Source organism: Heteronotia binoei, chromosome 9 (genome assembly GCF_032191835.1).
Source record: "Heteronotia binoei isolate CCM8104 ecotype False Entrance Well chromosome 9, APGP_CSIRO_Hbin_v1, whole genome shotgun sequence".
Lineage (NCBI taxonomy): Eukaryota > Metazoa > Chordata > Lepidosauria > Squamata > Gekkonidae > Heteronotia > Heteronotia binoei.
Window position 1 is genome coordinate 86953439 of NC_083231.1, and position 142969 is coordinate 87096407.

Here is a 142969-nt window from a genome sequence, read left to right on the forward strand (position 1 = left end):
CCTTTGAGCACCTGAAGCAACATTTAATCTGTGTGTTCTCTGCAGTGTAATTTGTTCTTTAATTTGTATGTATCCTGTGTATTTTCTCCAGGTGCTTTTACAGTGCAATCCTAGGCAGCATTAGCAGTTTAAGACTGGGGTAACACTACATAGGAATGCAGAGTGGCATTTTAGCTTCTACCAATCTGGTGGAATACGCTAGACCAGAGGAGCCTAACGCCCCCTTTTCAGAAAAAAAATTACTCAGCACCCCCCTGGAAATCTACCTTCAAGAAATGCACTAAAAGATGCAGTGAAATATTTGCACACAGAGTAAACAAAGATGTTGTAAAGAAGACACTTTGAAGTGTGAAATTCTAAAATTATTTTATAAAATCAATTATAGTAACATCCGCATTCACAGAGAATTTTTTAAATTTCAATTCCAACTGACAGGAGGCCATGTAGTTTGACAGGTATTTGACAGGAGAAGATCTAGATGGGCCCAGCTAAATTGGTGTTTTGTACCAATGATTGGTTACACATTTCTAGCACTTTGATAGCCAGTCAGGGATATAAATGGATTAGTACAGGATCAAAACTCAAGAAGAGGAAGAGAAGACCAGCGCTGGTGTTAAGGGTTCTACCACCCTAGGCAGAACCCCCCGTACCCCCCCCCCGCCATGTGCTCCTAAGGGGGGATATTATTCGCATGTCAATGATGATGTCATCACGCCAGCCAGCAGGCAAGCTCAGAGCCCTGGGTGGTACACACAAGTGCTAGTGCAATGCCACTTTTCTTCACAGGGCAAACGTCTGTGCTTGTCGGAGCCCTCAAAGGAAACCTCCAAAGAGTGCCCAGTTTTACTGCTACCTGCTGCTTTCAAATTGAAAGCAGCTGGGTGGGCAGCACCTTCCCATTGTGCTCGTCAGCTCCAACGAGTGCAATAGGAAGGTGCCACCATCCAGCCACTTTTAACCCAAATGCAGCAAGGAGCAGTAAAATGGGGCGTTCTTCAGAGGCTTCCTTGGAAGCCTTTGACAAGTGCAGGCAACGTTTGCCCTGCAAAAAAACCCACCCAGGGCTCTCGGCTTGCCTGCTGGCTGGCACGATCGTGCCACATGGGAAGGGGGAGTAAGGGGGCACTGTGTCTGGGGCACTGCAGTTGGCTGAAATCAACAGAAGTAATCAACTGGTAACCAGAGGACTGTAAGAAGTTTGACGCTCTGCAGAAAACTTTGTGAGGAGAAAGCCACAGGTTGGAACTCTTCAGAGAGGTTTGTGCAATTGCCTCAGTGTTTCCACTGGCCTGATTTAAACTGTATTGCTGAGAGAGAAACTGCAAGCAACCTCGAGAAGCTGCTAGCTGTAACAAGTATTGGCTAGGATAGACTAGTAAGATTATTGGTTTATTTGTTTCTTGTTTGTCTGTACACCTCTATTTTTTTATTCTGTCTTGTAAATAAACTGCATCCTTCGTATATTTTAATTGGATGGAGTTCTTGTCCTCATTACTAGTCTAATTGGGTGAATTCGCAATAAGTAGCAGACCAAAAGGAACCCTCTATTTTTGTTAATTGGAATTTTTCTCTAAATTAGAAATTCTGGACCCATGATGTTTTGACACCTCCCACCCACTTCTCTTCTCTTCTCCCTCTATGCTTCCACTGCCCCCTTATTTTTATTCACCACCACCCCCAATTGCACCCAAGGCTATTACCACCCCCCTGGATAGTTCCAGAGCCCCCCAGGGGGCAATATTGCCCATTTTGGGAAACACTGGGCTAGACGGTAAGATAATTGATAGGTCCAAGGCCACCCAGTGAGTTCTGGATGAGTTGGGATTGGAACCTGTGAATCCTACATTACCTGAATCCCCAAATACATGGTGCAAGAAAAATAATTTGGTGACAGATGCAGAACTAAGCATTCGAAAAATGTGAACTTTCTTTTTAAAGGATGGGAGTATTCCAGTCACATTTAAACTTTTTTAAGCTTAAATAAGGTGGAAGATCTGTGACCCTGTGGCCCAAAACTTATATTATTTGTAAATATCAGCTGAGGGACCATCGATTTGGATGAAGTTTATTGTACAAGGTAGCCTTTCTCCCCTGTACCATTTTCGTGACCTCAAGTACCCCTTGGAAATGATGGGGAAAATATGTATATTTCCTCATTGAAGCAAGCAATAGTTCTGGGGGGGAGGGGCAATGCAAGAAAACTTTGTTGTAATAAACGCTAAATCAAATACATGATTCCCTCCCCTTGCTCTTGCAGCTTTGCTGTGGTCTATTTATGCACAGCAATGTAGCATATGTATTGGGACCATATGCCACATTAAAAATGGTGGGAGGGGAGTGTAGCCCCAAGATAGATCACACTGCAACCAAGAGAGAACTTATAAGGGGTTTCAGAAGTTCTGGAACATGGATTTCCAATCAGTGCCCCTTGACTAACACACTTGAGCCTCCTAAAACCAATTTATCCTGATTGACACCTGCTTCTTCCTGTATTTCTTTAGAAAATGTACACGCTGCCTCTCCAGAGACTCACTTGAGGTGGTTCACAAATAAAACAGCACAGTAAAGTAAAACACAACAGCATAAACACAAGCTATTAAAAACAGACCAATGAAAGAATCCATAAAAAAACTTTCCACCTTTCCAGTATAAGCATTACAGATTTACATCAGAAACCTGAATAGCATTTGAAAGTCTCTGCTGGCTTGAATTGTTTATATCTAAATAGGTGTTTAAATGAATTTGTTAGTTAGTATTCTTCCCATAAATGTTGTTTACTATTAAGAGAATTAGATTGGAATCACACAGCAGCTGGTGACCCTAGCAGCACCCACAAGATGCCACACAGCTGTACATGAACCCATCCCTGGGAATGTTGGCTCTATTAACTTAAACTGACAAAAGCAAGTGGACTTGACATTTGAAAAACAAACAGCATGAAATACTGATTAAGGGCATCACCCTCTAGCCTAGCCTGGAAAAGCAACCCCATGAAACTGTTTACTTGGTGTTTACATTTGTGCATAGTAACCTTCTGTGTGCTTAATCTAATTGCTCCATTACTGTAAGGGCAGTAAGAGAAATTAAATTGTATCACGCCTGGCAAGGTAGTTTTCTCATTAAGCCCTTGATGAGAACCTGTGAATTCATGGCTTTGGGCACAGCTCTCCCCCGTTTCTCTCCGCTAGATCTTTTTGCCTTTCTAATGTCACTCAATGGTGATTTCACGTCATATATCTAATTCTGAACCAGTCCATAGTGTATGGACAAAAAAAAAAATCTATTAAATGGGATCAAGAACAAACAGGTAGGATTCCTCTAACAACCTGAAGAAAGTTCCAGGTTTGCAGAAAAATCTGAAATTGAAAAAAAGTACATTGGGAGATTAAAACTCACCCATATAATAGAAACTACACCTGAAGGTGTAGAAACAACATCCTGTAGACATGCCACTGTGCTACTATTCTGAAATCTCAGTGACCATTTTGGGAATTGCTAAACAACAATAACAAAATTATCAAGCCTTGGTATCTGTAAAGCAAAACCAGGGCTTTTTCTTTTTTTGTAGAAAAAGCTCAGCAGGAACTCATTTGCCAAGCCAGCCAGAACAGCATTCCTGCTCGAAAAAAGCCCTGAGCAAAACCATGGGTAGGGATGCCCTTCATCCCCTGCCCCCACTGCTGATCTATTGAACAGCAGGAGCAAACAGGATGGGAGGAGTGGGTCATGCAATGCAGCAATATCATTTCTGGATGAGAAAACAGAAATGATGTTACAACATTGCACAATGCTCCAGGAATCCTGCCAATCTGTGGCAAAAAACAAACAAAACCTCTATGGTGACATTGCAATGTGATTCCCACTTGTGTCTGCACACCCAAACTAGGGCTGGCAGAAGGAAGCAGGGGTAGACTGGGAGTCCAAAGCAGCCCTGGAAACATGCCCCACCCACTCAACTCTCAGTAGGGCCGCCAACCCTGGAGCCTGGAGATTTCCCAGAATTACAATGGATCCTCCAAAGCGGCCATTTTCTCCAGAGGAACTGCTCTAGCTTTGCTTTCTCTCTTCAGAGAAAGAATCGCTCAGTTCCTATGTGTATTTAACTATTTATATGAAGAGGTAGTAGGTTAATCCCTAGGCTACCAGTGGAGATTTGGGTTGGATCCTATGGATCCAGGTCCACTCACAAAAGCACCATCCCTCAACACAAGAAGCCTTTCCCTGATGCAAGATAATCTATTCCATTGCTTAGAACTATTAATTACCTTTTATGACTGTAGCTGTCTTGGCTAAACCTATCAGTTGACCATTCATTTATTTTGCTGACAGTCTGGGAGAAAGTACTAAATGTTTGAGGCAAGTTGTAGAAATCCATTTGTTACATGTTTACATGAGAGAGAAATTGATGAATGGGAAGTACTTTACAGGGACAAGAGGTTCCTGAAACAAAACCACAGCTAACAGAGACTTCAGATCAGGAATGCTCAGCAGCTTCTGCAGCATGGTCCCCTCTGTCTCCCATCAGTCCCCAGCTCCTCCACTTCATACAGACATTCCCCAGCAGCCACTGGATTCTTCAAAAGCACCTTTACTACCCCCCATGTAGTTAAGATTTCTTTGACCATCATTGGCTGGGCAGTTTTGCCATAAGCTAGTAGCCTGGCCTACACAAAATATCTTCAAGTGTTAACCACAAGCCACTCACTTTGTTGCTAACCACAAGCCACCCACTTCCTCACATGTATGATTCTGCATCCGTATTGTTTACAAAAGGAAAGGATTACTAATGTCTTAACCCAACTACCGTATTCATTTGTACTGCTACAACCTGAGAAAGTATTCTGAGGTTCTTGGGCCAGCACTCCTTTACAAGACTTCAGTTAGCCTAGTACCACATCCAGTGGAGTCCCCTGTGTTAGTAACATTCAAGTCCATGCTTCTTTCTTCAGAAATCTTCTGCTGCTCCTAAGGTATAAACACATAACATGCAGAATGCATTACTCATAAAGGCACACATAATCAGGTCCCAGACAGTGGATCGAACACTTCTACAAACTAACTTTAATATATCTATTGGCTTTTTCATGCTATCAGCAGCTCTCTAAAGACCTGAAGGTATAAGAATGGTATGCCATGTGGAACGAGTACTGCAGCATGGGGGAAATCAGCCAAAATCAAGGGACTTCTCTCTTGCACAAGCAGAGTTAAGCTTGTAAACTTAACTCAGACAAAAATGAAGGGGCAAAGATTATACTGAGTGCCTCATCTTACCTATTATAGTTCAGGAGAGTCTCGTGAACTTCAGTTGTGCCATTTGAAGTGGTGGTGGGTTGAGGCAGGGGAAGACAATAAATATAACTTCTGTGAACTTGCTTCACTTACAGAAGTGCTGGATCCTACCCAGTTATATTAGAAAAATAAAATCAAGTGAAGTGTTTTAAACTGGCATAAGGAATAAATAACTGGAAGGATCAAGTTAGGAATAACGGGAACTGTAAGTTACTGATGTAACAAACACAGATTTGAGCAGACTTCGGAGGATGGTGGAAGACAGGAGGGCCTGGTGTGACTTTGTCCATGAGGTCACAAAGAATCGAACTTGACTGTGCAACTGAACAACAACAAAGACACCTTTAAGGAGCCAGTTTGGTGCAGTGGTTAAGAGCAGTGGACTCTATTCTGGAGAACCAGGTTTGATTCTCCACATGCAACTGCTTTAGGTCAGTTAAAGTTCTCACAGAGCTGTTCTCTCAAGAGCAGTTCTCAAAGAGGTCTCTCATCTCACCTACCTCACAGGTATGTTGTGTGGAGGAAAGGAAGGAGCCTGTAAGCCACTCTGAGACTCCGGGTGAGGGGTGGGGTATAAATCCAACTCTTTTCTTATTCTCCTCCTTCTCCCTCCACCTTGCCTTATGAAGCTAGCAAAGCAAGCAAAGATATTGCACTGGTTCTTGCTTGTCCTATGTGAAGCTCACATTCTCTAAGTCTTGTTCACTGAATGTATTGCTTTTTTGTGCAAGAGGTTCCAATGTAAGCTATGAAAGTTGAAATTTTCTCAGTACTAAGCATCAGTTTATGGCTGGACTTTCAGAGCCCCACAACTGTGTACTATTCTAGAATGGTTTAGCAGAGCAATTACAATGTTACTCCATTTTGAACTGCAAAGTTGTAAGTTCAACCCTATAAACTCCTTCAACAGTACTATACAAAAGAATAGGGAAGAACGGATCCCACACGAAAATTTAATGTGTGTAAATATCATCTAAGATAATATTTAGTTATTTACTGACTCTTTGGTCAGATCAAGCATGGCTTCTTATATTCTTTTTTCTAACCTGGATTTCTAGACATTTTGTGGAAAATGAAAACCTGCTGTGGCTGCCTCATACTTCTACACAGTAGCGCATTTATTTGTAAAAAGACCCTTTAAAACTATGCACAAAGCCTTACCTTAAAATCATGTTGCTGATATCCCCTCTGTAAACTGCTTATGTATCATTTCCCAAAACCCAAGGATTTTAGGTAAGTTGAGCCTTGGTTAACAACAATCAGAGATCATAAAATGTGTGCTACCATTCGGACCACATGCTTACTCTGTGGTCATCAGCGTCTTGGCCCCAATCCAGAACAAAATGAATGAATGACAGCCCATCAGTTTCAATGGATTTTAATATACTATGAAGGACTGCTGTATTTGTGATTTAATATATTCAGGCACTGCAGTCTAGAAATCTGTCTGAGCAAAAGCTGAATGTTAAGATCTACCCTACCTAAAGTTAATGTGTAAAAAAACAAAGGAATATGTAGCAATGGGTACAAGGTACATTTTGTTCACAATTTTTTTAAAAAAACCCCAAAAAGGAAATTAATAAAAAGATATTAGAATATAAATCAGGCAGAGTTGCTTCAAAATCACAAAGTATCACAAAATGTTCATTTTTGAAAGAGGCATCTTTTTCTTCTCTTTCGTCATGTCCTGCCCGCCACAAGAGTTCTTGATTTCTACTCCATGTTGTATTCATTGTTTATTTTTTCTGTAACTGGCACTGGTGCAGTGTCACACACAACTGAAGCTACATTTCCCCCCACAGAGAGCTTCAGAACGTTCACTGAATATCAAAAGTCAGCAGAAGTACTCTGACCTTGAACCTTCACTTTTGAAGGTCATCTGGGAATCCATACTTGACCGAGAGCACAGAAGAAGCCTTTCTGACTCCCCAGTGTTCCTACGAGCCCAAAGCTCTCCACCTGCCCCCACAGACCGCGGTTTAAGGGAAAGGGTTTCAAATTTGACATAGGTCTCCTTAGCAAGGTCAGCTTCCCTGGTGGATTTTGGTTTCCTGTGAAGCTTTAAGACTTTATATAGTAGGAAAAATATCAAGGGCAAAATAATAACACATGCTACACCACCAGCCACCAGCAAAATGGAAATCTGAGAGTAATCTTCAAGGCCAGTTCCATTAGTGGAGAAAATGATGCATTGGTCTTTTGTGGGAGGAATCCCTTTGGGGCAGACACAGGCCATATATTGTATACTGGGCTCCAAGCCATCTATTGTGATTTTGTTTTTGCTGGGATCTATGCTCAGTGGCAGCATGTCTTTCTCACCGTACTTGGAGTATAATACAGTCAGAGCAGAGCTGCTTGTGGCATTGACAGTTTTCCACGTTAAAGTTACTCTTTCATCAGTTTCGGGGATCACTCTTAGGTTTTTTACTGCAACCGTTTGCTCAGTGGCTGTTACTGCATCATTATCTTTCTTCTCAATATCACCCGCCTGCTTGTTATTTCCACTGATTTCAGTTCCCTTGGAATTCTTTCTTCCATCAGGGATAGACTTCAGCTGTTTTTTGTCAGTGGCATTTTCTGTGGTAAGACCTTGAGTTGTAGCCATTGCTGTTGTCATTGTGGGAAGTGTTGATGTAGGAGAAAAAGTGGTTGTGTTTAAGGATTCTAGTTTGATATCTTCCTGTGTTGTGTTTTGAAGCTCTGCCTCAGTCTTCTTTCCATACTTTTGTGGAGACAGTGTTGTAGTGACAACACCGACAACAGTGACTGTAACGGAAGCTTCTGACTGTCCAGCCAAATTTTTGGCCTTACACCTGTAATCACCAGCATCCCTGTAGGAAATGCCTGTCAGACTAATAATGGACCACCGAACGCCCTCGCCTGGACTTTCTTGAATAACTGGAAAAGAAAGAAAATACATGGCAGAATGGTAAACTGAACACAAAGAAGCAACCACACTTTCAACAAATATATCAAACCGGATCTTTTTCTTAGGCAGGGTTGGCCCAAGGTTTTCGGGCACTCTAGGCCAACTATGGTTTTGGCAACCCCCTCCCCATTCAGTAAAGAGAAAGTGAGATGTTTAGACTCAACTCTCATTTATAAGGTGTCACTGGATGACGTGGAGCCATGTGGGTTGCTGCAGGCAGGACATCCCTTCCACAGATCTATCCTTTCATGCACATCCTCTTTGCCCTCTGCTTCCTTCAGGCCTGCAGCAGGCTATGAGCCTTTACTATCTGCCATCTCTCTGGTTCTAGGGCTTTATTAGAGAGAACCCAGAGCACCTCCCTGTCCCCAAGTAGCTCCCTTTTTAGTCAAGGCTTGTCCTGATGTTAGGGTTGCCAGGTCTGTGTTGGAAAATACCTGGAGACTTTTGGGGTGGATCTGGGAGAGGGCGGGGCTTCGGAAGGGGAGGGGCCTCAGCATGGTACAATGCCATAGAGTGCACTCTTCATAGCAGCAGTTTTCTCCAGGGGAGCTGTTCTCTGCCAGCTGGAGATCAGTCGTAGAAGAAGAAGATGATGATATTGGATTTATATCCCGCCCTCCACTCCAAAGAGTCTCAGAGCAGCTCACAATCTCCTTTACCTTCCTCCCCCGCAACAGACACCCTGTGAGGTGGGTGGGGCTGGAGAGGGCTCTCACACAGCAGCTGCCCTTTCAAGGACAACCTCTGCCAGGGCTATGGCTGACCCAAGGCCATGCTAGCAGGTGCAAGTGGAGGAGTGGGGAATCAAACCCGGTTCTCCCAGATAAGAGTCCGCACACTTAACCACTACACCAAACTGGCTCTCCAGTTTGTAAAAATGGGAGATCTCCAGGCCCCACCTGGAGGCTGGTAATCCTACCTGACACATGGCCAAATTTGAGGCATGAAGAAAATAGGCAAAGTGAACAAGAACTGGTTTATTAAGCAAATGTTATATCAAGTAAGTAAACAGGAGAAAGGTTACAAACCTGCGACAATTAATACAGGGCAAAACTCACAGCCAGCCAGAAATCAACAGAGCTCCCTGACCCAACTACCAGACTCACCCCTCTGTGGGTAAGGAAGGATCAATTCCACCAGAAGCAGCCCCACAGCTCCTCAGCTTCCAGAGACAGAACATGAACACACACACACACACGGCCTTATGTGCTCTCTGCTAGAGCTCTGCCCATTTCACGGGGATTGGCACCTGCTCTTCCTTCATTTTTCCACCACAAACTGGCCATAATAGAAGATAAAGCCACACACATGCACAGAGGAAGCCCAAGTACAGCCAACAAAATGAGTAATTTATAAACAAACTCTGGGAAAGAGGAGTGAAAGACAGAATCAAAACATTGTAATGACAGTTGTCACCAAAATAACGTTACCTTGAGCTGTACAATCAGTCATCTTTCCAAGGGCCATTCAGAAGCCTTGCTGGGCAGCAGCCACCCTGGCCTTACCCATCAGATGGCCACCAGAAAAGATGGTGCCTGCAGGTACTACACAAAGGACTCCTGCTCTCCATTTTTAAACAGGGAAATTATCCTGTTAGTCCCATGAGGTGTGCTGGCTTGAATAGAAAAGCACCTGAACAAACTCTCCTATGATTTACAAAAGCTACTCTGCCTTGTCACCTAGTGGTAATTCTTACTCAACACAGGCTAGTTTGGCCTATTTTAAACATAGAAAGGTAGAGATACTGAAACAAAATGCTGTATGGTGGTGTGCTTGCTTGGACTATGTTTTATTGTTATGAGTCTTTAGAATAAATAGAACTGCAACATTTAGCCAATTAATTGGTTAGATTTATTAAAAAGGGAAGAATAATCAATTAATTGGGGATAATATTTTAAATTACATTTTAAATAAAAGTCCTTTTACAAAAGAAGCTTGTGGAAGGTGCCATCTTAGAAGAGTTATTGGCTCATCTCTTATTACCTGAATAGAATATTGATTCTAGAATATCAATTGCCTCAGTATACTATATGACGTTTTTGACTAGTTTACTTTGGACAATAGAACACCCACCCACCCAGACCATATCCCAAACTTCTTCTGACAGTTCCCTCCATTTCAAAACTACTTTGCATGGTGGATGAAAATACACTAGATAGATAAATATGTTTTCATAAAATTTGGACTAAAGATAGAACATCTCTGGCAAGAGAGTATAGCCTTATGGGTTTTCCATTGCTGGTCTGATTATTCAACAGTTCATCTCTAAACATGAAGAAGAACCACTTCTGTCTACCCCCACTTTTTCCCTTAAGAATGGTTCAATACCTGTATAGTTTACTGGTATGTTGTCTGATCTAACCCAAGTAAGTTGAGGAGTGGGATATCCTGTGGCATCACAGCGTAGCAGAACATTGCTTCCCAGAGGTGAGGTAATTTTTGTGGCTGAAGTCATGACTGATGGTTTTAAACAATGTTCCAGTTCTGCTCTTTGAAACAAGATTCCAGCCAGGCTCTCGGGTCCACTACAAGCCACAAGAGGATCCAAAAGCACGACTGTGGTATCCACAATTTTGGAAAATTCAATGAGCTTTGAAATCCGACAGTCACAGTACCATGGATTGTCCTGCAAACCTTAAATAGAAAAATAGTTCATTTGTAGTATTGCCAGCACTTCCACTATGCACTTAGTATTCTAAGTAGCAGAATATTTTCAGGATCCAGCTCATCAGAAACAACTTGATTGGGATAGGAAGCAAACATTTGTCCAGTAATTGGTATCCTATCAGAATCTTTATAATATGCTGATATGCTGCCAATATTTGTTAACAGTCTGCTACTAATCGTCTTCATGCTCTATCTTTTGACCTAATAACATTCAGAGGAGCTTGGACTGAAGAGTCTAAAAATAAATTTGCTTCCAACATGCATCCATCTTTAGCATGTACCAATGTCCACTTGACACATGCAGTAATTACAACAGAAGAAGATAAAGACAAAACACACTTGTAATGCCTTTACTCATCAGAGCATTGCCATCTGAAGCTGCCACCTTACCAATGGTCATGATTGACAACTCCCACCATACTGAACAAGGTCAGAAAGACTCCCACACCTCTGTCACTCACAACAGGTGCAAAGCAATTATGTTCAGAGGAACATTTTAATGAAGAGGTTAGAATTGTAGCAGAATGGAACAGTTCAGGAGGTTGCAATTATAGTTGAATAGGATTACATATATTGCAATTCTTATTCTAGGTATTATTCTGCATTGTTCACTACCTTTGTAATTCCACTTACCTAGGGCTTTTTTTGTAGCAGGAAGTCCTTTGCATATTAGACCACACACCCTTGATGTAGCCAATCCTCTGAGCACCTACTGTAAAGCTCTTGGAGGATTGGCTGCATCAAGAGTCTCTGGCCTAATATGCAAAGGAGTTCCTTCCACAAAAAAGCCCTGCACTTACCACATTGTTTATTGTATATCTTGCCTTAGGCAGTTGGTTGTTCACATTGTTTAATAAAATATGTACTATAGAACTGTTCATTGCTAGCACATGAGCACATTGCTTTTATCCTGTAACTTACCTTTAGTCTCAGTGAGAAAGATAAGCTATACATATAGTTAGTAAGTAAATAAAACATTTCCAATTGTTTAGAAAGTAAATAAAATTCTTCCTAAGGACTTTATATGAAGCCTTATTTATGTGTTCATGGTCAGGATGTGGCATAATATAGAGGAATGGAACCAGATGCTAAGTCCCTGCTTAGTGACTAGTCTTACCAGGAGCCACTTTCAGGAGGGTCTCAAGCAGGAGGGAGAATGACATGAGAAGTCTTCGCCTAGCAACAAATCTGCAGATTCTTCCACCATTTCTGAAAAGCCTACCAGCAGTAGAAGACCATAGAGGGGCTGTTGCATAACTCCATCCTCATTTTACCTTTCCTCCCCTCTCAGTTGAAAATGTACAGGGGTGCATTACCAGAAGACATTGCAGGGAATGGTTTTGGTAAGGAAACCAAGATGAGGAATTGGCCTCAATCATTTATCAGTGCATTTATGTAATGGCTTTAATCTTTGCAGGGCAGGATATTGCTAAAGGGCCAGGCAGAAAAATTCAGAAACTATAGGGGTAGGGTTGCCAAGTCCAATTCAAGAAATATTTGAGGACTTTGGGGGTGGAGCCAGGAGATATTGGGGTGGAGCCAGGAACAAGGTTGTGACAAACATAATTGAACTCCAAAGGGAATTCTGGCCATCACATTTAAAGGGACCACACTCCTTTTAAATGTCTTTCCTCCACTGGAAATAATGAAGGATAGGGGCACCTTCTTTGGGGGGGGGGTCCTAGAATTGGAACCCCTGGTCCAATCCTTTCAAATCTTGGAGGGTGTTTTGGGGAGAGGCATTGGATGCTCTGCTGAAAAATAGGTGCCTCTACCTCAAAAAATAGCACCCCCAGAGCCGCCCTGAGCCCGCTTCGGTGGGGTAGGGCGGGATATAAATCGAATGAAATAAATAAATAGATAGATACTAGCAGATCAATTCTCTGTTATACTCTATGGGAATCAGTCTCCATAGGGAATAATGGATTACCCAGCAGACATTTCATGCTCCCCCCCCACGCTTTCTGATGACCCTGAAGTGGGAGGAGGGCCTTCAAACTGGGGGATCCTCTGCCCCCACCTGGGGCCGACAACCCTAAATAGGGGAAACAGGAGAAGAAAGGATACCCTAATCATGAATTCCTGACATTCCCAATTAAGTGAATGGTTGGGTTCTTAACAGGGCAATGTGTGCCACATAACCTTTCAGGTTTGAAATATTGCATGTAAAATGGGTTATTTCCCAAACTTCTGCTGTTGATTGTTAGTTGAGAAGTAGAAATGAATTAACTTTCTAGAAAATAAAATTTCTAAAGGTGTATGAAAAGCCACATAAATTTGCAAGGATTGCGCTTGATATTTATTCCTTATTATCAGCGGTGATGGGGAAATTATTATTCATTGGGTTCAGCTGAACGGGTCCAAATAAGCAAACTAAGTGAAAGAAGGCAGTTAGAGAGAACAATCAAGCTGTCATTGAAAGGAGAATATTTAAAGTCCTCTAAACAGAGGATATAGTCAAAGTTGGTGTTCAGTTCAGACTCTAAAGGAACAGTGCCCTCTCTTGAGTTTCCTTTTTGTGCCATAGTGCTTAGAGTGGTTAGAGATTAGGATTTGGGAGACCCAGGTTCAGATCCCCATTCTGCAAGGAAAGCTTGAAGGGTAAACTTGGGCCACTCACACACTCTCAGCTTAACCTACCTCAGAGGCTTGTTATGAGGATAAAATGGAGGAGAGGAGAAGGAGGAAAGCCACTTTGGGTCCCCACTGGAGACCAAGGCAGGGAATTAATGAAATAAATAGAAATCATAAATAGAAATAACTGTAGAAATCATGGGGTCCACCACAGACCATTGTAGAACAATGGTGTACAAAAACTATTCAGCTACTTGGTTTATGCTTACAGTATAATGTTAAGATATTCAATTCACATGAGAAGAAGCCTGAGAACCAGTGTGGTTTAGTGTTTAGAGGTTCAGGCCAGGATCTAGGGACTCCAAGCAATATTACCTCTAAGCTTCAGAGACTTGTGAGCAAAAAAATCTACTTTGTGAGCTACTGGCATTAAAGTTGTGAGCTACTGCATAAATTATTGTGCTCTGCGGCCATTTTTCCTGAGCTACAACAAAAATGTGTGAGCTGGAGGCTAAAAATCGGTGAGCTAGCACATGTTAACACAGCTTAGAGGGAACACTGACTCCAAGTACAAATTCCCATTCTACCATGAAGTTCACTGGGAGACTTTTGGCCAGAAACTCAGCTGAGCATACCACATCCAACTGTTGTGTGGATAAAAGAGTGAAGGGAGAATTATATATGTTATCCTGAGACATGTATCATCCTTAGAGCAAGAGCACAATAAAGATGTACTAAATACATTATTGCTGTTGTTAATTTATCATCATAATCAACAACAACAACAGGGGTGGATCTAACCATCCTCCAAGGACCATTTGTCCAACTTAAGTGGCATTTTCTCCAACCAAAGAACCACTTAAGATGGAGGGAGACTCCTTGGACCAGAGGAAGCCTTCAAACTCAAGCCGGTGGAAGGTTCAGTAAAGTGGTGAGAGAGTGGTAGGATCCACCTCAATAAAACTAAGCAAATATAGTAAAAAGTATAGCCAGCACTCTTTTTCAACAAAGGAAGAAAGTGGCAGTTGCATCATCTCATAGGCCAGGAATTCCCCTAGGAACTCTTCAGCCGGCAAAATTCAAAGGAAGAAATTCAAAGTATTCACAGACTTACCTAATATGACCCTCTGGGTTGTTGAGTCGATGTATCTGGGCGATGCTGCTTCAGAAAAAGGAGGCCAAATATCCATGAGGTCTGACGGCAAGGTGATTAATTTGTTGCTGGATATGTCTAGGTAAGTGAGGTTTCTCAGATATTTTCCGGCCTCAGCGGGTATGCTGGTCACTTTATTGTTGTGCAAATCAAGAGTTCGTAAATTGGGCATTTCAGCCAAAGATTCCCAAGGGAAACTTGACAGCAAATTCCCATCAAGACGCAACTCATGCAACTGCTTTAAATTATAAAAGCTGCTGGTATCAATGCTAGCCACACTGTTGTAGGTGAGCCACAAGTATTTGAGATCTACCAAGTAGTAAAAGGCTTCTGTTGGAATCTTTCGTATCACTGTCTTTTCTATCCGGAGTTTTACGGTGTCCACGGGAACATTTACAGGGATCTCAAACATATCAGGATCATTACACAGCACAGATCTAATAATGAACAAAGAGATAACTATTAATCTGTTGATTTTGCCCACTGTGTCAATCTCCACTAATAAATGCTGGTAAGCAGTGCATGGCGCTTTATATTGCATTCAGTCTTAACCAAACCATTTAGACTTTGATGACTGGGACTGCAAAGACGATGTTGAATCTGTTGAGCAATCTGGCAGTAAAGACTTTGTGCCTTGATCCAAGTACAAGTAATGTACATGCATGGAAGGAAACCACACTTGGCCAAACAACATTGTTTGCCATTCATAACAGTTGCCACTGTTGATGTGAGAAGCCAGTTTAAAAGTTTTCAAACTGCCTTTGTATTCCGTTTTAGTAACTGGTTGCTAATTAATTTTTTGTCATTTCCAACAGGCCAGTTTCAGTAACTGGCTGCTAGCAGAATGTATTTTCTTGTTCGTACAAAGCCACTTGTGTCAAGTCAGCAAAGCATGGTTGAGCCACTTTTGAGGGAAGCTGCTTTCTTCTGTTTTCTACCCCTTCACTGCACTTCTGAATCACTGTGGTGTGCTGTTTAAAATGCCCACAACACACTTTGTCACCATGCGATCTGCCTTGGGCGCTTTTGTTTGAATGTTCTAAAGTGAATGCTATAGTGTTATAGTAGCACCATTGAAATGTTTTGACTCCATTACAAAACCATAGAGTTAGCTCAAAAACCAGATTGTCATCACACAAAGTCAGCAATGTGATGATGTCACTTCCAAGTTTGTGTGAACTCATCCTGCCAAACTGAACTCATCCTACCTACTGTTTGTGTGAACTCATCCTACCAAATGCCACAAGCAGGGGCAACCTTTATGATGCTAATGAGACTCCTTTTTTGTTTTCCAGCTAAAGAATAACATGGTTATCCTATGAAAACAGAGACTATAGATATATCAAAAAGCACATAGAGAGCCAGAGTGCTATAGTGAATAGATAGAACCAGACTAGGAATTGTGAGGACAAAATAGAGGAACTTCATGTGCCAGCCATCCTAAATTCTTTGGAGGAAAGGCAGAATAAAATCATATAACTGAGCAAGTATTTCTACGTAACTCACAGCCTACATTTCTGCTTGTTACTCTGTTCAGAGATTGCTGTTCCAGTGCAGAATTCAATAGCACAGGCAGCAGACAGCTCAGTTAAATCCAATTTTCATACAAACGTTTCTCTCAGCATGCCACATCCTCAGGACATCTGTTATTGTTAGTGCAATAAAACACACATTTAAGCAACAGCTAGGCATTACATTTTATCTTCTCAACATATTGTGGAGGATTATGCTGTCCGCCTCCACATAGGACTCAAAGGTTAGGAGGCTATAGTGGCTTCTTATGGAAGCTGCAACACATGGCAGGTTCAGTATACAATGACTAATTCCACAAGTCTCAACCCACTTGCTCCAGAGAAATCCTAATGAGGTCACCAAAGGATTATATCAAGAAATGGTGAAAATAAAACCTTAACAATAATTCTGTACAAACACAAGAGCCACTATAAAAACTATGGCTGTCTGAATGCGTACTATAAAACTGTACATGAGGAACAATAGCATATGAATTTACAAGCATTTTTGAAGGGAAGATTGCAAACTTCTGTTTTGACTTGAATTCACATTTTATTCTTTCCAGCCAGTGCATTTGGAAAGATTAGACACAGCATGCAAAAATGAAGTCAAAACTTTCATAATTCTTTAGAGCTGGTTGGGGGTGGGAAATGTAACGAAGTCCTAGAGTGACAATTTTCACATGCTCTGGTAATGGAAGTGTCCTCATTATTTTCCCTGAAGCTGGGAAGTTTTACTTCAAGTGTTGAATTGTCAATTTAAAAGCATTCTTTTTTTGTGGTTTTTTACATCAACTGTACCCATCCATGCTTTCAATCACACACTGGGTACAATCAACTGAGCATAAAATGTGCAATAAAAATTATATCAGCATCCTTTTGATGAAGCTACTTCAAGATTTGAAATCCTTGGCCTGACTCCAGTGAGGGAAAACCTACAAGCTGAAATAGGCTTTCACAAAGTGTCCATATCACAACTGCAGATAGCTGTTGTGGGAACACAAAACACATCAACACATCCCCCCCACCAATTCACCTGGCATCAATTTAGAAAAATTGGCCCTAATCCAGAAACTGAAGAATAATCTGCCTATTCATTTGTTGACAGTGGAGGACTCCATGCTATGTCACTCTCCCTCCTGCCAGTTATGTGTTTCCAAGGGAGAAACAGCAAAATTAGTGCACAAAACTGCTTTCACAAAGATGATGATATTGGATTTATATTGCGTCTTTCACTCTGAATCTTTGAGTCTCAGTTGGTGCAAACTTATCTGGGAGAACTGGGTTTGATTCCCCACTCCTCCACTTGCTAGAATGGCTTTGAGTCAGCCATAGCTCTCACAGAGCTGTCCTTGAAACGAAGGCTCTCAGAGTTCAGAATATATTCATTTTTTTTGTTGTCAAATGAGGCTTCCCTACTAAATAATTAAGCCAGAAAAAATGTCAAAAATTGGCAAGATAGTGGGATTCTTTTGGCACCATTTTTATTTATTTTCTGGCCAGGCCTTGAATTCAGGAGAGGCTCACAGGAGTGCAGCTCCTGAACCTTTCTGATGGTTCCCCCTCCTCCTCCCCACCTTGTCCACTGAATAGTAGGTGCAGCTGCATAACAATTATTGGATGAGTTCCACCACCTATTTTTCTACAAAATGACCCCTGGGTGCTGAGGGTCACCAATGTTCCCTCATGCCATATAGCAGCCAGGATTCAGTCCAGTGCTGCCGTTGGCTAGATAGTTTAATCGTAATACAAAAATATTCAATGAAAAACTTCTCCATCATCAGCCTACGTATGTTAGGCTTCAAAGTACCAGCATTGTTCAAAGGTATGCATTGCAGACACATTTCTTTTCCATGCCATTTCAGACATCTAACTGCTGTATACTGTAAATTAAGATTTCACGGTGACTTACCTTGGCTCACACATTTCATTCACAAGAAGGCTGTGGCAAAAATACAAAACCCTGATATAGCAATGCAGGATAGTGACAATTTGCTACCCAAATGAAGTGCCACAATTTGCATTTCAGAGTTTGCTGTTCAAATTTCATAGCTAAATAATGGCCTAACATTTGCCATGAAAAACAGCCTACCTTGTTCCAGTGCCGTCACTTCTGCCATGATAAATACAAGTGCATTGAGAAGGACAAAAACTATCCACTTCTTCCCAAAAGCTCATCATGATGCAGACAGCAGCAATCAGATACATGACTTCCTTCCAGCACAGTGGATATTTCCAAAATTCTAAAATCCTTTGTTCCTAAACACTCTCGCTGTGGGCTATGATGGTGAATGTAGACAGCCATTCAGTAAGAGAAGATTACACCGGATTAGCTGAGACCTGCAATTACTTAACCTTCAAATGTATACTGCATTGGATCAGTTGGCATAGCTTCTTCTATACAGTGTCTAAGGTAGAATATGTTAACTTTAAATTTTTGAAGCAGGATTCTTTTGACAGCAAATTAAATACTGAAAGACAAAATATTTTACAAGTGTGGTGTGCAACAGATAAGATGGTGAACGCAGAGCCCTTTTATCTTTGAAACATCTCTTCTATCAGTTGAATAACTATATAATACAAAATCACATATATTTAGCTGCAGAAAGTCAAGATCAGCAGCCCAGATACAGAAATACTTTGCATTATTTGAACATGCATTGTTTTAAAAATCCTTGTTTATTTCAAAATAATGGCAGAATAAAACTAGCATTATGAATATACAGATACTAGCATATGAAACAGAAAAAGCAGAGATAAGCACTTAATGAAGTGTACCAAAAATTAGCAACAGATGGCCCCATTAAGCAACTGAAAACTTGAAAAATTGCCTCTGATTGGTTGGAAATCGTAAACATTCTTGGTTCTTCTTTCAAAACAACCAGACATTTGCTTTTCAGCACAGACTACTTATCAGCTATAATTACATAATTGCTGAGTATTGTTTTCAATGAAGACCAATGTGTTGTGAAATCAACAAGACCTAGTAACAGACAGCATAATCAATGACACTACTTGGCTGCCTTTAGAGAAAAGAGACATGAATATTAAAAATTACAAGCAATAAACTTGAAAAAGTTACTGTAGTACAGCTTAAATGCCTACATGATTTATTTCTTCCCTACCTTGATCATAATTCCTTTTACCTGACAGGTACAAAATCTATTATATATTAATAACTATGGAAAGAACAAAAGTAAAACAATAGCACTTACAAGTGTAGATTTTGCTTTACTATAAATGCTATGAACATTGAATCAGACCAAGTGTCCACCTAGTTCAATATCCTGTTTCCTGGAGTAGCCAAGAAGAAGGCTTACAAGCAGGACACAGAGGCCAAAACCTCCCTGGTCATTGCCCCACAGCAATTGATATTCAAAGGTATATTGCCTTCAAACATGGAGGTTTCATTTAGCCATCATAGCCAGTAGTCATCGATTAACCTATTCCCCACAGATTTGTTGACACTTTATAAAGCCATTTAAAAATTAGAAATGGTATTCTAATAGATTGGCCCTAGTAGTAGAAGTGCCTCTAAGCAATTGCACAAAGGGTCAAGAGAAAAGGTCCCTTTGTTGGTGTTATGCTAGTGTAGGTAGCAGGGGTTGTTTGTAGAAAAATAGGTGGCAAAAATCATTAGCATAGCTCAGCATATGCCACCAGCACCCCAGCCAAAAGCAACCCGATGCAAGAAAGCAAAGCCCTGAGTGAGCGAGGCCTGACTGGGCTGGCTAGAGAGCCAGCCAGCCCAAGCAGGCCTTAGTCACCTGGAACTCTCCTGGGCCACCCGCTCCCCAGTCAAAAGGCCAGCAAGCCACCTGCCACCCAAAATCACATAAGAAGTGGAGAAAGGGTAATCTGGGTTTCTCCAGGGGTTAATGAGGGCTGCTGGAGGCGTGGCAAAGCCCCTGATGGCTGGCTAGTTGCCTGCTTTCCTAATCCAGGGATTATTATGCAGCTGCACCTACTACTCAATGGACAAGGTAGCTGGGGAGGAAGAGGAGGAACCCTCAGAAATGTTCAGGAGTTGTGGTAGGCCTGGTAGGTAGCAGCTGGCACAATGCCAACAAGACCTCCTACTTCTCCCATGGCAAGGGATAGGGACGTTTGTATCACCACAGATGCCAAAGAGTCAGTGTGGAGATAGCACTAAGCAAGATGGACCAATGGTCTGACTCCTTAAGGCAATTTCATACTCTGATCAAGCTGAGAAGTCCATTCATTGGATGGGAGGGAAGGCAAAGCTATCTGTGAAACAAATTCCCCTTTTCTTTCCAGCAAAAGATACGAACAAGTAAAGTTAGTGAGAGTGTTTTCCAGCAGTTTCTTTATGCGATTGAGCTTTGAGGCTCGCTCATTGGTAAGGCGCTGGTAGCAGTCATCTCTGGTTGAGACTGACATCGAACCATAGCAAGGATTGCCCTTCGAAACCTACAGCAAAAAAAAAACGTTTTTGGTGTTGGACAATGGAAATCCATTCAACGGTTTAAAGGAGGGGCCATGGCTCAGTAGTAGAGCATCTGCTTGACATGCAGAGGGTACTAGGCTCAGTCGCCAGCATTGCCAGTTATAGATCTCCAAGAGTAGGTGATGTGAAATTCTACCAGAAACCCTGAAGCACTACTGATGATCACAGTAGACAGTGCTCAGACTCTATATAAAGCCATTTTTCTGTGTTCAGAAGAATTTAAGGTACATTCTTACCACTTCCAATCCCTTAAAATTTGTCTTAAAAAAAAAAAAAAGTATGTATGATTTTTTTTTTGCTAAAACTGTCCCACAGTTATGAACTTCCTGTTTCTACATATAACTCCTACATATTTCCTCAGAATAATAAGGGGGTAGCCCTTCAACTTAGAGAGAAAGGAGGGGAAAGAACAAACTAAGTCACCAGCAGGGCACTCCAAAGGCAGTATTCCTCACTGTGCTACAAGAACTGATGTATTTAAAGATCCTCAGATTATAATGACAAATGAAGGAGTCAGGGAGAAAAGGAAAGGCAGAAAAACTGCAGAATTCTAAGACCAGAATGTGGCAACAGTGGAGAAGGAACACATAGTAGAACAGGCAACCATTAAGACAATTTGAAGATCCTGTGAAGAGAGGTAGCAACCACTCCCACAAAAGTCCTATTCTGCTGAGTAAGACTTGCAGAACAGTATTGTTCTTTTCCACAGGAACCACATAAGACAGATTTCTCCCTCTAGATTCTTTGAATGACTGGTTGCCGATTGCTCCAGCCCAGAAGGTGTGACAAGGCTCTCAAATCCAGCTGCAACAGCCTTTGCAAAGGCATTTCACAAGTGTCTTTGGAAGTATGCTTCGAGAGAGAACAAGGGTACTTCCCCAAAACCTGCCTCACCAACCTTCCCCAGCTATACCAGCCACTCTACAGGAGTGACAGAGACACCAAGAAGGCAGATTCCAAGGCCACTTTCTTTTTGCCTTGTTTCACCAATTGGTACTTGTTAGCTTCTTCATCATCTCATTTGAAAAAAATAAAAGGAAGGTGGATTATAAATATTTCTGCCATTACTCTAAATGACTATCAAGGTAGTTTGGTGTGCTGATATTGTCTTTAAAGCCCCTGCATCTTTTCAGACTATATTTTAAAAAGCATTAATAAGTACATAAAAAAAGCCCTTGGTGGATCAGTCCAGTGGTCCATCTAGTCCAGCATTCTGTTTCATACAGTGGCCAACCAATTGCCCTGGAGGGCCAACAACACAGCACAGAAGCCAAGGCCTTCGCCAATGTTGCTTCTTAGCACTGGGATTCAGAAGTTTATTGGCTATAATTGTGGAGTTTTCCTTTAGTCACCATAATTAATAACCTTAGCCTTCCATAACTGATAGACCTAGCCTTCATGAATTTGTTTAATCAGCTTTTAAAATTATCTGTCCCTGTGGCCATCACTACAACCTCTGGCAGTGAATTCCACATTTACATCACTCATTGAGTAAAGAAGTATTTTCTTTTTTACTTATCCTGAATCTACTGTCCATCAGCTTCACTGAATGTCCCTGAGAGAGTTCTACTATTATGAAAGTGGAAGAAAAAGTTTTCTCGGTCCACTGTCTACCTCGGGCCTCTCTTACATCACCCTTAGTTGCCTCTTTTCTAAAATGAAAGAGTCCCAGACTCTTCAGCCTTTCCTCATTGGAAAGGTACTTCAGCCTCTCTAATCACCTTGGTTGACCTCTTCTGTACTTTTCCCAGCTCTGCTATGTCCATTTAGAGATATGGTGCCCAGAACTGCTCACAACATTTCCAATGAGTCAGCACCATTGATCTATACAGGAGCACTGGCTGTTTTATTTTCACTGCTGGAGCATGCTGGGATTAAATTTTTACAGAACTATTCATTATGACCCAAGGTCTCAACAAGTTCAGACTCCACACAATTTGCAGAGGTCCTCCTGCAGTTCTTCACAGCTATGGATTTCACCATACTGAATAATATTGTGTCATCTGCAAACAGGGCCACTTATATTGCTTATTCCCAATTTCAGATCATTCCAAGAATCAGGGTTGCCAACCTCCAAGGGGGGCCTGGAGATCTCCAACATCTGCAACTGATCTCCAGATTATGTGTATCAGTTTCCATGGAGAAAATGTCAAGTTCAGAGGGTGGACTCTATGGCACCACATCTCTGCTGAGCTCCGTTCTCTCCCCAGATTCTACCCATTTCAAATTTCACCCAAATCTCTAGGAATATCCCAACCCAGAGTTGGCAAGCCTACCAAAAATAGACAAGCATGTAAACTGTGGTTGTAGGGAAAGATTTCCATCACCCATCACATACTCCCACCAGGCCAAAGGAACCACTTACTTTTTGTTTGCAATGACATAAATGCAGGGGTTATAGAATGTGGACGACTTTGCAAAGAGCGGTGCTATGATTGCCATGGCTGGGGGAATTTTCTTCGGGTCTCCAAAAGATGCCCATAAACAGACAATAGAATATGGAGACCAAGCCAACAGAAACATTAAAATCATGACAACAGACATCTGTAGAAGAGAAAATGAGCTTGTTATCATGTCAGATACCAGCATTTCTGTTTAAACATATACTTATTAAATCAATTCCTTATTCTTCTATCTAATCCCTCTTTTTTGCTCTTAAACTAGTATTAATTTCAACTGAACTTATTTAGAAATGGAGTATTTTGATGATTTTGAGATACAGAAGTACTTAAGCATTTGAGCCTATGTACAGATCTTTAAAAGAGCCCCATGGTGCAGAGTGGTAAAGCTGCAGTACTGCAGTCTGAACTCTCTGCTCACTACCTGAGTTCAATCCCAGCAGAAGCTGGGTTCAGGTAGCCGGCTCAGGTTGACTCAGCCTTCCATGTTTCTGAGGTCAGTAAAATGAGTACCCAGTTTGCTGGGGAGAAAGTGTAGATGACTGGGGATGGCAATGGCAAACCACCCAGTAAAAAGTCTGCCGTGGAAACGTTGTGAAAGCAATGTCACCCCAGAGTCGGAAACAACTGGTGCTTGCACAGGGGACTACCTTTTTTTAAAAAAAAATAGATCTTTGAAAAGAAGACTGGAATTATTCACACTATTAACTTCTAGCATGCATTTAAGAGGCCCAGGCACTTATCATCATCTGTGCTCAAACAGGCCATATTACATTTAATAGTTTTTTCCTCTTCAGTAGCTTTTCAAAAATTTTCAAAGCTTTTCAAAGCACTCGTTTGCATTGTAGTAATTGCTGGTTTGCATTGTAGCCATTGATATATTCAACAAAAAACAGCTCTCAGGTATTTAATATACAATACAGCTTGGATGAGGAGAAAATCTATGCAGGATTTATTTAGGACCTTTCTTCAGGTGGTTTGGGGTCAGTGACAACTTCGGGGCCCCAGGATGGAACAAGCTGGCCCCTCATAACAATGTTTCTATCCAGTCAGCTGGGAATGGTACATATTGCAGAAAGATCACGTCTGGACCATAGGGCTTATAAACCTTACATGGCTGCCCATTTGAACATCAAAAATACAAGAGAAAGGAAAGAGGGAGTGACTGGAGAGATGTTCAGAGGAAGACTGAGGTTAGTCAGGAGAGCATATGTGAGGCTCTGAACATCTATACAGGAACACCATAATCAGGCCATGTCTCTGAAAAGGAAGTAAAAAATGTGACCATACCTTGGTTACATCAGCTTGATCAGACCAGTCTGTCTCAATGCTTTCTAGACAATTGCTTCTGGCGTACTGCTTCATGGTTTGTGAGACATTGTAGTAGCAGTAAAACATGACCGATAAGGGGACGACAAAATTTACAGCAATTACAGACATGGTGAAGGAAACAAAGGATCTGAAGATTTAAAAATATAAACAAGATGGAAATAACTGGAAAATGCTATCCAATCTGGAGTTATGATGTTCTGACAGAATGTTTACCTCTTGATACCATAACCCTCAAGAGCACCAATATTTTTAAAAGGCCTTGTTCAGACAATCATTCAGCTCCATTTGGCTACCAGAGGTTATGCAGCCCATCTGAGGTCACATCCAGGGATCAGCTGTGTGACCCAGCAGTTCCATTCCATGTAGGAGACCTCTAACACATGTGTCTGATGCATATGTCTGAATTATGTGCCCAGTGACACCACACAGCTACACTATGGCAGCTGCAACCATCAGAGTAAAGCCTTTTAAAGGTGGCATCCTAATATATGGGTGAGTCTGACAGCTACTCTTAAACTGAGCATTTTCTGTTGCGGATCCCAGTCGGTTGTTAGCCAAAATGCCCTCAAAACGAGGTTGGGGAATTAGTTAGGTGGGCACCTGGCTCACTAGGAATCTTTTTACCAATATATACCAGGCTCAACCATCCAGAGGGTGATGCTCAATAAAAGGACTCTAATTTAATAAAACCAATTGTAATTTATTTAGAATAATATAGTTCTTTCACACAAGATAAAAATACAATACAATCACACATTCACACAGGCCTAAGAAACACAAATAGATTGATAGGGGAACATATAAGGGTAAACAGACAGGGCGATATTACCTCTCGTAGTCTTCAAGGAAGGCTCCGGTGGCGACAGTTGAGGGAATGAGGGAGGACCCGAAACTGATCAGGAATCGGGGATGGATCTATGCAGCGGAATGTGGGTTGCTGATAGAAGCACACCTGTGGGTAGCTAGTCCACAGGTTATAAGGACTCACCTGAGCCCTTAGGGGATGGGAGGTAACGGGGAGGAGGAAGGGGAGGCTCTGTGATGACCATGAAGGCTGGACATTAGCAGAGCCAATGGCGAGTCCCTTGGTGACACCTGATTGGGTGTTTACTTTGACCAATGAACTTCACCTTAGTCCTGGGCAACCTGGAAACTTCCAGGTTACAACATGGCCTGAGGCGGCTCCAAGGTGTTAGACTGGGGTAAGAATGGGAATGGCTGGATACTTAAGATTACATGGGATTATCTGGAAAGGTGACAATAGGGAGTCAAATATTGACCTAGGTATCCCCGGTGTAGACAAAAGACTTGGTAGTGACAGGAGATGTTCTTCCTCTTTTCTCATCATCTTCTGGGCAGGAGTTATTCTTTAGGGTATTGCCAGGCAATCAGGACCAACAGTTGAGCTGTTAATCCATTCATGGGGCAAATGGGTTGCTTGCGGGCTAAGGGTGACTCAGGGTGTGTACGTGAGCTTCCCACTATGAAGGAATGAAGTCCAGCCTGGCAGGAAGATGGCTACGAGTGGTGTCAGCGATACACAGTGGATTCCATGTACAGCGCTTCTTCACCGGTCGCCTGGATAGCTCCGTAGCGGGGCAGCTTCTTCCCTACCATGGCGGACCCAAGCAGTGACGGGGAAACGTCCGTGCACGTTGGCAAGCACTCTATACCAGTTTGGAATGCCTGCAAACTTGGGCTGTTTGTACACATGAGTCCCTTTAAGTTCCTGAATGGCTTTGCCCACACCCTCTGGCCAAAGGTGTGTGAGCTCACTTCTCCAGGTGCCCTGGCAACCATGCTGGTGACTATGATATTGGGGAAAGAGGGGTCTTTTCCTCAAATGGTGGAATGGCCTGCTGAGGGGGCCAGAAAAGCTCCAGTGCTCCTATTGTTCAGGAGGGTCTTTCTATTCAGAAGGACCTTTTTATAAAAGCTATAGTCGTTTATTGCAACTGTTTACTTCGTGTTACCTTGTTTTTGCTGCATTATTTCCTAATTCTGGAATTTACCTTGAGCCCCAGCAAGAAAGGGGGACTACAGCTAACAGATAACATTACCTTCTATCTGTTTTGGGCTAGCATTCTTCTCCATCCAGGGCTGCCAACCTCAGGTGGCACCTGGAGATGTCTCACTATTACAAGTCATCCCTAGATGACCAAGATCAGTTCCCCTGGAGAGAGTGGCTGCTTTAGAAGGTGGACTTAATTATATTATACCTTCCTGAGGCCCCTCCCCTTCCTAAACCCCAGGCTCTTACCTCCCAAAATCCAGGTCTTTCCCAACCAAGAAGTGGCCACCCTATCCCTGTTCCCTTTCCAGTTATCATTATCTGTCCAAATGGAATACAGATAATAGAAACAAACTTTGACTGAACATGTTTTCAGCTTGACCTTGGGAAGGCAACATGACGTAGATTCATAACTATCCTTCCCATTGTCCTATAGGTAAGCTTTTTCTTCCCCCAAACAGGTAAAGTCAGTGGGGTGACCCATGCTCTTTTCTGACTCCTCACCTCCACAAAACAGAGAAATCTTGTGAGTCTCTTCTGCATGATGATCTGGCCCATTCATTTTTGGAGAGGAAAGCAGAGGACACAGGTTTCTTTCATTTGCTTCCCCATCTCTTTCTTCCTTTCCCTCCCTTACAAAGGTAATATTCCCCAACATAAAGCACATCACAAGAACCATGAAGTGATGTATCTAGGAGACAATATCCCACACTTCAAAACATACATGTCATTTTTTCTCCAGTTTACAGTACAGGTGGCACCAGTTGGATCAGGAGCATAGCTTGCCCAGCCCACCACAGGCATGGAGGCCCAAAAGACTGCATTAATCCAGGCAGCAAGAATCAGGGTTGTGTAGTTGCGAGCAGAGAGGCTTCTACCTATTGTCAAATACACAGCATTACCTCCATTTATTCATGTTTAACTTTGTTCTGAATTTTTTTTAAAAAAGTATAATCAACATTTAAAGTTTTAATACTTGACTAAAAAGAGGGAATAAAGGAGCCTGGTTTCCATAAACCTTACCCTAAGCCTGTGTTCTTCAGCTTGTGAATGGGGATAGTTCGTTGTGAATCCTTAATAGAACTGCCTTTTGGGATGGCTGCTTTTTGCTAAGAGTTAAAGCAGCCAGCTGAGCTCTGATAAGTGGAGGGAGCTATAGGAGGTAGGCAAATGCAAAATAGGAATTGTGGCTATGCTTCAACATCATTTCCAGTGCAAACCCAGAAGTGCCATCATTGCATAGGTGTGACACTCTAGGATTCCATCAGCACTCTATGACATCATTTCTGGATTTGTGTCAGAAGTGACATTGTGGCAACACCTATGCCTACCATTCCCCCACCTACAGTTGCCAACTATAGGTTGGGAAATTCCTGGAGGAGCCTTGGGTGGATGGGGCTTGGAAAGGAGTGGGACCTCAGCAATATCATGCCATAGACTCCACCTTTTAAAGCTGTCATTTTCTCCAGGTGAACTGATCTCTGTAGTTTAGAGTTCAGTTGCAATTCTGGGAGATCACCAGGCCTCAGCAGCAGTAGGCACCCTGGCTCCACAGCAGGAGGCCTTGCCATTCAAGCTAGAACACATGTGTTGAGAACTCAGGAGCCACTCAATTGCCTCTTTTCATGAATACTGAGAGGAACAGTAGACCAGCAGGGCAAATGGCTGGATTCAGACTACATTTCCTGTTAGCAGAAGGCATCACCGTCAGTGGAACAGAACACTCCCACCTCCCCGCGCCCCCCCCCCACACCCTACCACAGCCTACTGATATTATCACAACACTACTTCTGGGGGTCAGAAGATTAAGGAAATATTTAATCCAGATCCAGCCTGAAGATTTTAAATGATAGATTTCTTTTTAGAATAGGCGGGTTCAGAGTTTTGCCATGGCAGCAGTTCTCACTTTCCTTCAATCTCTCCCGCCACCTGATTCAGCCACCTCACACCCCTGCTCATCAAGCCTCCAATGCTCCAAACATACATTCTTTCAGCAGAGTCCCATCTCCCAAAGATTGGTGATTTTTCACAGGTGGGAGGGGGATCTGCACAATAAGCACAGGTGAGCAGTACTGGTCTGGTAACAGCATGGAGGTTCATCCAAGTTGGGGGAAGAGAGAGAGAAAAGGGAAATGCAAGCTTTTGAATTTGAGAGGGTTTCTTTCAATCATATTGACTTCTTCCTCACTATAGTAATCTCCTTGTCCTAAAGATGCCAGCCACTAGGAGGGACCTGGAGATCCTCTGGAATTACAGCTCATGTCCAGACCACATCCCCTAGAGAAAATGGATGCTTTGGGGTGTGGATGTGGTGGCATTATATGCCACTGAAACCCCCGTCCTCCCAGGCTCCATTCACAAATCTCCAGGAATTTCCCAGCCTGGATCTGACAACCCTACCCACCCTGCCATTGCCTGGGAGGACCTGATAACCCTACTTGGCCCTCAGCTTGCATTTCCTGTCCCAGGTTCACTTGTTCTGTTTCCCACAGTTGACCTTCAGGCCATACCTCTGGCTTCTTCACTATCATGTGATGACACTTGATTACACGACTGTCACATGCTCACAAACACAGTGGGTCCCATACTGCTGCCTGCTGGACTCTACACTTTGGTGAACAGCTATACTTTGTCCTACATTTTGGTGAACAGCTCTGTCATTAGATATTCCTGCCCACAAGTGACATAATATTTTCCTATGACAGGTCCATTTCTCCAGACAGTTTTGTTCCAGAGAACATTTGGTAGAGGGTAAACTGTTCTGGCAGATTTAGCTGCATTTCTAATTGTATTTCTCATTGTGCATTATTATTTTGTTGTTAGCAACCAAGTCTGAGGAGAAAAACAAACCACTGAGATCCCTAGTCTGCACTCTTTCCTCCCAATGAACTATAGGAGGCCATTGCTGGTATAGCATTCATATCTCAGATCTGCTCTCACACACCTCTGATGGCTTACCTGTCTCTTCCCACCCCCTAACAATGTGTCACTGTTAATTCTGTTTGGTGACAACCACTAATAGCAGTGAGTTTAGCTATATACTTATGCCAGACTATAAAGACAGCATTTAAAAAGACAGCATAAAAGACAAATTCTTGTTTGACTGATGTTACTATATACAAGCAAGATGCAAACTCAGGGGATATGCAGCAAGCAATGGCTTTACTGAGAAGCATCTAAACTGCTATTAGATTTTGTAAATGAAAGAAATGCATTGCTGTGCAAGGAAAAGGAATACAGTACCTATATGGGGCCTGCAGATTGTCAGGTAGCGATCAATTGCTACCACAGTAAGCAAACCAATGCTTGCCATTCCAAAAAAGATATTTAAAGCAGCATAGATCTGAAATTTGAGAAGACAGTAATATGATTTTAATCCATTGGTGGTGGTATTATTTCTGAAGATTTGGAATCCTGCTTCCTGTTCAGTTACAAACACTGCTGTCCCAAGATGTGTGTTCCAAGATCAGTATGTTTATATTTCTAACTAGTCTATAAACCCTTACAATCACTGAGTTTATGAGGTAAATTTCATCAAGAATATAATTTCCAAGATGCCATTTATATTCATGATCAGGGTACTTCTTTTGCCAACCTACACAAAATGTTCCCCCACCTTCAGTCAGAGCCAAGCTTTGTTGCCTGGACTTTCCTTGCCTTCATCACCTATGCCCCAGGCCCATCTTTGCCATCGCTCTCTCCCTTCCCCTCAGTATCCTATAGTAGTATCATTCAGTCATCTTCTGGATGACCTTCTACTCTGTACTTCTCATCAAACCCTAATCCCTTGTGATTCATCCTCTCCCCCTCTAACACTGTTATCCATAAACTCCACTCTAACCCCTTTGCTGGCTGCCTCCGGCCATATTTCACCCCTAATAAATCTTGCCGCTGGATATACAAGGCAGTACAGAAAGCAAAAATCCTTTCTGCATTTTCCTGCAGTAAGAATGCTACCCTTGGCAGCCATCTAGTGGTAAGACTAGCTCTGAATATTATCTTACTGAGAGGCAATTATCCCATTTAGGCACATGCTTCCTTATTGCTGGTTCATGAGCTCCGCAGCACAAAAGCAGAGATGCCCCCAAAACTGTACTGAGTCATGTGGTCTGCGGTGAACTTTGCTGCAATCGAGTGGACTGAAATCAACTCTACTTTACAGTGTTCAGTTTCCAGTGAGAAGCAAGGTTTAATCACAGCTCAGTGTGATTTTACATCATGCTGCTAGGAGGGTCCCACTACTAACAGGTACATTAACCAATCATTCAATGCATGTGATTTGTACCTCATAGCATCATTCATATTTTTCTCACCACTCCTCTAAAGAGCTCAGGGTGGTATATATAGTTCTCCCCATCTTTATTTCTCACCACAGCCCTGTGAGGAAGCCCAGGCTGAAGGCCTAAAGTCTCCTCCTATATTTGATAGCTTAACAGGAACATTTGTACCTCATAGCATCATTCATATTTTTCTCACCACTCCTCTAAGGAGCTCAGGGTGGTATATATAGTTCTCCCCATCTTTATTTCTCACCACAGCCCTGTGAGGAAGCCCAGGCTGAAGGCCTAAAGTCTCCTCCTAAATTTGATAGCTTAACAGGAACATGCTTTGACTTGTGATTTCTAATGCCCCAGTACCTGGCAGCCTGCATAGCCAAATTTCCAGCTGCCATGAAGATCTGAAGCTGCTGACATGGGATAACCAATCCCACTCACTCCAATGTCAGTAAAAGCCAGGTTGATAATGATGGCATTGGTTGCTGTCCGGAGTTCCCTGTATTTAACAAAGATGCCCAATACGATAATATTGCTGAGAAGGCTTATGACTCCTGTCAAGAGAAAGCAAAGGGCAGAGGAGCATTTAATACAGAATATTTTTATTTAGAAAATATCACGGTATCCATCTGAAGTCTAATGCCACTTCTGAAGATTTCTCTCATACAGATCAAATGCATTGACTAATAATCTAATCTATGTACAAATTTACATGCATTTGTGTTCCACCAACCTTCCAAGCAGCTCAGCTGTCCCTACATTTCATTTCTGTGAGGTAGATTAGGGTGAAAAAGAATGACAGGCCTAGAGGTACCCTTCAAATTTTATAGCACATGTGAACTTAAACCTTTATCTTCCCGGGCCTAATCCCATATGCTGGCTATCAAAGACCATTCTCTCTCTCTCACATAAAACCTCAATTATAATTAGGGGTTACACCACATATACACACAGTCTTGGTTTTACCTTGATGCTGATCTTGCTATCCTATGTACATATTTTCTACAACATCCTTTTGTTTTGCAAATAGGTCCAGATTTTCCTCAACCCTTTGAAATATAATGCAAATGACCTGAGAACAGAGGTGTGTATAAAGATTCTGTATACACATAGCCCTGTTTATAGCTGGATGAGCAAGGTCTGCCCACCATGAGGACAAATATCACTTGGGCTCACACAGCCTCCAGGAACAGAATCAAATGGCTTACCGAAGCCCTGAATAACAGCGGTGGAAGTCAACAAAACATCACACCTTATAAGTTAATATTGGAAAACTGGTATCATAGGACTATGTCACTACATGAGCAATTAGAATTGAAACATGTCATTAATGTATGTTAACATCAACAAGCAGGTTTGACCCTAGTTTCATGGTAAACATTACTTTCTTTAAAGCTTTCATACTCAGCGCAGTGAAGATTGAGGTTAATTTAGCAGAAAGCTCTGTTTTTCACACAGTTGCATCTCATTTTTCTTACAAATAGTTCAGTTTATAAGCAGGTATCCAACAGAGGGTCCCATCCTATACCAAAGAGGACAGCCTATTCTGGGAAGGGTTAATAGCCCCCTGGAAGGAGCACAACAACAGATGGAATTTCACATCTTCTGTGGTACACAGTGCCTTTGGCAAGTTTGGGGTTTGTGTGCGCATCTGCAGCTGTGACTGGACAGAATCTGACCCATTCTCCAAAGCTCTGATCGTATCCAGACTGGACTACTGCAATGTGCTGTACAGGGTGCTCTTTTGAAGACTGTTCAGAAACTTCAGAACGTTGTAATTACATCAGCAAGAGGTATGAATGATCAGGAACATACCTCCAATATTAAAAGAAAAACACTTGTTACCTATTCACTGTTCTGATTACTGTGTTAAAATTCCTAAATGGTCTTGGACCAGTGTACTTTAAGGACCACCTAGGTCAGTATGAGTATAGCTGAGAACTTTGCTCATCCAACAAATCCCTTCTTTGGGCAAGCCAACTTCAGAAGCTGGGCCTAATCCAGTTTCAACCATTCATATGGTGTCACATCCCTAAAAATCACATTGATTCTTCTGCATATCAGGCAACATTTCTTTCTCAGTTAACAAATTCATTCTTAAAGTTCACAGCTTTATATTTTGCAACTTTATATGCATTTACATCTTTATATAAAGAAAGAGGAAAATCTATTCTGAAACAAAAGCTGCATGTAAAACTGAAGATCTGTGATCTTCTCATGGGGAGGACAGCACTGACAGTAACACAAAATGCCTCAATCCAAGTCCTAAATCCCATTAAAACAGTCATACCTGCTGTTATCAAATAAGCCGCAACTATTTTGTGCTCAGTCGGAGTAAAAGCTGAATGAGGTTCATGTTCGCTTTCTGAAGAGTTAGTGGAATCATTCAGAAACATTGCAAGGAAAAGAAAGTTGGGAATTTCCCTCCAGATCAAACTTGCCATTCAAAAAACACAGCAGGGCTTTTCAGGCAAATTCCTTCCCCCAGCAAAACTGGAGCAGTTCTTCCGCACAAAAAGGCTCCCAACAGGATTTAGGCTAAAGAGCAAAGGGGTTTACATTCCCAGCCTATGAAGGCAAAGGCTCATTAGCCCAACAAAGACCATCACAGAGTTGCATGCTGTTTTTTAACAAGATGCTTATGGGCTGAAGCATTATTACTAAAGAGATTAACAGTTGCAGCGTCCTCACAATTTGTACTGCAACTAATTTTTTTTAACCTAAAATGCTGCTAAAAAATGGGCAAGGATTGGATTTGGGCTTTGTTTAGAATTGTCAAATGGCCCAAGATGCTGACAATACAGTCAATCTCCTCCCCACTTTAAAATAAGACATAGTTCAAATCTAAGAGTAAGCAGAAAAAACAACCCCTTTCCCCGCTAACTTGCTTAATGCCACAGATGCTGCTATTTCTCCTGCCCAGGGAAAACAAATACGTATAACTCTAAACCAGGGGTGGCCAAACTTACTTAATGTAAGAGCCACATAGAATAAATGCCAGATGTTTAAAAGTCACAAAACAGGAAGCAAATAGATGGGGAGAGGGAAGGTAGAAATAAAGCAACTTTAATTTTAATGCATTCTCCAAACTGGCCGCACGTGGCTCCCAAGCCACAGTTTGGCTACCCCTGCTCTAAACACTACCTATCTATTCCCACCTCAGGACAGGATTTGCACTAGAAATCAGGTAAGTGGGAAAGAATTAAGCCATCAACAGGGTTACCCCATTGATCACAGATCTTCAGTTTTACATGCTGCTTTTGTTTCATATTGTCATCTTGTCGTATAGAAAGCTATAATCTGAAATCCCAAATGGAAATATCTTTAAAGTGCCTGTTTAAGGAGAAGTACTTATCAGCTTCTAGGATAATTAGAAACCTCTTAAGATTGTCATCATACACTTGAATTGGAGCAGTGCCAAAAATGTAATGACGAAGTCTGCAGGAAGTTCTGCAGAACCCCAAGTCCCCCCCCCCCTCCTCCATCGTCAGGTAGTTCTCAGCCCACCAGAGTTTGCACAGACACAATCAAATACACAAAAATGTAGTGTATTATTTTCATTAGCCTTTTGGCTGCTTGCCTTATGCAAGCCTCACTTATACTCTACACCAGGAATGTCCAACTTCGAAGAGGTTTTTCCGGACAAAAGTGCTGGTGATCTACCACCATGAAAATTAAGTTTCGAATTAGATTTTAACCCACCAAAGTTGGGTTCCACCTCCCTCCCATTTACAATGCATCTTCTGTCATTTATTGGTAAGCAAAAAAAAAAAAAGAGACAAAGATCCAAAAAGAACTGCAAACAGTTTTTCTTAAATTTTTATTGTTATAACTTTCTATAACTGTCTTAATAACTTTAAGTTTTATTGAGTAGTTTGTGTTAAATGTAGGTCAAATATTGATCCAGGCTGATCTTGTGCAAACTTTAAAACTTCTATCTTGCTAATTAGTGAGACATCTGAGCCTGCATTTCATCCACCAGCTTTTTGAAGTTGGGTGAATATTGCGTGAGGGTCAGTCTCAGGAAATCCTGGAGATGTTCATCTGCATTTTGGAACACTGTGTACTCTGTCATTTACAGATGGGAAAATGCAGATTCACACAAATAAGTTGAACCGAACAGGAGTGAACAGCTTCACTGCATCTTCTCAAGTTGGAAAATTTGTCTCTAGGCACTAACTTCCAAAATGATTCTTGCTCAGTACGGGTCTTGAGAAAAATGTCATTTTTAAGGGTTACTATTTCGTTTTCAAGAGATTCTTTGTTCAGTGAGTAATTTTTACTGATAGCAGCTGCAGTTTCCTTAATGTCCATATCTACTTTGAATGGATATGACAAGTACTCCACAACTTTTTCAATTTCAAGTCACAGAATCTTTTTTCAAATTCCTGGATAACAGAGCAGATTTCTGTCACATCTCGTTCTGAAAAACAAAATTTGGATATTGTCCCAGATGGTCCTGCGTATTAGGAAAATGATCATCATTAGCTTAAATTTGCTCTTGTAGGATGAAACTGTACTCATCTCGCTAATGCATTTGTTTTTACCTTGTAATTCAATGGTCACATCACTAAGTCCAGTTTGGTGTGGAGAGCCAGTTTGGTGTAGTGGTTAAGTGTGCGGACTCTTATCTGGGAGAACCGCGTTTGATTCCCCACTCCTCCACATGCACCTGCTGGAATGACCTTGGGTCAGCCACAGCTCTGGCAGAGGTTGTCCTTGAAAGGGCAGCTGCTGTGAGAGCCCTCTCCAGCCCCACCCACCTCACAGGGTGTCTGTTGTGGGGGAGGAAGGTAAAGGAGATTGTGAGCCGCTCGGAGACTCTTCGGAGTGGAGGGCGGGATATAAATCCAATATCTTCTTCTAAGTTCGTCTGTAAAGTCAGCGAGAAATGCCAGATCACATAACCACTCCTCATCTTCCAACTCTGCTTTGTCACCTCCCCTCTCCTTCAAAACCTTATTTCATTCAGCAAATCATGAAATCTTTGCAGAAATTTGTGCCTACTTAGCCATCTTACATCAGTGTACAAAATGATTTCCGCTGCCCCTTCATCAAGAGTAAGATTGAAAAGCTGTCTTTGAAGTGATCTTCCACGAACTGAATTTACAATTTTGAAAGTGATGTCCATGACAGTCTTTGTATTGAGTCTCTTGCTTACCAAAACTTGCTGGTGAATGTAGTGGTAAGAAAGGAAATCTGGAAAGTCGTCATGCTGTCTACAGAGGCCTATGAAACCGTTAACCTCACCTGTCATTGCTCTTGCTCCATCAGTAGTGATGGAAACAAGTTTATGCAATGGAAGATTACACTTTGTCACAAAAGAATGGAAAGAGCTGAATATTTCCTGACCGGTAGTTCTCCCTTTTAAAGAAATCATTCCAAGTAGTTCTTCTTTAATACTGAAGTCTTCAAAAAGCATCTGGATAAACACTAGTAACTGGCTATGTCTCTTATGTCTGTAGATTCATCCAGTTGGAGTGAGAAAGCAACACAAACTGAAACATTCTCCAACAATTGTTCAGTTGTGTCTCCACACATCTTTTCTATTCGCCGCACAATGGTGTTTCTTGACAATTGTACATCTTATTCTTAAATCCTTCAAAAAGATTGTCTGCTGCTTCAAGAAAACAATCCTTTATAAATTCTCCTTCACTGCAAGGTTTGCATTTCTTTGCGGTCAGGTTGCTGACCTTGAAGGATGCCATGGTTGCATTGACCAAATATGACCTTGGCTTCACCATCAACTGTTGCTGTGCAGCCAATTTAGATTTTAAGTTCTTTGCGCTTCGGTTTATGAATTTCACTTTTGGGTGGAAAATCAGCATCAAACTTATTGCTATGCAGAGCCTTATAATGATGCTCCAGATTACCCTTTTTAAGCAAGGATACAGCGGCGTGATAAAGTAGACAACACTTGTCTTTCACCATGATGAAATAGTCCATTTCCCATTCATCGTGAAAGTGGTAGGTTTTGCTCTTCTTTGGAACACTCATCTTTGTTATACTGGGGTGGCTGGGGTGCTAAGTTAACACTGGTTGAATCTGGTCCAAAACTGTCACTGTCCCAAAGTATTAAAGATAAACAGGAATTGAAAACCTCTGGATGATGCCAAAACCACACATGCAGTTCTAAAAGTTAAAATAAGAATTCATCATACTGGCACCAATAACCAAATACCACCACACCAAATAATCATCAAAAACCCAAACACCTGTCCAGCAAACCATGAGACCAAGTGGGGCTGATGATCTACCTCTGATCCCTCCGCGATCTATCTGTTGGGACATACCTGCTCTACACCCAGATAACTGAAAAGGAATGATCAAGATGAGACATGTTAGCACACCGGTCATCTCACTTTGAGCAGATTTACTCAAGTTCAATCACTCTTACTTCCAAGAGGGGAGGGGAGGTGGCTCAGTCATAGAGCATCTGCTTTGTAAGCAGAAGGTCCCAGGTTCAATCCCCGGCATCTCCAACTAAAAAGTGTCCAGGCAAATAGGCGTGAAAGACCTCAGCTTGAGACCCTGGAAAGCCGCTGCCAGTCTGAGTAGACAATACTGACTTTGATGGACTGAGGGTCTGATTCAGTATAAGGCAGCTTCACATGTTCATATATATATATATATAAGTGCGTTTAAGACTGAAGTCTGAGGCACTTCACAGGTATTTCTGTGATTACAGATGAACTGTTTTAAACAGCAATAATAATTAGCTGTCTCAAGATTCTCATGTGAAAAATTATATCTATTGTACACACATGTATGACTTGCATCTGTGAACTCGCCAATACTATATACCATCAGCAACCGGTACTGTGAAGCAGCAAAAATACTGTGATGAGGGCAACTCAAGGTCACCCTCCTACCAAATGCAGACTTGGATCCAGCAATGCGCAAGCAGAAACACAAACTCAGTGCAGTTCTGCTTGCACTACAGCCTAGTACAGGAGTGTCGAACTCATTGGTTATGAGGGCCAGATGTGATATAAATGAGACCTTGCTGGGCCGGGCCATGTGTGTCATAAAATGTCAGGTAGCAGAAATATAAATTTTTTAAAAGACACAAACACAAAGATTTTTTTTAAAAAAACTTAATAAAACATGCTTAAAACATTACAACTTGTTGGTCTTAAATGTGTTTTCTTTGTATCTCTCCTTTGCAATTCAAGCTCTCTCAATCGCACAGCAGAGCTACTGAGCCAAGCCTCTCTTTCTTCAATTGGCTAAGGATCCTCCCCCTCCTGGTCCCCTGGAGAAGGAAGGCAAGTCACCTTCCAAAGCAAGCTATCCCTCCCCCCTTTCCTCCCCAAGGGAAGAGCCTCAGTCAATGGAGAAAACAGAGGCTTTTTAGCTCCTATGCAATTGAGCAAGCCTGCCAAAGCAAGCTGTGATGCAGAAGGAAGCAAGAGAGAGGGAGAAGAAAGCAGACAACAACCAGTTGCTCAGGGGCCTGATAGAAGCCCTCCGGGGGCCTGATTTGGACCCCAGGCCACATGTTTGACACCCCTGGTCTAATGCTTTCCGTCCTATATATTACAGTGCTCGCAAACTGACTGCACACTGTCTTGCACAATTGGAAATTCAAATGGAGATGCAGTATGCTGGACTCAGCACAAGCAACTATGTAGTCTTTTTCTTGTGTTTCTACTTAGGCAAGAGCTTGAGCATAAGTGAAAATTCTGTGCTGGATCCAGCCTGTAATGCTTACTGGAAATCCACAGGCACAGCGTTAATTTCTTAACCGTGCTCTCTTACAGCATTGGTGCACACTGACTGCATATGTGTCATCACCATGAGACAAAAGAAATATGCATGGGAGAAACATATATAGCATCCCAAAAATGTAATACGGGTTCAACATAATTACAAAAGGAACTTCAAAAATTACATTTAGGAAAGTTATAAATACATACAATTGTGAAACAGCATTCAAGTTGTCTTGACATTCTTTTAAGACTGACCAACACACACAAGACACCGAGTTTTGGGGAAAGGGGGAGAAAAGTATAAAGCATTGTGCATGTTATTTCAAACCTGCAAGCTATTTTATTTTATTTCCCTCTTCTGAGGTTTTCAGTAAAAAAACAAAACACTTTTGTTTTTAAAAAATAACATTCTATTTCATATCTGATAAAAACAAGATCCAAATATATTTCAAGGTCAGAATTGCAAGATCTTTACAGTTCTTCAAAAATTGTCCTCTCTTAATAAGTTATCCTTGAGCCAGAGATAAGACAGTCTTTAGTCAACTGGCATGCTGCAAAGCTCACATCTCACATCATTCAAGAATTCATCTCAGGGGCATCCTGTTGAAGCCACAAGTGTAAAGTTTTCCAGATGGTCATTTAACGTCCTCTACCTAATTTGAAAGACAAAAGAACAAATTAAATCCTTTACAGACACTGCTTGGAAAGAATGTAGTGGCTCTTATGATAAAAAGATGGCTGCAACAGCAGCACCTTCAGTCTACTATTTTCACTGAAGATGTTGAAACAGTAAAAGAACTGAGCTGGGTACTCTGCTCTTCAAATCATCTACTATCAAGGAACCTTTTCCACAGACCTGAATGCTAAGGAGTACTGATGTACCTGCCAAAAAAAGCCAACCAAACAAAAACCCCTAAGAACTTTGGAGAATACACACTGATGCATGGTCACCTACCAGGCTCTGATGCTCACTGCTGCTCCCCAGAGTACACAACACTCTCCTGTGGCTGCAGATTGCAGGAGATCAGAGCTAGCTGACAAGCAGTGTTTTAAAGAAGACTATCTTCAGCTACTGATGCTCCCACTGAATTGATCTGATAAGCTTCCCTTTGAAGCTTAAGTTCCTTGGAACACAGTCTGAAAACCATTTTCTACAGCTTCAAAAGCCAGAAGACTGCTTAGACAGGGGTTTCAAACTTATTTGTTATGAGGGCCGAATCTGACATAAATGAGACCTTGTTGGGCTGGGCCATATCAGGTTGGGCCGGGCCATGTTGGGCCAGGCCATGTGTATACCTATTCAAGATTAGGTAGCAGAGAGATAAACTTCATAAAGGACACAAACACAATTAAATTTATAAAAAATTAAAACATGATTAAAACGTTAGCCCTTGTTGGTCTTAAAGGTGTTTTCTTTTTATCTCTCCTATGGGATCCAGGGAACTGGGCAAAGGAAGTTCTGGCTCTTTCCTTCCTTCCCCAGAGGGCAGGAGGAGGAGGAGCTTCAGCCAATAGAAGGAAGAAAGTCTTGGCTCAGTAGTCCTGCTGTGCAATTGAGAGTGGCTGGAGAAACAAGCTCTGCTTTCCCCTTTTCCTTCTCAAGGGAGGAGCCTCAGCCAATGGAGAAAATAGAGTTTTTGCTCTGTAGCTCCTGTGTGATCAAGCAAGCTGCTATGCAGAAGGAAGGAAGAGATAGGGAGAAGCAAATGATAGCAATTGCTCGGGGGCCTGATAGGAGCCCTCTGGGGGCCTGATAGGAGCCCTCTGGGGGCCAGATTTGGCCCCTAGGCCGCATGTTTGTTCGGCCCCCAGGCCGCAAGCCAGGCCACCCCTGGCTTAGAATGTCTGCTGTGGATGTGATAGTGCCCTGAAAATTAAAAAGGGTGACATTAGTCGATTGTGTCTTGGAATCGGCATCACTAATTTGAATGTCCAGCTATACATATATCCTTACCTCTAAATCCACGGCCACCACCTCCACCTCTGAACCCACCACCACCACCTCTGCCGCCCCGGAAACCACCTGCAGATATATAAATAGGTACATAGTTTAGATTTTATGGGCAGCAAACACGTAACAAATCTACATAGAGAACTACACAGAGAAATACTTGCAGTCGCCACAATCATCTTGCATTCAGAACTGGCCATTCCACCTTCTCAGAAGCAATCTCCCTTGCTTCACAATATACCTCTGAACACATTGCAATAAAGATTGCATCCTACCTCCACCTCTTCCACCTCCACCTCGGCCGCCACCTCTCCCTCCTCCACGCCCTCCTCTTCCTCTTGGAGGTCCTTTCTCACCAGGAGGCCTTGGCAAAAACCTTTGCAGTGGGAGCAGTTTCGCTGGGTCAATAAAGAACTACAGGAGAAAAAACTCAGAGTTCAGCTTTGTCCAAAAAACCCCAACAACAACCCACCTTTCTTACACTGCCGTACATAATACAAATCAAACTAGTGTATTCCACATTTCATATTCATGTCCGGAATGAATGTGCCCTTCACAATGCTACAGTTACCTTAAACTAAAAAGACAGTCATAACTAAGTTCCAGTGGAACAACGTAAGGTGACTAATTCAATTTATGTTGGCGATCCTTCACAGGGTTTGCCAATATGTGATTTAAAATAAAAAAGCAACATGGGTAGCATGTGTATGTGTGTGACAGAGAGGCCAAGGGAAAATTTCCACCCATGCTGTGTTCTCAGGAGAACCAATCGCCATACTTCCCTTCCCAGCTATTTACCCTGGATGGGAAAATAATAATAAATAAGAAGCAGACTAAGAAGCAGAAACAGTAGTAATTAAAAAGACTACCATCAATACTGTACCTGTATTTTCCCTTTATCATACTAATACCAGCTATGTGATGTTTCTATCAAACAAATCATTTGTGTGTTTTGGGGGGGGGGGGGGACGGAGAACAGAACACTCTCTGGAACCAACCCTATTGCAAGATTTAATGGCACACTATAAAATTCCCTTGTAGCGAATAGTCTGAGCCTGATTTCAACTGGACTGTACTACGGTGCAATGTACTTAATGTCATGCACACATATTTAGTGCATGCATATTAGTTAGCTTGCTAAACTTCTCTTAGGAAGAGCTGCACTCACCTTTTGTAGCTTTTTGAAGGAAGATGCTTTCATATTTTCTGACAATTTGACTGAAAAATACTGTTAGAAATTTAAGGATTATATCACAAGCATTTATAATTCCCTTGATAAACAGAGTAACAGTAGTTTCGTTTATGCAATGTGTAGGTCACATGACTGACTTTTTAGTATTTATATTAGAAAGCCTCAGCGTTTCTTTAGAGGAATGTATACTCCATAATCCTTCCTTCAGTTTACATTTCAGGCAGGATTAGTATCCTCAGCCAACAGTCCCAGTTCCTAAAGATTAATACAGAAAAGGGGGAGTTGTATCATTAAATATAATGGCAACAATCACCACCGTGAGAACAGCTGCCCTTTAGAAGCATTTAGTGTAACAAAACATAGTTGCACTTGAGAAACCCTATCCAAGAAAACACTAAGCTGCAAAACCCACTTAACTCAGATTTTTATTTGGTAATTATATTCCACTAGGTTGGAAATACTTCTCTCCTAATCCTTAAGGGACTTTCCAAATCCATCTGGAGCCAATCAATTTCCCTGCAAAGTCATTCAAACCAAATCCCCCTCAGCTTAGAGAGGAAGAACTAGACCACAGTCAAAAGCTGTCCTTTCAAGCTGACCATGAAGGTCCCCAAAAAGTCTACAAAGCATTTAAGCCAAAATCCCCAGTAAGGAGTTCCTGCAGTAAATGGCCTGGAAGTTCTATCAGAAAACTGAGCTTCAGCCATTCAAGCAGGACATCACTTTAATGCTTGAACATACAAAACAAGTTTTCAAAAGAAGCCACCTTATGACAGATTCTGTCATTATTAGTCTGTTTATTTACTCCTGCTCAACCATGACTTTTACTGCTCTCAGGATGTCCTGAGAAGCTGTCTGCCATCCTGGATCCAGGGCTTGCTGCTACAGGTTTTTCTGCTGATGCTGAGAGATGTGGTCAAAAGCCACACAGCATGAGGCTGCAGTGAGCAAGGGATCTGACAAGGTTCTTTGTTCTCCCTTATGCACCAATACAAGAACAAGGAGGATCCAACCTCACATCTCTGCTGATAATTACCTCCATCTGCCAATGATGGCAGTAACAAACAGCCACACACTTGTACTTACAAAAGGGTTAGATCAGGGGTGTTGAACTCATTTGTTGTGAGGGCTGGATCTGATATAAATGAGACCTTGCTAGGCCAGGCCATGTGCGTCATAAAATATAATGCCAGGTAGCAGAAATATAAACTTTATAAAGGACACAAACAAAGATTTAAAAAAAAACTTAAAATAAAACATGCTTAAAACATTACCACTTGTTGGTCTTAAAGGTGCTTTCTTTGTATCTCTCCTGTGCAATCCAGGCTCTCTCAATTGCACAGCAGAGCTACTGAGCCAAGCCTCTCTTCCTTCAATTGGCTGAGGCTCCTCCCCCTCCTGGTCCCCTGGGGAAGGAAGACAAGGGCCACACCTTCCAAAGCAAGCTATCCCTCCCCCCTTTCCTCCTCAAGGGAGGAGCCTCAGCCAATGGAGAAAATAGAGGCTTTGTAGCTCCTATGCAATTGAGCAAGCCTGCCAAAGCAAGCTGTGATGCAGAAGGAAGCAAGAGAGAGGGAGAAGGAAGCAGACAACAGCCAGTTGCTCAGGGGCCTGATTCGGCCCCCGGGCCACATGTTTGACACCCCTGGATTATACAGTTCCATAGAGTATTGAATTTACAAATGTGATCACCAGAATTAAATGCTGTTGCCTGAACCTCTACTTACACATTTCAATTTTTCTTTTCTTGAACACTGTAGAATCAACAGCTATCCTTTGGTGGCACAATAATCTCCTATTCTTCAACTGCCCAGGTACAAGCTCAACTTCCAAAGGACATGTACTGGATATTGGTCCATGAATATGACCAGGGACAAGAGCCAGAAGTCTACCAAATTAATCTGATAACTAACCTCCAAGATGAGCCTAAGATACCCTCCAACCCATCTACAGTGTTCTCACTGTGCAAGAAAGGACAATCAATGCAGTTCTTTCACACCAAATAAGAAGACAGGGAAAAAAATAAAGCTTAGAAACTAAAAATATTTAAAAACATCCATGTCCAATTTTAAAATCAAGCTCAACTGTGCAAAGCAAAGGGTAACTGAACTACCACAGCAGCATCCCAGTGTCTGAACTGATGCAAAGGTCCAATCCATCAGCTTGCTAGGATGAAATGTCAATCTCTAGCCAGCTTATCCTGTAGCTTATAAAAGGAGAGAGAGAAACTGCAAGGCCTCTTTAATGTCTACAGAGCTCAGCTCGCTTCTAGATGTTACTGTAGTGTTAACCAATCTGGGTTTTCCTTTAAAAAAACAAATGCAGAACATAGATATTTAGACTGTAAAAATGTTCTTCTACAAACATTCATAAGTACACTATTAAAGGATACAAAGTCTCTAAGCTGCCCAAATATTTCATCCACTTTCCCAATTTGTTCTTTATTTTCTAAGTAGACTGGTGCATTGAAATAAGGCACTTTGTTTTCCTGAGTTGTACATTTGCAAACAATGTCATCTTCGCATGGGTGCATAAACTCTCCCAGGACTGTAAATAAGTAAATAAATTTATTAATATCAAGCATTCAGTCAGAATGTAAGTTTCTTTAAAACAAAATCCATCCTGAATTAATTTAACTTACTGACAACACTTTCTGGGGGTCCTTGATCATATCTGTTGAAGCCTCCTCGGCCACCTCCTCGACCAAATCCTCCTCCTCGGCCAAATCCTCCTCTCCCACCACCACGTCCCCCTCTGTTGAAGCCACCACCCCGATTGAAGCCTCCACCTCGATTGCCACCGCCTCTTCCTCGAAACGACATCTCTTCTCTTCTGCTTAATACAGAAAGTGTTAACCGGCATTAACAGGCCTTCTTGGCCTTCTCAACAATTATCTGGAACTTGCATCGCATCATATACTAGTGACAGTCAATACACCAAAGAGTGAAACAACTATTAAGAAGAAATGTGAAAATCTGGTGATAGCCTGTTTTTAATGGGAAAATTGAGATGTTCTAGGCTGCATTGATAAAAAAAAATGCCTATAATGAGAGAAACTGTTTTTAATTCATGGTTGTTATTTACACAAAATGTATAGCATTAAGAAGTCTGAGGGGTCCTCTCTTCCTCAGGCAAAAATTTGAAATTCTGGGAGCTCTGAAAAGACAATCTCCTTTGAAAGGTCTCCCCACACTTGAATTAGTAAAACTGATTAAAACAGCATGAGGAGTAGAAGGCGAACAGTTGGTTTTATATCCCACCCATCGCTACTCGAAGGAGTCTCAGAGCGGCTTACAATCACCTTCCCTTTCTCTCCCCACAAAAGACACCCGATGAGGCAGGTGGGGCTGAGAGAGCTCTGATTGCCCCAAGGTCACCCAACTGGGTGCCCTGTGAAAGGAGTGAGGAATCAAATCCTGTTCTCCAGATTACAGCTGCCACTGAACCACTACACCAAACTGGTCTCTGCAGTTCTCACTCCCTTTAATGACAGGCAAATTAAAAAATGTGCTTGTCAAAAAGTTTATTCTTTAAATTCTATCAAGATGTCAATTAATACAATTGTAAATAGAAAAAAACAAGTTTAGATTTTATAGGAAAGGAGACTATTGCATGTATTTAAATTCCCCATGTAATTTCAATCTTTTTCTGAAACTTATGACTGGGGAAATCACTGCTGCCCGGGGAAGTCACTTTCTTACTATGAATTATTACTGTTTCTTTGCTAAGCATTTTGTGTGTGTGTTTTGTACTGATCTGCTGTATGCAGACAAAATATTAACTATTTTAAAACTAGGTGGCTGGCACCATACTGAAAACCTGTGTCTGTCTCAGGATTGGCTACTGTTACAGGGAGCGGGTACCATCTGAAAACAGGACATAGATCTTCAGAACTTGCTTTAACTGGTATGCAAATTCATGCTAATTCAATCTAATTGCTCATGTATGTTCTTAAATCAGTTAACAGAGTGTTTTAAAGTTAGTAACAGTCCAACTTGAGACTATTGTTGCATCATTTTAACCCTATGAAAAGAAGAAAAAGGTTAAAATATGTAAAATATGCTATAGGCCACTTTATCTCCCAATATATATTTTGAGTACCTGGAGAGAGGCAAATGCACAAAGGCAGTTCTCTGCCAGCTGGAGTAATGAGGAAATGGACCTACAGCACAGTGTTTACATGGAATCAAGGACTTTTGCCAGCAAACTGCAAAGAGGGGTGGTGAACAGACAGAAAGCTTATTCAGTAGCGGCACATCACCCTTTCCCCTTGAGGCTCACCTGTGCCTACTACACTACTAACAACATGTTTGTAATAGGTTTTATAGTAACAAATGTTTCAAGATATTTCCAAGCTACTCTCTGTTTTATGACCTTGCTGTCTTTGAATGCTGAGCTTTGATAATCTAACTTTTTATGTTATAGGTTTTATTATTTTCTAAACACCTTAGGCAGATTTCCTGGAAAAGCAGCATAGTATTTTTCCAAATAAATAATACAGTCCACTTACAAAGACTACCATGAGGCTAGGAATAATGGGAAAAATAATGGGGAAAAATTTCCATTCAATTATACAGCATAACACTGTCTGATTCACAATAGCAAAAGCAGATCAGTTCAAGAAGAAAGAAGATACTTGCCAATACAGAGATCAAAACCTTAGCCCAAAAAGTACTTTAAAAAGTTTAATATCACTGCTTTTCATGTGAGACCACAACAAAATTCATAATGCCTGAAACACCAGGTATTAAAGGAATGTTACAAGAGGCTTGAATAGAAGCACATACCCATCACCTCTTCCTCCTGCCCATTACTTCCACAGTACTTCCTATCCTCAACTGCAGAACACAGAACTGTCTGAGTCCTGTGGCATCTTTAAGACCAACAAAGTTTACTTCTGGGTCTAAGTTTTCATGTACATACACACTTCTGGGTATAAGCTTCAATGTGCACAAACACATTTAATGTGATTGTGCACGCATACAAAAGCTTATACCCAGAATTAAACTTTGTTAATCTTAAAGGTGCCACTGGACTCAAACTTTGTTCTATTGCTTCAGACAAATACAACTCCCATCTGAATCTTCATCCAACACATAGTTTGCACCAATATCACAAGCAAGTTTCTACTGTGCACAGAAACTACTTTAGAGGTCATGTGTTAAAATACACTGCAGATTATTATTAGGAAGACCCAGTATTTTGTCTCAGTTCACTTCTCAAATGGTCTTGTGAAATTCAACCGCGACCCAAATCTAGTTGCCTCTGACATCTGATCACACGTTTTTCCTAAAGAGAGTTATCTTCACCTAAGCGCTGCAAAAGTAGAAAAGGCAGCCATCATGGGCTCACTTACTTGAAAGTTAAGACCCGCGAAGCCTTACTTACTTCGAAATAAGCACACTCAGAATTGTGCTGTATTTTAAACTCAGAAACAACCCCGACTCAACTCCAACGGAAATATCCTAATGACTGCAACCTTACGCCCACATATCTTGGCGAAAGTCCCACGAACTCGACTGAGTGTTGCTTTTGACTGATCACCAGGCGCTAAACATTCTTGTGCCATTCAGAAGGAGACTGGGCAAAACAAAGCCGCCGGTCTTGCGCCAAAGCAGCGCGCCGGATCCGCAACACCCCCCCCCCCCCCCCGCTCACCGAAAACAACACTCTCCTACTCCCCACGTGGACTTCCAAAGGGACCCGCGCAGGCCACCGCTGATGACCTCTACAAACGGCGCCTCTCGGTCTCTGCCTGGCGCACGCGCAATACAGACCACTTCCCTCGAGCCCAAACTCAGCGGACAGGAGCGTGCCGTAAAACGCGCGGCTCACGTTCCACGACAGTTGCCGACAGATCTTAGAAATCAAGCTACGTTGTAAAGGAAAGAAGGAGTCGCACCGAATTGGTTCTCGGCTCTTTCGTCGAAGACAAAGCAACAGAGATTCCAGTAGTGGTTTTACATTATTGCTGCACGTTCAGATTTATTATTTTCAGTCTCTATGAGGACACGCAGACTAAACTTCCGGTATCAAACCGGAAGCTGTTGTTGGCCTTGGTTTTATGAGAACAGGGTGATGCCGCTCTAGTCTTGCATTTCTGTGGCTCGCGTAGCCGGCTATGGTGGCAACTCAGCTAGTGTGGTATAAGTACGGATAAGGACTGTGTCCACCTATTCGTGTAGGTTAGTGGTTAGAATGCCGAGCTGGAACGGCTCAAGTTCAGGGTTGTTGTGGGGATAAACCATCATGGACGCCTCCCTGAACTCCTCGGATTTTTTTTTTTAAGTTTGATTTTGTACAATTTTTTTAATCATTTGTAGAACTTTGGGTTTAACAAGTTTGTGTTTGTGTGTGAAAATGATGATTGACTAATCAGAAATCGTGAAGATCCACCCCCCCCCCCCCGAATAGATCCCTTTGAATCGGGAGTTAAGCACTAAAGCGGTTGGCCAAACTTGCTTAACATAAAAGCCACATAGAATAAACGTCAGATATTTGACACCCGCAACATCAGTTGTCTGAGAGCTGCAAGGAAGGAAGGAAGTAAAATAGATGGGGAGGAAGGAGAGGTGGAAAAAAGCAACTTTAAATGCATTTCTCCAAGCCACTGGCTGACTGCTTGAAAAAGTTATTTAAAGAGAGAAATGCCTTCTCCAAGTGTGTGAAAGAGCCACAGTTTGGTCAGTAAAGAGCCACAGTTTGGTCACTAAAGCTGTGTTCACCCCGATTTCAGTAAGCCTGGTACTTCTTTTCATACTGATTGAATCAACCTACAGTGTGCTTGTTAGATGTCTCTTTGAATGTACTGTTAACCAATTACAGTGGGTAATCTGCTTTTCAGTGATGAAGGCGGACTATAAATACAGTAAAATAAATAATTTGGATTCTGAAATGCTTCAATTCCATTAGTTCAGAAGCTTTGTAAACTTGCACATGAAATTTACTAATTTTTTACACTTTAGAAATCTGCATTTTTCTTTTTCACATGTACACACAAACAGAAGGGAAAGGACTGAAAACAGCTTTATTTAGCCCAGCAAATTCATCTTTGGGGAGGAGGAAAGATGAAGGCATCATCAGTTGAATGAGAATTACTTTTGCTGCGGGCAGACCCTGCTGAGTTTCCTAAATCTCACGAGATCAGGCTAGCCTGGGATGTTTCAGCGTGACGTGATTATGATTTGGTAATTTAAAGTGTAATCCTGAAGCCTTTTAAGTCTGTTCAATAAATTTAGGAGCCTAGATTCGGGTTGCTGTAACTCTGATTAGGACTGCACTGTTGAACTGCTTTCTCCAAGAGAGTCTGAAACATTGTTAGGAATACTGCCATATTTTTATCAACATGGTTAAAAAGAAATGACTAAAAAGATAAAAACTAAAAAATGAAAACAAGTCCTTTGGCACTCTAGAAACTAAAAAAAAAAAAATCCAGCATAAATATTCACAACTTAGTGAATTCATGTTGGAATAAATGTTAGTCTGTAAGGTGCCATTGGACTTTTGTTTTATTTTGTTTTGTATTTATTTTATTTTGTAGTTATGGATAAATGGCCACTCATCTGGAACTAAGACAAGTGACAGTTAACAAGCCCTAGTAACAGCAGCATAACTGGGGATGACTTCCCCAGGGTGTATGTATGGGGGGGGGGGGTTTGCCATCTTCCGCACAACAGGGAAAGAGTGAATTAATTTGCCTGAGGTATACAAAAATCTCGGCCCTAATTTGGATCATGGATTTTTTCATAGTTGATTTAACTTGTTACAAAATTTCTACATGGAAACATGTTCTGAATAAGAATTAAAGGGCAGCCCAAATTATATGTACTTCCGTGGAACTGATTCTCACACAGATGTGTATAATATTGCAACCCTGACATGCTTACAAAGTACACAAAACTGTGGTTGTGTTTCCTTTGGAACGAAGCAGCTGATTTCTCAGTAATTTGCCTTATCGCTGAAGATTGGGAAACAAGGAAATGAACTATTACATTGGCACTGTTGAGCTCTATGCATCTTTCCTTTTCATTACAACTTAGGGCTTACCAAGCTAATGATGTATGGAACTGATAAAAGTCTGCTAATAAAAGTTGTGTTGCTTCTGTCCAGCAAAATCCCAAGAACTAAAGCCAAAGTCAGCTGGAATTTGGTCACCACCTTGATGATTTCAGCTCAACAGTCTATCTGTAAACAACTACAAATATAACATTCAAATAAATCACAGGAGTATGTATGTGTATTGACAAATCAAGGAATGCAAATTTATTATTTACTCTTTTCACTATTAATTTATTGCATGATCATCCCAGGAAACTCTAGAATGCAGAGGGTTTCCTGATAAGTAGTTTTTATGCAGTTTGGGAAAATAACTTCCTTTGTTTAAACCTGAACTCGGCATCCAGAACTGCAGTAAATCTTGCTTCCAACTCAATGTATTAAGAACGAGCATATACCATTTTTTCCTATTTAGCAGATACAGTTCTAGTTTTCTTGCATCTCTCATTGGCACCTTATTTGCCCCTATTATGTAGTTATTTTCGCCTTTTGACAATGCTTGGCTAAATTTTCATTAGTGTGACTTGCTAGCAGGGTTGTGCTTCAGGTTTTATCTCTAGGAGTTCTGAGCTCTAGAAGTTAAATCTCCGAATATGGAAGGGATACAGTTTGTATGTGTTGCACATACACATTAATGTACATGAATGTTCAAGTTCCTTTTGCAATACACAGGGTGGGATCACACTGGGAATTTGGTACTGCAATATCCCAGCTTTGAAAAGCCAGTTCTGTTTGATGTGAGCCATGGCAGTCACATAGCCCCTGCCCTGCTGCCAGGAGAGGCACATGCTGCACACATGCAAGACTGCTCCTGTGTGTGCAGGGTGCTTGCATCACATGCCCTGGCTGTTCAGACAGTCAGAAACATGCCCTGCCTGCATTTTAGAGATTTGCTACTGGAAGTTCCTGATAGCTATTTAATCTGGTCCCAGCCCATCCTAAAATGAGGTAAACATGGGTGGGACTCATGGACAGATGTGCTCATGTGATCATGCACATTAAATCCGGAGGGGAGGCATGGCTAGATCAGACAAAATTGCTTGTGTGATTGCACCCGCAGTCTGTTGTTTCACTTGCTGCAGTTTCTGTTTTGAAACAGACAACATATTGTGGGACAGTTAATTTCCCAAGTATAGTTTGAGATAAACTAAAACAATAATGTCTTCTTGGATGCTAAATCAATACAGTTTAAACTATTGTAGAGAAAACGAGTGTATCATATGGATATGGACTACAGTAGGAGGGTTGTTAGAAGCATGCTGTTATTTTTTTACCTGTGAAATGTTGGAGGGCATGCTAAAGTTTGAGCAAATCAAAGGATCTGGAGTTAAAAAAAAAAGCCACTTTGGACCTATGTAAATAAGATATCCGACACAGATTTCAGGTTAAGTCTGAGAAAGATCAGGCAGTTAATGTACAATATGAATGTTTTTTGAATTTGCAGACTCATGGCCAGGCTAGCCATTACAACGACCTAATATCCAGGGTGGCCAGAATGCTTGCTTAATGTGCATTTTCCAGTACATGATTTGGTGGGCATCTTTGTTCCCTGCTACTTTTTGATAGAGTGGTGTGGAGCTGCCTTAATGGCTAGCACACCCCTAGGAAATTATATAAGAAACATAAGGTTGCCAACTGCAACCTGGGAAATTTGGGGGCAATGCCAGATGAGGGAAGAAAGCAGAGATGTGATGGTATAAAGTCCACCCTCTGAAGCTACCGTTTCTAGGGTTGCCAGGTCCAATTCAAGAAGTATCTGGGGACTTTGGGGGTGGAGCTGGGAGATATTGGGGGTGGAACCAGGAGCAAGGTTGTGACAAGCATAATTGAACTCCAAAGGGAGTTCTGGCTATCACATTTAAAGATATGCACATCTTTTAAATGCCTTCTCTCCATTGGAAATAATGAAGGATGGGGGGGACATTCTTTTGGGGCTCATAGAATTTGACCCCCTGGTCCAATCTTTTTGAAACTTGGAGGATGTTTTGAGGAGAGGCACCAGGTGCTATGCTGCAAATTTTGTGCCTCTAACTAAAAAAAAAACAGATCCCAACAGATCAATTCTCTATTATACCCTATGGGAATCGGTCTACACAGAGAATAATGGAGTGCCCAAGAGACAGCCCCCCCCCCCCGCTTTCTGATGTCCCTGAAGTGGGGGAAAGGCCTCCAAACCAGAGGATCCCCTGCCTCCACCTGGGGATTCGCAAGCCTAACTTACCTCCAGAAAAACCGATGCCTGTGGTCTGGAAATCAGTTACAATCGCAGATCTCTAGGCCCCCCTGGAAGCTGGCAACCCTAGGCAAGTCTACTTGTAAATAGGTCTTACTATATTCATTGGGGCTTACTCCCAGAAAGAGGTTTTTAGGAATCCAGCCTGATGTTTCAGTAGGTCAGAATAAAAGGATATTTCTTGTGATGTAGCCAGATTTTAGGAATGTGTGTACAAGAGCCTATTATTTGTTGATTTTTCAGCATTATGAATAAGATATACTAGATTTTCTTTTGCTGATTTAATTAACACTCTTCCCAGAAATGGGCAGTCCCAGAACTAGACACACATTGGTTTCTTTATCCATTTGCCAGGAAGTTGAGCAACTGACCTAAAGAACCTTGAAATATGAGCCTCCTGAATGAGAAACGGGCAGAGCAGGGGGCATTTTCATTTGTCCAAAGAGCTTTCTATGTAAAGTAGCTACATTGTGAAACTCTCAAAGGGTGGGAAAGATATAAGAGTTGGCCGGAGAGACTGGTGCACTCCTACTGGGGTTGTCTCTTGCTTTTTCCGCGGTTACAGTCAACTAGGCTAAACTAAGACACAGTCCTCAGAGTTCAGAAATATCAGTTCACAAGGAGGTACCTTCCAAAACAATTTTTTAAATATTTACTAGCGGTTAAAAATTAAACACATCGAGAAGTCAGAGGCTGGGGGAAATTGCAAGGAAAGAAGATCTAAACAGACAGAAAGATACTCTTCATCATGAGACCATTATCAGTTCTAGTGTTTGTTTTATACTCATTGCTTTGCACTTATGCAGTAACGGTAAGAATTTTATTTTAGATAAAGTAATTTATAACTGAGAAAAACATTTTATCTGTAATACATTTTATTGATTGATGGATTGATTGCCAGGAACTGTAAGAAAAGCCTAGCTGTTTCAGTTTTGGGCTATTTTCCATGCACTCCTAAATGTAGCTACTGCCTTTTGAGACCATTGATTTCTATGGATTTGGACAGGGGCAAATCCTCTGTTTGGAGGACTGTACTGCTAGAAGTAATTTTTCTTTCTTCCAGGATAAATCTAGTAGCGGAAAGAACCCAATCCAGCAAGCTCCACTAGGTCAGCAAGAAAAGTATTTGATAGGCGAATGTGTAAAGAACAGTTATACGGTTAATTCTTGCAGTAAAGTTTTTTGCCAACCCTGGCAAAGGTGTATGAACGGTACCTGTTCCTGTAAGCTACCATATCAATGCCCAAGGAATGGCACTTCAGTTTGCACTACTGAGGGAAGGGCATTTCGGACTTACTGTCAACTAAAGAGCTATGAATGTCAGCGTCCCCTGAGCAAATTTAGGAACAGAGGAAGCTGTAAACCTCAAGGTATGAATGTTGTATCTCTCTTTTTTGTCTCTTGTGACAAGGACCAACTAGTAAAGATGGGAAGCTCAAGCATGCTGGCATTAATTGGTCTACCAGTTATTCTGTAATGTCTGCAGGATATGGTCTTAAAAATCTTTGTTTCTGTGCAAAACAAGAATCATAATGCTTTGGTTAATCAAAAACTTAATTTAGTTTAAAAATGAGAAATGCAAGTTTGCTGGGTTTTTGTGTTCAGTTTGCTGTGGCAAATTAAACATAACTTTGTTCAGTCAAATGCTGTATGTTATCATGGCTATTTTGGATATATTGGTTTCATAAGTTTCCAGAACTATGCCTAAAATCTGCATTGTCATATTTTGTTTGGTTTCCTGTAAAAAAAAATTATGACTTTTTGGCAGAAGATTACATTCAGATTAAGACTGAATTAAAATGGCTTATGCTTCAAGGAAATTTTCCATTTAAAAAATTTGGCACAGTGGGAATGTCACATGCTGGTAAGCTTTGTAGTGAAATAGGCAGAAGTATTAGCAGGTTTCATTTTGCCTTCTAGACAACTTCGACATACTCTTGAAACCAGAAAATAAATCGGAGAAATTCCCTGAAGTTGAAGTAAATTCCCAGAAGTTGTTTATTTGCGGGCATGAATGGAGTATGAATGAAGCAAATGTGGTCTGCAGACATCTTCATTTCCCAGAGTAAGATTATGAAATGGGGAAAACATGTTATGCTGATAAATATGACGTCTAAAGAGGGTGCCACTGTTAACAAAAAGCCAGCATTTGTAAAGATCTCTGTAGCAGAACGATGCCAAATTTAAAGGTCTAGCCCAGGGGTGTCAAACATGTGGCCCGTGGGCCAAACCAGGCCCCCAGAGGGCTCCTATTAACCCCCCCCCGAGCAATTGGCTGTTATCTGCTTCCTTCTCCCTCTCTCTTGCTTTCTTCTGCTAACAGCTTGCTTTGCAAGGCTTGCTCAATTGCACAGAAGCTTCAAAAAAAACCCCTCTGTTTTCTCAATTGGCTGAGAAAACTCCCCCTTGGGGAGCTTGCTTTGCCAGGCTCTCTCAATTGCACAGTAGAGCTACTGAGTCAAGCCTCTCCCTCTTCTATTGGCTGAGGCTCCTCCCCCTTCTTGTCCCCTTGGGAAGAAAAGAAAGAGCCAGAGCTTCCTTTGCCCAGTTCCCTGGATCCCATGGGAGAGATACAAAATACGCACCTTTAAGACCAATGAGTGCTAATGTTGTAAGCATGTTTTATTTAAAGGGTTTTTTTTTAAACCCTTTAATTTTGTTTGTGTCCTTTATAAAGTTTATAACTCTGCTACGTAATCTTAAGTAGGTATACACATGGCCCGGCCTGACATGGCCTGGCCCAGCAAGGTCTCATTTATGTCACATCTCACCCTCATAACAAATGAGTTTGACACCCCTGGGCTAGGCCATAGTTCAGTGGTGAGCACGGAGTTGGATCCAGCCAGGTTTCAAACGCAATCTTGGCCAGTTCTTTCTTTATCTCAGCTCCCATTCCACATTGCTTTTGTCCATCCAGGTTACATGATCCCCAGAATAACTACAAGGTGCTGGTTATTACCTTTAAAGCCCTATATGGCCGAGGACCTGCCTATCTTAGGGACCGCCTCTCCCCACATGTTCCCCAGAGAGCACTAAGATCTAGCTCCCAAAGCCTTTTAAGGATCCCTGGACCAAAGGAGGCCAAACTGAAAGTAACGAGGGAGCAGGCCTTCTCCATAATGGCCCCCCAGTGGTGGAATCAACTACCGGAGGAAGTGCGAGCCCTGCGGGACTTTAATCAGTTCCGCAGGGCTTGCAAAACCACCCTCTTTCTGCAAGCGTATAAGGAGCCCTGAAAGCGATATCTAGCCATCGGAATACATCTATTGAACATAGCACCTTAATTTATTGTAGTTTTAACTTTTTATGTAACTGTTTTAAATGTATTTATTAACTGTATTTTAAAATTGTTTTATGCAAATCATGGTTATACCATGTCTTGTTAGCCGCCCTGAGCCTGCTTCGGCGGGGAGGGCGGGATATAAATAAAATTTTATTATTATTATTATTATTATTATTATTGGTTTAACTAGCAGAGAAGTTTGTCCATGTGTAGCCTCTCTACACATGGTTCAACCCCCAGAACCTCCAATTAAAGCATTTCAAGTGGCATATTAAAGGGAAGGAATGTTCCCTAGAGACCTGGAAAACTACTGAAAGTCATAATAGATTATGTTTGCCAATCTCCAGTTTGGAGGATCCCCCCGCCTCACTTCAGGGTCTTCAGAAAGCAGGGGGAAGGAGGGAAATGTCTGCTAGACACCATTATTCCCTATGGAGACTGATTCCCATAGGGTATAATGGAAAATTGATCTGCGGATATCTGGGAGGAGGGTTGTTTTTTGAGATAGAGGCACCAAATTTTTTCTTTAAATTTATGAATTCCCCAATCCCTGAGTGGACAGGGGTGATGTACAAAAAAAGTTCAAAACATAAAACATAGCATTATTAAAACCAATAAACAAATCATTTCTTAAATTCTTAAAATAATCTCCAGATGGCATCACTAAATTTATCTTAAACCCATTCTGCACCTGTGGGCAGGATAAGGAGGAGGCAGAAATAAAAAAAGATGGACGAAAAAGAGGAGGGTGCCAGCCATGATGGAAACTATTGCTGTGTTCAACCAAAATCCTGGCAGAACATCTCTGCCTTACAGGTCCTGTAGAATTGTGTTAAGTCCCACAGGGCAGAGAGTTTGGCAGGACTCATGCTGCTGCATTCTGGATCAGTTGGAGCTTCTGGGTCAGTCTCAAGGGCAGGCCAGTGTACAGCATTATATCCCTTCCCAGGCTCCACGTCGAAATCTAGATGTACTTTTGCCTTTCACTTGTACTCCAGGATTATATAGTGTCCTGTTAGAATGGGTTTACAAATGGGACAGTAAGAACAGCGGAATAAAGTTACCATATGGTGCCTTATACAAGATGCTGCTGTACATAACTCAGTCCCAAATGCTACATGTTGGCAGCTCACCCACATCTTAAAACACAGAGATCCACATGAAAGAAGTGAGTAGAGAGTATGTTTTAAAGGTTCAAATGGACACATGTTCTGGAAGTGCCGAGATCTTTCTAGCTTTTGACTCCCCCTTGCATCCCCTTCCACAAGCACTTGTCAAAATTCCACAAGTCACAGCTATATAGCTTTACCAACATAATGGAATCAGAACTTGAAATCCGCTAGAGACAGCTAATCCTTTAATCTTGCCTTCTTTGTGCCAGGTAGCTTTACAAGATGGGGTGAAAATAAAAACATCTTCCTCGTCCACATTTGATATTAAAGTCTGAATTAGATAATAATATGGTTCTCGGCATATTTTTGTTTGCATTTTTCAGAGGGGCTGATCGTATAAAATTGGCACGCCCAGACAGTGCCTGGAATTCGTCAGAATGCCTTAAAGCAACTTGCAGAGGCATAGAGACCAGCCTAGCAGAATGCTCTTTAGCTAGAACCCGTAGGGGTCAAAAGAAGCTTGCTACGGTGATGTGCCACACAAAACACAGAGGTAGGTAAAGTACATTTCCCAAGATGGGGGGAGAAGCTGTGTGCTTGGTTAGTCATTTTATACTGTGTGTTTCATTTTAGTGATGCTGTAAAATTTGAAGCCAATGGGGTCATGTTTCAAAGATTCATTGCTTATAAATATTATGAATACTCTGTTACCATTTAGTTCTTCTTGTCACAGCCAGTGTTCCCTCTAAGCTGTGCAAGTGAGCAGCTGCTCATTAACTCAGGACGCTCCGGTTGTCAGCAATCTGGAGCCACGCAGGGTCTTGCACTGCCCATTGCCCATTTGAAGATCACAGCAGTTATATTCTGCTCAAGATGTGAACTGCTGCTTTCAGTAGAGGGAGCACTGGTCACAGCCCTAATAGCTCCAACTAGCCTGATCTGATTGGAGCTTGAAAGTTAAGCAGGGTCTATGCTTGGAAGGGGTCGTTTTGGAGAAAAATAGGTGGTGGACCTCATTGTTATGCAGCTGCACATACTATTCAATGGACAAGGAGGTGGAACTCTCAGAAGGAGGAGGTGGAATTCTCAGAAAGATTCAGGAGCTGAATCTGAGGCCTTGTGGGAGAAAGGTTAGGATGGAGGAAGGCAAGAGCAAACCATATCTGTTCATCTCTTACCTTGAAAACTATTAGTCACTATGAGTCAGTTACAAGTTGATGGCACACTTTGCTTACTAGCCCTTCTTACCTGGAAATTATTGTACTGTTTGCTGTTAAAAATCAGATACAATCCAAAGCTGTGAGACACTTTTTCATTAGTATGCTTAGGAGCTGATTACCTTGCTTGGTCTCAGTGAAACAATTCTCATTGCAGAAACTGACGATTTGTAAATTGGAATGTAATTTACAATATGCAATACCCTGGTTCTGTTCAGAGATCAGTGAACAAATTACCATAATTAAAGACAGCAAAGTCCTGGGCAGTGCAACGCTAAAATCCTACAGCAGCACAGCACCACTTGTCAGTTTCCTATGCTCACTCAGCAAAGAGAAAACCTGCAAAGAAAGACCCCACTCCAGGGTGCGGAGATCGTAGTAATTACATCAGAGTCCAAAACAACCCACTGCAAGCCACCAGTCAATGTGCTGCTACCTTCTTTGATAGAGAGGTGAAAACAGCCAACCATTGCAGACATGTGATACAGTCACACATCTGCATCCACCACAGGAGGTAGATAGAGGGCCTGGAGACTTTGGGGCCATGGGTTCTGATCCCACGGAGAAGGTTATTGGCCAGAAAGGCCAAGCACACCTTTTGGCCAGCAACAGGATAGGCAGCCATAAAACAGAAGGGAGACTAGACCCACCCACCCCCAACACACTCAGAAACAACCAGCTAGACACACAAGAAACACAGAGCATAGGACATTAGCAGTCCTCCATCCACCTTGGTGTCAACACGAGCCATATATACCAGGCTGACAGAGTGATGTCCTATTGTTGCTACTACCCATTCATTCTAGAACAGGGGTGAAGAACCTTTTTTCTGCCAAGGGCCTTGTGGATATTTATAACATCATTAGTGGGCCATAAAAATTATCAACTTAAAAAACAGTGTTCTGCCGAGGGAGAATGATTCAGGCCAGCAAAATTAATGCAAATAATTGTTTTTCTACTTGAAGTCATGTGGGGAGAGTCTAATCTGGCGCACACACACACATGCATGGCCCGCTGCCCTAGGCAAATGAATAGGTCCAGGGCTTTTTTGTAGAAAAAGCCCAGCAGGAACTCAGTAGCATATCAGACCACATCCCCTAATATTAGCATATTAGGTCCCACCATCTGGGATAATCAAGTGCAAACTGAACTGTGAAAGTAAATTTTCCAGCCCTGCAGCAATTCTGGCTGGCCAGCCAGGCCCCAGAGAGGCTGCCACATGGCTCGGTTTGGTCCAGCAATCCCGAGGGCTACACCAAGTGACCTCCCTCGGGATGGAGGTTACCCACCCCTGTTCTAGAAGCTAGTCCATTTAAGAAGTTTTTCCTTCTTCAGCCATTTCTCTTCAGAAATAATTGTTTATCTTCTCATTTCACAGAATGCTCTAAACACGAATTCAGCTGTGTCAACAAGAAATGCATCCCTTCTTACAAAACATGTGATGGAATAAATGACTGCGGAGATCTAAGTGATGAATTGTGTTGCAAAGGTATGAGTCTGCTGATAGACCACCTTTTCCCTCATTTTATTGGGATATAGAAGAAGCACATGTCTGTGAAAGATGCTATATGGCTGGCAAACAAATGTCAAGCACAGCCAATTTAAATACATCTCAGGAATTTCTCTTGTAAGATGCTTTCAAACAAACCAGGTACAGTGTTCTCTCCAAGCTTAGTTTTTTAGCCTCTGGCTCACATATTTTTGTTTTAGCTCAGGAAAATGGCCTCAGAGCAAACTAATTTTTGCAGTAGCCAAATTGCTCACTCACAACTTTAATGCCAGTAGCTCACAAAGTAGAATTTTTGCTCACAAGACCCCAAAGCTTAGAGGGAGCATTGAGAGGTATTAAATTGACTTGTTGCATTGAAAGAGTGTGAGAGGAGAAAGCAAGCTGTGGACTTACTCTGAGTTTCTTCTCACAAGCTCTTAGATCTGTCCTGCCCAATCTGCCCTCCCAACATGATTTTGGACACAGTCTGTAGCCATATGGTATCTATTCATGGATAAGAATCTCACTGTGGGTTGTGAAAAGGTTAAGGGTCACGACTCTTGGAGTAAAATTGACCAGACCAGAACTTCAACCTCTTCATGTCAGTTTCATCATTCTTTTGTTGGGTAGAGAACAAATGCAATTAAAAATGCTGAGTAAACAAAACTTCCTGCCTCATGCTCTTTCATTATATCAAGGAGCCATTATATCAAGTTGCTTCCATTGTTCGACAGAATTAATTGTGTACAGCCATAAATGCAGGTGTGTGCAGACACACATGCACAGGTAGAAGAGGTGCCATTACATTGATAATGTGTAAATGTTCAAAATCACTGGTACCATTGCATAGTCTGTATACTTAAATCTGACTATATTATGTACATAGCCTTCTGTGACTGTTGATGATTTCTTGAATCACATCCCTTATATGCTGAATAGTCTATTTCCACATTGATGAGCACGAGTTATTGAGGAAGACTCAGCATGGGTTCTGTAAGGGAATATCTTGCCTCACTAACCTGTTACATTTCTTTGAGGGGGTGAACAAACATGTGGACAAAGGAGATATTGTTTACCTTGACTTCCAGAAATTTTTTGATAAAGTTCCTCATCATGGGAGGGACGGTGGCTCAGTGGTAGAGCATCTGCTTGGGAAGCAGAAGGCCCCAGGTTCAATCCCTGGCATCTCCAAAAAAGGGTCCAGGCAAATAGGTGTGAAAAACCTCAGCTTGAGACCCTGAAGAGCCACTGCCAGTCTGAGAAGACAATAATGACTTTGATGGACCAAAGGTCTGATTCAGTATAAGGCAGCTTCATATGTTCATATATGTTCAAAGGCTCCTTAGTAAGCTCGAGAGTCATGGAGTAAAAGGACAGGTCCTCTTGTGGATCAAAAACTGGCTAATTAATAGGAAGCAGAGAGTGAGTATAAATGGGCAGTCTTCGCAGTGGAGGACGCTAAGCAGTGGAGTGCCGCAGGGCTCAGTACTGGGTCCCATACTCTTTAACTTGTTCATAAATGATTTGGAGTTGAGAGTAAGCAGTGAAGTGGCCAAGTTTGCAGATGACACTAAATTGTTCAGGGTTGTAAGAACCAGAGAGGATTGTGAGGAACTCCAAAGGGATCTCTTGAGGCTGGGTGAGTGGGCGTCAACGTGGCAGATGAGGTTCAATGTGGCCAAGTGCAAAGTAATGCACATTGGGGCCAAGAATCCCAGCTACAAATACAAGTTGATGGGGTGTGAACTGGCAGAGACTGACCAAGAGAGAGATCTTGGGGTCGTGGTAGATAACTCGCTGAAAATGTCAAGACAGTGTGCGTTTGAAATAAAAAAGGCCAACACCATGCTGGGAATTATTAGGAAGTGAACTGAAAACAAATCAGCCAGTATCATAATGCCCCTGTATAAATCGATGGTGCGGTCTCATTTGGAATACTGTGTGCAATTCTGGTCACCGCACCTCAAAAAGGATATTATAGCATTGGAAAAAGTGCAGAAAAGGACAACTAGAATGATTAAAGGGTTGGAACACTTTCCCTATGAAGAAAGGTTAAAATGCTTGGGGCTTTTTAGCTTGGAGAAATATCGACTGCGGGGTGACATGATAGAGGTTTACAAGATAATGCATGGGATGGAGAAGGTAGAGAAAGAAGTACTTTTCTCCCTTTCTCACAATACAAGAACTCATGGGCATTCAATGAAATTGCTGAGCAGTCGGGTTAGAACAGATAAAAGGAGGTACTTCTTCACCCAAAGGGTGATTAACATGTGGAATTCACTGCCACAGGAGGTGGTGGCGGCTACAAGCATAGCCAGCTTCAAGGGGGGGTTAGATAAAAATATGGAGCAGAGGTCCATCAGTGGCTATTATTATTATTATGTATAAATTTTTTGGTCACTGTGTGACACAGAGTGTTGGACTGGATGGGCCACTGGCCTGATCCAGCATGGCTTCTCTTATGTTCTTATGTTCCAACAGCATGCAGAGGTGAAAGCTTCCACTGTAATTCCGATGTGTGCATTCCAAAGAAGTATCTCTGTAATAAAGAAATGGACTGCTTAACAGGAGAAGATGAAACTCACCACCTGTGTAGGGGTAGGCTTCTTTGTTATCTGTTGGTTGACTGATACAGTTGTTACCCTCTACTCAACAAATTCAGGATGCTGCCTAAGCTAACATTGTAATGACAACAGATGGTGGTCTGAAGCAACAGAACAAAGTTTGAGTCCAGGGGCACCTTTAAGACCAACAAAGTTTTATTCTGGATATAAGCTTTCCATGTGCATGCATGCTTCTTCAGATACCTGAATGTAATGACAAGTGATTCCATCATATATAACTAAAACACAACAACCATGTAGTTATTTTATTAAGATCAACCAAAAACACATGTTCGAGCTTTAAAATTCTCCAGAACTTTTCACCATGATGGACTTTTAAAAAGGGGTGCACCTGTTATCAGGTTGCATCAAAATCCTACGAGCAAGTAGCAGAAAATGGAAGCCATCTAACTGAAAGCATTACAACTAATAATGGATCAAATGTCTCTCTAACACATGGCTTCTTTAAAAGGACAAGAGGCAAAGGTGAAATGTAGTTGTCCTTATATTAACAAGCCTTGAGATTAATTTAATTTTAAAACACCTCTTTAAGTAGTTCCATGTTTTATGTTGTTTTATGCTTTGGCTGTTCATGTTGTTTTTTAAATAGTACCTTTTATCATGTTTTATATTTTGTTTTATAAAGCTGTTATATAAGCTGCCTTGGGCAGTTCCCCAAAGAGGTGGCATGGAAATTTTCTAAATAAATAAAAATAAATAAGTTGATGCACTAAGCAAAAAGTCTATGTAAGCTAAAACTGTAGTGGCATTAGCTAGTAAAACTTCTTTAGTGTCTTTTTTGCTCCAACTGAAGTATCTTTCTTTTTTGGGTATATGCCAGTATTTCCAAAGTAGACAATGTAGTTGTAGATAGTTGCATTAATGAATAGCAAAATCAAGCCAGATTAACAATTCTGGAGATCTTGAAAACTGTGTTGTTTGGATTGATCTAATAAGAGACATTATATATGTTTTTGAATTCTTCTTTGTTCAATTAAGTCTACATGGCACAGGATAACAAAAATTTATGCTCGCCATCTTGCAATGTTTTAGCTTTTAATTGTGTAACTGTTAATTTTGCTTAACAATGTAATTATGTAAATCGTTTTAAAGTGCTTTTATTTTAAGGCAGATCTGTTGTTACCCACCCCCTTGTGGGGAGGGCAAGTTAAATTTTTTTAAAGGTAAGTAAATAAATAAGCAAGCTTTTAAACAATATAATCATGGTTGAAGTACAAGAGAAAGAAAAACATCCAACACTTTAGGAAGAGGACATTAAATATATAATGTAAAATATCAGGTTAAAATTAAAAAAGTAATAGAGTTGCTGCGTATTTAACTAAGTGATGAATTAATAGCAGTAGCTTGAATATTTAGTGCAGCCAAGATCTATTGGCAACCGCCAGAGAGATGTGATTTTCATTTCCAGACAGAAAATTAAATAAAGTAGTCCTCCAAGGCGTTGGAAAAAATTAAAACTGCTATAGATTTGATTTTGTTATGGAAGCAATCCTTTTTGCAATTAAAAAGAAATAAATGTAGTCTAGTTCATAACATAGAGTGTAAACTATATGTATTTTATGTATTTTTATATAAATTTGTGTGTATTTTTTTAAAAAATAGGTGATGAAACAACTGATGAAAATGAAAGAGGTAATTTTTTGTTTTTATATTGTATCACACTGTTACTATTCCTTTTCAAAATTGATACCATCTTTCAAGGATAGCAATATCCAGGGCTTTTTTTTTTTAGCAAGAACACACAGGAACTCAGTTCCAGCTGGCTTGGCATCAGGGGGTGTGGCCTAATATGCAAATGAGCTCCTGGTGGACTTTTTTAACAAAAAAGTCCTATGTGAAACAATGGTGATGTCAAGGGTTGTGGTCTAATATGCAAATGAGTTCCTGCTGAGCTTTTTCTACAAAAAAACCCCCTGTCAGTATCCAAAACTAGACTTGGTCCAAGGCATTCTGTGTGATACATATCCCATTCTTATCGTCTCTTGCCATCACATTTTTATCCCATCTTTCCTCCAAGAAGGTCAGGGTGGCTTACAAGTTCCCTACTAATTTATCCTCACAACAACCCTGTGAAATAGGTCAGTCACCCAATATCACTCTGAGCTTCATGTCTGAATGGGGATTTGAAGCCAGCGACTCCCAGGTCCTAGTCAACAGCTCTTATCTGTTTTCCTGGCCACCCTGGGTAGTAGGAATGTGTGTGAGCAGACCTTTCTTAATCTTATTTTTTTAAATTTAATTTACCATGGCAGAGTGTTAAAGCTGCAGTACTGCAGTCCTAAGCTCTGCTCATGACCTGAGTTCGATCCCCAGCAGAAGCTGGGTTTTCAGGTAGCCGGCTCAAGGTTGACTCAGCCTTCCATCCTTCCGAGGTCGGTAAAACGAGTACCCAGTTTGCTGGAAGGAAAGTGTAGATGACTGGGGAAGGAAATGGCAAACCACCCCATAAAAAGTCTGCCGTTGTGAAAGCAACGTCACCCCAGAGTCGGAAACGTCTAGTGCTTGCACAGGGGACCTTTCCTTTCCACCTTTCTCATGAGAGTCAGTCAGATTTACACAATGAACAGTGCAATAGGCTACAGACCTGTTCCCTTTATAAAAGAGCCCTTCCTTTTTTACTGACAATTTAAATTAGCTTTATATCCTTTTTTAACTACAGAAAGAACAGAAGACACTCAGGAGGAATCCATGGATGCAGGTAGCTTGAAAGTGTTTTATCATAAGAGTCATCATGTTGCAAGGTCCTACAACTTGCCTCAACTCTGTCAGAAAGACTACTCTCAGAATAGCCAAGTTCTACTTTGCTCAATAGGACTTACTTCTAAGGGCCCAATTAGACTTGGAAATCCCCAAATATTTATCCATGTGTCCACCTGTTTGCATCTAAAATGATGGGTGAATCTGCTTTTTTAAATGTAACACACGGGCAAAGGCTCTGGAAGAAAAATGCTGAAAGCAATAAGGTGTGTCAGTGGTTTGTTTTGAATGGCAACACATTCCTGTGGTTTCCCTGTTGTTATTGCAGATGCCAGCGCAGTGCAGTAGCAATATGGCTTCCACACAGCAGGTTGCCCACATTTCCTCTGCCACAATTTCTACAGAGGTCACCCCTGTCATTCCCTCCCCACTTAGCCACCATTTAGCTGTTTTCAAAGGGTATTTTAATTGGTAATTGACATATTAAAATACCTTATATTGATTACTGATTTTTTAAAAATTAAAAAAGCTTCTCCACAGTGTATTGGAGGGGGAATGGCTACTGTGGGGAATGGGGTAGAAAAAAATGACACTGATGTAGGTAGGAAAGGGAAAATCTGGACTCTACCTCCTCTCCACCCCTTCCCCCCCGCCCCCGCTGGCAGCCATTCCAGCTTTACTGTGATTTTCCACAAAAGATCACAGCAAAGCAGGTTTGGGAAAGATTGCTGCAAAGACAGGGGAAACCTAGGAGGTACACAAAAGTATGATGATGCTGTGGTGACTTGTTTGCTGGCCACAGAAAGTTATCTGCATGTGCTAAATTGAAACATAGTGGTAGATGTTTGAAATATAATCTTGTGTATGGTACAGTGTGGCCTAAATGCAGCACACCATAAAATCTCTAAAATCCCTCCTAACCTGCCTCAAGGACCCCTTTCATGGTGTTATTATGAGCTTGGTTCTTTTATGTTGCCACCCAGAGCAGAGCTAAATCTTTCTACACCCAGTGACATCAGTGACCTTAGAAGGGTGTAACTCTGTTTAGGATGGCATTGCAAGTTAGAATGAATATTGCATTCATTCTATTGCAGTGGTTTTGACTGTCAAACATGTGGTGTGATTGAGGACAATGAAAGTTCTGAACATTCTTGATGGCTCTGATTACAAAGACACCTTATTTCTTCAGAAACTAAACTTAGTAATGCTTGTCACTGATATCAGTTGAATTAACTAGGAAGTCACAGAAATCAATTCACAATGCTAGGATTTTTTATAAACACAATTATGATACCACTTGTCTGTTTCGTTAAAGAAAGAAGAAAGATCAAAACATTTTTACCCCAAATCCATTGTGGTATTCCAAACCACACCATTACTCGTCGGAAGCGAATCGTTGGCGGACATACTGCAGGAGAGGTGAAGTTACCAGTAACTATTTTGTATAATGATGCAAGATTCATTTCAGTAATGCCTTGTAATAAATTATGTAGTAATTTTAGAAGATGCCTCTGTGGTTATAATGATCCCTAGGACAAAACTCAGAATACAACAAAGATTAGGAAAGTAGGAGTTAATTATTAACCCACTGAGTTCCATGTTCCTGTACTGCTGTTTCTTCTCACTTCCCTCCTCCCCCTAAAGGGAGGAAGCCAGAGCTGACAGAGACCAGAGTTATTGCACTATTGCAGAGTTTTAAAGGGCCTTTGCTATTGAGGAAGCAGGTGATTGAGTGAAATCTTATTCTTCTATGCTTGGAAAGGGGGGTGGGAAGTGAAAGGACTGCAGTTTCTTTAACCCACTCCATGATCTGTCAGCTGAAACTTCTACAATTAGGCAAGATATTGGACATCTGTGATCAGATTTCCCATCTTTTAAAAATTTCTACAAAAAGTAGTTATAGGGGAGGAAGAGTGGAGGGAAGACCGCATGGTATAGCCCAGTTTTGTCAAATCTCAGAAGCTAGGCAGGGTGGGTATTAGGAAGGGATGCCACCAAGGAAGACTCTGCAGAGGAAGGCAAAGGTAAACTACCTCTGCTTCTCACTTGCCTTGGAAGCCTCTTGCTTGGATTGCCATAAGCAGGACTGTCAACAGGAGGGGACTGGGGGGACAAAATTCGAGGGCTCCAAGTCAGCTGGAGGGCCCAAAACCTGCCTCATGCAGAATTCATGGATTGCATTTTTTAAAAAAATCTAATGCAGTTTTGACTACCGTAAAATACAATTTCATATGTTATGTTTCCAAACATCCTCAGAGTGCAGAACTTTGCACCTAAAATGAAGGAAATATTTAACAGTGCTGAATTCTGGGCAATACATGAAGGGTTCTAGTTACACATGGACACATGAAACTGCCTTACACTGAATTATACTCTTGGTCCATCAAAATCACTATTATTTACTTAGATTGACTATGGTTCCCCAAGGTCTCAGGTAGGGAGTCTTTCACATCATCTCCTACCAGATTCTTTTAACTGGAGATACTGGGAATTGAGCCTGGGACCTTCTCCATGTCAAGCAGATGCTCTACCACTGAGCCACCACAAAACATCAGGGAGGTATTTTAAAAAGTATAATCTGTACACAGCAAGATATACTACTTGACCTGTCTCTCTTTTGTGCAGGGTGAATTTCCATGGCAGGTGGCAATTAGAAGTGCTGGGGCTCAAGTAAACTGTGGTGGGATTTATATTGGAGGCTGTTGGATTCTCACTGCTGCACATTGTGTTAGGTAAGCGACTTTGGGAGTTTTCAGGTATCAAATTTGTTCTAGCTGAGTCACAGGCTGGCCTTGCCTTGTAACACAGGACTGAACAAAGTTACATTTTTGTAGTTTATATCAGTTCTATATTGCTTTGATGGGCATGGTTTCCCAAAAAGAATGCTTGGAGTTGTAGTATGGGGAACTAACTGAGATTCAGAAATGCTTCACCAATGCAGAACTACAATGTCCAGGGTTTGCTGGGAAGAGGGAATTGCAGTAACAGTCAGCAGCTATGATGCATGTATAATGTTGCTATGTCTCAAAATACGGATGATTCAGTTATAAAAAATGAAAGGGAAAGGAGTAAATCATGAGACATCTGGGAAGCTAATAGCTCCACTATGCAATACAGTTTGTGAGTGCCAGCAGATTAGAAGTATACTCTGAAACTGTACCATCTCTGATATGCATGTGGGAAATTATTTGTTTGTCCCCTCCCTAATGCCACCCCTGATTGCACCCCTTCCAACACATGCTGACCCACCTGTGTGGCTGGCTGTCCACTGCTACCCAACTATGTATACCCACCCTGTGAGCTCTCCTGCCATCCATGCTCCCAGCCACATGCATCACCTGCATGCCCTTTCCCCGGTGGTGCTGGACAGCAAGTTTATCCAGGTGGCAGGTTAGCCATATAGGCAAGGGAGGTAGTGGGCCCTGCCTTGGCAGGTGCCCCATTTTGACATATACTGATGCCAGCCCTGGCTTGAAAGCATCCTCACTTTAAAATCTGCATGTACGTGTACACTAGATTTAGACATCAGTTGGACATGCATGATCCTTTGTTAGCTTCCTTCTGATCAAAGCTAGTCTGGCTTCAAACATTCTCATTGTGGCTCAACTACAGTTTGAAATAAGATCTTTGTGCCATTTCAGAAAACTGCAAAGGATAATACTTTGAAAAGTGGATAATTATTTATATCACCTCTTTGACTGATTAATTCATGAACTGGAAATCTGCTACAAACAAAGGTTTACATTTGTGTCTCTTTGTTTTCTTTTTCAGACAAAGCTATGTTCATACCTACATGATATGGACTGGAATGTTAGATACAATAGTTAGAAATACTGGGATAGAAACCTTTTTGTTAAAAAGAGTGATAATCCATGAGAACTATAATCCCAAAACATATGAGAATGATATTGCTTTACTGGAAATGAACAAGAAGAATTCAGAGCAGACCTGTTCTCCACCCAACACGGTGGCAGCATGCGTCCCCTGGTCATCTTATATGTTCAAAGCAGGCCATCAGTGCAAAGTGTCTGGTTGGGGACGGGCAGAAGGTAATTAGAATTTTATGACTCAGTTATGGAATTATGACTTCTTTCATTGCAAGCGTCCCATAAACTTGCCAAGCTATAATGGGCCAAGGTCATTCTGGAATTACAGCTGATCTGCTGGCTACAGAGATCAGTTCCCCCAGGACAAAATGGCAGCTCCAGGGGGTGGACTCTGTGACATCCTGGATGTGCTCCTCCCTCCCCCACCCCCCCAAAAATCTGACTTCTGCATGCTCTGCCCCTCAGAGCTCCAAGAATTTCTCAACTCACAGTTGACATCTCCTTCGTTACCATGGCTATGCCCATTTGCACTCATCCTAAATCATTGCTGCATGAAGACAGATATACCTATGAGCAGGAATAAATGCAGTGGTTTCAGCTTCAAAATCATCATTGCCTCTTTCCCCGCCAACTTAATTCCTGTAAAGACACATGAAGAGCTGTAGATCAAATCCTGATTGCCTCTTACTTTCCACCCCTACTCCATATGAAATATCCCTTCCCCCCACTTTGAAATGCCCAGAATTTCTAGCTGCACAAATTATTGTTTGACACCTTGTAAAGGCCTTTTTAACAACTGTTTTTAAACAGTTTAATGGAGAGAGCAGGATTGGCTTTGTGACTGAAGCACCTTGGCCTAGCTATTTAGAGTTGCACACTCCTCTGCTCTGGGAAAAAAAACAAGGTAGCCTCACACTTGATGCCAAGGTTAGCCAATCGGTTCCATGAATTTGGTTTGTGCCAACAAACAGAAGAACAGGTTCTGCTTAATCCCAAGAAGAAGCTTGTATATTTGCCCAACTGTAGCGTAACCACTGTGAAAGCTGAGTAGGTTTGTATTTACCCTGTGCTCCATACTGATCTCAGCTGCTACGCCATGCTGGTTTATGTCTGTGGCTTTGTCAACAGAAAGAGGCTGCTCCCACAAAGGGATGATTTCTCATTCAGAGGCATTCACATGTTTTTTCTTTGCATTCCTTCCACCACTAAAGTTGCTAGACCCCCAGTGGAGGTGGGGGTTCCTCTGCTGCCAGATCCTGCTCCCCAGCTGCTGATCAACTGGCAAGCAGGGAACTTACTAAGAAGAGGAAGGCCCAAGCTGCGTTGACAGTGTCACACAAGTGGCATCAACACATCAGCAACATCTGGACAATGCTCTGGTATTTGGGCAAAAATAATATGGTAAAAGCCATTTTTACTATAAAGTTTTTGCCCAAATACCAGAGCATCACAGTGACATCACAGCACCATAATGGCACTTCCTATGGAACACCAGTGATGTGGCCTAGGCCTTCCCCTTTCTCCTGGTAAGTCACCCCATCCCCTGCCAGCAACCCTACCTGCCAGTGATCTTGTTACCTTTTTTAAAAATTGGTAGGTGAGATGGGAAAGCAGAATGGCAGGGAAATGGAGAGGAAGGGTAGAGAGTTGCAGAAATCTACCCCTTCCCATCTAAGATTCCAAAGCTATTTTCAGTATGAACTTCCTGGAGAGATAGCACCATAGTAGGTTGGGGGGAAAACATGACAGTGCACAAACACACACCCCACTTCAGTTTGGAGGGAATTCAGACAAAACCTCCACATTGGGGAGGGACGGTGGCTCAGTGGTAGAGCATCTGCTTGGGAAGCAGAAGGTCCCAGGTTCAATCCCTGGCATCTCCAAAAAAGGGTCCAGGCAAATAGGTGTAAAAAACCTCAGCTTGAGACCCTGGAGAGCCGCTGCCAGTCTGAGAAGACAATACTGACCTTGATGGACCGAGGGTCTGATTCAGTATAAGGCAGCTTCATATGTTCAAGCTTCGGGGAGGAACGGTGGCTCAGTGGTAGAGTATCTGCTTAGGAAGCAGAAGGTCCCAGGTTCAATCCCTGGCATCTCCAAAAAAAGGGTCCAGGCAAATAGGTGTGAAAATCCTCAGCTTGAGACCCTGGAGAGCCGCTGCCAGTCTGAGAAGACAATACTGACTTTGATGGACCAGGGGTCTGATTCAGTATAAGGCAGCTTCATATGTTCATATGTTCACATGGAAGAAAACAGAGGCTGAGATAGGGACTGCTCTTTTTATTCAAGTGGCGTAATTGCTCTGTCAGCTTGAGGAAGTACCTCTTTAGCAGGCCGCAGAGCAACCTCGTTTTATCAGTCTGCAGAACATTCTCTTTCCCTTCACAAAGCTGCACCATCAGGGAAGTCACACTGAGATTTATGGTGTTAATTAGTTCTCAATCCATAGCTGGCCATGGAATTCCCAAATTACCAGTCTGTTTCCACACACAATTCAAAGTGCTGGTTTTGATCTAAAAATCTCTACATAGTCCAGAATATGTGAAGAGCTACTAATTCCCATACAAACCTATCCAACCGTTAAGTTTTGCCTGCAGACCACTAGGTGCTCTAAGGTTGTCAATCTCCATAAGCCATAGAGTGAGAACACTGGGGGGTGGGTAATACAAAAATAACACAGCCGAGTGGCCAGTCTCCAAACCACAAATTAGTAAACTATCAGTCCTTCTGAATATTTACTAGTGAAAGAAATTGTTGAATGTTCCAGCATATGGCTCCAACTGGAAAAAGCTGATGTGAAATGAAGCTGTTTGCTGAGGCTGGCTTACTCGTTGCTGGAGCCAAGACTGGGAGTCTTGTGGAGGAGAACTCTGGAAGAGTTGCTGTGGCTGAAAGAAGTCATCTTTGGCAGTGATTTACCTACACTGGGTTCTCCAAAATTCTTTGAACTATTGAGGAACTTTACATTTGGCGGATTTATTTAATATTTGATCTTTCCTTTGGACAACTTATGGACTTCTTTCCTAAAGTTTCTATGACATTTGCAGTCTGTTAACTGTTTGATTCTTTATCAATACTTTGACTTTCGATAACTTGTGGTTTGGAGACTGGATGCACAATTGTGATATTTTTGTATAACCTCCAGGTGGTGTCTGGAGCTCTCCTGCTATTACAACTGATCTCCAGGTGACAAAAATCAATTCACCTGGAAAAAATGGCTCCTTTGGAAGGTGGAGTCTATGACATTCTCCACTGAAATCCCTCCCCAAACCCCACATTTCTCAGGCTCCACCCCCAAAATCTCCAGGTATTTCCCAACCCAGAGCAGATGACCCTAAGGTGCTCCCATCCTCAGGGATAAGATAGCCACCAGGAACAAGACCTGTTTTGTGATGGTACCTCCCTGTAGGTGTCTGGTTAGTATTTTAAGCTACTGCCCCTTAGGCACCAATTAAGGACGTTGTTTCTCCAGGCTTTCATTGGTTTTTTTACTGTTTTAATTCTGCTAAGGGGTTTACTTTGTTATTATAGCATTTGTTAGGGTTTCCTGGGGGGTGCTTTTTGCTTTTAACTGAAGTATCCTTTGATTGACCTGTACTTGATTGTACTTCATACCTCTCTCCTCTCTCCCCCTCCTTGGTATTTTTTCTTGCCATTTTATGCAGTGTCTCTCTGCATCTAAGTTTGGGAGTCTGATCCTGTTCTGGGCTAGTGTTCAAAATGCAGATGCTCATGTTTTTTCAGTTTCAACTTGTTTTTACTGATCTGTGAACTATTTCTAAACTGTTGTTTGTTTGCTCTTCTATTTCTCATTTAGGTTATGAAAGACAATTTACACTTAAATGGGGCTATGTTAATTTAATGTCAAATTGTTCCGAAATCTACAAGGAACGTTATTTTAAAGGCATGGAATGTGCAGGTGAGTGTGATTCATATAGCTTTGCTACATACTGACACATGCTTATGAGCCAGGATGATTTAGGCACATTTGTTTTGGCAACTTAGATCCAGCTGTGCACAAGCAGAAATATAAATGAATTTAGCACAGTGGGACTACTGTGGTTTTAGTGGGGACAGAAGAAGTTTAGCAGCACAAGCAGCTACTGTTTCTTGCATTTCTGCTCATTCAGGAACTCCAGCACAAGTGAAAATTTCGTGCTGGATTCGACCCAGTATATCCAAATTGCAACCACTGTGGTGATAAGAGTCCAAGCAATCTAAAGCAGCCACTGATTTAGCAAAATGTTCAAACACTTCTCATTCTGCTGGGAACTGTATAAATTCCTTTGTAGTCACAAAGTTCTGGGCAGTTATTAGTTAGAAAGGCAAATAATGAAAAACACAGGAAGTAGGTCTGCCTATAGGCAATTTTCTGAGTTAACAAGAATTCAATCTCTTGATTTTTGTGTGATTTTTTTTTAAAAGTGCAACATATAAAAATTTAATAACAACTCTATAATCTTCTATAAGACATTTTGTGAAATGTTAGTTGGGAGCAGGGATATTTTTGAGCAGGAACACACAGGAATGCAGGTCCAGCTGCCTTGCTGTCAGGGTGTGTGGCCTAATATGCAAATAAGTTCCTGCTGGGCTTTTTCTATTAAAAAGCCCTGTGTGAAACAATGTCAGTAGGTGTGGCCTAATATGCAAATATGTTCCTGCTGGGCTTTTTCTATTAAAAAAGCCCTTGTTGGAAGTAACATCTATTATCACTAAGTAATACCCTGTATGAACAAGGTATCTACATATACATTTGGACCTTTCTGGATAATCTGGATTGTGTTGTTTGTCATCAGTTCCTTAATTCAGATGTCAAACTGAGATTTCACTGAAATTTGTCCACAGTGGGCACAAACACAGGCTTGTGTACTCTCCTCTCTCTTACTTCACACATGAAGCCTGCATCAAAACTTCCTCAACCAAGCTCCAGTTTGCTATGATAGCCAAATTTAGGCATCTTGACAATTGGAAGTAGGATTGTTCTGCACGAAGTGGAACTCTTACCCTTGTGTATAGCCTCTCATGGCCAAATCTCAGTTTAGAGTTTCATAATGGCCAAATGCGCCCCAGTATCAAGCTTTACAGTTATCTGAACACTTATGAAAAAATGGTCATGTTTCAGTTCCACAAACTGATGTGCCTAACAATGAGGTGTTTCTTTTCTTTTTTTTCCTTTCTCCCTCAGGTACATATGATGGTTCTGTAGATTCCTGTAAAGGTGACTCAGGAGGACCTTTGGTTTGTTTTGACTCTAATAATGTAGCTTATGTTTGGGGTATTGTGAGTTGGGGTGAAAACTGTGGTGAAGAAGGACATCCTGGTGTTTACACAAAGGTGGCTGATTATTTTGAATGGATTAGCCATCATACTGGAAAGGCTGTGGTGTCTCGATTTAATGTGTGATATTTGAAACACAAGCATTTTCTCATTCTCTGCTGCAATAATTAAAGGTTGGCTGCAGAAGTCTGGGGGTATAATTCCAGGTCAAGTTAAACATGTTTCAGTTTCTTCCACTAAGATCAATGAACACAAAAGTTGTTACCTTTGATTCGGTCATGCCCTGGTAGTTTAGCAACAATGACTCTCTTAAATTTTCATTATTCTTTGAAAAGTCTGTTGGCCTTCTAAAAGCCATCATTGCTTTCCCGCTCATATTGCATGTTACAATAAAAGTGAAGCATGTACCAATAAAAAAACTGAAAGTGTCCATTGTGGTTAGATTCACAAATAATACTACATCATTGACAAGATGGCATGGATTGAATAGATTGTAAAAGGACAATGTAAAAAAGAATATTTAGGTGCCAAACAATTTAAATTCAGAAAGAGCAACAGCCAATCACACACTTTGAGATGAAGCCACAGGAAGTGGCACAAATTAGAATCTCCTGTTGGATCAAACCTATGGAGTAGCTGAATAAGCAGAAATCTGCAAAATGCTAGTAAATAACTGCTAAGAAGTTGAGCTATTTAAAGTCCTAAAAGACGATGCTGTTAAAGTGATGCACACATTATGTCAGCAAATTTGGAAAATGCAGCAGTGGCCACAGGATTGGAAAAGGTCAGTTTATATTCCATTCCCAAAGAAGGGTACTGCCAAGGAATGTTCAAACTATCGCACCATTGCACTCATTTCACACGCCAGCAAGGTCATGTTAAAGATCCTACAAGCTAGGCTCCAACAGTATGTAGATTGGGAACTACCAGAAGTACAAGCTGGGTTTCGGAGAGGTAGAGGAACTAGAGATCAAATTGCCAACATTTGATGGATTATGGAGAAAGCACCGGAGTATCAGAAAAACGTCTATTTCTGCTTCATTGACTATGCTAAAGCCTTTGATTGTGTGGATCACAACAAACTGTGGCACGTTCTTAAAGTGATGGGAGTACCAGACAACCTCCTGAGAAACCTGTATAAGGGTCAAGAAGCAATTGTCCGGATGAGATATGGAACAACTGATTGGTTTAGAATAGGAAAAGGAGTTCGATAAGAATGTATATTGTCACCCTGCTTATTTAATTTATATGCAGAGAACATCATGCGGAATGCTGGCCTGGATGAAGCACAAGTCGGAATTAAGATTGCCGGGAAAAACATCAACAACCTCAGATATGCAGATGAAGTAGATGCTTCAGAAAGTAGATGCTTTTGAGGTGTGGTTCTGGAGTAGAATCTTGAGAGTTCCTTGGACTGCAAGAACATCAAATCAGTCAGTCCTAAGGGAAATCAACCCTGACTATTCCCTGGAAGGTCAGATGCTGAAGCTGAAACTCAAATACTTTGGTCACCAAATGAGAAGGGAGCACTCACTGGAGAAGACCCTGATGCTGGGAAAGAAGGCAAAAGATGAGATGGCTGGACAGTGTTACTGATGTAACTAACATGAAACTGAGCAGACTTCGGAGCATGGTGGAAGACAGGAACGCCTGGTGTGACTTTGTCCATGGGGTCGCAAAGAGTTGGATTCGACTGTATGACTGAACAACAACAGGTATGAGCCTCCATATCCCTGATGCCGAGTCAAAGGAAAATGAGTCCACAGAAGACTCCACAAACACTTCTCTCCAGAGCAAGACTATTTGCTATGAACAGAAGACTGACTGAATCTTGAGATTGTCCCATTTCCCCTTTGACAAGGTATGTGACAGGACTTTTGTCATTCTTCTAATACTAGTAATATATCCAGTAAAGTTTAATGCATAAAGCTTGGGGGAAAATAATCTTGCTGTGATATAGGATGCTGCACATGTGGTTTCACTGGGTGGTTGTCCACATTCAGGAACTCCATGTGCAGTAGCTGACTGCTGAACCCAAAGCTGCATGTAAAGCACCAGTTGCCTATGTGGGAAGCTGGGTCTAGGTTCTTTCCTTTCTTACCAGTGCTGTGGTGGTGAAGAAAGAAAAGACAACAGCTGATTGTTGCTGTTAAAATAAGAGAATAAGTCAGCCCTTGGTCAATATAGATAGATTTACCACAGCACCTTGTTGTTGCATGCTTACTTCTCTTGATCATGTCCTTTGTCACGTGTTTGTTCACTAGTAGTGATATACATGGTAATATACCAGGGTCATGGTTGTTGCTCATTTGTCCAAGTTTGGGGAGGGACGGTGGCTCAGTGATAGAGCATCTGCTTGGGAAGCAGAAGGTCCCAGGTTCAATCCCTGGCATCTCCAAAAAAGGGTCCAGGCAAATAAGTGTGAAAAACCTCAGCTTGAGACCCTGGAGAGCCACTGCCAGTCTGAGTAGATAATACTGACTTTGATGGACCAAGGGTCTGATTCAGTATAAGGCAGCTTCATATATTCATACGTTCATGCTCATATGTTTCAAATAATAACAAAGGGACCACTGTCCAATTTGTTGATGTTTCACAGATTCATGATATCATATTAAGTAGTTTAATAGCACTTGACAGCATACTTCTTTGCCTTAATCCTTTTTACTTAGTAAACCGATCCAGTGTAGTTGCTAATCTTCTTTGTATTATGGTATTCAGCAGCCCATCACACTTTTATTAACAGTGGCATGCAAGTGCTGTAATTATCTGCTGGAAATAAATTATAGTACAATTCTAAACAGGGTTAGAGTCCACTGACTTCAATGGACTTGGAAAAATATCCTTTCGTTTAGGATTGTACTGTTAATGCTGGACTGGAAAATGGGATGCCAGTAAAAGCTCAGGATGGAAAGTTCACTTTTTTCATTGTATCTGAAGAAGTGTGGTTGCAAATGAAAGCTTATACCTTGACTAAAACTTTATTGGTCTTAAAGGTGTCACTGGACTCAAACTTTGTTCCGCTGCTTCAATCCAACATGGGCACCCACCTCCATCTATAATTTACTTGTGTTAGATATGGTAATGGCTGTTATGGTTTTTCATTTATTACTTATTAATGACATTCACAAACTGACTTTCAAAAAAGTGTTGTCATGATGGTGTTTTATAACGTATAATCTCAAACAACATCATCAAAGCCAATTAAAAGAATTTTTTAAATCATATGTATCACAACACAGGCAACAAAACTCCACATCACTCAGTACAAAAGAAGTGTCTTCACCTGTCACTAAATAATTATAGCAAAGAGAAAAAAATGTGTATTTTAAGAAAGGGTACTACGGAGTTCCAGAACTATTGAAGAAAAGGCCTTGCTTCTCAAAATCAGACATGACTGGAAATTGCAGCAATTTTAAAACAATGTGCAGGAGTTTGAACCAAGACCACAGTGAAAAGGCAGGATTTAAACCTTTTACCTTGTCTACATTTTCCCCAAGAAAGAATCCTTGGAAAATTGCTATTTGCTTCATATGCTCACCTGTGGATCCTTATGATTTCCCTACTGTTCATATATGTTTCTCAACTTGGCCCTGCTATGTGGATCAATAGCCTACATGGACTAAAGGTGGATACTTCTACAAATCTGGGGAAGAGGTTTGCATATAATTTTTTTAAAAGATGATTTATCCATTTTGTGATTGTTGATATGCCAATAAAGGTCAATGAAAATGAACAAATAAAAAACAAACAAACCAAAAGTGTGTGTGATTTAAAAAAAAATCTAAGCCAGATAAAGGAAAACAATTCCTGGAAGACCAAGAACACTTTGTGGCATTCTTGGTTGCCTTGCCTCACAGCCATTCCTAGCCATGTCAGTTGATAACAGCAAAACTGGAACAGTGGCCCAGTGGCACTCTAAAGCTCAGTAACATTTTTTTTTCTGGAATAAGCTTTCCACTGACAAAAAGAGTTCACACTCATACAATTGTATACCTTCACAGTCTTAAAGCTTTCCACCTTGCAAGACTCTTGCTTCTACTAATTTTAAATGTAATTTGTTTACACACACACGTGAAAGCACAGAAAATGTGAACATCTAGATCAGGGGTCCTCAAACATTTTAAATAGGGGGCCAGTTCACTGTCCCTCAGACTGTTGGAGGGCCGGACTGCCATTACTGTACAAGGCCGCAGGCCGTCAGTTCTCCGTCTTCTGCATCTCTCTCCCTTCCCCACACCACACACCCCGGCCTGGGAACTCACCTCACCTCGGTATCACCTCACACTCTGTCTCCGCCGCCTCAGCCCAGTGCCGGAAGTGTGCATTGCTAATGCGAGTTTAGGTCGAACGTCACTTCCGGTCTGATTTTGCCATAACCTGGCGGGCCGCATAAACGTCCTCAGCGGGCCGCATCTGGCCCGCGGGCCGTAGTTTGAGGACCCCTGATCTAGATGATATTTCCTGTCTCATCAAGATCTCTATTAACACTCCTCATTGGACTACAGAACTGTATGGGAAATGAATGTCTATTCTGCAGCCCACATCCTTCCACCTAACTCCCTGTGCCATACCCTCTTTCCCCAATCAAGCTGCTACAAGACCATTTCTAGTGCGTCAGGACTGAAGATCTTCTGCTATGGGGCCTCCAGGGCACACAGTTTCTGCCTGTTAATTTCAACAAAAACCCAACAGGACTGGGTAAAGTCAAATCTAGTTGATTTTAAGTGGATCCTCATGAATTCATATGATTTTTACATTGAAAAAAAAAATAAAACCACCATTATATTTTAGATTCTGTCTTAGTCTACAGGCAGCACCACAGAGAGATGTGGAACCTTGATGACACAAAAATAAAGTTCCAAAGCACAGATCCTTATGGATCCACACGGTGTTTACACTGAAATCATCAACTCATGTCAATAGCCACAGACTGCACACAAAAACCACACATCCACTGCTTTGTGTCACCATAATGGCACAAAAATCCTTATGAATCTTCATATGAATCCATGAGGATCCATGCCTTGGACCCATGTTTTTGCACCACTGCTGTGCCACGAAATATTGGATCCATTTTTCTATGATTCAGTCCATGACCTTGGATTTGACATGTCATTTGATTCTAGATTTGGGGGAGCTCTGTTTAAAAAACTATAGGATCTCTGTAGATCTGCCTTTTACTTTTTTCCAAACTTGGCGATATTGGACCTGGCCCATAGTCAGAAAAAAACAACAACAGAGGAACAAGTTGTTCCACATTGATAACAGAGGACAACAGAATACTTGGGGCAAGATTTCAATCTCTGCCAAGTTTAAGTATGGGATAGCTCTCAGAATGGATTTATACCCCACCCTTAACTCGGAGTCTCAGAATGGCTTACAATCTCCTTTTCCATCCCCCTCCCCACAACAGACATCCTGTGAGGTAGGTGGGGCTGAGAACTGAAAACTGTTCTTGTGAGAACAGCTCTGAGAGAATTTATGACTGACCCAAGATCACACCAGCAGCTGCATAGGGGGGGGGGGGGGAGTGGGGAATCAAACCTGGTGATTAGACCTTTGTGAATATAAAATTGGGGGTGGTAGTAAGGATCATGTATACCATCCTGAGCTCTTTGGAGATGAATGGGATAAAATAAAGATATAATAATGAAAACAGAGTGGTCATATTGATTAGTGTGCAATTTCCTTCTTTCTCCAAGGAGCTCAGGGTCCCATCCTCCCCTTTTATTTTGTCATCATCACAACAACCATATGAGAGGCAGGATTGAAGCTCAGAGACCTCCGTTTGTAGTCTGGAACATATTGCAACATCAAGTTGACATCTATGCATGACAGATCTTTTCCCCAAGTTTCTATTTGGACTTAAGCAATCTGCAGTGCGCATTAAAATCTTTATCATTTTTTAAAATCAACATTGTGTATGTATGTGTGTTTGTTTATATGTATTTGTATACACACACGCTATATACCTCCTGGGGCCGAGAGCCACCCCTTTGCCTCCGTGCGTCCAAAGGGCCCTGACATGCATATATCTCAACTCTCCCTCTTCGGTGAAAGGCTTTTGGCATATGCTTCAAGAACGTTGTGCCTTTTTCATTCAGCATTTTTTTTCGTGCAAGCGGTAACGGACAGAGAGGGACTGTTCCCCGCCTCTTGGCTGAGCAGAACTGTTGGAGACGAGAACAAAGTTTGAGTCCAGGGGCACCTTTAAGACGAACAAAGTTTTCTTCTGGGTATAACCTTTCGTGTGCATGCACAAACTTCTTCAGCTAAATCGGAGGGCAGCTGCTCCAAACCAAACCACGGGTGAAATCTTGCCCGCTCGCACAGAACCCTCGCAGGCAGGGGGATTTACGGGAGGCGTTGAGTCTCTCGTGCCCCAAAAGCCCTGCAAGTGGAAGGGCGTTGATTTTGATGCACTTCCGGAGAGGCATCGGCTGGGCACTTCCTCTTGTGGTGTGCACTTTTCTTTGCTGCCTTCGGCGGCGGCGTCCCCACCTCCTAGGTCTGAGCGCCACCCCTTTGCCTCCGCGCGTCCAAAGGGCCCTGACATGCAGCCTTGAGGCGGGGCCGGTGTGGGCTGACGGTGCGAAGACGGTTTGCTGGGTTGGAGACGTTTCCCGGCCTGAGCGAGCCAAGAAGCTGAACGGGGCTGCTGCTCGAGCCTCCGCTCCCCCGGCCAGGCGTGCGCGGCATGGAGCGGCTCGCTGGAGATTGACTCGTTCTCCTCATCCCGCAAGGGGCTCGGAGCGCCTGCCCCCCGGCGCTCTAGAAGCCAGCGCGGCTGGAGCCCCCTCCACACGGGGGCTGTTCTGCGATGACGATGAGCCGGGCGCTGCTCCAGTTTCTCATGACCTGCGGCTTGCTAGGGACGCAGCCCAGCCGTTGCCAGGAGCCCCAAACCCCGGACTGGAGGATGACGCTGAAGACCATCCGGAACGGCGTTCACAAGATAGACACTTACCTCAACGCGGCGCTGGATCTGCTGGGAGGAGAGGATGGGCTCTGTCAATATAAATGCAGCGATGGTAATACGGATGTGTTATCGTAAAGGGGGGGGCGGCGGTGGTGAACGGGGAGGTGTGCTCATGCCGTGATTCTGTGGAAAGTTGGACCTCTTCATACAGTCTCAGTTTTTTAAAAAACAAAAAATGGCTGTGGGTGTAAATGTGAATTATGTGGCTTCAGAATGGTTCACTGAATCAGGTTAGGATGACCATAACCTTCAGGTAATGCAGTTCTTTGCTAAATTAGGTCCTGCTGGACCTTAACAAATGTATGCTCTTGAACATTTTCTATAGCCTTCAGTTTGTGACGCCAGGAAACAATAGAGTTTTCTTCAGAAAGCAGATTTATTATGATTTGCATTGTCGATCTTTGGTTCCTTGCTGCGTGGATTGGCCTGCATAGCTATTGTTTTAGCTGTTACCTTTTTAATCATAACACAAAAGTTCTCCTTGTTCTTAAACTGCATTAAGTGTTATCTGATGCGAAGTAATCAGTAATCGCACCAAGGATTTTGTTACGGAAAGACAAGAGTGATTACGAACACATTGTGTGACTTGGAACCAGTTTTGTTGAGACGTGGATTACAATATTTGGAAATCAGTTTGAAAGACGATCCATTCTTCCTTCATCAGGCATCAGGGGATTAGGATAGGGGTGGCCAAACTTGCTTAACGTAAGAGCCACATAAAATAAATGTCAGATGTTTGAGAGCCGCAAGACACCAACGTCAGATGTTTGAGAGCAGGAAGAAAGGAAAATAGATTGAGAGGGAGAGGTGGAAAGTGAACAACTTTAACTTTAACTGCATTCTCCAAGCTGCCAGCTGGCTTGGCTTGGTGGAGTGATTTAAAGAGAGAAATGACACAGTAGCGGGGACTTCGAGAGCCACACAATATGTGTGAAAGAGCCACATATGGCTCCCAAGCCACAGTTTGGCCATCTCTGGGCTAGGAGGATAACCCACTGATTGGAGCGAAACTCTTAACACTTTGTACTAAGTTTAGTTCTCTAAATTCCACAGGGGGTCAGAATCTTTTTCTGCTCAAAGAGCTGTTGGGGAGCATTTTTTTTAATAATATAAATTTTATTAAAGGTATCAGCAAAGATACAAAATCACTTCTATATGATAAAAACAAAACAAGCAGTGCTTATTAATAACATAAAAACCAAGTACTGCACATACTTACAGCACTTTTAACTGTAACCTAGTTAATGTGTCTAATACCAAAGTGTATTCTTCTTTTAACGAAAGATATCCCATAAAAGAAAACCGTTGAAATTTTGATTCATATGTATCTTTGTCTCTCTGCAGTAAAGATTCTGTAATTTTATCTTAAAAACATATTTTTAAAAGGGGGAACATCTTTTACATGTTCATGTGCATTATTTCAGTAATGTTTGTGATAACCCCACAATGTAGGCCAGTATTATTACTGATATTGTCAGCTCCACCCATTTCAGGGACAGAAAGGAGGTGTTTGCCTGATTCTGGGAATGGATCCTCCTATGCACACTTTGGAATGAGTAGTACCAATTTCTGAATGCCCTGACTTGGATGGCCCAAGTTAGCGTGGTCTCGTCAGCTCTCGGAAATTAAGCAGGGTCAGCTTTTGTTAGTATTTGGATAGGAGACCCCCCCTCCCCCCCCCAGGGAATATCAAGTCCTCACAGAGGCAGGCAATGACCAGACACCTCTGAACGTCTCTTGCCTTGAAAACCTTACAGGGTTGCCATAAACTGATTGTGGCTTGACTGTTTCTGCCATCACCAATTTCTGAATGAGCAAGCAGATGATCCACACTAACTTAGAAAACAAGAGTCTTTTGCATCATGTGAAAGGTTAGGGAATAAACTACCCAATATTCTTGAGCTTGCAACAGGTGAATTCTGCCTTTTGAGAGCTGGGTTTTTTACTTAACCAACTGAGAGAATTATGTGTAAAGAATGTGTGTGTAGTTTTTTCCAATTGTATTAAAATATTTCGTCTGGAGAGAGGACTGGCAGTTAAGACAAAGCCCATTCAGTGTGGTTTTCCTTTTTATCCTTTCTATGCAGCTAATTCATCAATATTTTTGGAAATTCTAGACTTCACTGATGTTGACTCTATCTACTGGAGCTATTCTTTAGTTTGTGCTCTTCTTACAGCCTTGAGAGAAAGCTAAAATGAAATATAAAGGGTTTTGCCCTTTTGAACAGCAGTGATATAGCTCTTTGTAGGAATCCACAGTAAAATAGTTCATTTCAGTACTGATTGACAGGCCACTTCAAATCAGAATTAAGATTCTGCAGTTTCTCTTTGCTAAGAAGAAAACAGTGATAATGATGATCCCTTAAGCTCGTCTACTGTACAAGACAATGCTGCCTTTTTACAGATGATTTACACAGTTTATATCCAGTTCACTCAGTTAAATATAAGCTTTTGTATTAGAAAACAAAACAGGTCTTTTGTGGTGCCTTCATAATTTAACAAGTTTTTATTCTAGCATAAACCAAGCATTTAAATTCCAGAAATGATGCCCTTGGCTGTTCTTCCAACCATTCTAGTAAGCCCATGCAGATGAGTTAATATTATTAGGTACTAAGAGTTAAAACAAATGCATATTTGCACTAGGTAGTTCTGAAGAACTCCTGATTAGGAATGGGCATAAACCGAAACATGAAGCATAATTTGTCACAAATGTTGCCCTCTTTGTGATTCACAAACCAAAGTTTGTGATGGGTCTATTGTCACAAACTACCATTAATGTTTAAAGCAGTTTGTGGTGGTTCATGGATAGAGCAGAAAGCAGGGGTTAAAGGGACTCTGAGTGAATACACAAGAAAGTCCAAAGCAGCTGAGTAGCAGGGAGCAGGCTGCTTCCTGTCACTCAGCTGTTTTTTGGGCTTTTTGCAAACCCTGTTTGCAGTCCCTTCTAGCAGGATTTGAAGGGCCACAAACCAGTTTGCATTTTTCCGGTGCATGCCCACCCCTACTCCTGATAATGTTGGTGAGATTATTCCTTAATCCACCATCTGTTAGCATGTGCAAAATTTGTACACCTGTGTTTCTGCTGGGTTACTCTGTTGAATAATTCTGCTGAAGTCCCTGAATCTAGTCATGTCCATAGTTACCTATTTAGCACAGTGAAACTTAATTCTGAGCGATGTCTCACTTGTATTGCATAAAAGTTTATATACATCTGTACCACATGTAATTGTGAACTTTTTAGAAAGATATCTAATAAGGCCTGGGGGAGGTTTAGAAACTAAAGTGCTTCATATTTTACAGGATATAAGCCTTTCCCCCGATATGGCTATAAACCTTCACCACCCAACGGATGTGGTTCTCCCCTCTTTGGTGTTCATGTAAGTATCCCCTTCTTTACACATACACTGATATTTATATAATATCAATGTATGTGTTGAAGGGTGTTGAATTTTAAATACATTTGGGTTAACTTGATAAACTGCCTTATTCATATTTGCAGCAGTGAATTTTTACATTATCTGGAAGAAAGTCACTGCATGTCCAGACAGTAAGCTCATTTTTTTGAGGGGGAAGGGGGGTATATTTTATTTATTTTAATATTATTCTGTTGGCATAAGCACTCTGAACATGATGAAAAACACTCATGAGACAGCTTAGAAAGAATAATTTTCTATTTATAAGCTTCTCAGAATTGAAGTTAGAACTCTTGGGTTCCTGATAGTCATCTTCACATCCTCACTACTATATACCTGAAAGTCATACGCGTTAAAGCCATACAGTTAGAGAAATAAAGCCAGTAATCATACATATGATCACATTGTTTTGGCAGTGAGGGAGAAAAAAAGATATGGAGGAAGCTGTAGGGAAAGAAGCAAGTTAGTGAGAACCTCCCAGATCAGTCCTGTAAAATGGGACTGAAGAGCTGAATTTCCTATCTTGCAGAAGTTTCAAACTCACCAGATTTTGTGGGGAAGACAGGAATAGCCTTCTTGGCTTGCTTCTGAAAGCTGTGGCTAGGCATGTGAATATACCTGCCAGCTTGAAAAATCCTCATAATCTAGAGCAAGGGTGTCAAACATGCAGCCCAGGGGCCAACTCAGGCCCCTGGAGGGCTCCTATCATGCCCCCAAGCAACTGGCTGTCTTCTGCTTCCCTCTCCCTCTCTCTTGCTTCCTTCTGCATTACTGCTTGCTTTGCCAAGCTTGCTGAATCATACAGGAGCTACAGAGCAAAGCCTCTATTTTCTCCATTGGCTGACGCTCCCCCCATAGGGAGGAAGCGGGGGGGGGAGGGAGAGCTTGCTTTGCCAGGGTCTCTCAATCATACAGCAGAGCTACAGAGCCAAGACTCTCTTCCTTCTTTGGCTGAGGCTCAACAAGCCAGTGAGGTGGATTAGGCTGAGTGTGCGTATCTGTCTGTGTCTTTTATAAAGTTTATATCTTCCCTATCTGGCATTACATTTTATGGCACACATGGTCCAGCTCAACAAGGTCACATTTATGCCAAGTCTCGCCCTCATAACAAATGAGTTCGACACTTCTGATCTAGAGCACTATCCTGTGTTTGTTATCCCCTCCCCCCCAAATTCTGCCATCCTAAGCACTCCACACATTCCATCCTTGGCTGCAGATTGCAAAATGGTCTACTTTTTGGCCCATTTCTTTCTAGCTAGAATGAAAAGGGACTCTACAGTAGTAGTCATTGGTAGACTGCCTTGCCCTAGTAAGGGTATTTTTTGTAACCCTGAAGAACAATAATTGATGTATAGTGTGGCAAGAATGGCAGTTTGTGCTGGGGACCCAAAGGGCCTGATGAATGAACCTTACATACATTATAACAATAATGCTAACAATAGCTCTGTAAGTTGGGACAGTTATCCTCACATTGTGGATGTAAGTAGGGATGAGCGCAAATTGCATTTTTGTAGTTCAGTTCATGGCCAAACCACAGATCAATACAAACCAGGAAGTTGGTTTGTGAACTGAACTGGTGTGTATCAGTTTGTGACCCCAGCTTCCTGCTCCCCACTGCTTTTCACAGGGAGCAGAAAGCATGGTTAGAGCCATGTAAATCCCTGCTTTCTGCTCTTCACAAACTGCCTACCACCTGATCCTTATAGCTGGAGGTGCTGGGGATTAAACCTGGGACCTTCTGCATGGCAAGTGGATGCTGTGCCACTGAGCCATGACACCTGTCTTATTAGCCTAGTAGCCTGTCCTTATTTGCAGTGATCTCTGACGCCTTCAAGTGAAACTAGTTCTTCCCACTCCTTCCACATCCTGTAAGGATGATTCTTTCTTGGCCCATATAATGAAAACCTGCTGCATGATACCAAGGCGAACTGGAGTGAATGGGACCTTATTTGCTTTCATAATAGCTTTGGGAAGGCTGCTGTACAGTTGGGTTCCATTGGTGGTTAGAAAGAAGACCCTTTCAGATGACATAGCTGTTTAGTTTCCTATTCAAGTTCTTGCTCCCAGTCTGTTTAATAGTTCAGAGATGTCTTTGCAGAGCATAAGACGATTCCATTTTGGATTCTCTTTAGGAAATACTTCAGTATATTCCTTCCCCTGTGTGCTGGTAGTCATTTGATTTTTCGAACTGGAAGAATGGTGGGTTGGGTCTCCCAGGGGTTGCTAACTTTGTTCCCTTTGCTTTTTAGTTTGACATTGGCATTCCTTCGATGACAAAATGCTGCAATCAACATGACAGATGCTATGACACCTGTGGTAACCACAAAAATGATTGTGATGAGCAATTTCAGTATTGCCTCTCTAAGATTTGCCGAGATGTACAAAAGACATTAGGAATACCTGAGAGTGTACAAGGTAAGCCAGATATTTGCAGAACATGAATAACTTGATGCGTGTGCCGGTTTTTGCTGAAAAAAATAATTGTAAGGCACAAATTAATGTGGCCTATAATTTTGCCTGGCCTCCTCATGTATCTATACACACAGCTAATAAAGAACAACTTGTCCCATGCAATAATGGATCATAGTCATTTTAAATTTATTTGTGTAAACAATTCTCAAGATTGAGTCTTTAACCACAATTAACTACACTTATTATCTTCTGTTTTGAGCATGTATTTTCCAACTCTTACTTTGACCAAACTCTGGAATTATGTGAAGATGTATTCTTTCCCCATTCAACCCTGTTTTCAAAATCTGTGTTGATTCTTGACATCTGTAAAAACTGATAGCACAACTTGATTAATAAGAACATAAGAGAAGCCATGTTAGATCAGGCCAATGGCCCATCCAGTCCAACATTCTGTGTCACACAGCGGCCAAATATATATATATATATACACACACACACACACATACACACTGTGGCTAATAGCCACTGATGGACCTCTGCTCCATATTTTTATCTAACCCCCTCTTGAAGGTGGCCATGCTTGTGGCCGCCACCACCTCCTGTGGCAGTGAATTCCACATGTTAATCACCCTTTGGGTGAAGAAGTACTTCCTTTTATCCGTTTTAACCTGTCTGCTCAGCAATTTCATCGAATGCCCACGAGTTCTCGTATTGTGAGAAAGGGAGAAAAGTACTTCTTTCTCTACTTTCTCCATCCCATGCATTATCTTGTAAACCTCTATCATGTCACCCCTCAGTCGACGTTTCTCCAAGCTAAAGAGCCCTAAGCGTTTCAACCTTTCTTCATAGGGAAGGTGTTCCAGCCCTTCAATCATTCTAGTTGCCCTTTTCTGAACTTTCTCCAATGCTATAATATCCTTTTTGAGGTGCGGCGACCAGAACTGCACACAGGACTCCAAATGAGACCGCACCATCGATTTATACAGGGGCATTATGATACTGGCTGATAATGTGCAGCTGTAATGACAGCTATATTAACAGCATACAGCGGATGAATCTGAAATTTCAGATTGCAAATACATTCATAAATTTACCCACTGTGAGCATTGCAAATACTGCTTGCTAGGTCGCTTGTCTATCAAATATAGGCTACACAAGCCAGAGGAAATTTATATTAAAACTTGATCTCGTATGTCTAGCTATATGCTTAGTCACAAATCAAGAGAGAAGCTTACGTAAAGGCTTTTTGTCCCTTCTCTAGTGACATCTGTACCTCATTGTATTATTAACGTATGATTCACTTTCTCCTTCTCCATCTTCCCCACTCCTCTTTGCAGCATGTGAATCAACAGTTCAGCTGTTGTTTGATGCAGTCATACATTTAGGATGCAAGCCATACCTTGACAGCCAAAGAGCAGCTTGTATGTGTCGATATGAAGACAAGAGGGATCTTTAAAGATGCTTGAAACCTGGTTCAAGATCAGCCTTCGTTGCTAGAGCCCTTTTTAGTTTTTTATGTTTTATTTTGATTTGTTACAATGCTGTTGGAAACATGTGAAACGATTGTCTTCCACGATTGTTTTGTTTTTATATAGCACTTCTTATTTCCATCGCCACTTTTAGATAGATCCTTAATTTTTAAGGATCATTTGTGTATGTCTTTTAAGCCAATGCTAATATTTTGTCACTTGGTTTTGGAGTGATGGTATGATTATGGATAAGCACTGCTCTAAACTACTTAAAAGATCTTAGTGGGGTGGAGGAGATGAAGACCCATAAAATTGCATTGGAATAATATAGTAGGTCAAACTTTGGATTACCAGCACTGTGTCTCCTTAGTGCCTTGATTTTATTGGCAAGCAGGAATATCTCAAATGTTTGTGGGTTCTGCTTGCAATCTTGTGTCTTATATTAGTGTGAGGGTGGGCCATTACTTTCAATAGATCTCTTTAGTTATGTTCATGCTATGTTTTTAAAAATACTCAGTTGGATGTTTTAAGTATTACCCCAATGCCATTGAGGGTATATGTATCCATTTATGAAGCAGACTATCCTCAGGTGCCTGTACAATTTTAAAACTTTGAAATATTTTTGAAATGTTCAGTAAATTATATGTTGGCTTTCTAGAATGTTTGTGCAATTTCTCAAGACAACAAAAAAGTTTTTTTAAAAAAAATCAGTCAATTTAGTCAAACGTTTCAAACACAAATATATTCTGTGCAATACAGGCCTCTTAAGACTATTACAAAAATAGAATCTTACTGGCCAGAACAAACATACTGGTCCTTTTATTCTATGCAAGTTTCAAGTCTAAATACAATAATAATGAACATATTTTGTCATGGTTTGTTTCTTAGAGTGGGAATACTTTAAGAGTTGTACAAGGTCTTATGTTCACTTTATATTTAAATAATTTTGAACTGCACTTTCCCACTTAGCTTTGAATAGAAAATTATACATTTCATGTTCTTCTGTATATTTTTTAAAAAATGCTATCCTCAGGAACAGTGGTCACAATCCAGCTCCAAGTTTGCAGTTGCATGCAGGGTTAAGTCTTGTACTGCATGCAGAATACTTCTGAGTAAACATGCAAATAAATCAGATTTTACATCCCACTGAAAGCCACCCCAGGCTGCCCCCCACCTGTGCTCCCTGTCCCCTGTGTGGGGAGGTGTCATTAAATGGGGGGGAGGTGGGACTGCTTCTGCCACCTCCCGACTAGGTGAAGAAGCGGCAGAAGCAGCTGATCTGCCTCCCCCCTCCCATTTAAAGACCCCTACTGATTGGCAGGGTTATTTAAATGGTGGGGAGGTGGGTCCCAATGATGCCACCTCTTTGTCTGCCTGTTCCGAGGTGGGCAAAAGAGGCAGCGTGGCATCTCTGCCTTGCTCCGAGGCTGCCTTTCCTCGCAGGGCAGGCAGCCTCAGAGTGAGGCCGCGCCAACTCTTCCGTCCACCCAGATCTTGGCCAGGCAGAAGGGGCGACGAGGCACCAGGTGGTGTGTGGGGAGGGGGCTCCTAGCGGCGTCCCGTAGGCCAGGCAGCCCCCCCCCCCCGGCAGCTGCCTACGTGGCCTACTTCCACACACCGGCCATGGTTGCAACTTAACTTTTTAAAAATTGATTTCAGTGGGACTTAGTCATGACCTCACTTCAGCTGGATTTCAACCAAGAGGCTTTCGTTGATAGCCTTTGAGCTTCAGGTTCTCTCTCTTATGAAAGAAGATGCATTTTTAACACTGACCATAACTGTCCCTCAGGAATCTGAACACACAAACACTACAAGCTTTTGAAATGAAATTACTTGAAAAAAGGTCTATGATATGTTGATGAAGGATAAGGGAATTTTATAAGTGAAAATGTGTAAAATATAATTGTATCTGGTTTTAGAAAAAAAATAAAGAGCCAAAGCTGAGCATGTCTTCTAATTTTTTTGTGACTAAAATATACCATTACAAAGATTTAACAGTTAAATCCTATTAGCCTTATTTTACAGGCTCTCAGTCCAAATGCATTTCCTTGAACTCTGCTGATTACAGCGTGTGGAGGAAGAACAGCATTGAGAAATGAACTGATTTTGGGATATGGACACTGTCAGTGTGTAACAGAAAATTATGCATAATATAAGTAAAACGTGTTGGGACTGACCATGATTTTGTGTTATGCAAACAAATGTTGCTTTTGTAGGTTCTTCCCTCCCTTGTGTATGCTGTTCTTGCTGTATTTCTGGTTCTCAAAGTATCAGTTTTCTGTTGTATTTAAACCAGGCAAGCATTATTTGCTTTCAAATCTGAACTGGATGCCAACTCACTATTTCAGATATATCTTTCTAATAACCCAGAGGACCAACTAGTGTGCACCACGCAGAAAATTTCTGTCCTTTTCCATCAGAGATTATACTCATACTTTCCAGCCTCTTTACGGTTTCCAGTAAGCCTTCAGAAGGGGCAATCATACATCTTTTCCTGTTTGTGCTCAAAGCCCTGGCTGTCGTCATCTCTCTCAGTTCTAGCCTTGATACACTTACCGTGTTCCTGGTTGATGAGGTGATGTATAGTGTGAGTACTCACTCAGTGTATTGATGGTTGCAATGTAGCATAAAGGAGTACAAAAAGTTTATACTACATTGTTCTTCCCCTGTTCCCTTCTGTTGGACTTCTGGGGTTTTCATGTGCTATCCAAAGTTCCGTCTAAGCTTCACTGTGTTGCGAGCAGAAATTCTACCTCATGAGCAAAAGCTAGTAGCATTAAAGTTGTGAGTGAGTCTACTTTTGACTACTGTGTACATTAATTTTTTAGATTACTTCCATAACGATGTAAAAATCTCAGAATAAATTCTTCCAAATTATATTTAAACTATATTTTAATAATTTAAACATAAGAGAAAGCAGAATCAAGTCAAATTTCACCCACCCCTTTCCAATATATTGGTAGACCTGGCCTTGGACTGTTGCCCTGTGCTGAGCCTTAGAAAACATACCAGTGGGGGTGGGGGGACTCTTGCAGTCTACTTTGGGTTTTTTAGTGAAATATGACAACCAGCAATACTGGTCATTGTGTAACAGGAGGAACAATCCCTGTCAGAAGCCTGCCTAACCTAACAAACAGTTGCTTAAATGTTATCAACCCACCCAAACTACTTATTTATTCAAATATTTATATTCTACTTTTTCCTGTGACTCAAGGCAGCTTACAGAGCATATTGAAAAGCATAATAGGGGTGTGCAAAAAAAAATCTTTCCCCTCTGGCTTCATTGTAGTCTATGGGGACCATTATAGTCAATGAGCCCCATATGCAATAATGCAGAATTGATCTGAGGGGCTGTTTTTTGAGGTAGAGGCACCAAATTTGCAGCATAGCCACTGGTGCCTCCTCAAAAATCTTCCCAAGTTTCAAAAAGATTGGACCAGGGGCTCCAGTTCTATGGACCCCAGAACTAGGTGCCCCTCATCCTCCTTTGTTTCAGGTGGGCAGAAAAACATGCCTTGTGAGCTGAAGCAGAAATCCCTGAGCTGCCTGTTAAAACTTTGTGCACCAACACCTTCTAGTGCAGCTTAGAGGGAACCTTACCAAAAGTTTGGAATCATAACTCAGTGGCCAGAGGTAAATTTCTGAGGTGGCTAACTAACAACAGGGAAATGTATGCTGTCATCTTTAGAAATGTCCTGTGAAAACAAAACTCCCTGAGGCAAGTTGTGTAATTTAGACCAGACCTAAGAAGGTGGCTGCTGGAGAAAGCAATAGCACCAGCTTGTTCCATTTGCTTTATTGGTTCAGTTGTTCCACTCATAATATGGCACCAGCAGATTTATTTATTTATTTGGGATTTGTATCCCGCCCTTCCCACGAGTGGCTCAGATGCATGATTAAATAGGTTTGTGAGCATGAATTGCTTATATGAAGTAATTACTGCCGGGGAAACAGTTAAACATTGAATGATGTACTCCCTGAGCATTTTAAAAATAAGCTGTGGTAAATGTGGATGCTCTGGCAGCCAATGTCAAGTTAAAATACTTGACTGGGCATGTAAAAATGAAGGGAATTTCCTCTTCTTGAACTGGCATGCCTCTTCCCCTGAATAGCAATATCAGAAGGATTATAATATTTCCAGGTGTGAGGAGGGGCATGTACTAAGTAGACAGAAAAACACAAAAATTTATTACACTTTATAAGGGATATGAATGGTTGCTGCAAGACCTGGTGTGTGTGTGGTCTTACCACACTAGTCATTGAAGTTTCTAGTATATGTTTTCCTTAGTTTAAAATATGGCTTGCCTTTTCAAGAGAGAATAGCTGGGAACCATCAGAATGGTCTAATTGTTAAGAGTGGGATTTCAGAGTCCTGATCTGGATAGCCCAGGCAAGCCCAATCTCATCAGACCTTGGAAGCTAAGCAGGGCTGATCCTGGCAAGTACTTGGATGGGAGACCTCCAAGGAATACTAGGGCCAGGATGCAAAGGCAGATAATACAGCCACATCTCTGAACATCCAAGCCCCACTAGGGGTCATCAGACATCAACCATGACTTCCAGGCATGAATGCACACATACAATTTGTTAAAAAAATAGAATTTGGGAGATGTAGGATTTAATCCCCACTCTGCCAAGGAAGCTTGCTGGGTGACCATGGACCTAATTTATGAAGTAAATTTTTATGAGGATAAAATGGAAGAAGGATAATGATGTAAGTTACTTTGAAACTCCAATGGGGAGAAAAGCAGGGTATAACAAAATAAATCAGCTGCAACAGAAACTTGCCTTTTCCAGCTGTGTACAGGTAGTAGGATTATAGCGAAGGTATGTAACTAAATCTGCTTCATAAAGTGTTCAATACTGAATACGAGGTTTCAGTATAACATGCAGTTTAATATAATAAAAACTGCCCCGACTCAAGGAAACAACCAGATAGAGTAGGGTCCCCAAGTTTCAGTAGAAAACAGTTTGAAAATTATTGCTTTAAATAAATACCAATACTCTGAGATTCCCCAAACCATTAATCTCTTATAAACTGCCTCTCAGGGCCTTATATTCAAAATTATGCTTTAGTATTCTGTATTTTAAGGGTTTTCTTTCAACCTGCCCTGGGCCTGAGTTTGTGGAAAATCCATAGTTGCTGTAATGATTTCCAAAGATTGTTATCAGTTTACCGCTAGTGGACATTTCAGTCAAAGCAGTATGAAGTGTTTTTCCCTGCTGGCTCAGCTGCTCGGGCACAGAAACTGGGAAAACCAGACTTCTGTGGATATTACAGATCTCAGAAAGACAGCATCTACCTACAAAGGCATTTTAGAAATCAGGTCTTAATTCATGTATTCAGCAAAAGAATCCAGCAATTCATACACATCACCACAGTGAAGGCAGAAACACTGTAAGTAGCAAATCTGAGTCATGCTTTGACCTGCCACCAAAAATTCCAAGCAATGTGACTCAAAGCTAGCAGTTTACATGCATTGCCCCTGCTCTGGGTCCAAAGTCCGGCAAGAGCAATTGCAGAGATGAAAACTGAAGGCAACAGAAAGAGTAATCTGCACTTTCTCTAAACATTTCATGAGGAGAGCATTAATTTAGATAAGTTAGAGGAAGTGTGGCTTTTAATCAGAAACAGAAAATTCCAGACACCACCTGCTACTGCTTTCTTACCCTCTTACTGCTCACAAGCTCTTCACAATGCAAGTAAACAAAACATCACCATCCCAGCTAGTTCTACAACCATTCAAGACAAACAGATCAGTGATTTGACTCACAATGATCATGGCTGTTGAACATGGTTTGCTTGCCTACCCGGCATGTTTGTCTCAAAGTTTGTGGCACCCATAGCTGAGATTGTATGCATGGCATAGTAGTTATAAGATTACTGCAATTTGTAGTAATCTACAAATTGTCATGAAGCTCAACAGCAACCCCCTAGCACAAGGTGGTGCTGGGGGTTTGTTGTTGAGCCTCATGACATTTATGTTGTGGGGTCCATGACATTTATGTTGTGGGGTCCATGTCCTCCATGCTGTTTCACATCAACATGAAAATCACTGAGAGAGATCTGGGGATTTGGTGCCACCAATAGACAGATGACACCCAGCTGTTTCTCCTTAAGAGATAAGTCAGGTAGGTCTGTGGAAGTTTTGAACAGATACCTAGAGGTCTTGGGATTGGCCAATAAACTTAAAGTTCAGTCCAGACAAGACTGAGATACTGCCGGTCAATTACATATCTATCTGACCAAGTGTGCTGTGACCCACAAAAGTAATGTTAAAATACATGTTAGTCTTTAAGATGCCACTAGATTTTTGTTTTGTTTTGCTGTGATAGACTAACTTGGCTACCAGTTTGCGGTCAATGACAAAGCTGCTCAAGGTCTGAAGAGTCACCTTGTTCAGGAGGGGGTTGCACTCCCCAGCTTTGTAACTGGTTTGTGTGTGTGCTGCTGGATCCTGGCCTTTGGCGGGAGACTCTGATCTTCTCTGTTGCACAGAGTGCTTTTTATCAGCCAGTGCTGCCTGACACACTAGCAAGGCTATTCCTTTAAAAGCATAATCTGATGTTGATCCATGCTCTGAATACATTATCCAGGTTAAATAACTGTAATACACCTTACATGCGGTGACCCTTGAAAGCGTTAACAGGGAGTGTATCACCCGTGTGCAGAAAGATCTGCAGTGACTACCAGTTAGTTTCCAGGCACAATTCAAAGTTCTAACTTTTGACATTCTAAATAGCTTTGGGCCAGGATTGTTTTCTCTTCTGAAGTCTTGTTCTCTGTGGAGCTCCATATTTGTTAGGGGAGGTGGGTAGCAAATAGCGTTAGAGCTTTTTCAGTGGTGGTACTTTGCCTATGAAATATTATCCCGTTATAGACTTACCTGGTTTGTACTTTATTATTGTTTAGATGTCAAGCTGGGACATTTCTCCTTTTCCAGGCTTTTAACATTTTAAAGCTGCTTTGATGCTCTGCCTCTAGCCTGAGGGCAGTATTGTGGTGCATATTTTTGGTTGTTATGTTTGCTGTGGTTCCTCTTGTCCTTGGTTTCCCCTTGCCTCAAGCTCATCTCTAAAGAGGGGGCACATACATTTTATAAATAAAAAATAATAACATTATTTAAATAATTAAAATAATTTTAAAAACTCCTGCAGTGTTCATAGTAATTCAGGTGGACTTTTTTTTTCAAATCAGCCTTTCATCATTCATCTCCACAGGATGTGAATCTCATCAAGACCAATTTATTGCTTATTCAGGTGTCCTCAAGCAGATTATATTCTTTCTTTTGAGAAAAGAACTCCACCCTAAGTGTATGAAATGCCATACATTATTATGGATAAAGGTAATCAACTGTAACTATGAAAAAACAAGGTGAAAACATTTTAAAAAAATGTCACACACGCAATAGGAGCAAAATAATCAAGGCTCACAGAGACAAAAGCAGGAGAGAAGATAAGAAGTGAATCTTTTCAGGACAACATCCTGGGGCCAGCAGGAATTTATATGCATATCAGGCCACACCCCTAATACCAAGCCAGCCGGAACTGTGTTCCTGTGCCTTCCTGCAAAAAAACAAAACAAAAAAGTCCTGCCTGGGGCTACTCCACTGGTCAAGGATGGGCGTGGGGGAAAGGGTATAGCATAGGGTTGCCAGTTCCAGGTTGGGAAACTCCTGGAGATTTGGGGATGGAGCCCGAGGACAGGGAGCACAGTGGAGTACTACGGCACAGAGTCCACCCTCCAAAGAATCCATTTTCTCCAGAGGAACTGATCTTTGTATTCTGGAGATGAGCCATAATTCTGGGAGATTCCCAGGTCTCACCTGGAGGCTGGAATCTCGAAGCTCCTCCCCCCAAAAGCCTGCTGCTCCAAACCAAAACCTCAAACAAAGAAGGTTTGCAGGATTTTTCCTATAGTTGCTTTTAACGTCAGAAAATAATCCCGGTGTGTCAATTCCACCTCTTCTCATGCAGAATATAGTGAGTAGATCCTAGTTCAGGTGTGACTGCTTTTTTTCCCCCAGTGTAGGACATAACCAGTCCTAAAAACACAGCCATTACAATCCCCAAGAGAGAATTACGTACTCCGGAGACGTAACTGTTTTGTGTTTAAACAAGCATGTCTCACCTCCAGGAGCGCCGATCGATGACATCATCGCTCACGGTCTCAAAAAAACAGGGAAGCGGGGGAGCCCTTGGGTTGTGCTCTTGTGGCTGGAGCGCTCGCACAAAGGGAAGCAGGGTGTGGCTAGTTGCTCCTTTAGTTCTCGTTTGCAAGACTGTAATTCGTCTCTCTAGTTACCAACAGCCGTTATTTAAAATGTACAGAAAAGTTTGCGGGGGTAGTGTCTCCATTTCCTTTATGCAATTGTGTCAGGAGTGGCCCATTCATTCAGTCTGGTTATCTGTGTGGCTCTAGAGATACGCCACGGCAGGGGGTTGGCGGGTTATTCTTTTACAGTAAAGACTCGGCCAGAAATGCAAAAAAACCCCAAACAAACAAAAAACCACGAAATACTAACATACATTTATGGGAATGTGATACGCTCCCGTGAAGCTAGACCCGCTTTTGACCCGACATGGATAGTACAGGGGATGGGGATGGCGTAAGCAGCAGGCACATCCCAACTGCACTTCTTGTAGTTCTTAGCCAGCGTTGCGCAAAGCCCTGCCTAACGTCGGCAAGCAGCCACTCAGCAGACGTTGTTATGCTAGCGATAAGGCAAAACCCTATAGCAGAGATGGGTGGGAGTGTGAGCTGGAGGAGGCGGTGGTAAGAAGGGGCGGGCGAGGGCCAAAGCTGTCCGCCAGAGGAGGAGCACTGACTGCAGGAGCGGCGAGTAGACAGGCTGTTTTTTTCGCCAAGAACTCTCGGAGCCACAAAGCCTGCCATGGACGGCTCCAAGCGGCAGAACGCCTCAGGTAAACACGTGTGAAAAGAGCGATAGCCCGGAAACAGAAGCAGGAAGGTTCGGGTGGGCATGGCTGCTGCAAGGGATGGTGAAGTGACTTGCGTGGTTCCCTCCATAGACTCCCATATCGGGGGGAGGGCGGGGAAGGCAGGAACCCTGATGCGCGATCAGGAGGCGGCGGCGGCTCAGCCCTTGGGCAAGAGTTCCTTTGAGCACGTACAGTCTCTGCTCTTGATACTCCAACCACTACTCAGTGAGGGAGTGACTTTAGGCTCGTGGGATCTCTACCTCCCGGCCTCACCGGGAAGCGCTTGAAGGACAAAAGGGCGCCGCGGTGACCTCCACTTTTGAGCCTGTCAAAAAGGGAAAGCAAAAGCGAAGGAGCTGTTCGTGCGGGCGAACGCCGCTTGCTTGGCCTGAGTCCTCCCTTCGTGGCTGCAGCTCCCTTTGTTATCTTCCTGTCCGCGTCGCTGTTTTGTGTAGCCGCGGGGCTTGCGGATTGGCGCTCGTGCCGCTTGGTCTCGGATCCAGACTCGTCTTTTGTAATGACATCCACAGGCAGCAAAACACCTCTGTCACAACTTTGAAGAATGTACAGGGCGATAAAGCCAGTAACTGCAGGGTGCAGTAGCTGTTGCAGTTGCAATGCAACCACAGCCGTTGCTGTGATAGAAGCAGCTGGTATAGTTTGCTGTAGGCTGGCACATAGACTGGAAGCAGATGCGCAGGTGGCAGAATACACACCGTTGCCATTATGTGTAAGTTTACTATACAGAAGAACACATTTTTCTAAAAGTCAGGGGGAAACCATAAAGCATGTCTAATTGGTAATTCTATGTGAGTTTAATACAGTCTGTACCGTACCGTCATTTGGGGGATTAAACTCACATCTGGTCAAATTATGGGTTTAGCACTGGACAAGATGTACTCTGATGGAGTGCTTCCAGATCCCTTACTGAAACATGTACAGACCACATTTAATATATATTTTCCACCTAGTCAGAAAAAAATCATCAGACCTTTGTGTGACGAGTACAGTCTCCACACTGGCTTGCTGCCACTGGGGATAAGCACCCAGATTTCAAATACAGTGATGCAAATCCCATAAACATTCACACAAGGGAGGCACTTGCTGAGGATGCATGCCCACAGCCTCTGTTCTGAATTCACCAAATACAGAAGGTTGTCCACAGAGACACAAAACAGCAGCAGGGTCCACCTAGTATCTATCCAAACTTTTATTTTGGGACAGGAATCATTTGAGGCATTACTAATGATGAGAGAGAAAAAGGAGGAGGTTGATAGGATCCTAGCAGCTGTGAAGCAGCTGGAAACTTAAGCTAGTGCAAAATGCAGCTTGTAACTGGGATGGCTGTGCAAGCACACATTCAGCTGGTGCTCCACAAATTGCTCTGGCTTCCAGTTGAGTACCAGATCAGGTTCAAGGTGATGGTGTTAACAATTAAGGCTCTATGCAGTCAGGGACCAAAATATCTGCAGGACCTCCTCTCCTATTATGTCCATAGAAGAGCCTTATGCTCATCTTGGCAACATCTTCTGGAATTCCCTGTACCCAAAGACATCCACTTAGCCTCAACCAGATCCAGAGCTGAAAAGGCTCTCTCACCTGGTGGAACATGTTCCCTAATTAGATCAGGGCCCTGCAGGACCTACTACAATTCCACAGGACCTGTAAAATGGAGCTCTTCCACCAGGCTTTTGGTAGAGATGGTAGACGTCAAATAACATCTGCCTCTCCTGCTCTAACCCACTGTGGCTGGTTACCATACCATCAGTGTTATCGTCTGTGCCATGGGTATGGTATGGTCCCCCTTATCCCAGCCTCTAAGCTTGCAGGCAATATAAGTCCAGCACCCAGAGAGCCATTTTGATGTAGTGGGTTGAGTGGACTCTTATCTGTTTGATTCCCCATTCCGCGTGCAACTGCTGGAGTGACCTTGGATCAGTCATAACGTTCTCAGAGCTGCTCTGCTCAAGAGCAGTTTCTATCAGAGCTCTTAGCTCCACCTGTGTCATGGATGTCTGTGGTGGGGAGGGAAAGAGAAAGGAGACCGTAAGCTGCTCTGAGACTCCTTTGGGTAGTGAAGGGTGGGGTATAAATCCAATCTCTTCTTCACCTGGGGATCCTGTTGAACTGCCATTATTCAGATACCAGTTGGCTCAGGTTTTATGGGGACTGTTTTATTGTTTTATCATTCTTCTGTGACCTGCTCTGAGCATGCTTGTGGGGGAGGGCAGAATATAAATCACATGAAATAAATAAAAGTGATTTTTAAAAAGCTCATAAGGAAACATTTCCTTAATGGAGACCAGGCTTAGCAAATTCAGACTTGTTCCGGAACAGGATAGGAGGCAATTCAGAAAGCACGTCTTCTGTACCCAAATATTTAGAAGAAGAGTTCCTTTAAAAATTCTGAGGAAGAGTTGCATTTAAAAAAATAGTCTTGAGGGGGCGGAGCGTCGCCGGGTAATGGTGGACGCAAATTAGCACAGCTCCGTTCCTTCCCTCCGGAATCCCGGCCCTATTGCTAAATCGCGGACCGAAAAAGCAGCCCCAAATGGGAAAATCTTTAAAAAACAAAGCAAAGGCGAAGGAAACTCCAAAATCGAAAACGAAGGCGACGGCAGAGACGACCCAGTCGGTAAGGAAGTTTTTCTCCCCCAACTCCTCTCCGAGGCGGGAAAACCAGGAGGCCTTAGTTATGGCAGCAGGGCAACATTCCCCTGGGACTGAGCAATTGCAGACAGACGAGACACCCTTAACAAGAAAAGACATTTTGCAGCTCAAAGAGGATATTCATACCTTCTTTAAGGAGTCTATGCAAAGCTGGCTAGCTCCAATAAATAAAAAAGTCGAGGAGATGGAGAACGACATGGAAGTAACTGCCAAAATGGCGGAACGCAATGCAGAAGCCTCCCTTGCATTGCAGACAGAAATAAAACAAATAAAAATTAAAGAAGCAAGGCTCAATGCTAGAATTATAACGCTGGAAAACCATTGGAGAGCCTATAATTTGAAATTTAGAGGGATTAAAGAGGGCGCGGAGGAAGACATGGGTATTTTACCCTTTATTAACAAATGGCTGATGGAGGTGTTGGGCCGAGAAAATAGCACAGCTCCGGAGATTGTAAAAGCTATACGTCTGGGACCGTTTGCCTTAGCAAAGAAAGGAAGGCCAAGAGATATATTGGTCCAGTTTGTATTTCCCACGACGAGAACCAGGATACTTCAGGAAGCTAGAAAGAAAGGAGCCTTGAGCTTTGAAGGGCAAAAAGTCCTAGTCCTATTAGACTTACCACCAGAAGCCTTAGAAAAAAGAAGGAACCTGAAATTCTTCGCAACTAAATTGTATACTGAGAACTTTCGCTTCCGTTGGAGCCCTATTTCTGACATTTTAGTGTACAAAGGAGGAGCTCTACTAAAAGCGTCAAATCTACAAACGGGAAAACTGCTTTTAAAGAAACTGAATATTAAACTATCTCAAAAGGAAGAGGAAGAGCTCCAGATCCTTTCCCCAGACGTAGAGGAGGAAGAAGAACAAACCCCTACTGACACACGCTGACAAACTGACAACGTATTAGTGAACAAGAAAAAAGAAGAAGACACAAGGAACTTTTATATTGTGTAGTGTGCAAATTTTAAGTATGTGTATTAGGCCCTACTGTTAGAAGCAGTATTATGCAAAACCACCAGAGGGCAGTGCTAGTTAAGTAAATCAGATAGAACCTATGTATATACTTTAACTAACATATTGTATAGTGAAAGTCAAGTTAAGTATTATTTTACAGGAACTTCAGTTGGTTTAAATATTAAGGGAGGGGGGTAAGTAAATTGTGGTAAATTGAGTTAAATTTGAATGAGGGTACGAATGTGTGTTGATTAAATAAGAAAATGCATTTACGATATGTTTAAATTGAAATGAGGAGTTTCACTCAGTCTGCTTATATCTTTTCAGGAGGGAAGGAGGGAACTTTTACTTTGTACTGTTGTTTATGGAGAAAAGTTGTGACATTTGAACAACGCTCCCGGAGAATAATAGTAGTGGTAACAGGATTATTTTTACTTTTCAGATAAGAAAGCACTGTAATAGCTTTCTTAGCTCTGTTTGGTATTTTTAGAGGAGGAGTTTCTGAAAAGTTTCCCCTAATTAGGGAATTTAGTTTAAAAAGTTTAAAAAGTTGCTTTTTAAGTTAAGTTTTGTGGTGTGAGGTGGTGGGTTGTTGTAACACTACTGAAAATTGTTGTTATTAACATTTTTTTTTTACTTTTATTTTTATTTTTATCTTTGTTAGTTAGATTGGAAGATGACACGCCCATATAAGCTCCTCAGTTGGAACTGTAGAGGTCTCAATAATATTGTAAAACGTAAGAGACTACTTAACACCATGCAAAGAGATAGAGCAAACATAGTATGCCTACAGGAGACGCATTTAAAAAACACAAATGGAAAACTATTGTCCTCAAACTGGTTTAATCAAAGTTATTTGGCAGCAGGAACATCAAAATCTAGAGGAGTAGCAATTTTAATATCGAAATCAGTACCTTTCCATTGCCAAAAAGTAAAAGCAGACCCTAGAGGTCACTATATTTTTATTAGTGGAGAATTGGACGGCCAGCCACTAACAATAGCATCTTTGTATGCCCCAAACGTAAACCAAAAAGAGTTTTTGAAAACTACTTTACAACTATTGTCTGAATTTCAGAAAGGAGAAACAATAATTGGTGCCGACCTAAATTACATATTAGACCCCAAACTAGACAGAACATATAAAACGGGGGGGAAAATACTGAAACCAACAGGTCTACAGAATATATTAGATACATTTAATTTGGTGGACGTATGGCGTGCATTAAACCCTGGAGTAAGGCAATATACTTATTACTGTTGGAGCAAGAATCTACATAAACCCAGTCTGACAGCTACAGTATGACAGCTGGTGATCTAGCTGCCAGGCTAGGTCACAGTGACCTGATCAGCAGACCGGCTTGAGCCGGCAGAAGCCAAGTGATGCAATCTGCTGAGTCAGCACGGCCAGGATGGGCTGCTTGGACTATATATGAGCTGTGTGTGCATCACACAGGTCTCTCCCTGTGAGATGGTGGTTAGGCGAAGCACTTTGTCCGTGGAGGTGATATTGTATAGACTGCACAAGAGAGCACTTGTTGTGTATATATGTTAATACACCTTTTGGCACTAGTTGCACGTGTCGGCCTGATTTTCTTTCCTGAAGCCCTGTGTCGGGCAAGTCATCTCCCTCACTCTGCTACTCCCGCTCCGACAGGGTTATGGGCCCAGGGCGCTTCCGCTGCGCGGAGGAGAGAGTTGAGAGTTGAGCTGACTGTGAGTTTGGAAAGAGCCGGAGGCGAGGAACGCCGGTGAAGGACACAGAAGCACCACCGTTCTCTGTTTGAGAGCCAGAGGGACGTCGGCAGCCGGCCGTGAGGAGGAGTCGGCACGATGGCTCAGCAACAGCTTGGAGTAGCCGTTGAGAAGCTCACCTCAGCCAACTACGCGGTGTGGAGCCTGAGAATGCAACACTACCTCAAGCGTGAAGGGCAATGGCTGTTCGTGAGTAACCCCCCTGCTGACTTATCTCCTGCCGAGACTGTGTTATCGGATAAGGCACTGGCCAACATAGTGCTGTCTATAGGAGATGACCAGCTGGTTTATGTGCGAGGGAAGGACACTCCCAAGGCTGCCTGGGACGCGTTGAGTGCGGTGCATGTCAGCATCACTGCTGGTTCCCTCATGGCCTTGACAAGGAGGATGTTCCGCACCGTTATGCCGGCTGGAGGGTGTGTGAAAGATCACATCAAACGGCTAACGGACTGTTTCGTTGAGCTGGAGGCAAGAGGCAAGACTGTAGCTCCAGACGACAGAGTGTACATTTTGCTGTCGTCGTTGCCACCTGAGTACACTCCCCTGATAACTTCTCTGGAGACGGTGGACGTAGCGACCCTGACCATGGAATACGTCTGTGCCCACCTGCTTGACTTCCAAGAGAGAATTGCGGCCGTGAGCTGTCCGGGGGTGTCGGCCGGGCAGCGTGCTGTTATCGGTGTGTCCGGGAAGACAGCCAAGAATGAGCCAGCTTCTGCTGCTGGCAGGCGTCCGAAGGTGGAGGAAGTGGAGCCGACTGCGTTTGCAGTCCGTCGCTGCTATGGATGCGGGTCGTCGCAGCACCTGCTCCGAGCTTGCCCTGAGAGGGAGAAGAGGCGGGGGCGTGTGCGGCGAGAGCGGAGGACCGCCAGCCCGTGTGAGGAAGCAACCCGGCTGGTCACGTCTGCAGTAGAGAGCACAGGGTCTGCTTGGATTTTAGACTCCGGGGCAACGAGCCATCTCTGCTGCGAGAAGGAGTTGTTGAAAAACATTGACAGTCCTGAGCATAAGTATGTGAGATTGGCTGATGGGACCACTGCCAATTCTGTTTGCTCAGGCAATGTGGAATTTCCTGCACTGAAATGTATGTTGCAAAATGTGTTGTATGTACCCTCACTGCAGTCTAACCTGTTGAGTGTTAGCACACTGCTTGACCAGGGATACCAGGTGAGATTGGAGGAAACCTGCTGCAAAATCCTGGGAGGTGGGGGAAAGTTGCTTGTGACAGGAAAGAGGGAAGGTAAACTGTATGTGGTCCAGAGTGATTGTGCCCAGGTGGCTCAGGTGTCGAATGAGCCTGTGCACAATAATTGTATACATTTGCGCCATAGGAGACTTGGGCACTGCGGATTTAGGGCGTTAAAGAAAACCCTGGAGCTCGTGCCTAGTTTGAAAGTAAATCCTTGCAAATGTTACTTGGATTGCCAGGTCTGCAAGAAGACCAAAAGCAAGGCGTGTGCTGTTGCTAAAGAAAGCTCAAGGGAAAGCACACGAGCCCTGGAACTAGTCCATTTAGACGTTATTGGCCCATTGCCAAAGAGTCTGTCGGGGAGGAGATACTGCTTGGTGGCCACCGACGACCACACGAGGTACGCGTGGGTTTTCACCATGGTGCATAAGTCTGAGGTGTATAAGACATTCACCAAGTGGGTCAAAGCAGTGGAGAGACAATTAGGGGTTAATCTCCTAGCTGTACAAACCGACAGAGGGGGGGAATTCTTATCTAACCAGATGAAACGTTGGCTGGAGAACAAGGGCATTGCCCACCGTCTGACGAACCCGGCAACGCCCCGAGAAAATGGGCATGGGGCTGTATTGCAGAATGTGATGTATTGCATGTTAGAGGATGCACAACTGCCAATGACCTATTGGGCAGAAACCATACATGCAGCTGTTTTTTTGCAAAACAGGGTTTGGTGTAATACTGTGAAAAATGTGCCTTACAGGTTACTGTTGAACAAGACCCCAGATTTGAGTTCTTTAAAAGTCTTTGGGTCACGGGCTCGGGTTGGCATCCACTCCACGAGTAGCGGGGAGGGGGATGTCCGGGCAGAGAGCCTAATTTTTCTGGGCTACAAGCCAAGGGCCAGGTGTTATCGTTTCTGCAATAGCAAAAGCAAGATAACACTTAGTGAGAGTGCCCAGTTCAATGAAGAAAGCAGCTGGCCAAGGTTGCACTCCTTGCAGAAACAATTTGTCCTGCTGCCAAGTAGCGATAACGATGTTGGAGCGCAGCCCAGAACTCCAGCCCAGGAGGTGGCACCCAGTGGGGCTGGAGAAGGTGAGCCGAATGCTGGCACAGAGCCTGACGAGCAGAGTCAGGAGGCAGAGCCTCAAATGCAGGAACTGGAGGTAAAGTGTGAGAGTCAGGAGGTTCAACACCCAATTACAGGGGCAGAGCAACCAGCCCAGGAGGTGGGAACAGAGCAACCCGAAGAAGACAAAGCTGGTCCAAGCACAGGGCCACGGGTGTCTGCCAGGTCCACCAAAGGCCAACGTCCCGCTAGGTACAAGTGTCCCTATGTCACTCTGACTGTCAATCCAGACCCACCCGGATTTGAGGAAATGTTAAAAGAAAAGGCTAAGAAATGGAAAGCCTGGGTGGCAGAGTGCGAGGCAAGGGAGAAGGAGGCTGAAGCCAAGCGTCTGAAAGAGCTGGCTGAACAGGAACACGATGATGTGTTTTACAATCATGATGAGTTCCTGAACGAATTCCGGAAAGGGTTCCGAGCTACGTAAATATGAACTGTAATGTTGCTGGTGGACATGTATGTAAACTGTGTAAAGTGTTTTGGTGCACTGGGTTTAAATAGATTAGGAGGTGTGTTGGAGCAAGAATCTACATAAACCCAGTCTGACAGCTACAGTATGACAGCTGGTGATCTAGCTGCCAGGCTAGGTCACAGTGACCTGATCAGCAGACCGGCTTGAGCCGGCAGAAGCCAAGTGATGCAATCTGCTGAGTCAGCACGGCCAGGATTGGCTGCTTGGACTATATATGATCTGTGTGTGCATCACACAGGTCTCTCCCTGTGAGATGGTGGTTAGGCGAAGCACTTTGTCCGTGGAGGTGATATTGTATAGACTGCACAAGAGAGCACTTGTTGTGTATATATGTTAATACACCTTTTGGCACTAGTTGCACGTGTCGGCCTGATTTTCTTTCCTGAAGCCCTGTGTCGGGCAAGTCATCTCCCTCACTCTGCTACTCCCGCTCCGACAATTACTCCACCGTTCACCAAATTCACACAAGAATTGATTATCTTCTAGTGAGCAAAAAGTTGGCTAACCAAATTCAGGAAGCAGATATAGGCCCCCGTACAATCTCAGATCATTCCTGGGTTACGGGATCACTTACCACTCAATCTGAAGACAAACAGGGATACCATTGGAAACTGAATAAATTATTGCTACAAGATGAATTGATTTGTAAAAAAATTTCAGCAGCGATAAAGGAATACTTTAAATTTAATACCACCAAGGACGTAACACAAGGCACACTGTGGGATGCATTTAAAGCAGTTATTAGAGGGCAATTAATTGCAATAGCTTCCACTCATAAAAAGGAAAGACAATCATTAATACTAGAACTTACTAATAATATTAAACATATGGAACTGCAATATGCAAAAAAGGAGGGAAAAAACTGTTAAGAACATTAGAACAGGAACGAAAAAAATTGGAACTATTGGAAACATCTCAAATACAAAAAAATTTACTGATACTCAATCAAAAATATTTTACCAAAACACCTAAATCGATAAAATTACTCAAACAGAGGACCACACAGACGAGGGCCTCCCATCTTATCCATAATATGCGAAATCAACAGGGATCCCTAGTTACTAAGTCAAGTGATATAATTCAAGTTTTTCAGAAATTCTATCAAAAGTTATACGAATCAGAGAACCCAAAACCTGACAAAATTAAGGAATATCTTACTTCAATAAATTACAATGTTAAAATATCTTCGGACCATAAGGCATACTTAGAACAAGATATAACTCCTCTGGAAGTCTCTGAAACCTTAAAGCATATTAAAAACAATAAGGCTCCAGGCAGGGATGGAATCCCTATAGAATTCTATAAGGCCTTTGAGCAAGAGCTGTTGGAGCCCTTAGTACACACCTGCAATTCCGTCATGTACAGTGGAGAAATGCCTAACACTTGGTCTGAAGCAAGAATTACAGTAATCCCTAAACCTGGAAAAGACAAACAAAACCCAGCCTCTTTTAGACCTATTTCTGTTCTAAATAATGACTTTAAAATATTCTCTGCTTTGATGGCCAACAGATTGAATAACGTCATCACAGAATACATACATGACGACCAATCAGGTTTTATCCCCACAAGAACGTTAACGGATAATATCCGTAAAACAATGGATTTAATATTTTTGGGGAAACAAAGATAGGAAGAATCAGTCCTTTTGGCCATCGACGCAGAGAAGGCCTTCGATAGGGTGGAGGTCCCTTATTTAATTACTTTATTACAATATATGGGATTTGGTCAGAAATTTTTAACCTCCATTAAAACTTTATATGCAAAACCTAAAGCACAAATCTATATTAATAATTATAGATCTGAGGACTTGGAGTTGCATAGGGGTGCGAGACAGGGATGTCCTCTGTCTCCTATATTATTCGCACTTTCTATAGAACCGCTGGCCTTTGCGGTACGTAAAGAGAAATCGATAACTGGCATATCAGTAGGAAACGAAGAGTATAAATTGAGTTTATTTGCCGATGACGCAGTTTTTTATGTTACAAACCCCTTTCAATCTATCTCATCACTATTAAATCATATCCAAATATTCAGTGGAATATCAGGTTTTAAGATAAATTATACAAAATCTGAATTATACCCTATCGTATTGTCTCCAAATACTAAATCAAATCTACTAAACGCCTTTCCTTTCAAATGGGTTCAAAAATCTATTCGGCACTTGGGTATACAAATACCATTAAATTTACAGGACCTCTATGCGGTCAACTACAAAGTAATGGATAGTACCATTAAAATACAATTGGAACAGTGGAGCAAATTAAATCTGACTTTGTTAGAAAAAATTGATATGATTAAGACCTTCGTTCTTCCTAAATATTTATTTCTATTTTATAACCTACCCTGTTATATTTCACCTAAGGACTTTGGAGAAAGACAAAAGTTTATTTCTAAATTTTTATGGTCAAATAAAAAACCAAGATTTCAATTTAAGTTAATGACAAGACCAATAAAACAGGGGGGGTTAGGCCTACCTAATTTAGAAGCTTATTATTTAGCTGCAAATTTAAAAAACATATTAATGTATGCAATAAAGCACTGCGGGAAACCGTGGGTAAAAATTGAGGCATCATATCTAAAAAATGACCATCTATGGGAAGCCATCTGGAACACTCCTAATGACAGACACTTTACCACGAACAATAATCCATACCTAGCTCTGACCTTAAAACTTTGGGATAAACACAAAAAAACTTTAATACCATCCACTTCACCGATGGCAAGCTTTCTGGGTCAAGCATGGTTTAAACCAGGACGTGAACCAGGGGATTTTAAAATTTGGAGAGAGACAGGAATATACCAGTTCCAAAATATCATTAAGAATGGGCAAATGCTAACTAAAACACAATTGGAAGCGCAATTTAAAATATCAATCCCATGGTTTCAGTATCAACAAATACATTTTATTTTACATAACCCCAGAATTGTAGAAGTGATTGACAGGCCGCTAACAACATTTGAAAACTTGTTGAAAAAGAATTCAGAACGAACTAAAACATTAACGTCGACTATATATAACTTAATTAATGCTAAAGATTGGTCTGATATTACAACCCAACAGAAAGCTTGGGAGAAAGACTGTGGTATATCCCTCTCCCTGGAACAATGGCAAGCCATTTGGGATTCTTCACTTTACACCACATATTCATTAAATATGAAACTCCAAAACTACAAGCTGTTTGCAAGATGGTACTTGACACCTAAAAAACTTTTTTTGGCTCACATAAAACCAACCCCAGATTGTTGGAAGGGCTGTAAGCAGGAAGGGTCATTTTTACATTGTTGGTGGCTGTGCCCAGTAATTAACAAATTTTGGAGAGAAATTAAACACGTAATTGATATTATTGCAGCAGAAGATATCCCCGTCATCCAGAATCGTTCCTTTTGAATTTTTGGCCCAACTCAAAACTTTCTAACCTGAGAAAGGAATTAATAAGTCTTTTGTTAATGGCGGCAAAGTTACTGATTGCTCAATTTTGGAAAAGAGATACGTCCCCTACAACACAACAATGGGTGACTAAAGTATGGGAGGTAGCAGCTTTGGATAAACTGGCAATACAAATAAAAGCAATGGAGACACAAAGGAAGAATAATAACTTTATTAAAAAATGGTTTCCGTTTTTTACTTATATAAATTCACAAGAGGATCATCAGAAATATGTTCCAAAGAAATATATTGATTTTTCATATTATTGAATATTATATCTAGATGAATGATAACATATTGTTTAGTTTTATTGACATCCAATGTTGTAAAGAATGGGAGGAGACTTAGAGTAGTCTACGTATAAATGTAACATAGGACTTCATCTTTCAAGAAATGTTTAGATGTTAAAAGTGTATTTGAATTATTAAATGTTGTTAAAATTAATAAAAATTTAAAGTTTAAAAAAAAATAGTCTTATTGTTGAGCAGTGACCATGCAGAATCTGTGTTTTACAGCCTGCTGTAGACAGAAGGGGACTGACATTGCTGTAGAGATTGCATAGTTTTAATCACAGCAGTAATGTGTATCATAACAGTGAATTTGCTATGTTTTATTACAGAGCAAATAGATGTGGATAGCAAGCCTGCTTTACAGTTCAAAGGTAAGGTATCTGGGGTTTTTCAAATTACTTAAGGGTTGACTTTTTCTAAGCAGGAGTGGAACAGGAAAGCAAACAGCATAGTCAGGCAAAAGAAGATGCATATTTAATATGGTGGTGGAAAGTGCCATCAAGTCACAGCTGACATGACAGACCCATAGGATTTTCAAGGCAAGAGACATTTAGAGGTGGCTTGCCATTGTCTGCCTCCACATCATGACCCTGGTATTCCTTGGCGGTTTTCCATCCAGATACTCATCTACTTAGCTTCTGAGATCTGATGACACTGAGCTAGCCTGGGCCATCCAGGTCTAGGTATACTTAATATAGACTTAGCAAATCATAACAACATCATTTTCCCAAATTAAGATTTTAAAATAAAGGCACTTTGAGGCTTTATGATATTTGGACTCTTCTACTTACATATATAACTGGCATCTCCTTAAGATACATGCTAGAATCATTGTTCTCAAAATAAGACCTTCCTCATGTGGGATACTAGGACAGAAACAATAGGATCATATCCTTAAGCTGATGCAACATCCCTCCTTCTACAAATATTCATACATATGTATGTGTGTGTGTTGTTTTGTTCCAATGGTGTTTCCATGTGCAAACCTTTAGGGAAAATCTGAAGATGACTTGTGATGTTTGTAATGCCAGAGTTAAATTATTACCACTGTGCACAGATCAATGTTCCCTCTAAGCCATGGAGTCTTGTGAGCAAAAATTCTACTTTGTAAGCTACTGGTATTAAAGTAATGAGCTATTGCATAAATTAGTTTGCTTTGGGGCTATTTTTCCTGAGCTAAGACAAAAATGCATGAGCTGGAGGCCAAAAATCTATGAGCTCGTTCACACTAACTCAGCTTAGTGAGAACACTGGCACAGATCCTCATAAATGGCAGCATGTATACTGACTATTTACAAGAATCTTTTCTTAGCAACCCATCAGACAGATTACTGATTGGTGTTAGCTGGAGAATTTAAAAGGGAGAGCAGAGATTTAAAAATTACAAACCCCCCCCCCCAATACACACACCACCCAACTTTCCAGGCACACATTGGGAATTTTGACCATAAGTAGCATTAATAAAAATGTGTTTTGCTTTTATTGGTTGCAATATTGTTTATTGTTGATAGGATACTGTCAGGAAAACACTGCCACTTGAACTTAGCACATTCTTTCTCTTGAGTATATTCAAAGTTGACACATTGCTATGTAGACTGTCATCATCTTTGATTTTGAGGAGTGTTTCAGGAAAGCTTCCAGATTTCAGACTGGCTATGCTCGATTATGCAGATATGTGTCTAATTGTCTTATGTGACTTGACTTTTTATGACATTTTTATACTGCATGTTCTTTGAAAGCTTGAGAAACTGGTTATTATCTACATTTGAATACACCTTTAGCAGTAGTTCAAACACGTTTTATATTCTGTTAAAATTACAGATGGACAACAAAACTTCATAGAAACAGATGCCCTTCATACAAGGTAAAATAATGTTGTTATCTGAGTGGGTAATGATGGGAGAGTAGAATAAGACCTGGATCTTTGTCCTTGCTCATGCATGTTGCTGCAACAATTCTGTTAGTTTCCTCAAAAAAACCCCAATTGATCCTGGCTTGTTGCAGCTTTTCTATGGAATACTTTCAGAGTAGCTAACTATTAGAATTGAATGTATTATACAATTATAGCTCTGTGCAAGGACGATATATTTATTCACTATATTTAGTATGTGGGGTCAGGTTAGGTTTATACAGAGATTGAAACCAACCCTATCGTCTGTAAATAGTGTGAACTTGTGGAAGAGACGTTTGATGTTTTCTCCCAATAGCTCCCTTAAGCCTATCTGAAAACCCTTCTAGAGGGGGCACAGGAACATTGGGAACAACACAAGACAGGAAAGGAAATCTGTCAGCTCCCCTTTTTGTTGTCGTTTCCCCACATCCCAACCCTTCTGTGACCTCAATTTCTCCTTCTTGCTTCAGTTCTCAGGCTGCACATTCCAGATTGTTCCCAGACATCCCCACTCTTAAAAGTGGCTTGATGAGATGAAGGGAGACAGGTGGAGAAGGCAGCAAACATCCCTTCTGTGAATTAGCTCTATTTGTATCTGTTAGATGCAGTTTATCATATAAAAAGTCAAGGCAAGTAGTAGTATCTCCATACAAATTTAATTTAACTTCTCCAAAGAAATCTGGAACTGCTATTCCACACTTAATGAGTGTTCCTAGTACTGACAATACTGTCTCTGGGTGGCAACTAGTTGAACAGACTTTTTCAAAATGAATACAGTTTTGTTAACCTCAAAGAACAGTAGTGAATCATTGTCCTTTTATGGTGCAGTGGTTTATGATTTTAAAAAACACACACTTTGAATTCTATTTGGACAGCTATAATATTCAGACTAGAAGGATGTGGCCTTTACCTTACTTTCACTTTAATCTTTTGTTCCTTTACTCCTACGGTCTTTTAGCAGAATGCACCAAAGCAGTGGTAAAACCTGTTTTGATGCCACTGTGACTGAGCTATCTCTCAGAGCATCAGAAGTCCTGGTCACCAGGATTTTCATACTAACACCACTAGATGGCAGGTGAAACAATGTTCTGAACTAAAAGGGGTCCGTTCCAATACCATATTAATTTGTTTTCCAATAGTAAGTTGGATATGGCAGTCAGCATTCATAAAGGTATTTCAGGTATCCTGAAGACTTGTGCACAGCCAGCAAAATTATTTTTTCCTGTTTGGAGTTTTTGAATGATGAATTCCTTTTTTTCAAAAGTCCAAAATCCGCACAAACACTGAACGAGTCATAGTTACTAGAATGTTGGTTTTTTATTTGTTCTTATGAACTTGAGGTGTGCGTATGACTGTTTTTGTTAATTAATTAATTTATATCCCGCCCTCCCTGCCAAAGCAGGCTCAGGGCGGCTAACAATATGAAGGTCAGCAATAGCATGCCCAACCATTTAACAGTAAATATAAACAATATTAAATATAAAAACGTTAAAACATTTAAAACATCTGGTGCTAATTCGATGTATCCAAACAACAAGATACTAATGGTGGTAATCAGACTGGTCGATTTTTAAACTTCTGGAGGTCCCAGACAAGCCACTGGTGGTATTTCTGGGCCCAATCCATCGCTGTAGATGTCATTATCAAAAAGCGTGGTGGAAGAGTGCCGTTTTGCAGGCCCTGTGGAACTGTGTGAGCTCTCGCAGGGCCCTCACCTCCTCCGGCAACTCATTCCACCAGCTAGGAGCAGCGATGGAAAAAGCCCTGGGCTCTTGCTGACGCAAGCCTAGCTTCTTTGATGCTGGGGACCATCAACCAGTTTTGGGTTCCGGACTGAAGTGCTCGCTGGGGCATATATGGGGAAAAGCGGTCCCTAAGGTATGCAGGACCCTGGCCATATAAGGCTTTAAAGGTGATAACCATCACCTTGAAACGAATCCGGTACACTATCGGTAGCCAGTGCAGTGCTTTCAGCACAGGCCGAATGTGCTCCTGTAAAGGAACTCCCATTAACAACTTGGCTGCAGCATTCTGCATTAGCTGGAGTCGCCGGATTTGGTACAAGGGCAGCCCCATGTAGAGGGCATTGCAGTAATCTAATCTCGAGATGACCGTAGCATGGATCACAGTAGCCAAGTCGTCACTATCAAGAAAGGGAACCAACTGCCTTACCATCCACAGATGATAAAAAGCTGACCTGGCAGTGGCAGCTACTTGGGCCTCCATCGTTAAGGAGGCATCCAAGAGCACGCCTAAGCTTTTAACCTTGGGTGCCGGCATAAGCTGCGCCCCATCAAAAGTCGGTAAATGGATCTCCAGTCCCAGACCGCGGCGACTTAGGTACAAGACCTCCGTCTTCGTCGGATTTAATCTCAGTCTGCTCAGCCTGAGCCACCCCGCCACAGCTTGTAATGCTGTGGACAGATCTTCTAGGGTGGAATCGGACTGGCCACCCATCAGCAGGTAGAACTGGATGTCATCAGCGTATTGGTGACAACCCAGCCCTCGCCCCTGGGCAACCTGGGCGAGTGGGCGCATGTAGATGTTAAATAACATCAGAGAAAGAACCGCTTCCTGTGGCACTTCAACAAGTCGGTGTCTCCAGGATAGTTCTTCCCCTAGTGTCACCTTCTGTCCCCGACCCTGGAGAAAGGACGAAAGCCACTTCAAGGCTAACCCCAGTGCCGGCGAGGTGACAGGTCAGTAACTGATGATCAACCATGTCGAATGCTGCCGACTGGTCTAATAACATCAGCACTGCTGAGCCACCTCTATTCAGGTGTCTCTGGAGGTCATCTGTGAGGGCGACCAGTACCGTCTCCGTCCCATGACCCAGACGAAAACCGGATTGATGTGGGTTTAGCACGGAAGCGTCATCCAGAAAACTCTGGAGCTGCGCTGCCACAGCCCTTTCAATAATCTTCCCTAAAAACAGCGAGTTGGACATTGGCTGATAGTTTGCCAATTCAGCTGGGTCCAAAGATGGCTTTTTAAGAAGGGGACGAACCGCAGCCTCCTTATGAGGCTGGGGAAAGGTTCCCTCAAGAAGGGACTGGTTGCCAACTTCCCTTAGGGGAGCCCGTAGCCCTTCACGGCCAGCTTTTATTAGCCAAGAGGGGCACGGGTCCAGCCTACAGGTAGTTGGGCATACAGTGGAGAGTATTCTGTAAACTTCCTCCGGGCTGAGTGGATTGAAAGAATCCAAAACTGGACTAGAAGACGTGCTCAGAGCTTTGTGTTCCATTACTGTTTCTAAAGTGACTGGGAGGTCGCGGCGGAGTGACAGGAATTTAAGTGAAAACTCTTTTTTGGGGGGGAAAGCTCCCACCTCTTTGATCCAGCTGCAGAGTACAAAATGAACCACAAGAGGAGAGGACTTGCTTTGATCTTCAATCATGAACATTTTTTCTGGCATTTAATGCTACCAGACAGACGTGGCACTGTTGCTGACAGAGAGAACCTGAAACGCAGGTAAGAGGGGAAGAGATGTCTGCTCTTTAAAATTATGATTAAATAAATGTAATTCAGCTGGATGGCAATTAAGCCGCCCTGAGTCCGCTTGCGGAGAGGGCGGGATATAAATGTAAAGTAATAAATAAATAATAACAAATAAATAAAGGGCACAAAATATTTGTAAAATGGAACTGTCACATAAAAGAGCCTGCTAGCCCCTTTGTGATGGGAAAAACTGGAAGCTGTGAAGTTCCTCAGTTCAAATCTTGCCTCAGCCATGGACTCAAGTCTAGTGTTAGGAAAACAAATCTTTCTCAGCTCCTTTCTTATCTGTAATAAATGGGAATCATCAGCGTCCTGTTTTATGTGCTGTTGAAAGGACTACCAAGACAATGTATAAGAAGCACTTTGAAATCAAGAGTGGCTTTCACATTTTGAACTGTGGACTTGAAACAACCTTTCCCACAAACTATTTGATTACTGCAGAAGATGTGCTCAGTTCAGATAGAAGTTAGCCAGGCCTTGGAGCCTGTTACCCAGTATGATCTTGAAAGTGTACCCTGGAATAATCCAGCACCCCCTCTGTAGCTGAAAATTGCAGAGAAACTTAGGTCCATGGTATGTAGAACAGTCTTTCAAAAAAAAATTAATTGTTGCTGATCCTTGCATTGAGGAACCACAGTAAGCTTCCAAGAAACACCAGGATCTCCAATACATAGTTTAAGACACATGGCTGAACAGCTACAACTCAGGCAAAGTACTATAATAATATCCTTATTTTTATGCCTATTAGAATTTTCAGCAAGGGTGCCATGCCATCTATTTCTGTGCTATGATCACCTGTTTAATAACAGCTTAATTCAACAGGTTTCTTGCTTATTGTTCAACAATCATTTAGTAATCGCTTCCCTCCACCTCCTAACTTTTCTTTGCCTTGTTTTTTTGTTGATGTATTTGAAAATCAATTGCATGAGAAATAAGGTAGCTGTTAGGTGCCTACACATTATAAGGGTTTAAGTTCAGAATCAGGCATGCATTTCAACACAAGGGGTTGCATTACCACAATAGGTAATCTGAACAGGACACTGAAGTGAAATACTTTTTTTGTTTTTACAATAGCTTGATTGAGCTGGGATTTGAAGTGAAGTGTTTTGATGATCTTAAAGCAGAAGACGTGTATCAAAACATTTACAATGGTGAGTTACTGTAATCTGTTCTACTGGATTTGCTTGAGTGAATGTGTTTAGAGTGAGTATGTCTTGATAAAAGTTAATAAAAGCATCGTCCTAGAAGAAATTTGTTTGTGCCAGCAGGGTATTTACTTGCATTCTTGATACAATAAGAACTACTGCGTGTACCAGTGATTAAGAAGTAGATGGTTGACAGAACATCTTTTATTAATTGCATCCTTTACTGTTGATAAGTGTATTTTGCATAGTTGCAACAAAATCCCAAGTGAAAATATCTGGAACAAAATTTGTTCTGAACTTTAGTTCCAGAGCAGTAAAACTGACTCCAGGAATATTGTATGGGACAGTCTAGCTGCCTGGAATTTGAGTGAGATTGTGAAAATGAGACAATGAGTTCACTATAAGTAATTCATGGAATGTCTTGCCAACATAAAATAACTTTTGTAAATCTCAACTTTGTTACCTTGCAGTGTCCACAGACAAGCACGAAGATGTGGACTGTTTCATGTGTGTTTTCCTGAGCCATGGTGAAGATGACCACGTTTATGCCTATGATGCTAAAATAAAAATACAGACATTGGCCAGCATGTTCAAAGGAGACAAATGCCCAAGTCTAGCAGGGAAGCCAAAAATATTTATAGTTCAGGTGAGATAATAGAATCCTGAATTCTTATAGGAAGTACTAAGTGAACTTTACTGAAACATAGGAAATAATAATCTGAACAAGTTTTAGGAATATATCATGGCGTGAAAATATATATATTTAAAAAAATCTAATAACTCCAGAATGAAACGGAGATTGCAAAGGACAAATTACTATTTTTTGGTACGATATGTACTCAGCCAGGTGGGGAAATGTATTCGTATTCATCAGATTTATAGACAGCCAGTTTTTCTATTGGTTCACTCATTTCTCATGGCACAATTTGAAGTACTATTTCCTTAATATAGTGCATGCACTAATTCTCTAAAAATAACTGCAAAGTAAATAGGCTTTTGGTACTTATACACTAAGCTTATATTTACAACTAAAAAACTCAGCAATGTGTTATTGATGCTTGTCAGTGAGCAGGGATGACAGTTATGAAGGCTTATGCTTTAGAACCGTGTTTAGCTTTTTCCTCCCCCTTATTGCCAGGCATGTCGAGGAGATAAGCATGATGACCCAGTCATTGTTGCTGATACAGTAGACAGCACTGCAGACAAGTCAGACGTCAATGAAACTGAAGTGGATGCTGCTGCAGTTTATACCTTGCCTGCCGGAGCTGACTTCCTCATGTGTTACTCTGTAGCAGAAGGTAAATTACAGTTTTCTACTTGCAGTGCCCTGAAGTGGTTATTACCTTTAACTACAGCTTTTCTTTCTTATCTACAAAATAAGGAAGCCATTTCCTAAGAGTAAATCACCTTGTACATTATTGGTGGGTATAAGCTATAATTGATTCAAGTGGCTGCCAGCGCTCTCTTGCTCTCTCTGTGCGCATGTATGTGCACCTGGAAATCATGGCAACCTCTTGTGATTGACCTCTACTGGAGACCTGCAGGATATTCAAAGAGGTGGTTGAATAAAGCCTGCCCATGTCCACCCCGATTGCTGGCATTCCAAGGAGATCCCCCATCCAAGTACTTGCCAGAGTCAACCCTGCTTAGCTTACCTTGGCTTGCCTGGGTTATCCAGGTCAGGGCTAGCGGCTGTCAGCTTTTGAATGGTTATAATATCCATGTATTTGCTACAATAACTGAACATCTTTCCTCCATGAATATAAATGAGGCCATGGCATATAGGAAGGGCTGGTGCATGGGAGTAGGCGGTGGTGTCGGGTGCTACCCTGCCTGAGGCGCCCCCTTACCCACGCAGAGCGCTCCTCCAACCCTGCCTTGAAGGCAGAACCGGAAGAGCACTTTCTTCCTGCAGTAAGCTCAGCACACTGTTTTAGCAACACCAGTCGCTTTCAGGTTGAAAGCGACCGGTGCTGCTAAAACAGCCGCCTGAGCTTACTGTATGGGGAAACGGATGGCATGGCAGCACTGTTGCGCGCTGCCCGCCGCTCTCTTCCTGCCGTCCTGCACGATGACATCACTTTTGGTGACATCATTGTGCCGCACATACGCTTTGCGCACAGATGATATCAGCACCATATAGGGAGCTTGTGGGGGGGGGGGCGCGCTGCACAGGGGACTGCCTCTAGTGTTAGAACCGCTAGCGCCAGCCCTGCATATAGGCAAGATGTGTATGCACAGTGGTCTTTATGCATGCAAAATATCAACCTTGAGGAAGGCTTGAGGAAGAGGAACCTGGGAAGATTTGGTGGGGTGGGCAAAGGTAAGAAACTTCCCCCTAAGGGGATAGACAGGAGAATTGTATTTGGTATGGATGAATCTGGACTCCTTAACTTTTGGGCTGACTCCTAGGTACAAAGAAAATTTGTCAAGGCCTAAGTTGAGTTCAGTGGCTGCAGACAAGTCATTTCTTCCCAAGAAATCTTGGCTGTTGTCATGCCCCTTAGGTCTGGACATTGGAACCCCTGAAACAGTGTTTAACACTGAGCGCTTGGTGTGTCATACTAGGAGCTGGGACATCCAGGTTCAAACCCCCACTCTGCTATAGAATTCACTGAGTGACCTTGTGCCATCTGTCAGCATAAGCTACCTCACAGGGTGTTTGTAAGAAAAAAACTGAGGGGAAGAATCTTGTAAGCCACCCAGAGGTCCTTGGAGGAAGTGAGGGGTAAAAAATGTGCTAAGTAAATAGTACCGCATATATAAAGCACCTTATACAGTCCATGTTCTAGAAATGAATGAAGGCTGCCATGTTAAGCATCATCATTACCAGTAACTTACGGTAAGTCATTGTCAGAATAAATGTTTTAGAACAGGCTGGATGACGATGGCTCTTGAACTTCCCAAAGGCAATGAAGTACAATTTTGGGTACCATCTGGACTTCATTAATACCACTAGCAAGATTATTTGAATGTAAAGTATCAGAGCAAAGCCACATCTTCAGACAAACAACTTAGAAGTCTGTCTTTTGCACTAGGGTATTATTCTCACCGTGAGACTCTAAATGGCTCCTGGTACATTCAAGATCTGTGCGACATGATAAGAAGGCATGGGTCCTCCCTTGAATTTACAGAGCTTCTGACGCTGGTTAACAGGAAGGTGGCTCATCGCAACGTGGACGTATGCAGAGATACTAATGCTTTAGGAAAAAAGCAGATCCCTTGTTTTGCATCCATGTTAACGAAGAAGTTGTACTTTTACCCCAAATCTAAGTAGAATGGTATACCAGTAAAAATTATTTTTTGGGTGGAGAAGGTATTGAGGACATCTTGAGCTAAAACACAGCCTTGTGCTATGGATCATATAATAAAATATTCAAGTAGTGTGCATATTTCAGTTTGCTTAATGAATCATACCACCCTGACTTTTGGGGGGGGGGGGTAAAGAGGATTTTAAAAAAGAACAAATACATGTCTTTTTTAATTTCAATCTAGAAGATCACATTGCAGATGGCTAAATAAAGAAGGGCTCAATATTGAAAATGGTGCTTCAGAATTCGAAGACTTCTGTGACATTAAATTTTAAATTAACTGATTATAATGACAGTTTTTTACCAGCAGTTAACATCTCAGGCTTGAATATGATTTTGTGAGCCCTGTATATGAAATTGGTTTGTTATAAATCAGCATTACAACAGGCTCAGGGAATTTTGGAAATTAAATCACTAGCAGCATTTGGAGTGATAAAGAAGCACGTGACCAAATTTTTCCTGACTTCTAGTTTGTACTGAGTGACAGTTTTTTTATCTCCATTTTATAATGAACATTTTGTACTTTTCCAAGGTTTTTAAAACTGCTGTATTGACCAATGAAAGGGTGCTTGGGGGACATGGCTGCTCTCAACAAATCTGCTGCGTCCTCTCTCCATACCTTCATCAGAAACAGATATACAGCAGTTGCTGACACAGCAATGGCTGGGTGGACAACTCAGAACAATTTCTGGTGTCCTGTTCACAGCTGGGAACTGCAACAAGTTGCCCCAGCTGTTACTGGATCATGACTCCAGGTGTATGTAGTTTGCCTGGGCTTGGCTGCCTGGCTGGATGTTGGAAGGTATCATATGTGTACAGATGAGTAGCACCCATAATACCTTGCTATTGTGAAGACATTTTATATATGGCATGTTTATGAATCACAGCCTAAATAATAAAATGTGCATGTGTAGACCTGTGATTGTCTAATAGTTGTTTTGTAGCTCAGCCCTGATATCTGTACAAAACAGATACTGAGAATTAGAAAGTTACATTATGTAAATTAGTTTGAAATGCCCCCAAAGTAAAATAAACTTCTTACAAAGAATCCCACAGACTTTCGTTTCTTGCTTTGTCAAGTTAGTAATTCAATGCTAGCTAGTCCTATTGGTTCCATTTTTATTTTGAAGTGCTAACAAATTATAGATACATACATATTGTATATACATGGAGAATCAGAATTTCTTTGCAATGTGAAAAAGAAATCCCAGTTGTCAGAAAAAAGTTTTAATCAGGCATTACAGATATCCTCTCCCATGTTGGTCCAAAATATCCAGCTCCTAAACATTTGGGGCAATTCACCAGGTCTAAAACATATTCAAGTATATAAAAGATTAAAGCTTGTCATTTATTTCTTGGATTGGAAGACGTAATTGTAATGGGTTCTTCAGTCGTTTCAAGGATTCTTCTACCTGTCAACATGAGACAAAACCAAACAGGGGATTTGATATTTAGCTGTAAATCCCTTTCAGTCATATGATGTTCATTCTCTTGTGCCTTCCTTGACAAGCAGCCTACAGATACTAAATACCAAACACTATGGTGGAAAGCAAACAGGTATCCCACTTTCATATTTGTTTCATGCATCTAATTTGGTGGGGAGGGCTGACTCTGAGATTAGACATAAGTTTAGCTACATGAAAAATTGAGGGGATTGACAAGGAGGGTCACTCCAGTTCTCCCTTGCATACTGTGTCATCTGGCTCAGTGCTCAGGATATACATTTGTTGAAATAACGGATAGTTCTACCCTTTGTTAAATAACAATAGAATGATTTACTGAACTGCTGCCTTCCTGTTGAGCCTAAGGGAACAGGCAAATTAAATGCACCCATCAGAATATAGCTCTGGAAATGGTAAGTCTCGAAAAGGAACACTTCAGCCACTGATTTCTTATGTGGATGTAGCTGCCATGTAGCAGCAAGAAACTGCAGAACAAGTTTCCTGCAGTCTTTAATTATATCCTGGCTGTTCTCAGCACACAATTTACTGCACAGAAATTACTTCTAGTGTAGATAACCTGAATGTATAAAGCCCTTCAGGAAAAAAACAATTAGGACTACTGTCCTCATGATGATCATCCTGCAAACCTGCACACACTTTCCACTCTTTTTCTGAATCCTTCAATTTCCCAGTTAACATTAGCCAGCCATAGTGACCATCAACCAAAGCTAGCTTTTAAATCAAAGCCTGAAACCAGGAGGATATAGTTTGACCTTTTGGCAGCATGACCTGAACTAGAGCTTTCTGCATACTGAACCTCCTGACAAAAAAGTAGGATTGTACATTTCATAAATAAAACAGCACATTCCCTCATAAAGGAGAACAGTATGAGTAGTCTTTTTTTCTGAGAAATGAGAGGCATCAATAATATTTCAATGCACAAAAATTAAATCCTCCAAACCACACGCCCATTACAGATCAGCCCCACAGCATCTAGAACAGGGGTGGCCAAACCTGCTTAAGGTAAGAGCCACACAGAATAAAAGTCAGATGTTTGAGAGCTGCAAGGAAGAAAGGAAGATTGGGGGAGGGAGGAGAGGTGGAAAGAAAGCAACTTCAATTTGAAATTTATTTTCCAAGCTGCCAGCTGGCTGGGCTTGAAGAAGTGATTTAAAGAGAGAAATGCCTTCTCCAAGCCAGCTGGTGGTGGGGTGGGGCTTGAAGAACTTCACCATGTGTGTGGAAGAGCCACTTCTGGCTTCCAAGCCACAGTTTGGCCACCCCTGATCTAGAACATGGTGCTCCATAATTTTCAATTTGTGCCCAGAAAATGGTCTTTCCTGAGAAAGGGCCATCCATGGGTTCCAGTTCCAGGAGAGAAGCCAGGGCTTTTTTTCTGGAGGAATGCAGTGGAAGAGAGTTCCAGAACCTATTTGTGGACACAAAATTCTTTTTAAATGTTTAAAAGTTCATGAGGGGCACCTGTGTGTTTCTCCTTCATTTCCCTCTTGAGAGTTCCAGCACCTCTTTTTCAGGGGGAGAAAAGCCCTGAGAGAAGCTGTTGTTGACCATGACAGGTATTGAAGGCACCAGCAGCTGGAAGTTGGGACTGAGAGTGGAAAAAAAATGTCTGGGACAATTGCTCCACCATCATTTCTACCAATGGACAATCCTGGCTAGATTCTTAGTGTTCTACCAAGTGCTGCAGTACTTGAATTTCTTTTATTGTATCCAAATGAGATGGAATTGTGCATCAAAGCAACTGGTTTTCATTAAAACTTGAATAGATTTAATTGTAAGCGACTTTGGGAACCAATCCAACCGAAAAGTTTAATAAATATGCATCAAATAAGTTAATGAATATAGTGAAGATAAAAGGTTGCAAAAGAATCTCAGGATACATTCTATTAGATAAGTGCTCAGCCAAGGGCAGCAGGGGGAGCTATTGACAGTGTAATTGTGTTATGTTCTCCCTCTCTCTTTCCCCTCACTGGAATCCTGACAATCACATAGCAAGTCAATGAGCCATCATGATGGCACAATTCCTTTACCAGCTGGAAAATCAGTGATGCCACCATCAAGCTGTGTAGAGAGCTGATCCAGAGTTATTATCTCCTTGCAGCTGCAGTAAAGGACTGAACCTATTGTATAATTTGATCCTTTCTGCTTCAGCTGGTATATTGTAGGGATTAGCTTTCCACGGTCTGGAATTTTTGCTGCCCTGAAAAGTTTGAGTGGGTCTGGACTGCAAGTGTCCAGTAGAAACTACATTAAGGATTTTGTTTAAAGCTTGGTGAAATAAATGGAAGGCATGCCATTTGTCTGGCAGGAAGGTAGATAGGTTTGTGCATTATGAAGCCAGATGGGTTTTGCATTTGTGACAGAAACCCACAGCTGTGCCAAAAGATGGAAATGGAAGCAGGACCACACTTCTGCAGTTTAAAGTGGTTTATTTTTATTCCATCCTACTGAGTGGCTACCAATTTGCACTTTTGCACTTTGAAACTTGTTACATTATTTTGTTTCTAAGCATCACAACTTGTAAAGGGGAGGGTAAAAACAAAATCAAACTGCAAATATGTGATTTTCAAAACTCTTTGCAGCCTCCTCTCAACCAATTCTTGAAGCATAATTTACATATCAGGATCTGGACAGATTCATGTAAATACCTTTGCAAGATCATCTTTTAACTTGTTGTACTGATCCACATTGAAATTCTGCCTTTTGGATTTCCTGTGGAAGAATTGGAGGAACTGCCTGTCTCGAGCATCTGGGTAAATATAATCCTGAACAAGGATAAAAAGAGAACGCAGAAGGAATTGTTCTGAAAATTTGCAGCAACAAGAGAGGTAATTATGTTTCATTTTACTGCTATTGAAGTAATCAGGAAACATAGACATTTTTTTATGTTAGTCTTGATTGAAAGCTTCTCCATTGCCTGTTTTTCTTTAAAAGCAGTTATACACAAACCATATAAGAGACCATCATGAACTGTGGAGCACCAATTCTATCTTGCCAACCTGATGCTGACTGTCAAAACCTACCTCAAAAGAAAGAAAGAGGATTCTAAGATACTAATAAAGTCTCATTTACATTTCCTTCTCAAAAACTAAAGTATCATGATGTGTTACTATGTTCTACAAAATTCTAGAATGTCAAGCAATTTTATAGTAAATTTGAGGTTCATAAGATGGAAAAGGGGCCATTCTCACCTGAAAAACTTATAAGTCCAATTCTATTAGTTTTATAGGTGGATTGATTTAAAATTTCAAAGTGAGGAAATCTAGCAAGTAGTGTAGCAATGATTACAGTATACACAATTATGCCCAAAATATACAGATAGTATGCTCAGGAGGACAGTGTTGGTTGGTTGTGGAGATGGCAATGGAAAGCAGGTGATCATTAGGATCAAAGATGTATAAGTCTAGGTCAAACCAGTCCTTTGAGTAGTACCCATATCATAAGAAGCAGACAGCACATCAGTTTATAGAACAGGAAAGCCACACTCACGGTGCATTCACACTACATTAATGCGTTTTGCAATCATTTTACTGTGTAAGAATAGCAAAAATGCATTATTTAGTGTAGCATTAATTCCCCCCCAGTCTTGCAATTAGAAGTTTAAAAAAATTCCAAAACACACAGACTCAAGATATTTGCAATTGACCTTTCAGTGTATATTACTGGTTTAAATGTCTACTTGTCAAGACTCACCTGTTTAGTAAGTACAAAGTAAGCATAGAATGCCATGGCACTTCCATAAGTGATAAAATAGGTGACAGGCTCCATTATATCCCATGAATAGACCCACCAAGTAAGCCAGGCCAGAGCTCCCCCCTGAGTAGACATTAAGGCTAAGCCAATCCATAGAAGACGAGAACTCTTAGCATCAGCTTCTGCAGTGAGCCTGGCTTTTATCTAGGAAGACAAAATAAGGAGGAAGTAGCATTCTCATTGCATGCTGAATGGCACTTTGCCCATGCGCTCCCTCCCCCCTATACTGAGCAGATAGTTTACAGGGCTTGCAGGGAAGCATGAAATCCTTCTATTTGCATAACCGTTGAATCCTACTTTTTGCATTCAGAAACCTATTTAGGTAATCTTCTCTTCCCTGAGAGAGGGTTGAATTTACTCAGCTACAGTTACACGGTTTCCTGAATAAAGAAGCTTCAAATGATGAACTCAGCCAGTCTGTCTCCTGGAATTAAAGATACTGGAGAGGATCCAATTATTCTCTTTTGTTAAATAAAAAGTTTTCGTTTGACAGAAGAAACCAAGTTCTACTGCAGAAAGCCACCCTCAGTTGCCATTGGATCTAATACATTACTTTGGGTGTAACAGGCATCATGGTATGTCTTCTATTTCCTTGCCACAGTATTTCTTGAATTTTTATCGTTTAGCTTACTTACAAACTTCTTTGGATGCCCTTAGTAGGCAGAGTTGGAGGAAAATGTTGGCATATTTATTTATCTACTTGATTTATACTCTGAATTTTTCCTCAATGGAGATTCAAAGTGGCTTACAGGGGTGTTAAACATGGTGCTCCTATCAGCCCCCCAAGCAACTGGCTGTCATCTGCTTCTTTCTCCATCTCTCTTGCTTCCTTCTGCATCACAGCTTGCTTTGCCAGGTTTGCTCAAAAGCACAGGAGCTACAGAGCAAAGCCTCTATTTTCTGCACTGGCTGAGGCGCCTCTCTTGGAGAGGAAGCAGGGAGAATAGTTTGCTTTTCCAGGCTCTCTCAATTGCAAAGCAGAGCTACTGAGCCATGCCTCTCTTCCTTCTATAGGCTAAGGCTCTTCCTCCTCCTGGTCCCCTGGGTAAGGAAGGAAAGTGCCAGAGCTTCCTTTCTCCAGTTCCCTGGATCACACAAGAGAGATGCTTTAAGCACCTTTAAGACCAATGAGTGCTAATGTTTAAAGCATGTTTTATTTTAAGCTTCTTAAAAATCTTTGTGTTTGTCTGTGTCCTTTATAAAGTTTATATCTCTGCTACCTGACATTAAATTTTATGACACACATGGCCCAGCCCAACAACGTCTCATTTATGTCAGATCCAGCCCTCATAACAAATGAGTTCAATACCCCTGGCTTACATCATTCTCCTCTCCTCCATTTTAACTTCACAACTACCCTGTGAGGTAGGTTAGGCTGCAAGAATGGCAAGTTTCCATGACAGAATAGGGATTTGAACCTGGGGCTCCCAGATCCGTGCCCAGCACTCCAGCCACTGGATTACACTGGCTCTGTAGACTGTGGTTTGATATGGCACAGTAGTTCTTATGAGATAGGTTAGGATTCAATCTGTTTTGGATTTATTATAACTGAACTCTAGGCAGAAATGGAATTTTCATTTAAGCAAGGACTATTCAAACCTGCTCTAAAGGCAGCAGTTCTTCTTTCAGAAGTTCCATTTTTTGCAACAGTTCTCTCTCTTTTCTTGTTTGATGGTCTTCCAAATGAAGAGCTGTGAATAATCTATGAACCAAAGACTTGACATCATCCACATTTGTAGCATGTTCAGTGCTTACTTTATCTGGGAGGGTTGGGGAGAGAATAATACTGAGTTACTACCAAAGCAGTATCCCTGAGAATTTAACCTGGATTCCTAAGAATGTAACCTTCTATTTAAAAAAAAAACAACGTTTCCTTGGCTGCAAATGGGTGTGGGGATGCTCTCTTGACAAAGATGTGGGTTAGTTCTGATCATAATGATCACGTAAACACAAATGAAGCTGCTGTAGTGCTGTACTGAGACAGACTTCTAGACTTGATCATCTTGATCAGTCAAGTTCAGTATTGTTTACTCTGACAAGCAGCTGTTGTCCAGAATCTTAGAAAGGAGTCTTTCACTTCACTGGCTACCTGATCCTTTTAATAAGAGTAACCAGGGACCGAACCAAGGACCTTCTGCATGCCAAGCAGATGCTCTACACTGAGCCATTTCCCTATTCCCCTAACAGTGTGAAAGGTTGTTTGCTATAAGACTGAAAGAAAGGCAGAGCTAGATTTGACTGAGGCTCTAAGCTAATTATTTTTACTTAGAATTGGTTTAAATTAAAAAAAAAAATCTGACAGGCAGACAGGGGTTCAGGGCAGGCTGGCATTTTGTACCTTTCAGTGGGGGGTGTACTCTGTATTCTGTACCATTGATGACAAGTTTAAAGTCATTCATCAATAGAAGTTCCATCAGTGTTGAAGCAGAGACCACACTACCATCTGCAAAAGAACACGACAGCTCATTAGTAATGAAATGCTACATTAAATAAAATCAAAGTATCATTGCCAACCTGACTGCAAACAGTGAGGTTTAGCACAGTCAAAATTTACTACATTAATCCAATTGATGAATGGCTGCTGGTAGAACTGGATGTTAAAAAGGATGCAGAATTTCTACTGAAAGCTGTCCCTGTTTTCTAACATAAAATGAAACCCAATATTGGAACAAATCATTTTGGGATTTTGCCTGTCACCATCAACCAATGAGAGGGAGAGGGGATAAAGAAACTGAAATATCTAGCAGACCTCAACATATTCATTTAGTATGGTTATATTCTGCTTTTCTCCCCAATGAGGACACAAAGTGGGTAATAATACAAAAATAAGAAACCTGCTCAGCTCTAGACTCAAGCCTACTGGCTAACAGCCAAGGGACAAAAGCTCTTTAGTCCATGCCTCTAGGCACACCCAGGCCTTAAATTCTTGTGTGCGGAGAAGAGAACAAACTCAGCAACAGGTTACTCAGCTTTTCCTAACTATAAGGACCTCATTTGGGGGAAGAAATGGATACGAGGATGTTCTTGCAAAGTTCCATGCCTTCTTTAACACCTGGTTCTACTGTTAAATCCAAGACCCAGGAAGACTGCTGCTGCCTTCAGATGTCATGAATAATCAGGAGACTGACTGTGATGCACACAAGCTTACCTCACAGGGCTTCTGTACTTGCTTCTTTACCACCCCCTGATGCACTAAGATGGAAGCCTCCAATCCAACTCCAATTTGTCCTGACTTCCAAAACCAAATACCTTTGCAAAGTGAGCCTTTTCCCCTTCATTCTCACACCTGGAATGCTTAAACAGCATAACAGGGAGGGCTTTACAATAAATGTGCCAGTCATGCACATGCATGCCTTGAAGACAGCATGTCTGTGGCTCATAATACGTGCAAACAATGTTTAGTCTGCTCTCTGCCATATCTTTATTACTGCATTGATAGTCCACCTGCCTCACTGTGACTCAAAGTGCAAAACACAGAGTTAACTCACAACAATCCATACAAAGAGACATCAAATAAACACAGAGCTGGTCAATACAATCGATATGAGAAGACATCAAATGAGCAATATACTAGGACCATAATTACTAAATTGCAAATGAGTATAATATTTTAGACATGATTCAAAGTGTGGATATAATGAAGAAAAATTTTATTACATCAGTAGAAAACAATGAAACAGAGTAATATGTGCAGCAAACTTATATTATGTCCTATACACATATACACATAGGTCCTCTTAATAAAGTACCTTCCTGATGTATTGTTATAGTATAGCCCTATTACTTTCATTAAAAAAGCTCTCCTGAACAACTCAATTTTACATAGTTCGCAGAACAAAAAGTGCACGGGAAGCTTCCTAACCTTGTCAGGCAGGCCATTCCACAAGGAGGGGGCCACAACAGAGAATGCACATGTACGACCTTGCTGATCTTGCCTATTTGCTAGCTGGCAACCCCAGAAGGTCCTAAATGCATGAGCAGAAGTGTCATGATGGTAGGAGAGGTGGTCCTACAGATATGAGAGTCCAAGGGATGATCACAGGTAAGCTTATGGTTTTAGTTCCTGCAAGGAACTGTGTTGGAACTAGTCCTGGATCACAGACATTAAACAAACACATTTAACAAGATGGTTCATTCCCACACTTGTTCCAGCAAAGTCTGAAAGGCATAGTTTTCAATTTTGCATGTTTGTAAGACTGAAGAAAATAGCTCTTATCAGCAGTAATGGGGCAGAAGAGGTGGTCAATGAGAGGGTCTGGGTAGAAAGATCAGGACTTCTGCCCATTGAGGTGGAGAAAAGGCAACTGGAGACATGGGACTAGAAGGAAGGAAAGGTCAGGCGTCAAAAGGCAGAGTTCGGAATCACCATTTTGAAGGTAGAAAAAGAAAATGTGAAGATAAATTAATCATTTCGAATAGAAGGGAAGCAAATACCTCCAGATTGAACCCTAAAATTGAACTGGTGGGAAATAAGTTGCGGAGAAAACTCCAAGAAGAGGATGATAGAAAAGGTGGTCAGGGAAACCATCCTTGGTTTTTCATGCACTCAAATCTTCCTTGCACTGTTGAAGTGGCTGATTTTATACAATGGATATTTGCATTTGTAAAGCATTGACAAGACATGATGTGAATATGCTAACAAAGCTTGAAACTAGTATAGCAGAGGCTTTATAAAATACCCCACTGCTGCCCTTTTTTTCCTTCACATCCATCACACAAACCAACCATGCAAGAGGCAAACCCACACTGGCCTTCCTGATTGGAATTCTGTCAAATGGATTCATGCTGCAACTCTGATTATTGAAGCTGTAAACCAAATCCATCAGCCCTCTTTTACACCCACTCTGTTTGGAGACACAGTCTGGCACGGCACCATTTGAAAGGAGAAACAAGTGAAACATTTATGTATGCAACACCCTGCTTGCCTTTTGTTACTAACTTTTGGGGAAGGCATTAAAAAATGAAGTGTTCACAAATAAAACTACCAGCAGAAAAATGCGGTCCTGATAAATAAAGGCAACTGAAATCCAATATTCTGGCAAGAACAGCATTTGTTTGAAAAGAGAAAGCAGGCTGATGTAGAATATCAAAGTAGAAATATTTGTTTAGTATACTCTGTGCACCTGTTACAGTTTTAAATTCATCTGCCCAAGAGTTTAAAAGACAGTGGAAACAAAATGCATAAGAGCCTCCAGCCCTCCCTAACCACAACAGCCTTCTCAAGATACAATCTTCTGTTTCAGTTACCAAGATGCAAATACACAACTGCCAAACAGACTTCACTTTATCTCAGCTTATAAATGTGCAGAATACAAAGTGGGAAAGAACCAAATCCATCAAGGATTGATTTCATTTGAAGTCTGGAATATCTTGAAAATAAACTGTTCACATGAATAATACTAATATCCTGTCTTTTCTTTCTAGCACCGGAATAAGCTGCATGAACATTCTTTGTTGGGGTCTCAGGTTTTTGTTAAAAGGCAAAGCATGTTTTTTAAAAATATCTGCAGACCTCCCTTTCACAGAAATTCTGTTGGAAGAAATATTTAAACAAATGCTGGAAGTAAAATCCCTATCTATGGGGAACGAAGCATTTTTTTTCAAATAATTATGGAAAAAATTGATACAATAATCTTGAAAGGTATACTCCCTTTAGCTCTTTGAAGGATGGGCAGGATATAAATTTATGTATAGTATAAATGGGCTGGCCTGCCACAGTGCACCCATCTCCTCGCCACTGTCACCAGCTTTCTCGCCTTCTCCTCTCTAGAACCAGAGCAAGATCAAGCTAGAGATGCAGCAGCTGGGGTACAGGAGACTCCAGTCAATCCTGGGCCCTTTGCTGAGTACCAACCTCAATGAGAAGCCAAGAATATCAGCCCCTGATGCCAGTCTGCATTATTACTCTGCACTGCACTGAAGAAAGAAAATAAAAGGTGGGTGGGGTGGAGCCAGTGGAAATCTCCACCTGCAGAACACAGGAGGATCTGCACCTGGATCTCACCAATTCCATTCCAACACTCTAGCGATACTACCACACTGGCACTAACCTGGCAGGGTTTCAACATGCAAAACAAACTTTTAAGGTAACAGCTGTATCAGTACCTGTTGTGAAGGCTTCTATTTCTTCAATGGCTTTATCCTCCTGCTGTATGTCCTGAATAAAGTCTCCAACAGTCATTAGCAATGGCTTCACAGTAAATTGACAGCGTTCCTTTCTGGAGGGTAATGTAAGGGTTATCACTGGCAACCCATGTTTATAATTAACACTGACTTCTGAGGAGGAAAGAAAGGCATTCAAATTTACCTTCTACATGTAAACCAACCCACTTGATTACACAACAGAGGGCAGAGCAAATACAAAACCCTTCTGGAAAGTCTCATGAACCAAAGAGGTCTGTCACCTTTCTAAATGTATGTGCTGGAACATTTAGTTGAGAAGCCTCTTCTACAGTATGAGGACTGTGACTGACAAGGCTTGTTCTAAAAACTCAGATGGATCTAATTTGCTTCAAAGACAAGTCATAGAACACAGTCAACAGGAATGTGGGGGAGATACATAGGGGCAGGGTTGGGTTTTTTTAGCAGAAACACAGTTCTGGCTAGCTCGGTGTCAGGTGGTGTGGCCCGATATGCAAATGAGTTCCTGCTGGGCCTTTTCTACAAAAAAGCCCTGTGTGAAATAGTGGTGATGTCAGGGGGTGCAGACTAATATGCAAATGAGTTCCTGTTGGACTTTTTCTACAAAAAGAGCCCTGCATATGGGAAGACGCACACTTTCCGCTATATGCAGAATCCAGGATGCTGCTGAATTTTACATTAACTATTACTAGCACAAGATCTGGTGCTTCTGGCTGGGGTGCAACAACTCTCAGGTCTGGCAGGATCCACCAGTTCTCACAACTATCTTAGTTATTGCCACCTGCATGTGAATGTATTTTCAAGGCTGTACTTATTTTCATTCATTGCATGCCATGCCTGGAGCAACTGAAATTAATATGGGTATTCAAGCAGAGACAGAATTAATATAACATTCAGCAAGTGCTTAGGGTGCTGAAAGCAGCAGAGAGCAAGACCTTGCCACATTTCACAAACTTCTAATAAAAACAAACATTGGAGTTTCCTATAAAGAGACTTCAAATGGAGAATCAAATGCAAAATTGCTCAGTTGGGATTCATTCAGCAATTCAACCCCATCAGGTCTTAACAAGGACTCTGGATTTCTCACTTATTATGGGTACTAATATCTTGCATATTCCATTTGTTACATACGCTAATTTGTTCAGTTATACCTCTCCAACTTTCTAATTGGATATGCCTATGTACTCATTTTGCGTTTCCCTAGAATAAATTTTTTGTTTATCCCATTTTGCCTATCTATCAACAGTTGGGAGCAATCCTCACTCACTGTGAACAGACTGGTTACTCTTTTGACTGGACCTTGTTTTAAACTGGCTTCTCTCAGATATCTCCCCCACTTTAATATAAACGCATCGGTCTACTAGATGTGCCACCACCAGATTCCTGTGAACGTAGCTAGTAATGGATGAGAAAAGCTTACCATCAGATGGCACTAGGGAGCTACAAAGCGACCTTCTGTGATATCTTAGATTTCCAATTTTTCTCAGACACAGCATCTGCAAGAAAGATTGATTAGACATCAGAGATTTCAAGCAAATACATTCCAGGTAAGGGCGGCTTCCAGTTCCCCATTTCTCTCCGCCAGAGCACATCTATATGGGTTAGCAGACCAGATATTATTGATGACCCCCACTTTAAATCCGAGACTGCCAAAATACTGAGTAACAGGCAACAGGCCAAGATGTCAATCATATTGCTTGGTCAGCAGTAATGCTATAAACTCCCCAAGACTAAAGACTCCTGAGACACTTTAATCCATTACGTTGTAAAGATATTGGAAAGAGACTGTATAAAGGAAGAAGAAATGGTTCTACGATTGTGATGTGTTAAAAACGGGTTAAGCTATTAGCAGGAATAAAAAGTGTACCAAGTCATGTGTTTCTCAAACAGCTGCGCAAGAGATTTATATTCAGTATACGGACTGCTGAGGTTAACTGTAAATGGTCAGAAATACATGTAAGGTTCCTATCCAGAACAGCCTTGGAACCAGAGCAAGCCCAAATTTATGATGTTGTAAAACAACATTTTCTACTTTACAATATGGAATTACTCATCTCAGAAGCCTCAAATCACCAGCAACAGACTGCCGAGTGTATTAGAGAAGATCATTCCATCTGCATATTTGAAAATCGCTTAAGAGAAATTCTACATATTCTAAGAGTGTTTATTACTGGGTTTGTTTATGAATGATAGAAATGTGGCTTTGATAGGCATGTATCAAAACAGGCATCTTGTGGCACCTTAAAGACAAGGAAGCTTTTATTCTAGCACAAGCCTTTATGGAGATGCGTTATCAGATGTGGGTCAAGACACCTGTTTATTTGGACTGTAATGGACTAACAGGGCTACCCCTTTGGAAATACTGCAAGGCTCACAGCATGCTCTTCCATTTCTGCAACTACAGGAACTGCCTGCACCGCAGCAGCAGGTGAATAAAACAAGTGACTGCTTAAAAGGCTTCACACATTGCTCAGCCACAGTTAAGGAGAAAAAAGCCTGATAGAAGAATCCTCTAAATAATGAGAGTTGAGGAGCAGAATGGGAGGAAAAAGAACAACAGAGAAAAATCAACACCCAACAAAACCCCTGGCCATTTTTAAAGGAAGTAAAGAAAAGACTACATAAGATCTGGTCATGTATCCTAGTCACGTATCCTATAGCAGCACTAGAAAAGCAGATGCGGAGGTTCATCATTGCATCTTTTTTTTTTTCCAGTGAAGACAAGGAGTGGGGAAAGCAAGGCAATAAGAATACAGAAGGTAAACTTTCTCAAAAATTATTCTTGAACTTTAATTCCACACCATCTGCTAACTATGTAGTAGCATCATGAAATCCTATCCCCAAACTACAAATAAAAAAAATAAAGTCCATAAAAGCAAAACACATACACCTATACACAGGGGTCATCTTGTAGAAAAAGAGGTGCCAGAGCTCATTAGCACAACTTATTTTCATATGCCACACACCCCTAACATCACCAGAAAGTGTACTAAATTATATCAGCTTCTTGAATTATAATTGTCATAATAAAAACTTATTCCCATCATAATTTAAAAATTACTTTCTTCTATGTGGCCACAGTGGCATAATCAAGATTTCCATCTGTCTGCTTTATATGTTTTGGTTATTTGTCCATTTTTTGTGGGGGGAAATATTAGAAAGTTTGTCAAATCGTAGAGTTCAGTGAATTCTCACGGGGGGTTTCAACAATGGAGCCCAAAAGCAAGTATTGGGGCGGGGGGAGGTAAGAAAGAAAGATAAATTTAGAGGTTCTGGAGCTCTGCTCCTGTGAGCTCCTGCCCAAAATGAGGCCTGCCTATATCAGGGGTGTCAAACATGCAGTCTCAGGTCCCCGAGGGCTCCTTTCAGCCCCCCAAAGCAACTGGCTGTCATCTGCTTCCTTCTTCCTCTCTCTTGCTTCCTTCTGCATAATAGCTTACTTTGCAAGGCTTGCTGAATTGCTCAGGAGCTACAGAGCAAAGTCTCTGTTTTCTCCATTGGCTGCAGCTCCTTCCTTGGGGAGGAAGGGAGGGAGGGATAGCTTGCTTTGCCAGGTGCTCTCGGTCGTACACAGCAGAGCTACTGAGCCAAGACTCTCTTCCTTCTATTGGCTGAGGCTCCTCTCTCTCCTGGTCCCCTGGGGAAGGAAGGAACGAGCCAGAGCTTCCTTTGCCCAGTTCCCTGGATCCCATGGGAAAAATACAAAGAAAGCACCTTTAAGACCGATGAGTGCTAATGTTTTAAGTTTTTTTAAAAAAATCTTTAATTGTGTTTGTGTCTTTTATAAAATTTATATTTCTGCTACCTAATCTTAAATAGGTACACACATGGCCTGGCCTGACATGGCCTGGCCTGACAAGGTCCCATTTATGTTAGATCTGGCCCTCATAACAAATGACTTCAACACGCCTGCTATACATATAAAAGATGGGAAAGCTGCCAAGTATAGCTCAATCGTCTCAAATTCTGAAAGCTAAGCAGGGTCAGTTCTTGGATGGGGGACCACCAAGTAAGACTGCAGGGGAAAGCAATGGCAAACAATCTTTGCTTCTCATTTGCTTTGAAAATCACTGTGAGTCAGTTGTGAACTGATGGCACTTATGTACATATATATAATACATATATAAGATACACAGATGGCAGTCATACATTCAGTGGGATTCTTATGCCTAATGGCCATCAGCCAACTACTTAATGATATGTTCGACTCCTGATTGTTGAATATCAAGTTTTAGAAAAAGAACCTTCTGTGGAGGTCAACAGAGTGGTGCTTGGACATGCTGGTTCTTCATCTCAACACATTCATGATAACTGAAGCCCTAGAACATTCTGTGTCAGCATGAGCACACTGCCAAGACACTTCCACACTACCAATAAACACTGGATTTTATACCCATTTAATAGGGTTGCCGGGTCCAACTCAAGAAAATGTCACAGAGCTTAGGATATATACTGTCCGAAGTCATCTAACTCAGACTGTTCCCACCTGACCTACAAGAATGTCAGACAGGACCACCAGTACCCTCCCAGGAAGTGGTCTGAGGGTCAAAATAACTACACTGCCACACTCAGGGAGGGAACGGACAGATGAGGACCAAAATGGAATCTGGGGTCTTTGGGAGTGGAGCCAGAAGACTTTGGAGGGGAGCCAGGAGCAAGGGTGTGACTGAACTCTGAAGGGAGTTCTGGCCATCACATTTAGAGGGACCATGCGCCTTTTAAATGCCTTCCTTCCATTTGGAAATAATGAAGGATAGGGGCACCTTCTTTTGGAGCTCATAGAATTGGACCCCCTGGTCCAGTCTTTTTGAAACTTGGGGGGTGCTTTGAGGAGAGGCACCAAATGCTGTGCTGAAAATTTGATGCCTCTATCTAAAAAAAAAAAACAGCCCCCCCCCCGAGCCCCAGATACCCACAGGTCAATTCTTCATTATACCCTACAGGAACTGGTCTCCATAAGATATAACGGAGTGCTCAGCAGACATTTTCCCCTCCCTGCTTTCTGGTAACCCTGAAACAGGGGAAGGGCATCCAAACCGGAGGATCCCCTGCCCCCAACTGGGGATTTATGGCAACCAGGGTGAGACACACGAATAGGAGTGGCAAGGAGAAAGCTGTGCTTCCATGTAATCTAATGATAAGCTTAAAAAATTATAAATATTCACCACAAACAAAAGGGTTAGCTAAGTTTTTATTTAGCTAACTCTATAGCTTGTAGTGAATATTTATTGTTTGTAAAGTGTATCATTAGACAGATTACATGGAAGCACAGCTTTCTCCTTGCCACCCCAACTGGGGATTGGCAACCCTACCATTAAATCATCGTTGCCCCCTCTTTCCAATCTGTTTGTTGAGAGTTCTGATAATTGTTAGAGATCAGCATTCCTCTTCGCCTTTCCTAGGGTTTTCCGAGGGAGAACAAACCTTTAGAAGAAAGAAAAGCTGTCTTGTATAACCCACTTTTCTCTACCCTGAGGAGTCTCAAAATGGCTTACAATCACCTTCTCTTCTTCTCCCCACAACAGGCACCTTGTGAGGTGGGTGGGGATAAGAGAGCTCTGAGAGAATTGTGACTGGCCCAGGTCACCCAGCAGGCTTCATAGAAAAGAGTGGAGAATCAAACCCAGTTCTCCAGATCACAGTCTGCTGCTCTTAACCACTACACCACACTGACTCTCTTTATTAGATTAGCTGAATAAGACAGATATGCTCCCAAATGTGGAACTCCATGGATACAAAATAAAACCTGGAGTAGCTCCTTCAGTCAAGAGGACAAACTTATTATATGTGAATGCTACTGTCGCAGGCATATCCAATGGTAAAGCATTCAAGGAAGTACAAAATGTCAGACATGGTTTGACTTTTGAAAGCTTATACCTGGATCTTGACTCTTGCATGCTCATCCCTGGAAAATCTTGTTGGTCTTAAAGGTGCTACTGGACGCAACTGTTGGTCTTTGATTAATGTTAAATAAAATAATTAAGCAACTGAAAACCACCACCCTGATTTTTCAAAATGATTTTGTTCAAAGCAAGGCAAGCTATTACTGTCTGTCATATTACCAAAACTAAGCAAGCAAGCATCCTGCTTATGGAATGCTTCCTTTTAACGGTGGCCCATTTTTCCCTGCATGCAGTCAATATCTAATTATCTGTAGCTCTGGCTACTGTACACTTCTGTCTAATTCTAGTACAATTTTATTTCATTTGCTGCAAATCTTGTGACATAAGCTTTAGAAAGGATAGCCTCTTTTATCAAGCGATCAATTTAATATACTTATTTCCCTTCTCTGCTTGCAAAACAAATTATATGTATTAATATACAGAGCATACTTGCTTGTTCATCATCTCAAACTGGATTTACAAAAAACTCCCAAACAAAAACAGATGAATTGCAAAGCACTAAAAGGTTGCTGTGGATGCTAAAAACCAAGCCCAAACGAGTCGTTCTCTGCTGCGCAAGCAGGGACTGCAAATTCATCAGACCAGCCACCCAGTTAATGGAAAATGCTTTTTAGTATATAAGAGCCTGGCAGATAAGTTAAGGCTGTGAAGGATCAGAAGGAATCAGTAAATCAACAGTAACAATGCTTGATTAATATTAAATAATCTGGCTTTAAAACAACCAAATGTTTGCCACATAATGCAACCTTAGTTTTTTAAAAATAATTTTCTAGAATTTCAACTAGCTTGATTTTTCCAGCCAGATTTATTGTTGAACACTGGAATGAAATGAAATGTCAAGAGGAGTTTATCTGGAAGCAGCTGATCCTAACATATTTCTAAAGAAAAGGTTGAAGAAAGAGTATTTCAAAATAATGGTAAACCATTGGACCAACATAATGCACCTATTTATTTCACCTTGACAATGAAAGTAGATTTCGATTTCTCCAAGTTTCCACTGAAATTAGGGCTACAATGCCCTTCTGCTATATATACTGGATAAACAAGTCAATCCCTATTCAGTTGACCAAATGGATACAAATATTACATCAAAATCAGAAACTCATGGAAGAACATTTTAATCTTTCTGGGCATAAGAACATAAGAGAAGCCATGTTAGATCAGGGCAATGGCCCATCCAGTCCAAAACTCTGTGTCACAGTGTGGCCCAAAAAAATTATATACACACACACACACACACACACACACTGTGGCTAATAGCCACTGATGGACCTCTGCTCCATATTTTTATCTAACCCCCTCTTGAAGGTGGCTATGCTTGTAGCCGCCACCACCTCCTGTGGCAGTGAATTCCACATGTTAATCACCCTTTGGGTGAAGAAGTACTTCCTTTTATCAGTTTTAACCTGTCTGCTCAGCAATTTCATCGAATGCCCACGAGTTCTTGTATTGTGAGAAAGGGAGAAAAGTACTTCTTTCTCTACTTTCTCCATCCCATGCATTATCTTGTAAACTTGTATCTCTATCATGTCACCCCGCAGTCGACGTTTCTCCAAGCTAAAGAGTCCCAAGCGTTTCAACCTTTCTTCATAGGGAAAGTGTTCCAGCCCTTTAGTCATTCTAGTTGCCCTTTTCTGGACTTTCTCCAATGCTATAATATCCTTTTTGAGGTGCGGCGACCAGAACTGCACACAGTACTCCAAATGAGTCCGCACCATTGATTTATACAGGGGCATTATGATACTGGCTGATTTGTTTTCAATTCCCTTCCTAATAATTCCCAGCATGGCGTTGGCCTTTTCTATTGCAAACGCACACTGTCTTGACATTTTCAGTGAGTTATCAACCACGACCCCAAGATCTCTCTCTTGGTCAGTCTCTGCCAGTTCACACCCCATCAACTTGTATTTGTAGCTGGGATTCTTGGCCCCAATGTGCATTACTTTGCACTTGGCCACACTGAACCGCATGTGCCACGTTGACACCCACTCACCCAGCCTCAACAGATCCCTTTGGAGTTCCTCACAATCCTCTCTGGTTCTCACCACCCTGAACATGCTGTTGAAGGTCTAAAAAAATTCAAAGGGAGAATCCATGAAAAAGTTATGAATTAGAATTCATCAAGAGATTATTTAATAATCTGTCCCCCTGGCTGAGAGATCGGGCTTTCCCTCACTTTAACAGCTAACAGCTCAACAAGACCTGTGTTTTAGAGATGATAGCTGATTCTTATCATGTTATCATATTGCCTCTTACTGTAACCTTTACAGATGTTGGTTATGTTTTCTTATTCTTCATGCTGCATCTTCCTTGATCAGACATTTATCCTACTTTGCTTATCATTCTGTCCATCCTCTCACTGTCTGCAGCTGCACCTCATGAGTGGATGGGAAGTCTGACCTCTCTCACTGTTCATTATCTGTAGCAACCATATCGATTTCAGCCCCTTAACAAAAGGCCTCCAACCTGAATGATTAACAACAGGTTTAAATACTCTCCTCCCTTTCTGTGAGTTTGATACTAAAACTGCCTCTGTAAAAAGATCTTCCAAACCTCATGCATTTGACAAAGTTAGGTCAAATACCACAAACAGAACAAAATGAAAAAAGAGCTGAAGTCCAAATTATACTTCAAAGAGATATGTTAAATTGGTCAGCTGGAATAATAATAAAAAGACTAGTTCTTTATATGGACCAGACTTAGATGCTTGAGCTGCAGTGGCTTAGGATACAACTAAATATTATGATGGTAGGACCCTGTCAAAAGTCCTATGAGTTCCTATAAAGCAGAATATAAGAATTAAAAGGGCAACATGGGTGCCATGCTTTCCCAGCAACGCCAATCAATTTTAGCTTTTTTTTTCCTGCTTTGCACAAATTACTTCTGTTCATGGAAGCACACGGGGCGGGGGTACTACTGAACAAAGCCAAACAAAAGTTTAGAAGCAAGAACAGGGAGGGATGAGAGTCTGTATAGGGTTATGCTCCTTTCTCCCATATGTCAATGCTGCACTTTAAGTTATCATGCCACTTTATAGGAATTTGACATCACATGGGGTAACCATCACCATGCCTAGTTTGGCTTTTAGTGCCAGGAATAATCAGACCACTAAACTTCAGAAGATTACTGTGATGCCATTGTGTCGGAATAGATGGAATTAATCATAGAATTGCTGCTTAATTATATTTCAGTGCCAATGATAATTCAATAATTCCTTGAAGCAAGGAGTCAGTCTTTCCGTAATTTCATTGTACAGGCTTTTTACAGGCATTTTGTATAGTGAAATTAATGAGTGAAAGAAGACAAGGATAATTCCCATTCATACAGGCAGTACAAGGCCACAGATTTATGCCAGAACTATACTGCCTCTTATTTTAATTATTGTGTTAGCTCCAGAGATAGTACTGTTCTACGGCTCAAAATGCACTGGCTTCACTCACAACTGCACATGAATAAAGATCAAGACTGCACATGATCAAGATATGATTAAGACTGGGATGCACAGTCCATCTGCATTGCACATGTGGCCTGTGAACCAGGAAGGGAAACCTGCTTGTAGGTCTCTCTTAGTGGGTTGGTGGTAACAGTGCTTGATTAATGTGAATTCCCAATGAGACCAACAGTGCATTATTTGCAGCCACACTAATTTTAATCTGCAAAAGGAAGCATTACAACATTCCTTTCACCCAACAGTTATATGAAGTACAGAAAATATATAAGATTTTGGCTTAATAATGCCTTGGATATTAGCACTCAACTACTAATAAAAGGATATGTTTGGAACTAATAGTTGTAGTCTATTCTTTGGCCACGACAGTCATGCTAGCTGCACGAAAAATATTAAATAAAAACAGAGATGTAGTCAACCATCTGAATATTCTGTTCTAGCTTAACATACTGACTCATGTAAAACTCTAGCAGCATGAATCACAGGTTGAACTGCTGTTCAGATAAATTACTGTTGGTAGCAGAGCTAACTGCAAGGGGAGGGAAATGGAATTAATTTCTCACAGTGTCAAAAAATGCTGTTCAAGCAGTGATGACCCAAGAACTGAAGACTTATTTGTAAGAAACCACTACAGATTGTAGAGAGAAAAGCAGACTGCTTTCATAACATGAAAGAAAAGGGTGATGGAGACAAGTTCTATTAATCTGCATTTTCTGAGCATGCAGAAATTCAACCTTGAGATGACTATTCCAAATACTATTTATTAGGTCTCTGGAACAGATTTATAATAAAGTGCTAGTGAAGTTGTTGCAATTCAGAAGTCAGCCATCCAAGACCGGCTTTATAGGCTTATAATTCAAATCCTCTATAAAGAAAACACTATAAAAGAGTATAGCACTACTGTATTTTATTTGCCTACTAGATTTTTACCATACCTTTCTACAGCATACCTGCAGCATTAAAACAGAAGGGTTTTTTTCAAAATATAAAGTTCCATATAAAAATTATCCAACTTTTATTTCCATTAATATACCCCTGTCTTTTGCAGTTGACATTGGTTCAGTCAACATGAAGGGTGTACCATTTTACAGCACAATTCTGCTGTTGAGTTCTAACCTTTGGAAAATAATTAGCTGAAGACAAATTAAGAGCTACTCCACACAACAGTAAATGGGTGTTCCAGCAACCTCTCATCCTCAAGGAAAGTATGCAAGCAATGTTAGCATGTCTGGGCCATTTTCTCCTGCACCAGGCTAGGATTGAGAATCTGATTTTTATTCTCTCCATCCACCCTAGCTTCATCATGGAATCTTACATATGATTTATCAAGGAAAATGCTTTGGGATCTCACAATGGACCAGAAAGGAGGCGCTTAAGACCTCCCCTCTGCACCATTTTCATAAGCAGAAACTGCCATGAGGAGTGCCATTTGCTTGGTTGGAGAAAACTTATGTGTAGCCATGTCAGCACACATGCAGCCCCCAACAGAGGCAAACAGTGGCTCTTCAGAGCTATTTCAGGATGGGAAATGGTGTGTGTGTGTGTGTGTGTGTACGTGCGCATGGGGGGTGGTTCCTAAGCCTGCTCTCCCCAGAGTCCAGATCAAATCAGCCCTTTCCCCCCATGCTTGAAAGTGCAGGACTCCCAGCAATACTCCCTCTAAACTGTGGAGTCTTGTTAGCAAACATTCTACTTCGTGAGCTACTGGCATTAAAGTTGTGAGCTACTCCATAAATTAGTTTGCTCTGTGGCCATTTTTCTGAGCTAAGACAAAAATGTGTGAGACAGAGACTAAAAAACTGTGAACTAGCTCATGCTAACTCAGCTTGGAGGGAACACTGACTCCCAGAAAATGTAACAAGTACTTAGTCAAGATTGTATCTAGGGCCTAGCTTCTATGCCCTTCAGGTGAAAACAGCAACTTGCTACTGCCTAGAAGTGACAAGCATCTTGTTGCTCAAGCAAAGCTTCTATGAAGCTGCCACAAAGTATGTACTATTGAAAAACACATATATCCTACACAGAGATACTCCAGTCTAAGTCCACTGAAGCTGATAGATTTACACTACAAGAGCTCTCTTTTTGAGTGTTTCCCAGTAATTCCTAGCAAGCCTTTACTCTAGTGTCTTCTCTGAGGCTGTGCAGGTCCGGCTCAGCTGGGACCCACCTAGCCCTCCTTCCATGCTGCTGCGCCTGCTCTCCCTGCGGGCAGGGGTGCAGCAGAAGGGTAGGTGCAGGAGCACGGGGCAGGTGCAAGCCTGGGGCGCCCAAGACCCTAGTGCCTGCCTGGGTCTCAGGCAGGTGAAAGAAAAGGTGGAGACATGCACACTGCTCAGAGAGTGCCTTCCTTTGGAAAAGAAGGCAGCCTCCAAGTGGCAGAGAGACACCCCACCACCCCCTTCACCTGCCTAGGTCCTTGGCAGGCAAACGAGATGGTGTGTGGCAGCAATATGCACACCGCAGCGCAGGGGGTGGGGATCCTTGCCTGGGGCTTCCTTCTTTTGCAAATATAAAAGTAAAACTCTGCAAAAGGTGAGGAGCAAATTTTTAAATATATAAGCATTTTGAAAGATGCGAGTTTGTAGCAGGCAGACTCAGTGCTCAGTAGATTTGGGGCAAAGCTGAATGGAGAAAGGGCCACTGTTACATTACTTTGCTGTTGTTCTGTGACTTCATGTTCCATCTGTCCACTGAATTACCACTTTCTCTCCTACTTTGCAATGAGTAGTTTCACCTTGAGAAACTAGTGCATGACTTCAGAACAGTCATCTACATTATTTCTACCCCTCTTTGATGACTGCAATTTGTTATTGTCAAAGTTATGGTAATCATCAGCCAGACCAGCTCACTGTGTAGATTTTGTTAAACTTCACAAACCCAGCCTTCTCCAGGCTCCACCCCCAAAATCTTCAGGTACTTTCCCAACCCAGAACTGGCAAAAGATTTTCTTTCTGCCTCCCTCCCCATGGGAACTTAAGTGAAAATAAAAATTGTTATAGGGAAAAGGGGTGAAGGAAGGAGAAGCCAGTCTCTCCCACAAGATGGAATCCTAGAAGGTTTGGGGAATAGATAGTGTTTCTAAATCAGCCCCCTCTCCCCTCAGTGCTGCATGGGCCAGTTCTAGCTTGTTCCTCTCCATATCTAATCTAGGAAAGGAAAGGTCCCCTGTGCAAGCACCAGTCGTTTCCGACTCTGGGGTGACATTGCTTTCACAGCAAACTTTTTACGGGGTGGTTTGCCATTGCCTTCCCCAGTCATCTACTTTCCCCCCAGCAAGCTGGGTGCTCATTTTACCGACTTTGGAAGGATGGAAGGCTGAGTCAACCTCGAGCCGGCTACCTGAAAACCCAGCTTCCACTGGGGGTCGAACTCAGGTCGTGAGCAGAGCTTAGGACTGCAGCACTGCAGCTTTAACACTCTGCGCCACAGGGCTTTTCCATATCTAATCTAAGGTTATGATATAACTTACTGACTCCAAGACTACTATTTCTTTTGGTAGTTTTTGTTGCAATAAACTGCTGCAGGACAAATTTTCAATTTGCACCAAGGAATAGCTCTAAATTGTCAAGGCTTCTGTATGTCATGTCTTCAGTAAAAAGGAAGAAAAAGCTTTTAGAATCAATAACTGTAAAAGCAATGGCAAGAGATGTCAGAAATATACATTATTATTTATTACATTAGATTTATATCCCGCCCATTCTACAAAGACTCAAGGCGGCTAACAACATAAACTAAACAATATTAAAACAGTAAAACAATCAGATAAAATCACAATGGTGCTACTTCATCTATTCAGGCAGGATCATGTAGTATTTTCCTTTCACCAAAGTGGTCAGATCCTAGGCAGTTGGTATTAATGCGAGATAGATCCAGGTGAGGTGGCAGCCCTCTCCCATTTAGATGTCATATGCCATCTGAAACAATTCAGTCTTGCAGGCCCTGTGGTACTATGATAAGTCCTGCAGGGCTCTGATGGCTTCTGGGAGGGTGTTCCAGATTATTGGGGCTGTCAGAGACTCTTGCTCTGGTGGAATTTAGCCTAG

At 41.8% G+C, this 142969-nt stretch overlaps 7 protein-coding genes and 2 non-coding genes across 9 annotated transcripts; 5 read left to right on the forward strand and 4 right to left on the reverse strand.

Moving 5' to 3' along the window:
- Positions 1–6654: 6654 nt before the first annotated feature.
- Positions 6655–18526, reverse strand: LRIT3 (leucine rich repeat, Ig-like and transmembrane domains 3). Its single transcript, XM_060246931.1, has 4 exons — positions 18219–18526; positions 14577–15052; positions 10550–10855; positions 6655–8187 (listed from the first exon to the last, which is right to left on the reverse strand). The coding sequence occupies exons 1-4, from the start codon at positions 18332–18334 to the stop codon at positions 7124–7126; spliced, it is 1962 nt and encodes a 653-aa protein (XP_060102914.1). The 5' UTR covers positions 18335–18526; the 3' UTR covers positions 6655–7123.
- Positions 18527–20435: 1909 nt separating this feature from the next.
- On the reverse strand, positions 20436–33291 carry RRH (retinal pigment epithelium-derived rhodopsin homolog). The gene is made up of 7 exons (XM_060247336.1): positions 32901–33291; positions 30974–31164; positions 29580–29679; positions 27061–27214; positions 24284–24452; positions 22960–23138; positions 20436–20557 (listed from the first exon to the last, which is right to left on the reverse strand). Exons 1-7 carry the CDS (start codon positions 33052–33054, stop codon positions 20455–20457), a joined length of 1050 nt encoding a protein of 349 aa, XP_060103319.1. The 5' UTR covers positions 33055–33291; the 3' UTR covers positions 20436–20454.
- Positions 33292–37020: 3729 nt separating this feature from the next.
- On the forward strand, positions 37021–37092 carry TRNAT-UGU (transfer RNA threonine (anticodon UGU)). Its single transcript has one exon. It is a non-coding gene; the product is annotated as a tRNA-Thr (tRNA).
- A 1350-nt stretch (positions 37093–38442) lies between these two features.
- Positions 38443–47183, reverse strand: GAR1 (GAR1 ribonucleoprotein). The gene is made up of 7 exons (XM_060246933.1): positions 47124–47183; positions 44107–44300; positions 43858–44012; positions 41442–41501; positions 40549–40687; positions 40277–40345; positions 38443–38975 (listed from the first exon to the last, which is right to left on the reverse strand). Exons 2-7 carry the CDS (start codon positions 44285–44287, stop codon positions 38962–38964), a joined length of 618 nt encoding a protein of 205 aa, XP_060102916.1. The 5' UTR covers positions 44288–44300; positions 47124–47183; the 3' UTR covers positions 38443–38961.
- Positions 47184–52212: 5029 nt separating this feature from the next.
- CFI (complement factor I) lies at positions 52213–73698 on the forward strand. Its single transcript, XM_060246934.1, has 13 exons — positions 52213–52564; positions 52817–53123; positions 53674–53818; positions 56532–56701; positions 58744–58854; positions 61336–61452; positions 63081–63110; positions 64138–64176; positions 65491–65594; positions 66801–66907; positions 67947–68224; positions 71820–71921; positions 73188–73698. Exons 1-13 carry the CDS (start codon positions 52502–52504, stop codon positions 73403–73405), a joined length of 1791 nt encoding a protein of 596 aa, XP_060102917.1. The 5' UTR covers positions 52213–52501; the 3' UTR covers positions 73406–73698.
- TRNAP-AGG (transfer RNA proline (anticodon AGG)) lies at positions 70035–70101 on the forward strand. Its single transcript has one exon. It is a non-coding gene; the product is annotated as a tRNA-Pro (tRNA).
- A 6098-nt stretch (positions 73699–79796) lies between the features above and the next one.
- Positions 79797–88420, forward strand: PLA2G12A (phospholipase A2 group XIIA). The gene is made up of 4 exons (XM_060247337.1): positions 79797–80313; positions 83562–83638; positions 85924–86089; positions 87424–88420. Exons 1-4 carry the CDS (start codon positions 80103–80105, stop codon positions 87540–87542), a joined length of 573 nt encoding a protein of 190 aa, XP_060103320.1. The 5' UTR covers positions 79797–80102; the 3' UTR covers positions 87543–88420.
- A 17269-nt stretch (positions 88421–105689) lies between these two features.
- CASP6 (caspase 6) lies at positions 105690–119266 on the forward strand. The gene is made up of 8 exons (XM_060247383.1): positions 105690–106245; positions 108703–108744; positions 110195–110237; positions 113586–113735; positions 114837–114913; positions 115378–115553; positions 116046–116205; positions 117946–119266. The coding sequence occupies exons 1-8, from the start codon at positions 105690–105692 to the stop codon at positions 118182–118184; spliced, it is 1443 nt and encodes a 480-aa protein (XP_060103366.1). The 3' UTR covers positions 118185–119266.
- A 54-nt stretch (positions 119267–119320) lies between these two features.
- On the reverse strand, positions 119321–131131 carry MCUB (mitochondrial calcium uniporter dominant negative subunit beta). Its single transcript, XM_060246935.1, has 7 exons — positions 130996–131131; positions 129540–129710; positions 125773–125877; positions 125034–125194; positions 123375–123578; positions 122330–122446; positions 119321–119630 (listed from the first exon to the last, which is right to left on the reverse strand). The coding sequence occupies exons 1-7, from the start codon at positions 131093–131095 to the stop codon at positions 119553–119555; spliced, it is 936 nt and encodes a 311-aa protein (XP_060102918.1). The 5' UTR covers positions 131096–131131; the 3' UTR covers positions 119321–119552.
- Positions 131132–142969: the final 11838 nt, after the last annotated feature.

Bases quoted from the DNA above. Each gene is read 5' to 3' on its own strand.
- GAR1 (XM_060246933.1), bottom strand. From the start codon at position 44,287: ATGTCGTTTCGAGGAAGAGGCGGTGGCAATCGAGGTGGAGGCTTCAAT. The intron at 40,688-41,441 runs GTGAGTGCAGCT...TTTCTCCTGTAG, and splicing joins CCTTCAAAAAGCTACAAAAG to TTCTTTATTGACCCAGCGAA. The intron at 40,346-40,548 runs GTAGGATGCAAT...ATATATCTGCAG, and splicing joins TGGAGGTGGAAGAGGTGGAG to GTGGTTTCCGGGGCGGCAGA.
- LRIT3 (XM_060246931.1), bottom strand. From the start codon at position 18,334: ATGTATCTGATTGCTGCTGTCTGCATCATGATGAGCTTTTGGGAAGAA. The intron at 15,053-18,218 runs GTAGGCTGTTTT...GTTCATTATTAG, and splicing joins AGTGACGGCACTGGAACAAG to ATCTGTGCTGTGTAATGATC. The intron at 10,856-14,576 runs GTAAGTCTGTGA...TTTCTATTTAAG, and splicing joins AACCCAGAGGGTCATATTAG to GTTTGCAGGACAATCCATGG.
- MCUB (XM_060246935.1), bottom strand. From the start codon at position 131,095: ATGTCTAATCAATCTTTCTTGCAGATGCTGTGTCTGAGAAAAATTGGA. The intron at 125,195-125,772 runs GTACAAAATGCC...CAACCCTCCCAG, and splicing joins AGTACACCCCCCACTGAAAG to ATAAAGTAAGCACTGAACAT. The intron at 119,631-122,329 runs GTATTTACATGA...TCATGTTGACAG, and splicing joins TAAAAGATGATCTTGCAAAG to GTAGAAGAATCCTTGAAACG.
- PLA2G12A (XM_060247337.1), top strand. From the start codon at position 80,103: ATGACGATGAGCCGGGCGCTGCTCCAGTTTCTCATGACCTGCGGCTTG. The intron at 83,639-85,923 runs GTAAGTATCCCC...TTTGCTTTTTAG, and splicing joins CTCCCCTCTTTGGTGTTCAT to TTTGACATTGGCATTCCTTC. The intron at 86,090-87,423 runs GTAAGCCAGATA...TCCTCTTTGCAG, and splicing joins AATACCTGAGAGTGTACAAG to CATGTGAATCAACAGTTCAG.
- CFI (XM_060246934.1), top strand. From the start codon at position 52,502: ATGAGACCATTATCAGTTCTAGTGTTTGTTTTATACTCATTGCTTTGC. The intron at 56,702-58,743 runs GTAGGTAAAGTA...CTCATTTCACAG, and splicing joins GTGCCACACAAAACACAGAG to AATGCTCTAAACACGAATTC. The intron at 58,855-61,335 runs GTATGAGTCTGC...ATGTTCCAACAG, and splicing joins TGATGAATTGTGTTGCAAAG to CATGCAGAGGTGAAAGCTTC.
- RRH (XM_060247336.1), bottom strand. From the start codon at position 33,054: ATGGCAAGTTTGATCTGGAGGGAAATTCCCAACTTTCTTTTCCTTGCA. The intron at 27,215-29,579 runs GTACTGTATTCC...ATTTGACAATAG, and splicing joins AATCTGCAGGCCCCATATAG to GTAGAAGCCTCTCTGCTCGC. The intron at 20,558-22,959 runs GTAAGTGGTTCC...TTTTTGCTGTAG, and splicing joins TATGTCATTGCAAACAAAAA to GTTTCGAAGGGCAATCCTTG.
- CASP6 (XM_060247383.1), top strand. From the start codon at position 105,690: ATGCGAAATCAACAGGGATCCCTAGTTACTAAGTCAAGTGATATAATT. The intron at 110,238-113,585 runs GTAAAATAATGT...TGGGGGGGAAAG, and splicing joins ACAGATGCCCTTCATACAAG to CTCCCACCTCTTTGATCCAG. The intron at 116,206-117,945 runs GTAAATTACAGT...CTTTTGCACTAG, and splicing joins GTGTTACTCTGTAGCAGAAG to GGTATTATTCTCACCGTGAG.